General features: G+C 38.1%; 9 protein-coding genes and 1 pseudogene across 21 annotated transcripts; 8 read left to right on the top strand and 2 right to left on the bottom strand.

Moving 5' to 3' along the window:
• Positions 1-3,099: 3,099 nt before the first annotated feature.
• Positions 3,100-10,910, top strand: LOC143893017 (beta-glucuronosyltransferase GlcAT14B-like). Of its 5 annotated transcripts, none has more exons than XM_077397950.1 (6): positions 3,100-3,308; positions 3,857-4,785; positions 8,672-8,747; positions 8,828-8,943; positions 9,091-9,607; positions 10,733-10,910. In XM_077397950.1, the coding sequence occupies exons 2-6, from the start codon at positions 4,185-4,187 to the stop codon at positions 10,893-10,895; spliced, it is 1,473 nt and encodes a 490-aa protein (XP_077254065.1). In that variant the 5' UTR covers positions 3,100-3,308; positions 3,857-4,184; the 3' UTR covers positions 10,896-10,910. The 5 variants fall into 5 exon arrangements, with proteins under 5 accessions (XP_077254065.1, XP_077254064.1, XP_077254063.1 ...); XM_077397949.1 differs by having other exon boundaries at positions 3,826-4,785; XM_077397948.1 differs by having other exon boundaries at positions 3,100-3,312.
• Positions 10,911-11,245: 335 nt separating this feature from the next.
• LOC143893019 (uncharacterized) lies at positions 11,246-18,611 on the top strand. 2 transcript variants are annotated; one of them, XM_077397954.1, is made up of 6 exons: positions 11,246-11,556; positions 11,590-11,766; positions 15,386-15,680; positions 15,786-15,908; positions 16,569-16,859; positions 18,149-18,611. In XM_077397954.1, the coding sequence occupies exons 3-6, from the start codon at positions 15,417-15,419 to the stop codon at positions 18,353-18,355; spliced, it is 885 nt and encodes a 294-aa protein (XP_077254069.1). In that variant the 5' UTR covers positions 11,246-11,556; positions 11,590-11,766; positions 15,386-15,416; the 3' UTR covers positions 18,356-18,611. The 2 variants fall into 2 exon arrangements, with proteins under 2 accessions (XP_077254069.1, XP_077254068.1); XM_077397953.1 differs by lacking the exons at positions 11,246-11,556; positions 11,590-11,766 and adding an exon at positions 11,824-12,124.
• A 2,905-nt stretch (positions 18,612-21,516) lies between these two features.
• On the top strand, positions 21,517-25,980 carry LOC143893014 (uncharacterized). Of its 3 annotated transcripts, none has more exons than XM_077397941.1 (7): positions 21,517-22,178; positions 22,305-22,382; positions 24,169-24,203; positions 24,303-24,358; positions 25,116-25,198; positions 25,313-25,414; positions 25,519-25,980. In XM_077397941.1, the coding sequence occupies exons 1-7, from the start codon at positions 21,744-21,746 to the stop codon at positions 25,540-25,542; spliced, it is 813 nt and encodes a 270-aa protein (XP_077254056.1). In that variant the 5' UTR covers positions 21,517-21,743; the 3' UTR covers positions 25,543-25,980. The 3 variants fall into 3 exon arrangements, with proteins under 3 accessions (XP_077254056.1, XP_077254055.1, XP_077254058.1); XM_077397940.1 differs by having other exon boundaries at positions 21,519-22,178; positions 25,116-25,160; XM_077397943.1 differs by lacking the exon at positions 25,116-25,198 and having other exon boundaries at positions 21,526-22,178.
• Positions 25,981-28,874: 2,894 nt separating this feature from the next.
• Positions 28,875-38,733, bottom strand: LOC143893013 (uncharacterized). Its single transcript, XM_077397939.1, has 4 exons — positions 38,561-38,733; positions 37,676-37,746; positions 30,359-30,448; positions 28,875-29,196 (listed from the first exon to the last, which is right to left on the bottom strand). Exons 1-4 carry the CDS (start codon positions 38,676-38,678, stop codon positions 29,173-29,175), a joined length of 303 nt encoding a protein of 100 aa, XP_077254054.1. The 5' UTR covers positions 38,679-38,733; the 3' UTR covers positions 28,875-29,172.
• A 3,024-nt stretch (positions 38,734-41,757) lies between these two features.
• Positions 41,758-51,648, top strand: LOC143893012 (ADP-ribosylation factor GTPase-activating protein AGD5-like). The gene is made up of 11 exons (XM_077397938.1): positions 41,758-41,944; positions 43,109-43,167; positions 44,040-44,130; positions 45,587-45,641; positions 45,753-45,843; positions 45,988-46,180; positions 48,697-48,934; positions 49,177-49,355; positions 49,660-49,920; positions 50,008-50,066; positions 51,279-51,648. Exons 1-11 carry the CDS (start codon positions 41,894-41,896, stop codon positions 51,436-51,438), a joined length of 1,437 nt encoding a protein of 478 aa, XP_077254053.1. The 5' UTR covers positions 41,758-41,893; the 3' UTR covers positions 51,439-51,648.
• A 933-nt stretch (positions 51,649-52,581) lies between these two features.
• On the top strand, positions 52,582-54,119 carry LOC143846532 (uncharacterized). The gene is made up of 2 exons (XM_077354988.1): positions 52,582-53,442; positions 53,535-54,119. Exons 1-2 carry the CDS (start codon positions 52,977-52,979, stop codon positions 53,888-53,890), a joined length of 822 nt encoding a protein of 273 aa, XP_077211103.1. The 5' UTR covers positions 52,582-52,976; the 3' UTR covers positions 53,891-54,119.
• A 4,345-nt stretch (positions 54,120-58,464) lies between these two features.
• On the top strand, positions 58,465-66,784 carry LOC143846531 (vacuolar protein sorting-associated protein 28 homolog 2 pseudogene; annotated as a pseudogene). The gene is made up of 3 exons (XR_013234777.1): positions 58,465-58,723; positions 58,906-58,987; positions 65,851-66,784. The product of XR_013234777.1 is annotated as a vacuolar protein sorting-associated protein 28 homolog 2 pseudogene (transcript).
• A 3,010-nt stretch (positions 66,785-69,794) lies between these two features.
• On the bottom strand, positions 69,795-71,447 carry LOC143846530 (uncharacterized). 4 transcript variants are annotated; one of them, XM_077354985.1, is made up of 3 exons: positions 71,251-71,447; positions 70,801-70,855; positions 69,795-70,138 (listed from the first exon to the last, which is right to left on the bottom strand). In XM_077354985.1, exons 1-3 carry the CDS (start codon positions 71,333-71,335, stop codon positions 69,976-69,978), a joined length of 303 nt encoding a protein of 100 aa, XP_077211100.1. In that variant the 5' UTR covers positions 71,336-71,447; the 3' UTR covers positions 69,795-69,975. The 4 variants fall into 4 exon arrangements, with proteins under 4 accessions (XP_077211100.1, XP_077211101.1, XP_077211098.1 ...); XM_077354986.1 differs by having other exon boundaries at positions 69,795-70,135; positions 71,251-71,442; XM_077354983.1 differs by having other exon boundaries at positions 70,801-70,861; positions 71,251-71,432.
• A 3,892-nt stretch (positions 71,448-75,339) lies between these two features.
• Positions 75,340-98,802, top strand: LOC143893010 (myosin-2-like). 2 transcript variants are annotated; one of them, XM_077397936.1, is made up of 24 exons: positions 75,340-76,641; positions 77,642-77,743; positions 77,853-77,996; positions 78,098-78,248; positions 78,372-78,399; positions 80,707-80,872; positions 81,083-81,146; positions 81,289-81,302; positions 81,387-81,471; positions 85,318-85,421; positions 85,526-85,664; positions 86,369-86,487; positions 87,050-87,202; positions 87,309-87,398; positions 89,125-89,202; positions 90,222-90,380; positions 91,206-91,409; positions 92,246-92,451; positions 92,549-92,684; positions 95,048-95,177; positions 95,555-95,701; positions 95,848-95,963; positions 97,081-97,293; positions 97,896-98,802. In XM_077397936.1, exons 1-24 carry the CDS (start codon positions 76,165-76,167, stop codon positions 98,373-98,375), a joined length of 3,705 nt encoding a protein of 1,234 aa, XP_077254051.1. In that variant the 5' UTR covers positions 75,340-76,164; the 3' UTR covers positions 98,376-98,802. The 2 variants fall into 2 exon arrangements, with proteins under 2 accessions (XP_077254051.1, XP_077254052.1); XM_077397937.1 differs by lacking the exon at positions 87,050-87,202.
• A 1,085-nt stretch (positions 98,803-99,887) lies between these two features.
• EMB1586 (P-loop containing nucleoside triphosphate hydrolases superfamily protein) lies at positions 99,888-104,554 on the top strand. The gene is made up of 2 exons (XM_077397935.1): positions 99,888-100,061; positions 102,350-104,554. Exon 2 carries the CDS (start codon positions 102,534-102,536, stop codon positions 104,205-104,207), a length of 1,674 nt encoding a protein of 557 aa, XP_077254050.1. The 5' UTR covers positions 99,888-100,061; positions 102,350-102,533; the 3' UTR covers positions 104,208-104,554.
• Positions 104,555-106,924: the final 2,370 nt, after the last annotated feature.

Here is a 106,924-nt window from a genome sequence, read left to right as displayed (position 1 = left end):
CAAAAATAAAAGGGTGTTGGCTCTTCGGCATAAAGTCACGAGTTTGCTCCATGGTGACGAGTTTTCGAATCCCCCCTGGACTTATCCTGATGCGCGTGGTTTGTGGGCCACTGCGTGCATCCTTAGGGAATAGTCCTACTTCCGAAGGGGGTGGGGACACCTTGCGTCACCAAAAACAAAAAACAAAAAAAACAAAAGATATATATATATATATATATATATATATATATATATATATATATATATATATATATATTTATTTATTTATTTATTATTTATTTTTTTTTTGGTTGAGAAATAAGGTCATGTTTGCTTTTGTTGAGAAAATCCTCAGTCAAAATCTGATATGATTGTGCATAAATAAAAGGAAAATTAAAAGTAAATAGAAACCACAGGACACCAAGATTTTATGTGGTATGATCAAGAATCAAGATGCGCCTATGTCCACGAGCGAGAACACGCTCTTCCACTACTAGAAAGCAAAATTACAAGGATTACAATGGATTGATGATTACAATGGATTGATCTGAAACCCACAAATCAGAAACCATTTCCCTTGCTTCTCAATCGAGACCATACACAAGAAAAACCCGAGAGAAACACCTCAAGAAATCGGAAAAGAAACCCAAGAGAAAACTTACGCCTCTTTCCTTTTCTTTCTTTTTGTCTCTCTCCACGCCTCCTCTTTGTAGCCGCCATACAAAGAGACTTGGCCGTGTTAGAAGAGCTTTTATAACTAGGTTTTCCAAAAACCTAAATTTCTAATTTTGTATCCCACCAAATCCTACAAAACCGTCGGAAACGAGACAACTTTTCGAGCCGCTTTAGATTTTGAGAAAGGATTCTATGTCCAAAACTGATTATTGAACTTAAAAATTAGACAAAAAAGCTAAAAATATCCCAATAATCAGTTTTGAACTTAAAATGGAGTCTCAAAATCTAAAACATGCAGGGCCTAAGCATTTATAACCATTGGATTATAAAAGTTGAACATTAAGCTTTGCTTTTTCCTTTTTTTTGGTAGCATTTATATAACCATTGGATTACAGAACTACAACATCAAGCGTTGCTTATTTTTTTGGTAAGTCTCCTTTTGCAAGACATTGTCCATTGATGGGATAGTTGGGATAATCCATAGATAGTTGGGATAATCCAGAGAATTTGTATTCATGTCTCCCTTTGCAAGACATTGTCCATTTACGTTAGTATTGTTAGAGACTTCGTATTCCTTAATTTATTTCACTTGGGATAGGTTGTGGGAACTACATGAAAGGGATAATTATTCTCATAGGATTATGGTTATTTAATTGTGGATTGACAATTTAATTGCTTAAGAATGGATTATTTTTGTCATATTGGTGTGGCGGTAAATTCGGTATATTCGGCTCCCATCCAAAGACCACTTCACAAAACACATTCGACATAAGCCCATGCAAGGGGACCAACGGAACCAACCTCACCCCGAATCCACACCACACACGCAGCGTACACATCCAGAATCATCGGTACCGACACTCCATCATGTCAGAGAGAGAAATTAAAGGTTCGCGCCAAGACTGCCATCCCATCAACTCCGCCTTGATATTCCTAGGATCACGCCCCCGCGATTGTAACCGCCTCCCATTCCGCTACACGTGGGGGGAATTAAAGACATGATTGGCGTCATGGACATCATGGGTCTCCTCCCTTATAAAAGGGCATCCACACACTCAAACCGGGCATCCAATTCATTCCCCCATCTTGTTGGTAACTTGTTCTGGTTCCCACACTTTCCCTGCGTCCCCTTTTTGTCTGTGTTGCCCATCTCTTACCTGAGTGTCAAAGTGGCCACCCGGAGCCACAACTCTGGGCCCACTGACGCTTTGTTTGTGAGCGCAGGATCACAAGTTCTACCAAGCTAGTACGAGCAGCCGGAACTTTTGTCTTACATGTCCGGGAGGTCGCTTGCAGGTATGCGGCGCTGTCACATGACTGGGCTAATGCTTGGTTGGCTCTGCAATGCAATTTGTCAGAAATCAAAGAATTTATTTCTAATTCCTTGTTTGTTTAAGATTATGCCCACCAATTGTGAGTCCAAACCCAATTTTTGAAGTCAAAATTAAGGGCCGGTATGTTTAAGATTATGACAACCGATTGTGAGTGCCAAACCGATTATTGGACTCAAAATTAGGTTTAAATCGAGTCAAATAATCAGTTTGACACTCATAATCGGTTGTCATAATCTTAAAGAAACAGGGCCTAAACATCCAATAATTGGTTTTCTACTCACAGTCACTTGGCATAATCTTAAACGAACATGTCCTTATTGTTCTACATATTATGCGAATTAAAGTGTCGCTCTTACTCTAATATACAGTGATTATGATTCTTATATGTACGACTTGGAGGTCCTAAAAATTCTACATTTCGTTGTGCAAATATTTAAGAGCAGTGTGGATATCAAATTATGGGGATGGGTGTTTGTAGGAAAATGAGGGTTGTAATCCGAGGAGTGAATAAAATCGAAATAGAGCGGTGGTGTTTGGTTGCAAAATTTTTACTAAAGACAGACAAAAGGATTCTACGGATGAATTGGTGGGGTGAAGAATTTCCACCAACTCTTCTCTTCATTAAAAGGCCAGAGTAGTGTCACCGACAAAATCCAATGGTGAGAGTTCAACCTAATCTAATAGTAACATGTCATTTACACTAACACATAGACAGAGATCACGATTAAGTTTCAAAAACTACAATCGGAGAGAGAGAGAGAGAGAGAGAGAGGGAGGGTGTATTGGTCATTTATGACATAGGACTAGGGGCATTTAGAGAGTAAATTTTTTAATAATTACCATCACTATAAACGTTGTCACAACGGTCATGTGAGATCAACATCCAAACCATTGATCTGAGTATGAGAATCGCAAGCTATAGCATCTCTCTATAGTGGGTCCATCTAATGAACGATGTAGATGAGATTGAAGACACAGACATTAACATAGTTAGGTGGGGCTTGCAAGAATATCTAATACAGCTTGGATCTCATCTCACCCGCACGACTCAAGTAAGACATAGTTGAGAATCAGACAGAAGACAGAATTTTCTTTCCTTTTTCTCATCATATTATATTTGTTTCTTCTAAGTAAATTAAATTAAATTAAATTAAATGAAGAATTCAACATCCGATCTCCCACTATCTCCTCTTCTTTCCAACATATTTGGCTTGCCCTAAATTATCTCCTAACAAATCCAAGCTCTGGGAATAAAAGAAAGCGACATCCTTATTTTTCATTCTACTTCAAGGGAATTCTAGAGGAATCCGCGTTTCTCGAGTAGGTATATCTTCTTCTTCCGATCCTCTTTCCCTCTTCAACCAATCGGGAACTTCTCATTTAACTATTTAATGAAAGATTTCGTTTCTCCTCTTTCCTTTTCAACTTTCTCTTCATTTAAAGTTCTGAATCTTTCCATGGAAACATCGGCCCAGACCTTCTTTTCTTAAATAAATTAGGAAATTCTTCTGCAAATCGGTAGATCTGGTGCTTAAATTGGAAATATCCGATCTTCTCACTTTATCTTGTCCTACAAATTTATCCATTTTCTTTATCTTTTGGTGACTTTATCTATTTGTTGTGTTTTCTCTTGTTTTTAGCTGTATTAGGCCTTTCTCAGTTTCTTTTTTTCTGGAAAAAAAAATAGTGACTTTGTTTCCATGTATTATTGCAGATTTTAATCCATCGAGTTTAATATTATGAAGTGCAATTAACCTCATTAGATTTTTTTTTTTTTGGGGGGGGTCATTTTTGTGTTTATTTGCATGTTATGCTGCGGTCTCGAAACGAAATCCAGAAATTGAACCGAGCCTTTTACAAGTTTACAGGAGTACAGAACTTTACAGTTGCTGTTAAAGAAGAGTGGGAGAAAAGCGGTTACCACCATGATATGGTATTTGTATGCACATCAAATTTATCGAAAATTGATGCCTTGCTGAAAGAAATTAAGCCTGGAGTTAAATGTTATTCCTTCTTAGGAAAAGGCGGCTTTGGTATTGTTACCGAAGCTCCTTACTGCTATTCGTTTTGCCTTTCGCTTTTCCTTGGGGTTTCCAGTTGTTTCCCAAGATAGATTGGTTTCTACAGTTTAGTTATCTGCTGTAAGGAATCTGGAACTTAAAGAAAATATTGTTCTATCAAGTGGTTCAAAGAGTTATGAGGAAAAATGCTAATCATCACTCAGGAAGGCCGTTTAGTGACAGAAGGTGGTTTCTTCCATTCTTAGCGAGTTTGCTCGTTTCATTTACTCTGTTCTTGGCAGCCGCATTTGGGCTTTTCTCATCTTCATATGGTGGAGATTCTTTGTCCTTTGATTTTGCTTCATTTTCTAGAATGGAGGACTCTAGTCCGTATTTTGTGGAATCAGATTTAAAGAAATCGTTCAACCAACCCAAGGTTTCGGAAGTGGAAGCACCACGGATAGCTTATCTTATCTCGGGGACAAAAGGTGATAGCCCAAGAATGAGAAGGGCCTTGCAGGCTCTATATCATCCAAGAAATCAATATATTCTGCATTTGGATCTTGAGGCTCCTCCTCGGGAAAGGATAGACTTGACCATGTTTGTGAAGGGTGATCCTACCTTTCATGAGGTGCAGAATGTGCGTGTAATGGCACAAGCCAATTTGGTAACTTATAAGGGCCCTACAATGATTGCTTGTACCCTTCAAGCTATAGCAATTTTGCTGAAGGAGGGACTGTTGTGGGACTGGTTTATAAATCTCAGCGCATCCGATTATCCTCTTGTCACACAAGATGGTCAGTGCAGCCGTTTACTTTTTATTTACCCTGTTAGCAAAAATACTTGAAACTGCTATTCTTTTGCAGTTGCATCTGCTCATCTCTGCAGTTATTGATATGTTATTTTTGCCATTTGGTTCTCTTTTCCTTCTGTTGTTCCTGCTGGCTTATATTGAGAATCTTGTGTTTAGAGAACAAATACATTCTTGGTGTCATTTTCTTCCCAGATTTTTATGTTGTCTCTATTTAAACATGCTCAAATTTATTCTGTACTTACTGCAATGCTTATAGCACAATATTTTTTAGATAGGTGCTTTGTGACATTTATTATGAGAACTGGAAGTCTGTCAGAAAATGTGAAAGGAGAGTGACATCTTGGACATTTAACAACACTGTGATCCTTGTGTTAATACATAATCATATTAGGTCCACATTATTGATACATTTAGTATGTATTGCTTAGTAGATGGTAAATAAAATAGGACTATAATGCTATATCACCAAGTCTATGGCCACATAAATTAAATTATACATGCAAGTTTGCATCAATGTCTTTTTGTCTTTGCTTTCTTCCCAATGGTTTTTTTTTGCTCTTTTTTGCCTGTCATATTATATACCCTGTTGAATGTCAGGTAGTGAACTAGTGATGCACGAAAAAATCAGTTTTGATTTTTATTTTTTTGGCAGTATAGTTTTATCATTCTCTAATGCAAACCAATACTGATGCCTCAAGTACTCGGAGTCTATATCTTTTGTGATCATATAAATTACAAACATCACGGAACTGAGAATTGAATTAATGGAATGCATTTCAAGCATGATTACGGTGCATCTCTCTTGGAGACCTCTTGTAAGCTTTGAGAAGATGCAAGAAAAACACTAAAATAGAGAAAAGAGCATCTTCTGTTTTTGGCTTCCTTAATCTCAATTGGCACGATCCACATATTCTGCAAAACAGCCAAAGAGTTTGTTGTATTGAGATAATATGTTCATGAAAATTGGCCATGCAATGTGTTGCTTTTGTAGTTGGTACTCTGTTAAGGTCTTTTCATGGGATATCACCCAAGAATTCTATCTTCCTACCATTCCGCATGGAAAAGTGTTTTGACCTTCTAATTGCCAATTTTTCTATGAGGACAAACCACCCTAACTATAGAAAAAGTAGTATACTCTGTATCTGTCTCCCTCAATCTCAGTTGGCATTTTTTGAAAAAGAAAGAAAGAATGATACGAGTTAGAGTCACCGGAGGTTAGAGTAGTAGAGAGAGGTTCCAGAAGAGGAGAGAGAAGAGATGGAGTAAATGGAATAGTACCCCCCTTGGCCATTCTTGTATATTAATGATAAAACACTACATTACATAAATAAGACATAAATACCCCACAAATACAATGTAATTCCCATACAAGAAATAACCCTTATTTCCTACACTCCCACTTAAGATGAGCATAAATTTCAAGGGATTTGCTAGCGTCCATCGCAGAAGGCATTTTGCGGATGGCCTGTTGCATGTCAGACCAACCACATCATGAATGAAGACAAAATCTGCTGAAAAAGTGAGCTGGTGTGGCTGCTCTCACATGCAACAAGCCATCTGCAAAATGCCTTCTGTGATGGACGCTAGCAAATCCCAAATATCAATCATGCCAAACTTGGATAAAATGAAGGCAAAATGGGACTTTGCAACTCCTTTTGTTAGGACATCAATGAGTTGATGACCAAGAAGAACAAAGAGAAACATCTCTTTAGGCAGAACACGTTCACTAATGAAGTGAATGTCCACCTCAATGTGCTTCGTGTAGTCCTGCTGGATAGAATTATTTGATATGTTGATTGTTGTCTAATTGTTACAGTACAACAGCATAGGATGTGGAACATACACCTGTAACTCCTTCAAAAGGCATTGCACCCAAAGTAATTCTGCCACTCCATCAGCCATAACATTATATTTTGCCTTCGTGTTCGATCTAGTTCACAGTTTGTTTGTGATACTCCAAGTAACGAGATTATGACCTACAATGATACAATATCTGGTGGTAGATCTCCTGTTATCAACTGAACTATCCAGTGGTAGATCTGTTGTCATCAACTGAATCTGCCCAATCAACATCTGAAAATGCTTCAATATTCAATTGACCATGGTTCCAAATAATAATCCTTTCCATGAGCAAGACTTCAGACAGCAACCGATCCTCTCGACTGCTTCGAGCTGCTGAATCATAGGAGAATGCATATACTAATTCTCCAAGAAATGGTAATGGCTATAGATTTATGTCATGGGTGGAAAGAGATTTGCAATAGCTCAAGCAACTCACAAATGGTAGTGCAACATTGGGCACCTCCAGCCCAAGGGTTCCTGAGACTTACTTTTGACGGCTCTAGCATGGGAAATTCAGGCCCATCTGGCATTGGAGGTATTTTAAGAGATGAACATGGGGGAGTAAAATGGGCATGTAAAGTATAGCAGATGCTAATGAAGCGGAAGTTTGAGCCATTCACCAGGGAATCAAGTTGCTAAAGAATGAAGATTTGAACAAGGTGGTACTTGAAGGGGACCGACTAAACACGATCAGATGGCTTCAAGGACCTCATAAAGCCCCTTGAAGTTTTACCCCTTAATTTTGATGAAATCCAAGATAGGATTGGGATGGCGCGGCAGATATCTTTTTCCCACTTTAGACGATCGGCCGATGGTGAGGCGGACAAATTAGCTAGAGAGGAGGTCTCTAAAGAGAGTATGGAACTCTATGGTTTTCTCCGACCCTGAGGGATCGTAACTTTTGTTTCTGATTGTAATTCCTTTGCTTTATCGCTTTTTGTTTCTATGCAATTGTGGGACACCCTTGGTCTCATTTTTCTATTAATAGAATAATCTTTACCATTAAAAAAAATACACTAATTCTCCACACCCACTGCGTACTTAATATCAGGGCGATAGAGACCAGTATAGAAGCCGACCAACCAACCTATGATACCAATATCAGACAAGAGAGGCCCATCCAAGCCACTTAACTTGTGACTTAGATCAGTAGGTTTCTATGCTGTCTGAAACCCCAACTTTCCAATATCCCTGAGTAAGTACCAGGCACATTTCCTTTGAGAAGTAAAAATACACTTCGTGGACCTTGATCTCAAAATCAGCTGCTAAAACAGCCTTCAATTGAGTAGTTTTTGAGGAATTTCTTCCAGCCACCACAATATCATCCACATACACTGAAAATCTTGATTAGAGAACCACTCTTGTTAATAAATGTGTGATCAACGTGGCTTTGTGAATACCCAAATCTCTTCATGGCCTGGCTAAATCACTTAAACCATGCTCGGGGAGACTGCTTCAACCCGTTATGTACTTTAATTTGCGTACTTTAATTTTCACGATGTGGGAGGGTCAGCCAATGAAACTATGAAAGAGCTGATAAATTCACGATGGAAGATGTGGAGAAGGAGACCGTAGAGATAATTCAAGGATCTCTAGAAACTGGCGGTTTGGAAGTTGATCTGTTATCTCTGCTCACTGATTAATGTTTAGTCAGCTTGTTGGGTTGCGTCCCCTGTACAGGTAGTTAAGTGTGCATGTAAAGGTAATGGTATACTGGATATTCCCGGATACCAGGTTTCGTTAGGGTTGTAATGGTAGATATGGGGACATCTTGTCTCCTGTGATGTATCTTCATTCGTGGTTTTGAATAAAATTGTCACTTTTTATAAATAAATAAATAAAAATAAAATCTTGTTGCTAACAATTGCCTCCACTACTCATGTTATGTTTTTCTCTCCATTTGCTCCTCGTTTTATTCAAAGTTGGAAATCTTGATTGTTACTATAAAGGGTCTTTTCTTTTCACTAATATTTTTTTCTCTGAATCGACTGCATAATAAGAATCTAATTTTTGGGATTGTTGGGCAGATCTGCTTCATGTTCTATCTTATTTGCCGAGGGACCTCAATTTCATTGAACATAACCGTACTGTTGGCTGGAAAGTGTAAGTTTGTTAATGTAATTTGTACAACTCACAATTTTCCTAGCCAGTTCTACTTCCTGCTCACCCCACGTATTCTACAGGAACCAGCGAGCATTACCAATCATCATTGACCCGGGTCTTTACTTTTCTAAAAAGTCCGATATTTTCCTGACTACTTCACGTCGGGAGCTTCCGACAGCTTTCAAGTTATTCACTGGTAAATTCTATTAATCTGTTTAGACTGCGCATTTCATTTTCTGTTTAGACCAGGCCCAGTACTTGAATTCCTTCAAAGCAGTGACTTGCTATTCTAACCAGGCTTGCCTTGTTTGATGATTTTGTATTCTGCTCTTCCCAATTACAGGTTCGGCATGGGTAATGCTGACAAGGTCCTTCCTCGAATACTGTATATGGGGGTGGGAGAACCTCCCCCGTACTCTTCTAATGTACTACACGAACTTTGTTTCCTCCCCGGAAGGTTACTTTCACACCTTGATCTGTAACTTAGAAGAGTTCCGCAACACCACTTTGAGCCATGACCTCCACTACATTGCTTGGGATAATCCTCCTAAGCAGCACCCTCTTTCATTAACGATCAAGGATTTTGACAACATGGTAAAAAGCGGAGCACCATTTGCTCGAAAATTCGGAAAGGAGGACCCTGTCTTAGACAAGATCGACCACGAACTCTTGCGTAGGCCAGACGGTCAGTTTCCTCCTGGAGCGTGGTGCATTGCGAGCTCAGACAATGGGTCCAACCCGTGCTCTTTGAGAGGCAAGGATTCAGTGTTTCATCCTGGACCAGGTGCGGAAAGGTTTCAGGAACTAATCCGGAAGCTCATGTCAGAAGATTCTCTCAGCAAGAGATGTTCTTCGCAGAGGTAATATTTAGTCAATGTAATGTTGTAAATTAACACGTTGATGTAAATTTTTAAATGCCAAATTTCCATTTTAATCACATTATATTTTGTGATTCATGTGGAATTTTAGTCTGGTCATAGCAGAAGGCAAGAATCAAGTGTAAAAGGATTACTTGAAGAATGAGAATGTTCATCCACAACACTGCATTTCACTTTCTTTTTTGTTTCAGCAAGAAGAAACCAATTTCATTTCAATCTCAACAATCATCTCTGGTGAAAAAAGTGCGAAATAACCCTTGTCGACATCCAAGTCTTCCTCAATAGTTTCGTCGGGCTTCTCTGTAAGAATGTTCATCAATAGTTGCCCATGAATTTTGGCTGGAATTAGTCTAGTCTCCCATCGAGCAGATGCTCTTTTTTGGAGTGGGGTAATTTGGGAGCCATTGATGTTGAGTGTGTGGAAGGCTGAGACAAACCCAGTCGTTCACATAAAGGTGAAAGGTTGATTTCTGAGCAGCACACTTAGGCCATTACCCTGTTCGAGATGCAAAGGTGACCGACCAGCTTTAGGAACTCCCATTCTCTATTCTGGACGTAAATGAGCAAGGTTGATGCAGCAGCGGAGGTAAGTGGTCTCATATAGAGGGTCCAAGCGCTCTTAAATAGAAGCTATAGAAGTAGGGCTCATGGGTTCCACCTAAATGATCTTTACGATGGTTGCATCAATTACCTCAATTCAAAATGACAGATTGGTTATATCGTCCTCATGGATCGGTTAATTCTGGGGATTTGCTTTCTCTTTTTTCTTCTTTCTATCATTAAACAAGAAAATTCTATATATTTGATCTTAAATCTATTTATGTGGACCAAACCATTCCTCTAATGCATTGATTGGCTATAGGCCAAAAACCACACAGATTTGGTAACTCTATCCCTTTAAGAGAGGAACTTTGTCCATTAAACAGTGATTTCCTATACTGATTCCTGATTTTTACCTTCCCTAAGGCCCTGTGACACAGACTAAATTTTCTGGTGGAAAGTTTTTCTTAGAGAGAATTTTTTTTAGAAATGATATGAGTGTGATTAATTTAGAGGGATATTATCATAAATCTATGGTACCTTGAAGTAAATATATTTTTTTTGTAGGAAATTTTCGAAATACGTTTCATTTCCAAACTTTTCAAAAGAATTCCTGCAATCCAAAATGGGGCTAAGAGCATTTTGTTCCGAAGAATGGAATCGGTGGGTGAAAGTGATTTTGGAGTTTCAAAAACATGAACAAGAGAATGGGTATGAAACTCAACCTTAATTGCTATTAGATTCCAACCATTCTTTAGTAGTTAGGTTGGTGGTTGGGACACAACATCTTATCGGATCTGTCACACACTTTTGATAACTGCACAAACTTAGCTTGTCTTTTCTGTTTTATTTGGCTTCTAAAAGCCTTCTGGGAACTGTAATATCCTCTGACAAATGTTTAATTAATAAAAGACAAGATGAGTTAGTGCATTTATCAAAACAGGATAGTGCTACTATCAGCAGCCTTTTCTTTTTGTCCACTGGATTTGTAACTTATGCGGTGTTTGGATGGAGACCTGTTATCCCTTCCGGGGTCTAAATGGAAATGGGTACAACTGTTTTGTGATGAAAACCCAATACCAAGATGTTTGGAGAAGGAGGAATAGAATGAAAAATAAACATGTTATATCCATCAGTGTTTGCATCCGAGTTTCTTATAACATGTTATGTCTGTAATACCCATGGAACAAACTCGAGACCCTAATACTCGAAAAATACAGTGAAAATGGAGAAAAGAGAAGATTGAAGGATTTAGAGTTTCCAAAGTAGGGGAGAGTGTTGAATGTAGGATTTTTTTCACAAAGTCTAGGGTTTCTAGCGTCCATCTCTTTATCTGGTTAGGGCTTCACAAGGTTATCGGGAGAAAGTAATGGAGTTAGGGTTTTTTGCAGGTAGGGTTTCGATGGAGTTAGGGTTTTTTGCAGGTAGGTATCAGTAGGGTTTCGAGGGAATTAGGGTTGGAGAGTGTTTGTCGAGAAAGAGAATATTTAGATCTGGGATAATGTTGTCATTTTTGAAATTCTTTGAGGGTATTATTGGAAAACGAATATTCGGAATTTTGGAAATCTCCGCCTCGCATTAAAATGGCTGATTATACACGGGTATGTGTGTTTTATGACAATCGCATAATCGGATTGTTATTTATAAGCGATTGTTATATCAGTTTACACTTACAGAACACTCTTTTAAGAATAATCAATTGTACAATAGATCGACTATTTATAATCCCAACCAAACCATCCGAACAGGGATAGTAGTTTCGTGCATCGCGAGTGGCAGTAGCAGCAGCTCCTTTTCAGTGTAGAAAATCAGACGAGTAATGGACAATCCAGTTTCCCTTTTCTTCTTAAATTTAACTTACGCTCGCATTTTTATCTCACATAGACCCATATATCTGAGACGAAGAAAACGCGCTCTCTGCTCTTACTAGATCTTCTCCGACCGATCTCGGATTTCTCTGTAAGCGCTCCTCATCTATTATGAATTCCTTTTTCGTTTTTTTCAATCTCTTATCATGATAAAGAACTAATACGATTTGATGGATCCCCCGTTTCGTGTTTTGCTTTCCATTTGTAGTCCTTTGTGTTCTAGGTTTTATAAATCTTGAGTGATTTTCGCCATCTTTTCCTACTTTAGGGCATTTTTCTGAAGAAATTGTGCTTGATTGTGTTAGTATAGTTTTTTGTGTCTGCCAAAAGACCTCATCTCGCTGTGTATGAATTTTTTTTTCTTTCGAACACTTCTGGAGTTCAGGTGGATTTCTAGGGTTTCAGAGTATGTGTGGTGGTCCGGAGCTCTTAAAACCCTCATCATCCCTATCTACACCTCCAGAAGAAACCAAAGACATGAACCATTTGTCCGTCAAAACCGAAGATTCTTTCTCCAGCTTACTCCAACTTGCGGCCAACAACGACCTAGAAGGATTCAAGCTTTCAATTGAACCTTCGCGGAGGATCGGTGATTATTGAAGACAGCCGAGTCAACTGGCGAGTTGACTATACAGCCAGCACTAAGCCTCCGATTTTTATCATATCAAACTCATTTTTCCTATGAAAACCAACAGAAAACAAGATTTTTGAGCTCTGATGCCAATGAAGATCTTGGTTGTCGAACAAATCGGATATGCAAAAGAGAAATCAGAAGAGAGTTAGGGTGCAAGTCTCCCAATTAAAGCTGATTGTTCTCCCGTGGGGCATGTGGATTTTCACATCTCTTCCGACATCTGATCCGTCTTTGATTCCAAAATTTAAAGTCCCTTTGGTGGCTTGTTGCTTATGCAGTCAGAAACACCCTTGAAGGATATTTTTCCTCTCCACTATGGCCTATCATTTAGGTCCTTTTTATTCTAGGATCAAGGTCCATGATGAAAGCTCCTTGTCTCCACCAAACACATCACACCTAACTCACACAAAACTAGACCACATCCCTTTAAAGGAGGAAGAAGAAGACTTAGAAGTGATCTTCAGCGAAGAAGACGTAGGGGAGGCTCAAAGCAAATGTGCAAACTGCCTGGTTGGATACTTCCTAGGTCTACAGCCCTACTTCACTACTCTCAGAGACTATTTCGCTAGGAAATGGAACCCAATAGGGGAGCTTCAGCTCTTCACCTTGGACAATAGATTCTTCTTCTTCAAATTCACAAACTCAAAAGACTATGCGCATGTCCTTGAAACAACAACCCACAACTATGGAGGCATACTGTTGATATTACAAAGTTGGTCCCCGGAGATCTCCCTCGAACGCCTAAGCCTAACGACAATACCCATTTGGGTTCGGCTCCTAGGCCTCCATCTCCAGTTTAGGACACCCCACAATCTTAAAAAAATAGCCAGTAAAATTGGGAAGCCCCTCTATATGGATACCCCTACAACAGAGATGTCAAGGCTAAGCTATGCAAGATTTTGCATAGAGATTGATGTCCGGAAGATCCTCTCAGATACCATCAAACCTATCACTCCTATGGGAGTTCACTTTCAAAAAGTCGAGTATGAGTGGAAGCCTAAAGCCTACAGCAACTGTCAAGACTTTAGCCAGTCGACCATCACATGTAGTAAAAATCAGCAATGTCGAAAAAAATTCACACTCGAGAATGGAGGCTAGTGAACCAAAAGAAGCACCATGATAGAGGACTCATTCCAGTCAGATCGGAAAGAAGGCAAAAGAAGGCAGATATTCCAACTGAAGGAAAAAAAACCTGGAGAAGGTAAGTAATGACGTGCTTCATGTGGACCCTTGCCAAAAGACCAACTGGTAAACGGTTTTTTCAATCCTTGACAACAAACGCAACACACATCAAATGGGACCAAGTAAATTCGAAAAATGATTCTCAAACACCTTTGGAAACCTACTCTGTAGGTGAACCATGCCAAACGGTTCCAAAGAAGGAATACCCTTGCATTCCTTACCTAAGACACTCCCAAAGATCCCAACATGCTCCCATCAAGTTAGCCGATTATGTAACTCAAGAGTATTGAGCAATTTGAACTTTAGTGCTCCGTTTTTTGTCTATCCCGAGTTTTGGATCTCCCTTTATCACGTGTTCCGAGTTAGGGATGGTGTTTTGTACACATGAATGTATCATCTTTCTCTTTTATCTCGTAAACCGGTAAGGGTCCCTACCAAACCCCAGCTTACCTACCAAAAACAGGATATTGTTAACCACCTAATGACTCACCCGCACCAAGCTAATTCATCAACTTATGTAGCATTTATTTAGATGAGAAATGGGAAAATTGAGTAAATTTGATCATGATTTGTGGACTTTGGAAGTTTTAGAAAGCTTATACTGCTATTTTTTCTGACTCTTGGAATCAAAGGCAACGGGTTTGAGATAATGCGGGCAACTGGTTTATGTGGAGGACCAATAGTTAAAGTTGAAAACTGAATAATTTAATCGTGATTTGTGGACTGGAAGATCAGGAAAAGCTGGGATTGCATTTCTAATGTCTAAAAGCGGATGTGTTATTTCACATGATACAGCTAATTGTTTTGTCTAGAAAAGACTCCTTGAATCTTCATTTAATTAGTTAAAGATTGGTGGTTATGATGATTATTTGGAGGGAAAGTGTTAGAATCTTGAGAACTTTTAATCTGTGTTCATGGAGTTGAAATTTTGGGAAGCCGAGGTTATATTTCTTGTTTTTTTTTTTTTTTTAATTGAAGGCATTTGTTCCGAGGGACTGCATTCTTTTTTGTGTTGGAAGCCTTATGGGATCTTCCATTCTCCAAGAAAGATGATTCTATAAATTTGGTTGGAATATTTTTTATTTCTTGAATTTAAGGTGTTAGTTTTGTGATCGTGTTTCACACTTGTGACGATTCTTCAGTCTCTTTAGGTAGAAAATCTTAATGAATCTTCCTTCAATTTGCCAGTATAACTGAACGTGTTCACCTTTAGGAGGAGAAATGTGAAAAAGCACTTAAAGAAGTTTAGCAATGATTTTTGGAGACGAAATTTAGAAACTTGGGGTTATTTTATGATTTCTGAAATTTAGGACATTGCTTGCATGCTTAATGAAGCCTTTTTAAGTGTTTTTTGGGGGTTTAACCTTGATACTTGAAATTTCATGTGTTTGGAACTCTAATTATATATTTCATCATGGAAATCTTGATAGTTTATCTTTTGTCATCATGGAAATCTTTGTAAGATTTATAATCTAGAAAACAAGAGCTGTTATTCCTGAATTTTCAGATTCTTAAGCAGCCCGTTTATCTTTTCAGGTTCTGGCTCTGTTGTTTCCTCTAATCAATAATGGATATAACAAAAATGGACCGTGGGACACTCACTCTGTTTGGGTCAGGGTGTTGTGTGATGCTTTCAATGCATTTTACACTACAATTGGTATCACAACATCTCTTCTTCTGGAAAAACCCAAAAGAGCAGAAGGCCATTCTTATCATCGTAATGATGGCCCCTATATATGCCATCAACTCCTTTATGGGCTTGCTGGATATTCAGGGAAGTAAAGCCACCTTCATGTTCTTGGACTCAGTTAAAGAATGTTATGAGGCTCTGGTAAGTCCCATGTTCTGATTTAGCTTATCCTTTTCATAGACTACCGAATAGCCTTGACATAAAATTGCTTCACTGCATCATATCTAAGTTTCTATCTGATTGCAGGTGATTGCTAAGTTCTTGTCTCTGATGTACAGTTATTTGAATATATCAATTAGTAAAAACATAGTACCAGATGGAATTAAAGGAAGAGAGATTCACCACAGTTTCCCCGTGACTCTTTTTCAGGTGTGCTTTTACATTTGAAACTTAATACATCTGATGTTTCCTTTGCTGTGCCTGTTCTTCTAAACTGATAAGAGTTTCTCCTGGAAGTTCATTTTTCTGATCAGTGCCTTGAAGAGTGGATGATGATGATGATTATAATAAGGGATTTGCTAGGCAATTTTGCAGAAAGCCATTTCACAGCTCACTTTTGCAGGAAAGAATAACCACACTGGCTTGCTTTTTAGCAGATTTTTTAATTCATCTGAGGTGGCTGTTCTCTCCTGCAAAAGTGAGCCACAAAATGGCTTTTCGTGAAATTGCCTACAAAATCCCTTATAATAGTAGTGGTAACACATATAAATGGAGCGTTTGGAATTATTTTTCTGAAAAAAATGGACCGTAGGAATTGTATCTTATTTCTGGAGTTTTTTATGCAAATGACTTATATATGTCAAACAGCTTTACCATTGAGTTGAGAGAGTAGCTATAGCTTGTTTAGCATTTAAATAAATTCCATGCCGTTTTCTTTTCTTTTTGGCGATATGATCTATGCTAGTCAAGAAATCAAACTGCCACCGTCATCGTTATTTACATTTACCCCTTTTGCCTGTGAAACCTGGCAAAATATTATCAATCTTGTTCTAATATGTATATTTGATGTTTTTGTTTCTGAAACTACAGCCTCACACAGTCCGTCTGGATCATCACACGTTGAAGCTCCTCAAGCAATGGACATGGCAGTTTGTTATCATTCGCCCAGTCTGCTCTGTTTTAATGATATTACTTCAACTTTCAGGGTTGTATACCAGTTGGGTCAGTTGGACACTCAGCATCATATTAAACATCTCTGTTTCCCTTGCTCTTTATTCTCTTGTGATCTTTTACCATGTGTTTGCAAAGGAGTTGGCACCCCATAAGCCTTTGTCAAAGTTCTTATGCATCAAAGGGATTGTTTTCTTCTGCTTCTGGCAGGTAAATTCCTCGTGCAACTGCTTGCCAGTTTAGTGCCAACAAATCCATACTGTTAATTGATGGTATTGAAAGATATGTTATTATTAATATATTCACGAGCATATAAATTTAATTGTGTAGCTAAATAATATGGAAATCATTGCTGAAAAGAACAAAAAGAACAATTGAGATTCTGTCCTAATTAGTTTGTTAGTCTTTTTTTCTCCATTGGGTTATCTAGTTTAATTAACATAGGATCTGATCCATGAACTGGTACCCTTTGTACTGGAACAGTGTAGTGCTTGATTATTTCAGTCTTGAAAATTAACTGAACAAGTTAAATAGTACCCTTTTATTTTAATAATAATCTTCTTTTTAATGTCTTTTCTATCGTTTGAAGTGCTGCTGCTTCTTTTGTCTTTCTTTCTGAAGTCCCCATGTACGAAATGAATACGATTAAGATAAAATACAAATTAAATTTTAGAACAGAATTAAATAGCTTCTGTTTGAAAAAATTAAGTTTATGTCATGCCTTCACTTACATGGGACGGTTGGCACAGCTAAAACTTAGCTTTTATCTATAAAAGGAAATTAGCTATAATTTGAAGACAAATACTAAACTATACTATAAATATGGAGCATGTTATAATGCCATTAAAAAAAATGGAGTACATTATATTAGTGAATCGGAATAAGTCAGATTCTTCCAACCAGATGATCCGGAAATGAATTGATTAACCCTTCATTGTACTGGGTACATTCCAAGTTTAAACTGAGAAGAAAGCCCATGAACCAGGTAGCTATGGACCAACAAGTGTCTAACATGGCATTCCTTTTTAAGAAATGGGTTTCCTTGTTACATAGCCCACTGTTACCAGAAGTTCAATATTCATCACTTCTCATGATAGTAATAAAAGGGCACTTGAAACCTCAGAAAATCAGTTGAAATTATTTCAATCATGAAAAACTAAACCGAGTTTTAAATTGATTTGAGTTCAGAATTTAATGTTTTTAAACTAATCCATACAGCCACATGATTTGTCATTATCTACACAATTGTTTATTTGTACGATGAAAACTATAAAATTATATCTAAATAGATATTAACGCATGAAAAATATGCAAGTAGTATTCAATTATTTCTATGAAACAACAAGAGATAAAGTTGATGTTCTTATCGTTGTATCTTTGTATTTCCAACTCACACGTCGCTGCGTATTAGAAAACAGAGGATTCTTTATTACATTTAGGGTGATACATGTTTCCTTTGAGACCTTTTCACCCATTGCCTTTTTTTTAATCGTGGGCAGGGAATTATGCTTGAAATATTAGTGGCAGCAGGAATAATAAAATCTCATCACTACTGGTTAGATGTAGAGCACATCGAGGAAGCCCTGCAAAATGTCTTGGTTTGCGTGGAGATGGTTGTCTTCTCTGTCATGCAGCAGTACGCGTACCACGTTGCACCTTATAGTGGAGATGTTGCAGAGAAGATGAGACTCAATAAGAAAGAATGATCCAAGAATTGAAGCTCAAACTGCCTGCAGTATCTATGGTAATGAATTCAAAGGTTTTTTCCTATATGGCCTTGATGAACTTTCTGTATTCTAGATTTTGGGATTATTATTTCATATTTGTGCCTATATGCATGTAAATGTATTATTTTAGTTGGGCTGTTTGGAATGTTGCAAAATGCTAAAAGACAATGACGTGTGTATGGTGATCATTACTCTTCTCCAAAGTTATGGCAATTCGAAGATCTTAACCACCCAATTGGTGTAAATTTTACTCGTTGAATGTGGACCTTTGCCCATTTTTTGCTATCGACTGCCCGTCATGGGCGTTATGGGTCACCATGGATCAATGGTTATGGACCACTAGTGATGTTAAACTACAGGGTATGTTCAGCCCAACTTTTGATTACCACGGATCAATGATTATGGACCACCAGTGATGTTAAACTACAAGGTATGTTCAGCCCAACTTTTGATTACCAGGGAGGGTATGAGACACAATACTAAGAGATTGGCTTCTGTAAGATCATGCTTCAAAGTCGTTTCATTCTTTTTAGAAGAGGAAAATCGCGGAAAATCGCGCACATCGGGTAAGTCCAGGGGGATTCTCTGGGGAGCATACGCACGACTTTAAGCCAAAGAGCCACACCCGTACGGGTTTCTATTCCAGCACATGTTATTAGATGTTGGCGTGTTGCTATGGAAGAGAAGTGTTGCTTTCTCTTTCTCACCGTCCATTTAATGGCCACAAATTGGTGGGTTCTGATCATGCCATGGAGTGGCTTTTAATGCCTCCCGCATCCATAGCAAAGCCTAACAGATAAATGGTTTAGATCATAGAACAAGTTGACCCCACTTGTACTTTTGCTTGCTCATATTTTCATAGGTAAAATATGTGTATCTATCATTTTAGGAGAAATTATATGGTGTAAGGGCTTACAAGAATAAGGCCTTTGTACGGTGGAAGACTGGAAGTACCACCCTTGACATTTGATCCAACAGCAGCTCCTCAAAAAGCTCAAAAAGTGAGCTGCTGTTGGATCAAATATCAAGGGTGGTACCCCTACCGTATTGTTGTAAGGCTTGCACAATATAAAATCTCCCATTTTAGAAACAGGTGGCGCTACAGTCACTACTGTGATTAGGGCTGCAACTCGAGCCGGGTAAAACCCGACCCACATCGACCCGACCCGAAAATAGCCTGGGTCGGGTTCAGGTTTCATGGGTTTCGGGTCAAGCCGGGTTCAGCATTCAAAAGCCCGCATGAATCTCGGGTCGAGCCGGGTTTGAAGGGGCCCGACCCGACCCGACCCGAGTTACATAAGTTATAATATGTACATTTTTTTCTATTGTTAGTTAAAAGTTAAAGGGATAATTACATTTACACCCCCTCTAGTTTCTGACACATCTACTTCCACCCCTATAGTTTAAAACGTGACAAATACACCCTTGTAGTTTCAATTTGTTTAAGGTAGGCCCCCTCAGCTGAAGGTTCGTCCATAGATTGAAGGGTTAGGAAGATCCGATGGAGCTGATTTTTTTGGCACACCCTAACTATGTCAGGACCCATCAAATGAACGCTTTGGATCATCCAAACAATGTGGGCCCACATTATTTGGATGATTTTTTGGTAGTGTTTGGATTCGGGTAGGGGCCCACATTATTTGGATGATCCAAAGCGTTCATTTGATGGGTCCTGACATAGATATGGTGTGCCCAAAAAATCAGCTCCATCGGATCATCCTAACCCTTCAATCTATGGACGAACCTTCAGCTGAGGGGGCAAACATTAAACAAATTGAAACTACAGGGGTGTATTTGTCACGTTTTAAACTATAGGGGTGGAAGTGGATGTGTCAGAAACTAGAGGGGGTGTAAATGTAATTATCCCAAAGTTAAAAGTGAAAACCCACGCACCCATTGTTACTATATGTGAGTGTAATTTCTGCTTCTATGAGTTGAGTTGATTCAAGTGTTTGATTCAGCATTGTTTGATTGTAATTACAACATTGTTTGATTACAGCATTGTTTGATTCAAGTGTGATGTGAGTGTAATTACATCATTGTTTGATTCAAGTGTAATGTGAGTGTAATTTCTGCTTCTATGAGTTGAGTTGCCTTGCCAAACAAGAATTTTCCTTAAAAATTTGCGCCAACGTGAAAAAACCCGACCCGACCCGAACCGACCCGAGATTTATCATGGGTAGGGGCGGGTTTGGGAATCGTGGGTTTTTCGAAAAAAAACCCGACCCGAGATATTTCTCGGGTAGGGTTGGGTTCTCCAAAACCCGACCCGCCCGACCCGAGTTGCAGCCCTAACTGTGATCAATGCTAACATGATCAATGTTTGCGCTCAGAAGGGGAACTTATGTACATGTAATCGTGACCACTGATCCTGTAGACGCACATGAGGTGACCCTATACAAGGTTTGGGTTCTCATCCTATGCGGAATGGAATTCCGATCGGTGAGATAAAGGACTACAGAAAACAATGGTTCAGCTTTTCTAAGTGAAACCCTATACAAGTCTTGATGGACCAAGGGCTAGGATTATTCAGTCAAGTTGAGGTCAACGGATATGAGCAGGGCTTGTGTGGTCTTGGTCAGATCAATGGATCCGGTCATATCCAAGTGGCCCCCAAAAATGGCTGTTAGGAAAGAGTCTAGGATGCCATGGATGGGAAAAAACTAATTTCACCCTCTTTGATCTTTCATTTAGATTGTTTGTAGTTTAACAACCACCTTCTGATTTGTGGTCACTAGCGGATAGACGGTTCAGATCAGTCCATTTGGCACATGTGGGCCTGTAAATGGCTTTACTGTCTCTTTAACAATTTCACTTGGCAATATATAGTGGCATGCAAATGAAAAATGACTTAGTGTAAAGTACCGCATCATGGTTCTAAAAATGAGGGGTCACTTAGATTAAGGGTCTAGATCATGCTGAGGTGGGCCCACATGAAGCTATTTCACCATGCACTGCTAGGAAGACACCCTCTGTGACGAATTTTTCCTGGGGCCATGTTAAAACAGTACAGTAATAACCACATTTTTTATGACAAAGAAACCCTTATCTAACAAAGTATACGTGGCAATTTCATCTGTGCTGTTTGGGATGAACATGACACAAGCGTTGCTTCTTGTCATTTTCGGAGCATATCCGAGATATGAATGGCTGAAAATCAATGACTACGAAAAGGTTGGTTAGACATCAAAACTATTTGCCATTTCGAACCCGGGGTCAGAAATCTCTCCGATTTTATGTACTAGAAGCTGATTCCAATTCAAAATCCAGCGTGCAACAAACACCTGATTCCAACTTTTCTTCAGAATCCTGCCTGGAAAATGAATCCACCATAGAATACCCAAAATCCTAGTTCTGAACTTTTCCCATGGTAAGAGTTGCCATGACTTCCCATCAAATTTCCATCAAGTTCTCTGTATTAAACAGCGTCTATGATGTTCTGAGCAAGAAAAGAAGCTATTTGGGGCTCAAATTCCTGCAACCCACTTGCTGTTATTCTCTTCCAAGAAAAAGTATTGGATTTCTTCAAGATGGTTGCAAATTAAGAGTCTTTGCAGAGAGGTATTTTTTGGGAGGGGTTATAGGAAGAAAAGATGGTATTTTGATGAGAAATGAGAATATGAAGAAGAGGGTGGTTGTGGTTAAAGTTAATAAGGGGTTTGATTTTAATGGTGGAGGGGGTGGGAATAATAACAGCAATAATGCAAGGCTTTTGGGAAATCTTGCTTTGGCCATTGGACTCACTTACCTTTCAATGACAGGGCAACTTGGTTGGATTTTGGATGCAATTGTTTCAATTTGGGTAAGCTCTTAGTCCATTGTATGTATATTTCATCTACTCAGATACATCTTTGCGCTCTTTGTATTTCTTGAATTTTATACTTACGGTTTTCAGCCTGCCTGACTACGTGATTTTATATACAAACAGCTCATTGCAGTGATTCTACCTATTGTGGGGTTAGGTGCTTTCTTGTGGTTTGCAGGACGAGATATAGTTCAAGACAGTGTAAGGATCCTTCACTTTTGGTACTTCTCTTCTTCTATAATGCCAAGGCATATGATTAAAAATTTCAAACACCTATATTATTTTTTGGTTAAATTCTTACTGAAAAGTGTCTCCATAATATTGTTTATATTAAAGAAGTTTTAAGGAATGTAGCTGTCAGTTATAGTGATGGCCTATGCCATGTGGTTTTATTTCTGAATTTTAAGCTGCTCTCTAGAAATTTGTTCATGTGTGAATGGTGTTAAGAATAGAGAGCAAGTTAGATACCAGAAGCCATGATCTAATCTACCACTTCATGGTTCACTCTTCTAGCTGATAGACCAACAAAACAAAAGGCTAGTAAGCTCTGCAGCTATAAACAACTCCAAATTCTATTAAAGTTGGAAAAAAAAAACACCCCAAGGCAACAATGGGTTAGGATATTTTTGCATTGATAGGTAATCATGAAATCAATAGACAGATGACGGATCTCTATAATCTGTACACATGCATCCATGCGTTAGTCAAACTGATGCTTACACTTTTATGACCTCAAGGAGGTTGTTGTTTCTTATTCTTCTTTAATTTTTTTTTTTTTTTTTTTTTTTAATGGGTATATTCTTCTTCTTCTTGAGTTTACGGGTGCGGAAAAGGCGCCATCTCAAACCCTCTATGAGCTTTCTCAGAGGCAATTCCCTGATCTTATCCACACATGCAATGGTATTAAATGGTTTTCTAAAATAAACACCCATCATATCCACCGAGGACTGGTATATTAAATGGAAAATGAAATTCAATTTGTGAATGATACATTAATCTATTTATTGCGAAGTATTTTCGCTGAGAACTCTTTTCACAGGGGATTGGATTAGGGTATAAAGCTATCCACCAGTCTTTTTTTTTTAAGGTTTGAATTTCATATTATCTTGAGATGCTCCAAATAAAGTATTGTGTCAGACCCCTTGGCCTTGGTGCCTCATTGATTCGATGGTCCTGTATCAACTTCTTAAGTGATAAAGTCTGGACTATAGAGATACAGTTTATTCAAATTTGACCAATTGAGAGGACTCGTAGTATCTCTCTAGATCTGGCAAAAGCGAAACACTCCTAACGTCATTCGAATGGGGGCTGAGAAGAAATTCTCTAAAAATCATGAAAAACCTTAAAGAATTAAGGATATCTTATCGGAAATATAGGTACAATTGCATATCTCCATCTTCACAGAAGTAGACATTTGTGGAGTTCTAAGTTTGGCCTTTTCCTTGGATGCTCTTTACTCTTAAAATAAATGATTCAATTACTGAGTCAAGCATTGAATCTGAGTTTTATGATATTTCTGCATCTTTTCATTGAAATGGTTTCATTTTAGCCCCTTCTTTCCGACCAAGACAGTCACTTAATACTCTTTTGACCCACTGACTGATTGAATTATCTTATCTAGATTCTATATTGCAAATGCGGCAACAATAGGTTCGTAGAATTTGGATCCACAAAACCCTATTTTGCTTTCTTTGTTACATCAGACTAACAATCCTTAATCTTCTATTGATTACTTAGATATTTGTATATAGTTATCATTGATGTTCTGGATGTTCCATGTAGGATTTATGCTGCTATTTTTCCTTTTAGCAAGACACTAATCAAGTAGTTTGGTTCGATATCAATATAGCCTAGGCATAAGCGCTTACCACATCCTTCAGATATTTGACGACAGCTAAGGGTGATGTCACTTTGAATTTGAAATAAACTCTATGATCTCATTGAGTTGATTGATGAGTTGTCTTTGTTCTCTCTGGCATATGTGCAGTGCCCCAACTGTGGAAATGATTTTCAGATTTTCAAGTAAGTTGGTTAACAACTGAAGTCATTATCGCTCAAGTTAGTAGCGTGATCTATTTTCCTTCTAACTTGTTCCCTTAACTGCAATGTATTGTCTTCCAGATCCTCTCTAAAAGATGGTCTGCAGCTCTGCCCATTCTGTAGTCAACCATTCTCAGGTAACCACTTATTCTCAAGTTATCTTCCAAAAGGTTTCCAGTTCCTACACACACACACACACACATATATATGGGGGTCTAGCTTTTCCATTCCTGTGCATATTTGGGCATGAGAACAAACATTCTTGACCAGGTATTGTTTGGTATGAGCCAGAAGAGATGAGGAACAGCTTTATAATTTCCTGTATCTTGATCCTTCAGAATATCTGTTATACTTTTGGAACCCAGACAACTAAAGCATGCAATGGTTCTAGGGCTTATGCATGGATAGATGCAATTGTGAATTATACTATTTAAAACCTTCTGTGGAGACTTCATTTATAAACCCGTGATTGGCTCCGCCCGCATGATATGAGCACGATTTGGTTCCTGCACGTCCAAATAGTGCTCCAATCAAATGATCCCATCCATCTGGTCGGTGGCTTCAAAATGGTCAGTTAGGAAAAAGTGGAGAAATGGTTTACTTTCAACATGGGAAAGTACTCAGATCATATAGTTAGGATCCTGCAGCCAATCGTTGGCCTCAATTTCTTATAGATTCTGCAATAATTTGATAAACTGCACAGTGATTACCAACAGATTCGCAGAGGCTTAGGCTCTATTGTTAAAGCAACAATAATCAATGTTATAAGGCTAAGCTTAATCTCTATATGTTTAATATATATACAACCTTTACACTGTCCATTGAAACTAGTTTTTTTTTTTTTTTTCCGCAAAACTTGGAACTAGTAATTTATACATGAGGAATATGAGACAGTGATGTGCAGCCAGCCAGAAGACATGAATACCGTATTGGGCGATGGTAACATTCCAGTTAACACAATACCTAACAAATTGATGGTACACTTTTTCAGTAATAGTGAGAATCGCTTGTTTTGAACCTATGTAACATTTCTAAGCATATACCTTTTTTGCTTAAGTTGCAACTTCTAAGATGGTCTGATGGAATACCAGTGCAAGGCAACAAATTTGTCATGGAATCAGTTAAGTTTTCCTCCAAACAGTCTGAGACATTTGGGCAAGCATTCAATGGTTTTTCACCCCGCTCGGAGAAAGGTGACTCTTGCAACTTTCTTAAAATTAAAGTCTTTGGGTCTTAATTTCCTGTAAGCTGTCAGGTAATTTCCCCTGTTCTTATCTCTTCATGGTTGTATGTACAGGGAAAAGTAAAAGTTCGTCTGTGACTGTAGTTGATATTGAAGCTGAAGTGAAGGACATTGATTGAGCAAAGCCTCCTGCACTTGTGTGAAATGCTAAGCCAAGTGGTTTTCTCTCTAGCCTGCTACTGTACACTATACGATCTCTTTTTTCTGGCCTGTTTCTTGCAACCTCAGTTTGTCACGGTGGAACTCCATGCAAACATTTTAAAAGTAAAATATGATGTAATTAATGGTCTTTGTCATGTAAATGGATCATGCTTTCTGAAACAAGGTCTGGGTTGCACCATTTTAGAAAAAAAAAAGGGTTTGGTTTGCAAATGGAAGGAGACACGGTCTTGAACTGGTTTCAAAATTAGCAGTATGCTTTGTTTTTTATACAACTGCCCAAGACATTGTAATATTGTGAAACTTAAGACAACACTTTACCTGAATTTACGAGAGCAGTTTGGATTTTATAGATTATCAGAAATGTGAACCATACTTTGTATCAGATGTTGGCTCTGCCGGGTTTTTATAATACACTGCTTCTGCACTCAATTTTGAAATAGCTGTCTATTATGTATCTCTATTTGAATCGGTCTGTGTCATTAGATTTGGCTTTTGCACTTAGAACAATTGTTTGCATCATTTTAGAAGAGAACTGAATTCAATTCTTGTTGCTTTTACTATCATATGAAATCTATAACTTGGTGATGAGTTTATCTACTTGTTTTGATGTTGGAACTCATTTATAATTTGCACCTTTGTCATGAGATGGTAGTGGTACCACATCCAACAAACTATCAATATCCAATCAGAGAAATTCGTATAACAAAAGGCGATGTTGGAAGTCAAAACCTCCATGAGAAATAATTCTCCCACTCTAAATTTGTAATGCAATGAGGACCTAAGCACAACCATGTGGAACAAGACAATATTCAACAGGTGGCATGATCTGAATTATTCATCCATGGGCCGTAACTGCTAGTGCATGGTATAGCAATCCCGGGTTTATTTTATCTTTGGACAGGCCATTCTCCATAGGGATAGCAAGCCAGGGTTTAATTTATCCTTGGAAAGAACGTTCTTTATAGTGATAGCAATTCTAGGTATATATTATCCTTGGACACGCTTGCTACCATCTGATCATGTTGAACTACTTGGCTAAATGAACATTCACACTCAAGAAAAACAATCACAAACAGATTATTTCATCCTATAGTAGAACTGGCCAGCTATGGATAAGCCATAAAACCATTTTTTGCAATCCACTATCTCAAGAGTCCAAATCCTATTTGAAAGCAAATTCACTTAGATTCGGATACCCACAACATTTAGATTTAGATTTAGTTGATATTTTGAACTGGATCGGATCCTTAGATTTCAAAATCAGCTACAACAGTGCAAAAAATTCTCATTCTCAAGTCTGCTCTACGAGACATTATTTGGAAATCAATATTTGTGGCAACTTTTTTCACCGTCGCTGCTCTTCGACGTTGCTCCGGCAGCAGCGAGACATCCTTCCCTCCCTCTCTCTCTCTTAAAACATGATCATGAAGATGATTGACGTATTTTGTATCCAAAACTCAAATCCAAATCAAAATACATATTCATGAGGTATCCAAACGCAATCTTATCTGGCACAAATTCTGCGATTCACAAATGAAAAGAATGGTATTGTGTTTCAAAATTGCTAGTGCTTAGAGGGAGATAAAAAGTTTTAAGATTGACACATTACTGGTAGTTATGCAAAGGCTCTATAGTGGATTGAGTCGGATTCCCTGGTCAGCTTTAAGACTCTCAATCTTGAATATAAATGTCCATGGCGAAAGAAAGCAATATTGGAGATTATAAAAACCACACTCCTGAACTTTGACGACTGGAAACTCACCCACACCTGGCGTGGAGCTTATTTTCTTTCAAAAGGAGACGACATAGATCCATCTACTATTCCTTCCCATCTGTATGAAATTGGGGAATGTAGAAATATCAAAATTTTGATACAAAATGTTAAGATAAGATTGATCTCATCATATCCTAATTTTCCACATTTAAACTATTTTGAAATGTTTTTAGTAAATTTCAAATTATCCTCAGAGAAGCTATAGTTTGCAATGCAATTTGACAAATCAACCGCTCCCAACCTTGTTACAATTTTATAATCTTGCTAAAATTTCAGGCTTCATATTTGCCAAAGGGAAATGATATTTTCTCGCCCTCTCACAGATAAAGTCCAATTCTTCCCCCCACCCCACCACCACTACCACCACCACCACCAATGCTATTTGTTAAAGTTTTAAAGGCAGAGTTAAACGTTCAGGGGTGAATTTATCCTCAAGCAGTGAACCATTCCTACAGAAACCGTTTCGGGGGATATCATTTCCCTTTCCAAACCATGATTCTAAAATTTTTGCATTTCAACTGGGACTTACCCTCCTCAGCATTCACCCGGGTCAACTCGACTCAATCATTAACTGCCTGACGGGTCAAGAAAAAGAGGCAGTATAGGGACACCCGTAAGGCAATAGGTATGGACATGAACTTGAATTGACCAATGTAGAAGAATTTTCGTTTCTCCCATCCCATAAACCAATGGATGCCCTATGTAATCAGCTCCATTGTGAACTAAACACCTTGCTGTCGGATACTTCTATTTACTTCTTAGGCCCTCTTTTGATACCGCTAAAGATTATTTACATACCATCTTATATTCAAATTGATTTGAAGTAATATATAAGTGTCTGAGACAAATGGTTTTTAATAGTTTTAGAAATTATGTAGTCAAGGGCTTTCAAGGTTCAAGGAGGTCCCCCGGATTGTTAACCACTCTTCTGACTGGCTATTGAGAGCATCTTTGGAATTGTAACACACTTAAAAAGCAAATTATAAAGCATAAACTAAAGAATGTAGTGTTACTATTGAAACAGAGTAGTGGAGATACCAATCCCCTCTTCCCTTGGAACTATGCAGTGCACAATTTTTCCATCGAGACTGGAACTACCGGCAAAAGGGGATCAACTAGTTGAGTGATCCAAACGATTAATCTATGGATCCCATCATATACTACAAGTCTCCCACATCAGGCAGTCCCAACCTTCCAATCTAATGAGATTTTCAGACTACACAAGGCAGTCCCCATAGCTGGTCCCAAAATGAAAACGGTTTGAATGATTAAGTAGGCAGGCCCGGGCCTACTTTTCTTTTGAAAGATTGGTTTCCTCTTCTTTATGTTCTCAAAGGACTTGAGAAACACTAAATCACCCAAGTTCATTTGAATGGTAATGATAGGCTTGTACAGACCCCTTGCCTTCAATACCCATACCCAGTACAAGGCGCTGAAAAGCAAGCCCATCAGAACCCATTAGCTAACCAGACCATTCTCAACCCAGCACCGCTCTTTTATTGAAATGGTATCTAATACTTCAATTCATGCATAAAGCAAGCTGTTTCTACTGTTCAGAAGTTGAGAAGAAACCAAAGTACTCAAATCATGAGAAGGATATGCAAAAAGAAGACAGGCTCTCAGTATTTATCACTCATAACCCAAGAGTTATAACCTGTACCCCAAACATCTATCAACAAAGAAATACTGAGCCTAGAGATTGTTATTCCTTGGCAAATGCTTTATTTCCAGGAGAACACGGATGAAGCAAACCAGTCAAAGCTCCAGCAAGTCTAGTGGGACGCTTCTAAGATTTTCTGTGAAGCAACAGAAGAAGTCAGTTACTTAAATGCCAGACTACACATAACTACATAACCCTAAAGGCCGAAAAGTTAACATTGCACTGCATGAATCAATGACCCTCGTTTTTAATAAAACAGCTGAAGAAAAACATGAACTTTATAAGTTTCAAAAAAAAAAATATATATATATATATATATATATATATATATATATATATATATATATATATATATAGAGAGAGAGAGAGAGAGAGAGAGAGAGAGAGAGAGGAAAATGATTGTGAGCTTGAAGCTCATATAGCTTGTATGAGCTTGAGGGCCCAAACACATGGGTCCCACATTTTTTGTGGTGATCCAAACCATTCATTTGCAAGGCCCCATCATAGATAGGGCGTGTACCAAAAATCAGCTCCATTGGATCATCCTAACCCCTCCAAAAGCGGAGGGCAAAAATGGGCAAATTTGTGGCCAAAGGTATCTGTCCATTTTGCCCTCCACTTTTGGATGGGTTAGGATGATCCTATGGAGCTGATTTTTTGTACACACCCTATCTATGTAAGGGCCTTTCAAATGAATGCTTTGGACCATCCTAACAATATGGGCCCACATGTGTTTGGGCCCTCAAGCTCATATAAGCTATATGAGCTTCAAGCTCACAATCATTTTCCTCATATATATATATATATATATATATATATATATATATATATATATATATATATATATATATATATATATATATATATATGTGAACTTTATAAGAACCTATGAAGCCATGTTTAATTGACGTGGGTCTAATATCGATTTCGAAATGAGGAGTCTGAGTCAAGTTAAAGCTCAGTCAAGTGGTTGATCAATTTTTTGCAGATTAAAACTAGTACCACGGTCCCTTTTTTGGGAGTACTAGTATCCAATTGAACTACTAGATCACATTTTCATGGGTTTTGTAAAAAAATCATGATCCCTTAACTTCACCTGAGTATTGATCTAGCCAACTTGATTTTTGGAGAACTCATCAAATTTTAGAAGTATATTAAAATTGGATAGTGGAAGAAGCGAACTAGATCAAACATTTAATGCAACAGGCAGAGAAATTATGCTATCAATATCAATATTGGAGCATGGCATATTCGAAAAAGGGGATTGCAGCCCAACAGTTTTAAGTATACAAGATTACCTCATCCTCCTTGTCTTTCTTGCCTCCAGAGAACATCTTCATACCTCCATATATAAGTAACCCCCAACCAGATAAAGAAACAAGGACGAACTGCAAATAATAGAGAGCCACATGAATTTTGTATGATCAAAGTTCAAACGCAAGTCAATCATTGTTGTAAACGTCGTAACCAGATAAATGAGAATACATCTCTAATCAATGTAAAATAACTGAAACGAAATGGTCATATTTCAAAAAATAAGAGCAGAAGTTAGTTTAGTGAAGATAACAAAATTCCAGTAACAAGTGGCCTAAGCGACAGAGAGGTTAAGACGGTCAAAATGAAAATTGTTGAGCTCGAGTGATTAGAGAAACTTCCCATTACAAATTTCTGACATGTACAAGACACAGTACAGCCGCATATTGAAATAAAAAAAGGGCGGCCCAGTGCACGAGGCTTCCACCATTGCAGAGTCTGGAGAGGGCTAGATGTACGCAGCCTTACCCCTACTTTGCAGAGAAGCTGTTTCCGTGACTCGAACCTGATGCAGATAATAGGCCAATAAGTGGCATATTTGCCCATTAGGATTTATTTCCATGTTATTTAGTTTCTAGGATTTATATTTCCATGTTTTAGTTTTAGGATTTTATTTTCCATAGAATTTTAGTTTAATTGCCTATATAAAGGCCTCATGTATTAGGGATTCATAACTTTGATGAAATACAATTGAATTGAGATTTCTCCCCTCTAAAGGTTTCTTCTTCTCTTCTCCTCATATTCATAACTTTGATGAAATACAATTGATGCAGACAATACAATTGAGACTTCTCCCCTCTATAGGTTTCTTCTTCTCTTCTCCTCAGATTCATAACTTTGATGAAATACAAGTGATGCAGATAATAGGCCAATAAGTGGCATATTTGCCCATTAGGATTTATTTCCATGTTATTCAGTTTCTAGGATTTTTATTACCTTGTTTTAGTTTTAGGATTTTATTTTCCATAGAATTTTAGTTTAATTGCCTATATAAAGGCCTCATGTATTGGGGATTCATAACTTTGATGAAATACAATTGAATTGAGATTTCTCCCCTCTGAAGGTTTCTTCTTCTCTTCTCCGCATATTCTTCTTCTCTTCTTCTCTCCCATTGTTCTTCTATTCTATTCTTCCCCTCTTCTTCGTCTCTTCTTCTATTCTTCTCCCTCATCTCTTCTTCCTCTCTCCCCTTTCTTCTATCTCTTCCCTTTCTTTTACTTCGCTTCCGGGTCCTACATCAGAACCCATGACCAGTTCGTCACAATGGAGCAACCTTACCGTTGCGCCAAGGCACATACTGAAATGAAACTAATAATTTCCATTTATAAAAGTCAAAAAGGGTCAAAACTTCAATCCAGAACAAACAACTTCTAACTGGCTTACATCTGATCAGTTGAAAGCAGAAGCTTCAGCCTACCCCAGATTATGACCGCCATAAGAATATGAAATAACCATGTTATCAAGAAACTACATTAAGTTCAGGGCATGCATTATATCATTAGTAGTTTCATCAAGTTAGGGACCTCAAGAAATACAATCACAATTAGATTATGCCCATCCTATAGTAGAACCAGCCAGATTGTTGGAAAATCAGATAACTTTCCGAAAAAAAATTGACATGGGATAGGAATCACGGGCTCTTCAAAGGGGCCACTAAATCAATGTGTTCGATCTTTTAGATGATCACTTCCATTATCAGCTGGGCTGTGATGTGATTAAATTCAGAGGCATCTCAGCATCTCAAATTCGGAAGTGTGCTATCTAGTGTCCCTTCAATTTGATGGTTTGTGCTTATTCTTAGTGGGCATGATAACGTTGTTAGATGAGCATTTTGGGTTCGATTGGGATCAAGAGAATGAAATGGAGGTGCTGGGATCAACAGTATTCTTCTCCTGAATCACGATGCCCCTGAGCCTTAACGGTAAACAATTATTTTTCTTTGAATGAACCCCCAAAGGCTGATTATTCTAGTTGCCCTTTTCCCCTACTGAAGTTCAATTTGATGGTTTGTGCTTATAAAATTGAGAATTGGAGGGATATAAGTACGCATGATAATGTTGTTAGATGAGCATTTTGGGTTCGACTAGTATACACATAGAATGGCGTAGAAGTGCTAGATCAACAGTATTCTTCTACAGAATCATGATGCCCTTGACCTTTTGACCGTGAGCAATTATTTCCCTTTAGACGAGCCCCCATAGGCGGGCTGTTGTATTTGTTCCTTTCCCATTGCTTCCCACTAACCATCTCGGTCATAAAAAAAATTTCCATCCTTCAATAAAGTTCTTCCACCATTCGGAAAAAAAAAATGACATGGAAGACATTGCAAGGCAAATAAAGAATAAAAAAACATAACTTCGGCAACCACTCAATCCATAAAAATATGAAATTTTCTTGGTGTCCAATGTTCTACTTAGAGAATACAGCACGACGAGATATGAATATATACTAGGCCAATATTAGCTTAGACCTAATTTGTCAGGCCATGTTCATATTTCTTGGTTGGCCAAAATTGTCAGACCCTCTCTACCGTCAGTTCGCCATGTATCCATCGAATCAGTCCACTCTAATGTCAATTGATCATAAATCAATTTTCTTGCCATAATTTCTTTTGTTGGGTTTTCCTCGGGCAAAATTTTCTCATTACTAATTTAGTGATGATGGTATTCAATGAATCATCTTTTGGATTAGTTTGTGGTAGTAAAAATATGGACATACCTCATAGGATTCTTCATTCGTATCCTCTATTCCTCTTAACATTATTCTTCGTCTTCTACGTCTAGCACACAATCAAGTTTTGTCTCTCATCTCATTCATCCTTTAGTTTTCTTTCTGCTTATCATCTCTCATCTCTTCAATATTCTTGCTTTAACTTGATTTTCAATTGATTCAAGACTGGAAGACTTTTTAGGAGCCATCATGGCTCTGGTACCAAATTATGTAGAACAAATTTACCCCTGATACCAAACGAAGTAGAACAAATCAACGATTGATGCTATGATACCAAATTATGATGCAATTTCTAACGGGAAAAAAATCCAAGAATCGAATGGTAGCTTTTTATTACAATTTCCAATAATATACTTCAAACTTGGAATGAAGCAGAGATAAATTACTATAGAAAATTATGACAACTAACCTTTGAATGGACAACAATCAAAAGGATGGAAATTTGCTGCAGAAACGTATTTAATCTAGGTCGACTACAACCATAAATCAAACCCCACAAAAATCCTAAAAAAAAGCGTTGCAGAAATCTTCAAAAATTTTGAGTCTTCCTCTCCAAGAGAGTCCAGATAACAGGAATAGGCAACAAAACCTTGCACAAAAAGCTTCTTTTCTCTTATTCCAAATATACAAGAACTACTCCCAAAACTAAAATAAATTACATACATAGAGAAAAGATAAGAACCAATAAAATACTAAAACCCTAAACTAAAAAATCCACACTTTGAAGAAAATACCCTCACTTAAAGCTCCTCACAAAACCATGTGACTAGTAACATGAAGAGTGTCAACAGTGACGTGAATAGTATCATCAAATGAATAGTATCATGGGAGTAGAGTGGACCCTCCTTTATTTTAATTCACTTCTGCGACTCAAATGAAATTTAAAAAAAATCTCTACTATACCATATGAATTAAAAGCATCTGCATCAAACGGTCCAACATTGAAGTGTGCCCCATCTATGTCAGAATTGGGCTCCAATCATGAGTCATGAAAATTAGTTTTTTGACCCCCTTTGGCTCAAATCTTGTGTCAAAATGTTAGGAACCTTACCGATACGCCAAAAGTTCTAGAGCTGAAGGAGCGTGTTAGGCAAGGCCCTTTAAACATGTTCCACACCAAGCTGGGTCCCACACAGTCCCATACCTAGGCGGGCCCCCACTCAGGAGTGTAACATTCCACCACGCTTCCGCATACGCCATCCTCGGCTGTCCACTCTATGACGAATTTCACTCTGGCCCTTTTCCCAGGTAGCCCTTACCACATGTCGCCCCTTCTGCGGCGGCTCACTCTGTGGCAACTTCCCTCTGACAGCTTTCACTCTGGCTTTTTACCATGTAACCCTTTCCAGTTAGTCCTCTCCACAGGTCACCCCTTCCGTGACTTAAACACGTGACGTGGTGGCTGCTTTGACATCAAATGTTAGGTACCTTACCAACACACCAAAATCTCCAGAGCTGATGGAACGTTTTAGCCAAGGCCCTTTAAACCTATCACATACTAGGCTGGGTCCCACCCAGTCCCATACCTAGGCAGGCCCCCACTCAGGACCGTAACACAATACTTGGGTAAAAATCTAAGATGCGATAAATCACCTTGTGATCAAAATCTGGGTTGCATCAATCTTTGTCTCGTGATCAAAATGTATGTTGCAATCAATCTTCTTTCTGTGATCAATGTCTGGTTGCAAAGTTGTATTAGATCAGTCCACCTTTCAACATCACGAAGCTCATTGGCCTCCAGCCAACCATGCATAGAAGTATGACTCGCTTCATCTATTTAACTGTGTGAATTCCTATGAAACGTGTTAGGCAAGGCCCTTTAAACCTATCCCATACTAGGCTGGGTCCCACCCAGTCCCATACCTAGACGGGCTCCCACTCAGGACCGTAACACAATACTTGGGTAAAAATCTAAGATGCGATAAATCACCCTGTGATCAAAATCTGGGTTGCATCAATCTTTGTCTCATGATCAAAATTTATGTTGCAATCAATCTTCTTTCTGTGATCAAAGTCTGGTTGCAAAGTTGTATTAGATCAATCCACCTTTTAATATAGCGAAGCTCATTGGCCTCTAGCCATCCATGCATAGAAGTATGACTCGCTTCATCTATTTAACTGTGTGAATTTCTAAGAGTTGTAACTCTACATTTACTATCTAGTCTCTACCACCTCCACACAATGCAACAACACCAAATTTATATTGCAGGTGCTTTCACGTCTCATCGTGGTGCGCAGTTTGTCTTGATTTCCGATTGATGAACAAGAAGGAAAATGAAACTATTGGATTTTGTGACTCGGCCCTCGTCCCCGTCTACGTGTCCTTTGGACCCTTCGCCAGCCCATCCGCCACCAGTGGAAGCAAGCTACCCCTGTTGAAAAATGGATGCACGCCACATACTAACAGGGGGATTTAGGGGGCTTGACTTGCCAACTGAACTTACCAAAAGAGCTCTAAAGCCCCCTCTCACACCCTATTAGTAAATGATGCTTGCTAGGCAGATCTCTATGTTCCAAGACCGCCTCCGCCCCCATTGGACCAAACATTCACCACGGCCGCGTCCCTGCAAGGAGATGGGAATCCAGGAACTTCTGCCCAAGAACAGGAAGAAATGGAAATCAATCTGTAAGACAAGTGGTGGTTACAGCTTGAAGAGGACCACTCACCCACTTACAAAAAGGCCTGATGAAAAAGGAGAAGGCACTTCACTTCCCAGAAAGATAAGCACAAAGACGGTTCGCCCTCACGGAAGAGATGGAAGAGATGATAGCATCAAGACAATCGCCTCTTCCCTTGAACAACAGTCGGGGTGGATACAATATTCCGCACGCCAACCTATTCCTTTAGGGGTGCATTTCAAACCCTTGTAGAAAAACAACCACTTTTGTTCAGTAAAGTTTCTCATCTTCCATGCGTAGCTGTGCCCGTCCGTGCCGACTGCATTTAAGCGCTGGGGAAGAAGTCTCGTCATTCTAGTTTGGATACTTCTGCATTTAAACTTCTGATATTTTTTTATTTTTTATTTTTGAATGATAAGAAGCTTCTTATGCTCAGAACTCTTAATCTATTTAATTATGTGCATTTCAAAGTAAGAGTTGTGATCCTACATTAACTACTATTTAGTCTCTACCACTTCTGCACAGTACACCAACACCAAATTTATATTGCAGAAGCTTCTGATACTTTGAACTTTTCTCACGTTTAAGTACATTCAAAAACTTTTTTCACCATTCAAATAAAAAAAAGCCCACATATTTTCATGCTAGGAAACAGATTGCATCGCCGTGAGTTCGTCATCGTACCAATAAATGCTCATAACCACCGTCCAGAGGGGCAGATGATTAAAAATGAGGGGCAGAAATATCAGCTTCGTATAACTAACTAATAATCCCAATTGAGGCTAATTTTGAAGTTCATTCAATGCTCTACTTTAATTCTACATCTAAATAAATGAAAATCATGTAACAGAAAACCAAGGAGAGAGCCTCCACAAAATTGTTGCTGAAATTATGTCAGCATACAACATTGCATTGAAGGATTTCCATTTGGCATATAGTTTGTGTCCTTTGTACCACCCAAGACTTGGACTCTGGTCAAGTCGGTTAAGATTAACCATCGCTACCAAATAGAGCGACCATGGGTGGTCCTTTGGCATATAATTTATCTTACCCTTATGCAAGTTTATCTTATTTTTCCTTCATTTATTATTTTTTTCTTTTAACCTATGATTTGTGGACACGGACACGAGTGTCGCCTGTCGACACGAAGTGTCGGACACGGCAAACCCCTAGAATTTAGAAATGGGGACACGTCCAAAATAGAAAGGACGTATAATCATGATTTGTGGACACGGATTCGTGTGCCAAGTTTTGGCACGGATATGAGGTATCTGACGTGGCAACCCCTAAACACGATTGGAATCACCGATTCCAATGAGGCAGAGGTAAGAGAGGTTCTTTAGGACTTGAGAATTGTAGAGATCTATCCTGGGTCAGTTAAGCATTGAGGGTGACTCCCTTAATGTCATTAGATGGTTGCAAGGGAGCCACCCCCACCCTTGGAGATTCGCTAATTGGTTTGATGAGATCCATGAGTGAATGTATGGGGCGGCCATTTCTTTCAGTCATGTAAGAAGCTCTGCTAATAGCGAGGCAGACAGATTAACTAGGGCTGGAGTGGAGAGGGGTGGCCTTGAGGTTTTTTATTTCCTCCCCCCCCCCCCCCCCACTTGAGGCTCTTTAGTTTTTGTATTTTCTCTTGTGTTCTTTGCTTGTACAGAGCATCTCGGTCGTTGGGGGTGTTCCCCTTTCTTCTTTTCTCTAATGAAATTGATCGTCATTGAAAAAAAATGAAAGCTGTGATTTAGTAGAGCACAATCATGATGTCATCCAGACAAGAAGTGGATTAATGAAGATTGGGTGCAAGTGCCACAGACCTTACCCAACTATAACCAAGGGACAAACGATTAAAATCAGTATATCTACTGTCACAACCATAGACTCAACAAACAATGCTGCTAATAGTATAAAATGAAAACTTAAAACTTTTCAAACTTGATAATAACACTCACATGCTCTTCTTTCCATTTCGATGGGCTCATTGGGTCCTGCCAGAAGTTAACTTTGGGGGGTCCATGAGGATCTGTAAAAGTGTAAAGAAAAAATTAACAAGGGTTAGAAATATCTTCCAAACTGAAATGAGTGATAACACAAAAGGCTACTGTCATTAATATACTACAGAGTAATATTATCTTAAGTTCTTAACCATCTTCTTAGATGTATGTTAAAAGGCTGTGTTCCATTGTAGGAAATGAATTTGATGCTGAAGGTTTGTGTGGCTCATAAAAAGAAAAATTAAAGAGACAAGAATGAGAAATAGTGCCAGGGACCCTCGAGAGACCATCTAAAAAGAAATTAAAATATAAAAAGCCATAAAAGATTACCATGATTGCCGACCATTGAAGACATGTGTAACTCTTAAGAACCTTGAAAATTAAAAAAAACTTATTCTTTGATTAAAAAAAAAACGAAGATAAATACATTGAAAAGAAACAATAACCCATAAGGCGATTATAAGACGGAAAATCTTAAGAGGAGAGAAACCTCATTTTCTGCTAGTCAAGCACGACATTAACCCGAAATGCCCATTTTTCAGTCACCAAAGAGGGGAAAAAAAGTGAACCAAAACCCCATAAAAGATAAACAACCCACGAACCCATTTGTATACAAATGTAAAGAATAAAAAGCTGAAATCAGAACATCGCTAACGAAATTTTGAGTCCAATAATCAGTTTTGGACTCTAAATCAATTATCAAGATCCAAAACGAACAGGGCCTTCGTAATCTAAATGTCTATAACATAAACCGCCACTTGAGAAAAATCTAAATATAGAACACACAGAGATGTGCAGATTGCAAATTTAACGGGAAAAAATTAAGAAAGAGAGGAGATATACCTCCACCGCCTGCAAGTCCACGCCGTTGGATGAGCTTGGATGCTTGAGCCACCGATGTGGGAGAGGAGAGCCGAGATAGAGAACCAGCTTGACGAGACGCCGCCACCCACGCAGCCATCTTGAGGTTTTCTGAGAGAGAGAGAGAGGAGAGAACTAGAAGGGCATAAGAACGAGACGAGATCCATTTACATAAGCTACCATATTTCATTAGAGTGACGGGGATGCCCCTGTCAATGATATCATATTACATTATAACTAGGGATGTCAATGGATCCATTTCGGATCGGATTGTTATGGTCCTAAGCGAGGGCCTGCCTGGGTACGGGACTAGGTGTGTCTCCGCTTAGGACGGTAACATTTAGGCCTCCACTTAGGAGTTAGGACCCTAACATGGGTCTATCTATGTCTTGGTCAATTCCATTCTGATTCCTTTTTGGAGTGCTTTTCGAATCTTAATTTCTCATTCTGCTTCATGATTCATTTCGAATCCGTCTGTGTGTCCTACGTCTTACTTTACTTTGTTCATTGTTAAGGTTTAGGTTTAGGGAGGGGAAGGAAAACTAATTTTGTGTGCGTGTATGTGTGTGTGTGTGAGAGAGAGAAAGAATCACCATGGGAAAATGAAATGTTTTTCATAGTTTTGAATTTTGAGAGGGTTTTTAAAATACCCCTGGTGAATGTACATAGAACAAAAATATGAAGGGTATTCTCATACATTGGCGACCTGCATCTGGATTTTCCGCCCGCCTTGGGGTTTCATGGCTATGTTAGAGTCACGATCGGAAATAACTTCAAAACTTAGGATACAAATCCAATGGGACATGGTCAGATCAATATGTTGAACCCAAATCCTGTCTATTAATAATTGGATCCTTAAGATCTAGATCCATCGGAACCTCTGGATCCATTGACACCCCTAACTATAACGTGACTCACCGAGTACCACCCGACTCACTGGATACAAGTCTTTATAGACTTGCAGCACGTGTAGCGAAAACAAATTACACTGGTACCCTATTATTGCGTCATCTAAGCTATTCACTGTCGGGTCTAATGTAGATAGGAGGCTCTGAAAATCTTCTTTGTAGAATGATCCTAACCCTATGATTTGTAGAGGTTTAAAATGGAAACCATGGTGCATGGAATAGATTTTTTTGGAAACCATGATATGTGGAATAGATTTTTCGGGCATGGGACCCAACAAATTATGAGATGAATTGAGGTCCCAATGCATAGCAATACATAAGTCCCATAGGAGATTCCACAAAAATTTGGAACATTTGTTTTTTCTGCCCCAATGTATTTTGTTTTATTTTCCTTTTGCTATGCTTTCACATCATCAACCATAACAAATGGGAGCTGGTATATTCACCCACATGCCACGACTTCTTAGAAGATATGATTGCAATCGGTTTGAATTTCTTGAATCTCATTTCATAATGCCTTGAAGCCTGATCGAAGACTTCCCTTCTTGGATCTTGATGAATTAAGATACTGGTTGAACTATAGAGAGCCCTGTTCTCGTGAGGGAGACTAGCACTGGTAAAAGGGAATGAGAGGTTTCCACCCAACCATACACCTTTTTTATGTGGCTCAGAACAGCCCCTATCCCCATCTTGGATGCATGACAATGCACCTTGAAGTTCTTGGGTGCTTATTTCGGTCAACTCTCAATCAACTTTTTTGGCTGAGTGGAATGTATGTCAATAGCACCCGTTTTTCCAATTCTCACTTGCTCTCTCCGTCTTCATTTCTCTTACTCTGAGAAGAAGAAGAACATGTTATGTGCCTCTATGGGTCCCACTTGGGCTGGAATAAATCAGTTTAGATTTATCAGTTGATAAGATTTGCTCTGTAGTTGTTTGGGATGTTTAGGAGTCTTAAAGATAAGGATTATCTAGATTAGGGATTTTCTACAAATAACTTGTACATAGCCTTTCTTGAGAAATGAAAATTTTATCGCTAAATTGTGTTTTTGCACAGAAAGGAGGAACGACCCTTCCCTAGAAGTGGGTTAAGAGGTTGATCTTCCCTCCAAGAAGGTAACAGAACAACAAACAACTATAAGTCTACAATTAGCAAAGTCAATTGAAATCAGTTGCACAGAGGTAAATAGAAAATCCGGGCCCTAAAAGTGACTGGTACAAGCAACCTATCAGCAACCATTCTTCTGTCATGGTTAAGGCCTGATACGAAATGAGTGGGGTGGTAGGTATCTGGGTCCCGAGGCCCATGCTGCAAGAGAGGCTGCTAGTCCTTATATTCCACCTCTTTGTTGTCATCTTATTGGTATTTTTAGGTTATTTCTTTTTGGCTTTGAGACTTGAGGCTAAATACTTGTCCCCCGGCTTGTTTGTCCCCTACTAAAGTTGGTGGTCCGTTCCACTACCACATTCATTTCTAGGTTTAAAAAAAAAAAAAGAACAGCCACCGGGTTCACTGCTTGCTTGAGGATAAATTCACCCCTTCACGTTTTTCGTCACGTTAGAGGGGGGATTTTACGCGTCAGAGGAGGGGAAATATCATTCCCTTAGGCTCTGTTCACTTGCGTTCCCGGGAAAGCAAATCCCTGGAAACATACTCATTTTTTCTTGACAAGACATAATTCTGGTGTTCACTTGCTTTCCTGAGAAAATAACAAGCCTGGGTGGAATATGTCAAATAATGACATGGAATTGCCAAAATGACGTGGAAATGTCTCTTTTCTCACTAGTGTGGGAAACCAAATCCCATTATTTTGGTCGGATTTGCTTTCCCGGGAAAACAAGGGATAAAAGGTGGGCAAGCAGTTTTTCGAGAAATATTTTCCAGCATTTCTTTCCTTAATGCCACGTCAGAATCCCGGGAAACAATTTCTTTTCCTTTCCCGGGAAAACAACTGAACAGAGCCTTAAAGTTAAACCGCCGATTTTTGTTATCGTGGAATGTCGGTTCGGGATGGGACCCAAACCATGTGGGCTCCCTCACAATTTTCTTCATCGACGGTTTGATTATACAGAGACGCTACTATTTGGGACCCAAAAACTTGCTGTTACCGGAAAGCGGCATCCTGCCTAGTCATCCTTGATTCCTTACCCTAAAACGGTTTCACACGTGGGAAAGAACAAACCGGAAATAATCCCCTACTCATGAGTCATGACTCACACAACCCTGTCGCACGAGTGAGGAAGCTGACAGCATAAGAGGATCGAAGTCAATAGACGCCGCTGTTTACGATTTCCCATATCAGACGGAAGAGGGAGAGAAGAAAAAAAAATAAATTTTAAAAGCGGATTTTCTCTCATCTCTCTCTCCCCGTCTTTCCCTCAAATTCCCGTCGAATTTTAAGGCAACATGAACGAGAAGGCTTCCGTCTCCAAAGAGCTCAATGCCAGGCACAAAAAGGTATTTTTTTAACCCAAGTTCTGTCAAAAATTTCGATTTCTCGTTTGAATTTTTTGATTGTCTTGGGAAGGGTGTGGTTTTCCGAAAACCCTAAATTGCTTCTTTAATATGATTAATCTGATCAATTCGACGCTCCTGATTATTCACAGGAATGATAATTTAGGAGATCTATGATTTGGGATTTTTTTCTTTTTTTCTTTTTCGATTGCATTTTTAGGGTTCTTAGAGATCTTTGATCAGGGTTCCTTTTTAGTTATGCGAAACCCTGTTTATGCACATATATTCTGGTTTAATTGTCGAAATATTTCGTGTTTTGGTTTTCACTTTTCTTTTCTCCTTGGTTTTGGCTTATGGATTTGGTCTCTTATTGAGAAAAAGAAAAAGAAAACAGATTATGAACTTCGATTGTTATGTAATTTATGTTTGGTTATGCATCAACTTGAGTGCAACATCTTTAGTCATACCCTATCATTGAGACAAGTTTTGGTTTTTCTAATTCCTCTCTTTAGCTTAAGAACAACACTTTTTCTTTGGATGATATAATTGCCTTTCCTCTTATATTTTCTACTGCCCGGTGTTTATTAACCCCATCCTTTTTAAAATAATCTGATATCCTTTTGTTAAATGGGTTTTGTATCTATGATTCCATGTCATTCATCTTTTATACATCAACTTAATGTAAAAGCCATACATATCATTTATGTAACTTCTGATGTTCTCTAACCTTTTACTGTGGCTTATTAGCTAACACTATTTTGAAGAAAATCTCAGGAATTCCTTTTTTTTTTTTCCACTATTTCAACTCATATTATGAAATTAATTTGTTATCACACTTCATACCTATGTACTTCAAAATGGGTGTCGACCTGTTGCAACAACATCGTAGCTGCGCGCAATACTCATACCCATGCCGTTTATGTGCCAACTCCTTGCCATATCTTGATTTTGGACAGTGCTCATCTTTTGGCATTTTTTATCCATTCCTTGCATTGTTTACTACTCTATCTTCCAAAGGGGCTCTAAATTCACAATCTAATCGGAAAATCCATTTATCGAGTACTACTTTTGAGCTGAGTTTCATGTTTGGTTGAAAGAGACTAATTGGTTACAATTACTATCCTTTTTCCGTAGATAAGTTTAAACTCAGCTTGATTTCATTTGCAGATACTGGAGGGACTTCTTAAATTGCCAGAGAACAGGGAGTGTGCGGACTGCAAAAGCAAGTAGGTATCTAGGATCAATGCGGATAATATTTTTTTCTTAAGTGACTATTACTGTTATGTCTATGCAATTGCTTTATTGACCTCTAGTGATTGTGGATTTCATGCTTATAACTGTACCTTCAAATGATTAAATGTTCTTCATCATCTGAAGTTTATATGACCATATCCATTTAATATAGTAGATGTGTTATGCTCATATTTTAGTGTGTACACGCAGCTTGCAGTTTCTAGTTGTATTCATGGCTTTAATTTCCACCGAAACCGTCACGGAACGACATAAATGTTTTCATTTCCATCCCCAACAAAACCGAAACCGAAATGACTGAAATGCATAAACCAAAATCGTAACTGTAATGTTGGTATGCTATATTAGCATGTGTTACATAACTATATTTATCTGAATTGCATGAATGTTGTGCATGTATTATGTATAAATATTTATATGAATTACATGTGAAATTTAGTATGTACTAAATTATTAGACATGCACAACAGTGCATGTCACTAGGTGTTCGATGTTTTTAAACCATCATGGATGTGGTTGGCTTGCTTATGTGATGGTTTCTAAGTGTGTATTTATGCTTATTCTAGCATTTCATGAAGTTTCGTCTTTAAATTCTACCATTTGCATATGTTTCCATATGTTTCTACGATTTTGCAGGATTTTCACCTAAATTTCTAACTGAAACCAAAATGTTTCCGTTTCCGTGGCAATCGAAACCGAAATTTAAGACCTTGGTTGTATTTAGTTTTTATATTCACCAAAATGCATCATTCCTCAATCTATTGACAGATACCTGAGCAGAATCTGCTATCAAGCTTTTTATCTAGATATATTTATGTGACCTGATGTTTACTATTCTTCTGCGCAGAGGCCCACGGTGGGCTAGTGTGAATCTTGGAATCTTCATATGTATGCAATGTTCCGGAATGCATAGAAGTCTTGGGGTACATATATCAAAGGTGATATATTGTTCTTTATTGCATGCAAATTATGGGTTACATGTAACTGTGTAAGGTTTTTTATTAGATATGATGGAGGTCTTATGCAAATATAGCTGTAATAGTTGTCCAACTCCAAGTTCAATTTTCACAAGGAAAAGTTAATCGTATCGAGATTTTTTTATTTGTTCTGCTTGCTGGAAGTTTTGGTGCTTCACATCTTGACATCAGCCACTTGCATTAAGGTTATTAGCAATTGACAAAGGCATTATTGAGCTTATCATCTATCTATTTTTATTTATTTGTAAATAGGAACCATGGTAATATAGTACACATTAAGGGCATTTTTGTTGTACTAAACATGGCACCGCGTAAGTTGACTATAGGAAGCAAAATCTACTAGTAGAACACCAATACCTTACAAGCTACAATTATAAGATACAGTACCTTAATAATTATATTATATTTTAATTTTGTTTTCTGCATTTTTGGCCTATTATGACTCGAAGGACCCGGTCTGAGTCAATGATTATCTTCCCAGTTGGCTCTGAAAAAACTTGAGTGAGTTCATCTTCGATTTCAAGTTTAAAATAGTGCTTCCACACTCTTTGTTTGTTTTTAATTTTTTCAGTGCTTCTTATAACTTACAATCAAGGTTCAAATTTCCATATCAGCCAGTTCCCAAATCAGTACATATTGAGTGTATCACTTGATATGTATAGTATATCAGTTGATACACCTGCAGTTTTTTCTTTTTTATCCTGTAGTTCTGAAATTGCAGTTAGACATTTGGTTTTGATCGCAAATTCATTTTCACTTTTACTTTAAACGATATTTTGATACAATCTTTCTAAATATCATCTATGTTTTGATAAGTTTAAGGTGATTTATTCTAGTGTGCTGGTGAGCCTTGTTTTCTTGTCTGTAATTTTTTATATAGCTTATACCATTTCAAAAAAAAAAAAAAGTTTTGTATAGCTAAGAAAAAAAAAAGAGGAAAGATAAATAAACACATGTGTACATATAGATCTAGATGAAAAAATATTAGACATTAAGGGAGTTTCATAAGCCTACAAGGGAGTTTCATAACTTTGCATGACATATTGTGTCTCATATGAAAATTTAATTTTCTAGTCCAACTTATGCTAATTATTTTATTTTTCAAGTTCATGATTATAAAACAAAGTGTTATTCTGAAGCTTCATTGATTTTGGAGGGTTTGAATATCTCTTTGTTTCCTCTCAACACTAGCAAATTTTAGTAAAGCTTGCTCAATCATTTCACCTTAAGAAACTGTTTGGCTATGTCATTGGTTTTATTGGTCAGATAGTTGGCATTTGCCAAGGTGTCTTATAGTGGTTGGAATAAATTTGCAGTACATAGTGTATGCATTATGTGTATAGGCTTCACATAGAATGCCAGATTTTGTCTATCTTCTGCTCCAGCTGATGATTAAGTATTGGATAAATGGCTGCAGGTGCGTTCTGCCACACTAGATACATGGCTTCCGGAGCAGGTTGCATTTATTCAAAGTAAATATATGGATCATTTATCAGGCTTTTGAGATTTCTAATTGATGCCAGTCAGCTGGTGTTATGTTATGAACACTAAGCTAATTCATTTTTGTTTCGGACTGCATGCAGCAATGGGAAATGAGAAGTCCAATAGCTACTGGGAAGCAGAACTGCCTCCAAAATATGATAGAGTTGGGATTGAAAACTTTATCCGTGCCAAGTAGGTTCTTTAGGGCGATCATTTTCCTTAAACTCTGCTTTATGGGCTTCAATGTTTCTTTGATGCGTTTAACCTTATTAGACGAGTAGAGGTGAAGGACACAGTTTGTAACTTCATATTAACTAATAAATGTGGAATTTTCAGGTATGAGGAGAAAAGGTGGACTCCAAGGGAGGGAACAACAAAATCAGCTTCAAGGGTATCAGAAGAAAAGGCATCCATATCTAAGCAGAGAACTGGGACCAATAATGTGGGACATTCATCTGAGGAGCGGAAGAGCCTTCCAGCACAATCTGTGAAAATTCGAATTTCAGCGGTTCCCAAAGTATCCAATCAGGTAGTATAATTGGTGCAGCAGATTTCTATGCGATTTGTTTCTATGTAGAGGCTTCTGTAACTAATGTGGTTGCTGCTACTTGTTTCAATAATTGGTGAAGGTCATTGGTCTTGCTATGTTTCCACCAAATTTTAGTTATTTGCTAACAGTTCAGGCTACTAAATGACCCTCACTTTCAAATTCAGAAACTGTGATTACTTGACACAACCTGATCGATTTTCAACTTTTCTTTTTGATTAATAATTGATTCTCAATTGTTTCTTGCAAGATGTTTTTCCCCTTTCTAATAGAGCATGTATCACAGTTTCTAGAAAAGTGAATGGGGATCTGTATTGGTACACTCAGGCAACATATTCTTATGAAATACATAAATCAATAAGTGTTCCTTGTATGAATAGAGAGAAGAAGCAAAGAGAGAAAGAGAAGAAGTGAAGAAGTTCATGTGGGTTGAAGTGAAAACCCCACAACTTCACTCCTTTTATTTTATATAATACTTCCAAAAGTTGCAAGCATGCCACTAGTAAGTGACATAAATGATGGGGTCTATCATGTTTATGTAGTATACAAAATGATACTAGGCTTTCCACACTCCCTCAAGGTGAGCATAGGTGTCACAAATGCCCAACTTGGTGCAAATAAAATCCATCCTACTGAAGGCTATAGTAAAAACAAAATAGCTTTATTGAAAACACTAAACAAGCTAGAATTCTTCCATGACAAAAATAGAAACTTTCCAAAGAAAACTAAGTCAAATCTCCTCTAAAAATATAATTTTCCATTCTAAACTGTTTCAACCGCTAACTCAAATCTCCTCTAAAAATTCTAATTTTCTATTCACATAATCTAATTATCTCACAAAACATGGACTTTCTAAAACTCATGAAAAATATTCCAAAAAGTCAAAAGTACAAAATTAATGAAAATGTCTTTCTTCACTGACCACCCTTCTCCAATTTCTAGTTTGAAGGACTTATGAATTTGGGCTACATCATCATCTATGAAGGGAACTTTCTCTTTATATTTTTCTAAAATGGTATGCAGGTATAGGTATTATCTCAAAGGAAACAGTTATGTCACTCTGAACAACATGTCTTGGTGTCCATGGTCGAGCCATCTTCTTTTGGAAGCCTGCCTAATACATTCCACGACCAATTAAAGGACACACCTACCATGTAGAGCTGATGGAACCAATAGAAATAGAAATATGCAAGTTGTTCAGAAGAATCAGTGTTAAATCATCGTCTTTGTATAGGCTATTAGTTGTATCCCTACTGTTCGAACATGTTCAAGCATATTAAATGAAGTGAATCAAATCACTTTGGGAGCTAAAACACTGAAAGCCTTAAATTGATAAATTCTGCTTGTAGAGCACATCTGACTTTTGCTTATTGTGGTCCTTACTACATCCATACAAATATGATAAAATAAACTTTGGGATGACATTTGACAATGGTTCTCATGCTCTATGGCTATCGAGCAACAAATTAACAAGCCTGACGATGTCATGAAATTTGAAGGTTTGCAAAGTTTTTTTATCTGCACAAATTGAATAGGCTAAAGGATAATTTTTTTATAAACTAAAGTCGACTTACTTTACTGTCTTGTTTTTAAAGCCCAAAGGCAAGTACGAATATTAGGTATCCCTTATCATGTTGGTTAGTTTACAACTAGCTTAACCTACAGTAATTAACAGTAGCAATGGGAATCACCTCCTTTAAATGGGAAAAATCAAGCATTATGGTGTCAAAACGTCATCTATAATGCATCTCCCATGCATTAAATTGCTATTAGTATCAAGTATCAATAATCAAATAACCAAATTTGCTGTCCCAGGTGTTGAAGCTGATTGCAGTGCTACTATATGAACTATTTGAATGGATTTACCATTGGTTAGGTATCTTGAAATGGAAATTCCAATTATTATTGACTCTTATAATTAAAGTGAAAGTCGTATAAAATCCAAGCCCATGATTTATGCAATGACTGAGAACTTAGGAATTGCCCGTTTCTTTCCAAGATCAAGTTCTAAGTTGGGAAATACCACTTGTGGCACTCTGTCAATAGCAAGGCTGATTGACTGGCAGGGACTGGTATCATTAGAACTGGATTAAAGTGTTTTGATCTTCTCCCTGGTTGATTCTTATCTGATGTACTTTCCCCTTTTTCTTTTCTGGATTGGCTTATTTCTGACCACCTCAGTACTAGGACACTGCCCCCCATTTTCTCTTTTAACAATATCTTGTGATTTAGGCAGGTATATTCTGATGGGGATCATTTGGTCATTTGGATCCCCCAGCTTTGTTACTGCTGCATGTAACTCACTATTCCTTGTACTATTTGTGCTAGTCTTTCTTTTATATTTGATGGTCTAGCAAATTCTCTCGCTTTGTTGGATATATCTCACCCCCCTTGCAAATTGAGATTTCTCGGTTTCCCTTTTTATTGTCCTCAAACTGGTTAGAGAAAAATGGGATTCAAGAATCTTTGAAGTTGCCTGACTTTACTGATAAAAGCAGGTTGCTTCTGATTCTAAAGCCGAACCGGTCCTGGCCGTGGATGAATCAACACGGAAAGCTCAAGCTACATCAGAAATCCAGGCTAGTTCAGCCCAGAAAACTCAAGCTACACCAGATGTCTCACCTCCAAAGGTTGATTTTGCGACTGACCTTTTCAACATGCTTTCCATGGAGGGCCCAAGTGAAAATGGGTCAGAGTCATCTTCTATCGATGATAATGCATGGGCAGGGTTCCAGTGTAAGTTGTTTACAGAGTTTACAGTCAAGATGGGAAAGATTTTCACTGTGCATTTCTTCTGACTATCATATATATAATTGCAAATACTGAAGGGAATCCAAAGAAGCTCTGCTACCTTTTTGCTTTAATTTGATGAAATTTTCATGACCAAGCGGTTCTTGGTTAGGGGCTATTGCACCATGATAGTTTGCGTCATTCATTTTCCAGTGATACAGAAACATTTTGAACCTTAAAACTTGCAGCTGCAGACGCAAAAACCACTACGGAGAAAGTTAACTCCACTGGCCCAGTTGAAAGTAAGGCACAGCCTGCGTCTGGAATTGAAGACCTCTTTAAAGACTCAATGCCAGTAACACAGACTCCAGTTTCAGAGAAACCCCAGAAGGATTTAAAGAATGACATTATGAGCCTTTTTGAACAGGTGATATTAGTTCTTTGGTTTGTAAATTTTACACTAATAATTGCAAATAACTTTTGGGTGCTGCCCACTATGAACTGTTTAGACAAATAAGGATAGTCTATCATTTTGTTTCATGAGTGGCATTATTCAAAAACTTGCCAATCAACAACTCAGTTTGACTTAGCTTGGCCTGGCCTGGACCTGTGCACCAGCTCCAAATTATCTTCTATAAAGTTGGCTGGTTACGCATTGACTGAAATCGAATTGATTTCCAGAAGTTAAGTCTGAGCTTTTGACCATAATGAATATTCTATTGTTGTTGCAGTCAAATATGGTATCGCCATTTTCCATCCATCAACAGCAACTCGCAGTTCTGGCCCAGCAGCAGTCTCTTCTCATGGCTGCTGCAGCTAAATCTGGTGGTGCTCCCTCAACATTTCCAGGAAAACCCCATCAACCAAGCTCCAATGATGCCCATTCACTTAATGGCACCTTGCCGTCACAGAACTGGCCAACTCTCGGATTTCAGATTCCAGGAATGATAACGCCAGTAGCCAGACAAAATGACCTCCAGAAACTTGTGCAGGCAAAGCTCAAAAAATCTTTAACACGCTTCTTTATTCTCTTGCATCCATTGAATCCCTGTCTAACTTGTTCCTTTCTCTTGAGGTAGGTAGGAAACATCAGACCCACACATCCATCAGGGAATTCAGGTCCATTTCCAACATCCAGGTACACCTCTCTATACATGTTTCCCTCTGTTGCTTATTTTGATGTCTGGACTGCCAGGATGCCCAGGCACATATATTATTAGTGGACCCATATTTACACGAATTGGTATGAATATTGGAATGGATTATGGAATACTTTCTCTACATTCTTCTCACATATCCAATGTCTTAGGCTAATTGTTTTAACTCATTGTCATAAAAGATAGCAGGATTGTTGTATTGCAAATATTTATAAATTTTGATAGTTTTTTTATGTAAAAAATATTACTACTTTTTTTTAAAAATATTGAATGTTCTGTATGTCTTAAAAAAACAATACTGATGAGACTACAAATAATAGCAACTCTTTCTAATGAAATCGTAAAAATAAATTCAAATAGTATCTTAAGGTTGGGTTATATGGATCCATATCTGTTCTAGATTTTGGGAAATGCAGTCATGGGTCATGGGTTTTTGGTTTGAAACACCGAGGATTTGTTTGAAGGTTAGGGTAATGGTTAGGCTCTACTTGGGTTTTTTTTTTTCCCGTTCCAAGGCATTGAATTAGGAGTTAGGACTGGGACTGGTATTAGTATTGTAGTTTTTATTTGCTACTTAATTCACAAATTTTTGTAGCTCAGAATTTAGAGTTTAAGAACTCTTCTCCTAGTCTTTAATGGCTAGGGTTGAAAGCTGAGATTATGGGTCTGAAAGGCCTTCTTCAGTTGACTTGCCTTTTTAGTTTTTATTCTTTGATTGCCTGAATCTAATGTTTTAAAAACTTGGGAAATTGAGTTGGACTTGACGAAGCTAGAGTCCAAATTGGCTTGAAGATCAGTTTGGTAAATTTGAGTGCCAAGTTTTGTGTTATCCTCAACAAGTCTCTTGATCAGGTTTTCCTCAACTTGGTGGTTTTTGCATGATCGAGTTTTTAAACAATGCATGAAGCTTTCACCTGCCTCGTAGAATAACTGTTATTATAGGCCAGGCGTAGATTTAAGGGGCAGAACTTCATGCATATAACTTGTACTATCACTCCGATAATATCATTTATTATTACCATCTATGTTGAAACGATGGGTCTGTCCATGGATACCTGAAGGATGTATATTTGGTATACATGTATTTCTTTTAAGAAATTAAATAGGCGGTTTTATTAGAATATATTGAAACCTGTAAATCCACTTCTTGTCATCTCCATTATCATCCTCATCCTCTTCTCTTCTTTGCGCAGCATGTATACCATGGGGACACCGACCCTAATTAATGGAGCAACAAACGCCGGAATGAGTAGGCCTCCCTCCGCAGCCCCCGTCTCATCCATTACCCCTAACCAGTCCGGTAAGGATCACGATTTCTCGTCATTAATGCAAGGGATGTTCTCTAAACACTAGGCTGACGGCGGGAATTGCCAGTATAGATATTGCTTTTGCCTTCCCTCACCAGAATAGGCATATTTGATTTGGGTTTCTCCTCTGTTGAGTTGTACAAGCTCTTGGTAGAGGCAGCATTTCAGTTTATTTTTTTCCTTTTCCTTGGTGGCTTCATTTGTATGAGTAGGTGCATTGGATTAATAAAGATGGCTATAAAATTTAAATTGTTAATATATGTTTCAGAGGTTGGGAGCACCTCTTATACGAGCTATCTTTTTTGGATGAAGCTGGATTTTACAAAGTGATCTTTCTTGTTGACAACTGAGATTTTGATCGATGAGATGATCTTAACCGTCCAACCAATGTACCTTTTCTTGTATGATCTCTCTGGTCTTCTTATGCACTCATCACCTATATGTATCATTTCATCCGGGTAATGCATAAGTGGCAAAATAAGGTCCTGACAATGTCTGTTTGGAAGGAAAAAATCATGAGGCTCGCTCGAACAAGAAGATTAACATGGACGGTGGGCCGTGGTACCACCGACTATTCAGGATTCTCTGCGACCAGCCACTATATATGACCGTTGAAGAAAAGTGTCGTTTTAAAACTTCAAAATACGAGAATTGCGCCAACGAGGGACACACTTTTGAAAATTGTTAAAGAGGGACGAAATGGAGGTGATCAACCCTCTAAATGGGGTTCTCAAACTCTCAAACCTGGGGTTATCAACCCTCGTTGCCGTTGGCAATTCTCATATTTTGACGTCCTCCATGAGTCCATGGCCAATTTTTCCGAATTTATATATACCAGTATTCCGGGGCAATGCTATGAGGGGTGTAAAATGGTGGGCCCCACACCATCAGAATTTGAGGTGTTAAATGATGGGTCCCAGTCCCACCCTAATGCATAGGTTTGGGTAGAGATGGTGGACCCCACCTCATCAATAACATTAGGGGTAGCATAGGTCCACAGATGGTTGACCCCACCCCACGCCATCCATCAAAAGCTTAATGTGTAAAATGGTAGGCCTCAAATATGAGGTCTAAAATGGTGGCCCCACCCTATGGATGTGGGTGGAAATGGTGACAGTTTCCGCATGCACTCATAAGATTTGGACGGTGATGATGATCTCACAAGCCAGGGGAAAAGGACCAAACATGGGAGGGAAACGTGGCATTAAAAAAAGATCTGAGCCGTCCAATTTTTGAAGTCAAGCGTTACTTGTCTCGTTTCTAAAAATAGGTTTTAATTGTTCGATTTTTTCTGGAATGGATAATAACGTGATAAATAAGGAAGAGGTAGGCATGCCACTGCGGGACACGAATTGCCATACCCGACATCATCATCTTTTTTTGTTTTTCAGAACGGACGGTTGAGATTTAATCGTTCAACGTGTAGGAACTCTGTCTTCATTATTTATCATTACCCTCACTCCACCTCTCGCTTTACTTCAAACTTCAAACTTCAAACTTCAAAATCAGACCGTTTTTTCTAACCTTTCTCTAGCTTTTCTTCATTTCTTGGCAAAGTCGAAGCTCTCTAGACGGTAAAAAAAAATGGCCATCTTTTCTCAGAGGTCAAGCAGCTGGATATTCTCCCTGAAGGTTATTCTCCTGTCGACCGGTGTTCTATCCATGGCTCTGGTTTTGAAGCTCTCGGTTCCTCTGCTTCTAGATTTTCTCGCTTATGAAATCCCTCTATTTTGGACTACTCTGCTTTCATGGCTGACGCCTCCTTATCTCTACTTCGTCATCAACGGCATCATCATCACCATCGCCGCTTCGTCCAGGTTTCAGCACGAGGAGATGCCGATGATGACTCAGATCGGGGCGAATTTTGAGGTTTTGCCGGTGGCAGCTTATGGTGAGCTGCTGGATGTTAGGGTTTCGGAACGAGAGGAAGAGGATTTCGCCATTTCCAGATCGGACTGCTTTTTTACGCGGGGAGATTCGTTTGTGACAGAGAAACCCCTGGTTTCCACGAGGTTCGGTCACCGGAAAAGCGTGAAAGCGAGCCCCGAAGGTATTTTAATGTCCGTTCCGTCTAACGTGTTTTGGCTTGAGTTGGATAAATCCGTAATTTTCTCACATTCTTGTAATTTTCTTTTCTGGCAGGCTACAACTACAAGGCGTTGGGGGTTTCGAGGCCGAAACGAAATGAAACGCTAGAGAGCACGTGGAAGACAATCACGGACGGCCGTCCCATTCCACTCGCCCGGCACCTGAAGAAATCCGACACGTGGGAAACGCACGCTCGGCCGTCGTCACCTGTTATGAAGAAATCGGAGACGGTAAAAGACCGGAGATCGTCTCCGAGTTCGGGGAAGCTGAAGAAGGAACCGTCTCTGAGTCAGGACGAGTTGAATCGGCGAGTCGAAGCTTTTATAAAGAAATTCAATGAAGAGATAAGGTTGCAGAGGCAAGAGTCGTTTAAGCATTATAAGGATATGGTTAACCGTGGAAGCCATTAATTAAAACTGTTTCTGAAGTCTTCTCGTCTTTTGCTTTTTACTTTATCTGAAGTAAAAAACACTAGTTATTTTTCTTCAGAATTTGGCAATGTTAGGAAAAGTTTGCTTGAATTTTTGATTGGAGCTTGTTGTTTCTTTGTTTCTTTGTTTTTTATTCCATATACAGATGATAATTACAGAAAGTTCTGTAAAAAAAATTCTTTGGAAATTAAGGAAATGCCTTCTTTAACTCGCTGATTTAAGCGACTGATTTATCTGCTGTTTTACAGTTTCCATTGCTGGGGCAAGTAATTGTCCTCTAATTATGGTAGGAGCTGATGATAAATTTGAGAAATTTCTACTAGTGTTGAATACAATTTACCAGAGGATCATGGGTGCTTATATAGAGCACCTGCTAATCTTGAATACAATTACAAGAGGATCATTGTCTGCTTATATAGAGTAGAGCACCTACATAATAAACATAGAATCAAATCAAGATAGTTATTGAGGGAAAGAATCCTATTCAAATCTACTGTCTAATCAATCTTGCTCGCCTCTTCTACCCATTGCCTAATTTATCTAATTGCTTCATTTAGCAAACTAAGATGATCAGACGGTGAGATCTTAACCCAATCCAACCGTTGTATCTCACATGTGCTGACAGATGATGATCTAATCTCTCTTGTTTTGATATTAGCACTCCTTTTGTTGCACAAAAAGATATCCCATCTAAAAGATTTGTTAATGTCTACAAAAATATAATCAGTTGAGCTGCTCTCGGTGGGAACTGGGAACCCTTTAGATCAATGCCTTATAGATCAATGGACCATAATCATCTGATCAAGGTAGGACCAATGTCAATGTCCCATCGGATCAACAGACCTATCTCTTATAAGTAGCACAAATTCATAACAATGATTAATATGTTAAAACAGTTTTCTTCAAGCATATCATTGCGACATTGCCCATGAGTTAATTTAGCAGAAGGCAATTAGGCCATGCCCACAAAATCACGATGATCCTAAACCTCCGATCCGTAAAGCCGCAACATTATAGAAACCTTAGTGAGCGTGTCACTTTGGATCGGCATTTTGAATCCTACTTTATGAGTTTGGGTCACGGCCAGCTTCAAATCAGACCGTCCATCGGAGTGTCTTAGGTCCTACTTACATTGTGCAGAGTTGTGAGAGGCTTAGAGAAGATAATAGAGAAGAAAATATCCATCGGAGAGTGTCCTAGGTCCAACTTACACCGTGCACAGTTGTTAGGCCTTAGAGAAGATTTGGCCATGCTGCCAAATTTGGTGGGTGGTGTTTGGTAAACTCAAATTAGAGAACCCCTGATAGTTATCTGTAGATATCTCTAGTACCTTCTTCTCATGCCGACTTTGTTACGTTAGTGCTACATTTCATAGCATTACATCAATTTCCTCACCTATTTTCAAATCCCGATAAAAGATGAAAATGGTCACTGGTAAGCAGAAACGACCGCTATATTGATAGTGGTCCATCCACCATACACGTGGCATGTAACCTTTGATCAGGATCCAACCATCGAAATAGTCCAATTGGGTTAGACTGATAGAGCAAGCACCAGTCCACATTGAATGGATGTAAATCTTGTCTCTATTAATCCAATGCACACGGGGCATGTGTTTGGTTGGGACAATTGATGACGGGCCATCATATCACCGTAAGACTCATTTTTTAGTACTGATGTTTAACAGAAATCTCATCCTTAGGAGTGAGGCATACCACATCTTTAAGATGTCCTGTTTTTTATATCACCCGACTTCTAGAATTACCTGTGGGTGGGAAATAGGGCAACATGCTTCACTTGTGACCGGCAACAATAATCATGGACCCGATTACCGTTCGTAACAAAAATGATCCTCATATATATTTGTTAGATTTTAGTGTTGCCTTTTAGTCTATTTTACTTGGATATGATCAATGCTAACTATTTTAAACATGATAGTAATTGTGATTGTTTTTGCTTAATCTATGGAAGCTTGTTTTGGCTTATTATTGCATTATTGTGGAGATGCATGTTAAGTAACTTGATGAATTTAATTAATCATTGAGATTGATTAATGATCGTCAACAGGTACGGTCTGCTACTCACACGGCAAAGACCAGCCCCGGCATCTGAGATGGCTGAATGAGGCCAATTGCGAGGAGGTGATTCACCGCCTCGACATCTGGGATGTGTGAGGAGGTAATTGGCCGCTCTGATTCTATAGGAGACCAGGATGATTGACATGTTTTAGAGCCAGGATGAGGTATTCCCTAGATGAGTCGGACGAGCCTTACAGTCGTTGAGGACTGATCCTGCATGGTGTAATTGCATGACGATATATTTAGTTCCGGATTGTTGTGTGCTTTTTGGATTTACACCATAGCGTGTGCACTGGGTGCGACACGTGCTAGAGACCACTACCTACAGGTGCAGGATTAATTCCTTTTACTTAGCACAGTATGTGATGAGCCGGTTCCGTAGGTAACCCTTGTGCCCTTGATACCCTTCGTTTTACTATGAATTTTAGGTCTGATGCTTGCTACTTTGGCATGCTAACATGCAGTTGTAATCAATTCTATCTACTGGTGCATTGCTGGGAAAGCGGTTTGACTGATACGGAATAACATTGTGGTTGGGGAGGATCTCATGATATTTACACTATGGCTAGGCTATGACGTGCACTTGTTTCTCTTTATCGGTCGCAGCATTTTTATGGGTTTTATCGATCATATTGCAAATTGTTTTCCAACTATATTTATATAATTTGATATGCTTATTTTGGAAAATGGTTTTGCAAAGCATTGCTTTACTCGACAAATGAATAAGTGAATACTAAGGTGAATGAAGGCTCTTTGGGATTAAAGCAGTTCATCTCGGTGTATATCGTGTGAGTTTAGGGCATGCTAGATAGGATTGTGATGTTGTCGTGCTGGTCAGATGGAGATTTGGTACGGTACTCTCGTTAAGGAGATGATTGGTCCCTGAGGTCTCATCTGTTAGGTTTCAGTATTTGAGATTAAGTGTGGATGGTTAAGATTGCTATAAGATTAATTCTGTGCCGTTGATATGAATGTCTTTTGGGTTAGGCAGGTTGATAATTATCATTATGTCTTGGGGGTATTTTGGTATTTTAGATCATTAATGGCACGACTGTAATAAAGTCGAAGAAGGAGGGCTTTTTGTTTGCTCTTGAGAGTGTAGAGATTTTGAGGGTAATTTGGGAATTACCAAGTTTCCTTTCTTTATATAAGTGAGCTTATGGCTCATTCTCTACACACATAATATTATCTCCTCCCTCTTCTTCTTCTTCCTCTACCACCTTTTCATCCACCCTTGATCTCACTCTTCCATCTTCGTCGGACTAAGACCTAACGGGTGAATAGTTACAAGCACCTTAGTGGTGTACGTACAAACCCCCTCAGGGTTCTCAATCGTCTTCCATGTCATTGTTTTGTGTTCTCTTTCGCGGCATTCTACGTGATTAAGCGCCCGGTTGGGGGATCCTAGAGAAAAAATTTTTGAAGTCCGTTTCCGCATCAATGAACAATATTGAGCCTCTAACTCAATGGTTAAGGCTTTGTTCTTCAACCTAGAGGTCAAAGGTTCAATCCTAACCTAGCTACCCAAAAATTGATCATCTTCTTTAAAATCAATAAATTAGCTGTTCTATGTAGAACACTAGACTAGGCTTGATGAATCAACTGGCTAGGATTATTTGATTAAGGTGGGGTCAAACGAAAATGGGCTGCTCTTATGATGACATCTCCCTGACACAAATGGGGCTTGGCTTTGTTTGGTCCAAACCGTTCATTTGTAAGTTTAATCTTCATATGACCCAAAAGAATACCTCAAGTATATGTTTTACTTTTCCTTGTTTTTTCAAAGTGGAGCTTTTCTTTTCCTTGTTTTTCAGCCACTTCCCAATTATCTCCTCACCCATAGTCACACTCACTCTGTACTTGATAAACAAAACTTTCGTGGTTGTGGAACTGTAGATTTCAGGAGTGAGATAGTTTTAAATTTCAACAGAAACTAAATGTTTCAGCCAAAATAATTTGATTTGGGGTGTTACGGAAACGAAATCCACTTGGATTTGGAAATTTACATGACTTCGTCTGAAATTTTGAGATTTCATCAGTGTTTCAATTGAAACATGAAAAACATGTAACTTTTCATATTAAAAAAAAAGAAGAGAAATGTCGCTAAGTTATAGAGGCAAAGAAAAACGTTAAAGGAGGTGAATTTATCCTCAAGCAGTGAACCATTCTCACATAAACCATTCGGGGGAGAGGGAGAAGGAGCCGGGTATCATTTCCCAAAAAAATCAAAGTTGCATGAAAGAGAAGAACAACCAGATACCTTTACAATATTTCTTAAAAAACAACAAAAATAAATAATAAAAATAGTGACCAAGAATCTAAATTGAATTTGGGCTGTAATTTTGTACTAAGTATTCATAATTTTATAAGATTTGGACCGAAATTTCGTAATGGAACCGGAATTTTTTCGTTTAGCCAATGACCGAAACTAAAATATAAAACCTTGACTCAAATGGTAGATGGTCCGATTCTTGACTGGGGCAATCCTAAGGCAACTCTTATCGATTAATTATCGTTTAGAGGAACTTAATAATAGCCACGATTAAATTGTCATTAGCATTTTTTTACACACATAAAGAAAAAAAAATTAAAATCTCTCTCTCTCTCTCCTCTCTCTCTCTCTCCTCTCTTCCGCGATCTAATCTTTCCCCTTCCCTAACCCTAGGCCTTTCCAGTGCCTGTCGCCTCCAGAACGATTTGAGAAGATCGGACCAGATTTCTCCGTCTGGTCAAGGTAATCTCTCTCTCTCTCTCTCTCTCTCTCTCTCTGGGGCATAAAATTTATACTTTCGATTTTCGCTGGAGCGAAGTATCACGCTAGGGCTGAAACGGTGTAACATGAAACCCTAGTCTCAAATGATACGGTTTCTCCGTCCATATCGTTGCCTGATGTTCATCCTGTTTATTCATTATCAGGGTTTCGATTTTAGCTTTTGCAAGAAACGCCCGTTTCTAGCGTCTCTCGTCGTGTACATCGTCGACTCTCCGTGGGGTACTGGTATGTGCTTGTTTTTATTCTATTTCTTATTCCTTTTTTTTTTCTTTTTTTTTAATGTTTCAGTTGATAGGTTGTTTCATATCCTTCGTTGTGGTTGGCATTCTTTTTCGTTTATTTTGCTGTTATGCTTCTCTGTCATTGCCACTGTTATGTGAAAAAAAGAAGAAAGAAAAAACACAGACCACTTCGAGGGGGTCAGCCTCCTATGAGTTCAAACTTGAGGAAATATTCGGTATATCCCTTATTACTACTTCTCAACTCCTTAAATAGAGAAGAGAAAAATACAATGAAAAGAGGAGAAGGATTCTAATCCGACTCCAATACGCCTACTGACTCTAATCCGACTCTAATACGCCTACCAACAATTCCAATAAGATAACCACTAGGACTTCTATGCATAATGAAATACTAATAAAGATAAAAATAGCAACCCTAACAAACTCCCCTATTTTCCCTCAACCAGCATCACACGTAACAACCACATTTTCCGCCCTTTTCTCCCGAAATTGTTTGTAGATATTTAGATTTAGGGATTGTGGATTTGTAGCTGTTCCTCCGTTTTTTTATTGTTGTTTCCCGGGCCATGTACTGTGTCTCTTTTTATTGATTTCTTTTTTTTTTCTTTTTTGAATGGCTATAAGATTTTCTTAGGAGGAACGGTTAAAGCAGGAGACCGAGGGGGTCACAGTACATAATATCATAACAGAACAAAGCACAAAAGAACAAAGAAAACCACCTCCGAGTGAATAGAGCTGAGAATAACAAGATAGCTGAGAGGGGAAGAAAATAAAAAAGCACTAGCTCCTCCTTAGATGCCCCGTCCCTTGCTAAACAGTCGGCTTCACCATTTGCAGACTTCCTAACATACTGAAATGCAATGTAAACACCCCGGAAAAGGTCCTTAAGCTCGTCAAAGAGTGGGGCAAATCTCCAAGGGAAGGGGAGAGAACCCTGAAGCCAAAGTGTTACATTGAGGGCGTCTCCTTCCCCCACCACATTGCATGCGGAATCTCTATGGAAGAGTTTAGTTCCCTTATGAACTACTTGCACCTCCGCCTCACTGGAATCAACTACTCCAATGGGGCCTGAATGCGCCATCTCACCAACCCCTCCTCATCCCTAAGCACACCAACAGTACTCGGATTGCCCAAGCTTAAGCCATCAAAAAAAAAAAAAAAAAGGGGCGGCGAGCCCAGTGCACGAGGCTCCCACCATTGCGGGCTCTAGGGAGGGCTAGATGTACACAGCCTTACCCCTGCTTTGCAGAGAGACGGTTTAAAATTGAGCTTTAATTGGCCATGGGCCGGTTGCTTCCATTCTTGCATGGGAGTACTCATACTGATTGAGGTGGAAATACTTCTCTCTACCCATTCCATAAGGAAGTCAAAGGGAGGAGACAAGCATTTTGATTTGCCTAGAATTACCTCGAAGAATTGTGTAGTAGTGTTTGGTTGCGCGGCATATAATCGAAGAGTAGGAGAATAATTAGGGGGTGTCATTACCAATATAGGGAGAGAGGAGGGATAGTGAAGAGAGAAAAAGAGAGAGCACCATTCCCTAGAAAATTCAACCATAATTCTTTGCTTTTGTAAGAATGGGACAAGAAAGAGACAAACAATTATTATATGGGAGACATGCAAAGGAATAAAGGGAGTCCAATGCTATTTTGGCAACCAAACATGGAATGGCATGCCAAATCCAAGCAAATTCTGACGGCTGCCGAGCTTTTGTGCAACCAAACAAAGCATAAGTGGAAAGCAAAGACGAACCGGGAAGATGGGATGATCCTCACCCAAAATATAGTCTAGGCAATAAATTTTCAAGAACACGTAAGAGGAGCTTTTCACTAGGCCCTTGAACGCTCGAGCATTTTTCTCTTTCTAGATAACCCACAGCGTAGCCAACATAGAGACGTTCCATAAGATCTTGCCCTTCTTTTTCCAGGGGTTTAGAGACCAACCCTCTAGAAGATCAATAAGCCTTTATGGAAATACCCACGTGAGATACCAAACCTTCCCAACAACTTGCTCCATACCCCCGCGCCATTTTGCAATGGATAAAGATATGGTCCATTGTTCCCCCGCCTCAGCACAAAGAGCACCATGATCAATGAAAAGCGTTTGTCGGCTCCGCATAAAATCTACTGTCTGAATCCTGTTGAGAAGAGCTTTCCTGCCGAACACACAAACCATGTCGAGAAGAGCTCCTTTTATTGATTTCTGGCCGATGTGTTATTTGTGCTTTCATTTATAGCCGGATTTGATTTGGATTTCTAGAAGAAGCTTATTTATATATTTATTTTCTTCTCCAACTAGTATGCAGATTTAGGGATATGTTTTTCCCCTTTTCCCCCTAAATTAGTAGTAGGCATAAAAATTTAGGGATTGTTGATTTGTTGCATTTGCTCAGTTCTTTTTTTTTTTTTTTTTAAATGCTGCAGTTATTCTCTTCTTTCCCTGGAAATGTATTGCATTTATCTCTCTGTTTTTTTTTTTTGGGTTTCTAGTTGATGTCTAATTTGTTGTGTGGTTTATAGCCTGATTTGATTCTCGTTTTTTATAAGATGCCGTGTTTCTTTTCGTTTTCCATTTATGTTTTATTTGTTTTCCGTTTTTTGGTCTATAGCCGACATTTGATTTGTGGTTTCATGTATAGTTGGATTTGATTATGGATTTCATGTAGATGTTATGTTATTTTTTTATTTCCTCTTTCTTCAGTTGCTAACTGTGATGTTTTGCATCTTTCTTCTTTCTTATGTGTCCCGTTTGTTTGATTTCTGGTGTCATTTCTAGCTTGATTTGTTGTTCGGTATGTAGATTTGTAGCAGCTTCTCTATTCTTTGGGTTTTTGTTTTTATTTCTTGCTGATCTAATGTGTGGATCTTCTTTTGTAGTTTCTGTCTAATGTTTGATTCCTTTATTCAGTTATAGTAGGTATCAAAGACTTAGAGTAATCTTGTAATCACAATCTTGCTTACTGCATTATGATTACTCCCAACATTTTTATTACAAGTCAGCCAAGCTCAGATTGGAATGTTTACATGGTTCCCTACCGTTCACTTTTACCCCCGACATGACCGTTTCCCTCCTGAAAGTAACTGCATTATTTTGGGTCCCCACATTATGCATGGGTTTTACCAGGTGTGGGCGCCACACTAGTTGTGTAATGTGTGTACGGGGTCCAACACATGTGGGGCCCACTTTAAGTGTTTGAAGGTCTATTAGGCTGGGACCCCACATTTGGTGTGGGGGTTACCATGTGTAGGCTCCATACCATAGTTTCAAAACTAGCCTGCGTCATCGTGGACTCCCCCGATTCGACTCCCTTTTACCTTGGCTATGTTATTGTCTGCGTTTTGCATTGGCCGCTTTTTTACCCGCATCTGCATTGAAATAGTGCCCCACACTAGGTGTGTGGATGGCCACTTGACTTCCTCATGATATATTTAGGTCCCGCTTTAGTTGGAGGGTCCATTATTTTGGGATCCCACATTAGGTGTGGGGTCTACCATGTGTAGGCCCCATACTAGGCCTGTTGATGGCCACATGCTTCCCCATGAGATGTATGGGATTTAACCTATATGGGGCCACTTTCCATCAATTTCCATCTAACCAAATGCTTGTCATTTCAATTCTGCTCTGCATTTGCGACAGTTTTCTTTGTCAGCCAAGCACCCCATGCTTTTCATGGTTATTGCTTCCATTCACTTCCACTTCCACTTCCCTTCACTCGCTACCAGTCTCCAACCTAGTAAAACAGCCGGACAGACTCTACTTGAATTGAGTTGCACGATCACATTAAGCCTGCAAAATGACTTTTCTGGTGAAATTTTTTTTTGACTTCTTATGGTTATGGAGTTATTTTGAAGAAAACATTGCTATTCAGATAATTCAATTCTACACTTCTGTGCTTTTTAACTTTTTTTTCTTCAAGTTATTTGTTTTGTATTTTGGTTGGAATTGGCTGATGGGTTTGCTTTCTTTGGCATTATAAGCTTGAGTTTTGATGGGCGTAACCCTTGTTTTTGACATAATTCAGTTTTCTTGCTCAATGGACTTGAGTTGAATGGTCACATTAGGTCTGGGAAATGCATTTGTATAAAAAATAAGAGTTGATTTTATAAGGTATGGAGTTCTTTGGAGGAATCTTTGATATGCATCAACACTCAAACCTCCAACCTATTAGTTAATCCGACTTTTGTTTGTGGAGTGATTTTTTATAAAAAAAATTTGTGAAATTGGTAAGATCGATTTGCTATCTTTTGAACATCTGATGTTTTTCTTTTTATTATTTGATTAAACTATAATTCAAGATTCAAGCCATGAAAATAGGATCCTTTAAAATGGGTAGAGTATGCGAATTAATAGGATATCGTAGGGATAATTGTGTGAGATACTTATCGGATAGGTCTGATCCATATCCTCATTTTTTACTTTTGCTTTTGCCACTATTGTTTAAGCACTAGTCTTTTATATATAACCAAAAGAAAACATCTTTTGAGCATAAATCTTGTTTTTTTATTTATATTCCTTTTCATAAAGAAATGAGAACCATTAGAATCCTTAGGAGTCATGGGTGGAGGGGAATTTGCTTTAGCGGTCATGGGTGTTTCCGGCCAAACTAGTGTCTATTGGAAAGTTGGTCTCTGGTTCCTTGGAGGAAAAGGGGGGGAATTTTATGGAATGTATCCTCCTTAGCAGCAATTTGGGTGTTAAAGAAAGAAATGCTCGGGTCTTCAAAGGGCAGGCAAAGAGCTGTGAATATCTTTTTACCAAAGTGGTGGCTCTTTTGATCTCATGGGTGAAGATTGTGCCTCGCTTCAGATTTGTGTCCGCTTTCGATGTTAGGCATGGGTGGAGGGAATTTGTTTTAAGCTCGGATCAGGATCCCAAGATAGTGCGGGATTGGGAGCCGCCTGATTCCGGTTTTTTAAAACTCAATTTCGATGGCTCGAGTTTGGAGAATCATGTCCCGTCAGGTATTTGGGGTCTTCTTAGGTCGTTTTGGGATCGTTAAGTTGGGCTTTTTCGGGTCCTATAGGGGTGGCAGATGCTAGTGAAGCTGAGTTGCTAGCCATCCTTCAAGGGATCAAGCTCCTGGAGTGAGAAACCTTGGACAAGGTAGTGGTTGAAGGGGACTCTCTTAATGTGATCCGTTGGCTTAGTGAATGTCCCTTGGAGATTTGCTCCTTTCTTTGTCGAGATCCAAGGCATAGTAAGCGGTCACAGGATTTCTTACCAGCATCTGAGAAGGTCCGCAAATAGAGAAGCCGACAAGCTTGCTAGGGAAGGTGTCTGCAAAGAGGGCTTGGGGCTTTTTGATTTCCTCCCGCCTTGAGCTAGGCTTTTATCTTGATGTTGTGGATGCCATTTATTATTTGTGTCTTTCTTTTTCTTCTGTAATTTCTTTGACCATCTCGGTCTTTTATCAATGAATTGCTTTGCCATTCAAAAAAAGAGTGAAAAGAATCCTTAAGAGGCTTCAAATTGATACTAAAATAAAATAAAATAATCCTAAGCTGTAAATGAGAATCCTAAGTTAGAGAGAGAGTGTGTGCGCGCGCGCGCGTGCTTTCTTGGCAAGGCAGGGATAGGAGGTGTGTCCAGGGACTCTAAGGGCACTATCATCTGCTCCTTTGCTGTCCTAAAAGGCGTTCCGTGTTCTTCATAGGGGCATTAGCATCTTTCTCAACCAAGTGGAGGGATATCTAGAGATAGAAGGTGACTCTTCCAACACTATTTCTGGCAATGAGCAAAGGAGACTGCACGTGGAGATTAGGTCAATACATAGATGAGATTAAAGAGATGTGTAAAGATATATCTTTCTCTTTTTGTCAAATCCCAAGAAGTGCTAACAAATTGGCGGATCGTCTCATCTAATTGGGGGCACTTAGTGAATCTTTGTATTTGGGGTTGTCCTTATGCCCAAAGTGTTCCTTTAATCTTGTTTTCTTGTTAATATAATTATTCTTTTCTAAAAAAAGGAAATGACCTGCTGATTTGTTGTATCTCTATATGTGTGCTTTTTAAAATTTATATCACATTTGGTTTATACTATATTAGCATTTTCTCAAATGATTATTACTCATATCCCACATTCACATCTCGGATCCTTACCGAATCCTTGTCCTAAGGTTTTGGAACATGGAGGATCGCTGTACCAAATCCTCACAGTATCCGATACCCGCACCCATGTCCAAGTAACATAGGATTCAAGTTTGATTATGGCTTCCTTGTGTTTTATGTGCACGATTTTGCCAAGGGATTGCTTTAGAATTTCCTAGTTGTTTGCGGAAGCTTTTTTGCTGCCAGCTGATTGAGCAAAAATTGCTCCATTTGTCCAAAATGAGAGAGTTATAAGAAGACTTGTGGCATGCTTTACTAACTGATATGGTTTCCTTGCTCTTATTTTTGTTATCCATGGAAAATAAACCCTAACTCAATGATTTGTCCTAAACATAACCTTGCGATATGGTTGATACAAGTTTCTTTCGGTCCAGGTTCTACTGCAGTTTTATGTGAACAACTAATTGAAGTTGAACTGATACAAGTTGGGAAATTGTGGCATTAGATGTCAATTAATAGTGTCTTGGCATAGGTTTATTAAGAGACTAAACCATTAGAAAATGGTCTGTTAGGCTAGATATATCAATCACTTTGGTTGAAAGGCCATTTTTAATCACCATGATTAATTGAGAAAAAAACTGTATTGGATGGTTAGAAAATTTTCTGATAGATGGGATATTTATAACAAACACTAATAATTTTTGTTATTGAAACAATGATATTTCTTCTTTTAGTCTCCACTTATTGGATGGTTAGAAAAACTCCACCTTTATCTGATCTTCTTGTTCTAATTTGCAGTTCATTCTACACGAATGAGAAAGAGGACAAATCTCTGGCTACCAAATTGAAGGCAATATGGAAGTAAAGCTCTGGAATGACAAGCGTGAGCGTGAGATGTATGACAATTTTGCGGATCTCTTTACTATCGTCAAAGCAACGGAGAAGCTCGAGAAGGCATACGTTCGCGACATTATCTCCTCCAAGGATTACGAGCCCGAATGTCTCAAACTCATTGCCCAATTCAAAACCTTAACGTCCTCCCTCAAAGACACCATTCCTAGCATCGAGCGCTTCATGGATACCTACAGGATGGATTGCCCCGCGGCTCTCAACCGCCTCGTCACCTCAGGCATCCCCGCCACAATTGAGCATCGGGCCGCCGCTGCAACTTCCACGACATCGGCTGCCACCATTGCGGAGTGTGTGCAGCATTTCATCACGGCAATGGACTCGTTGAAGTTGAATATGGTGGCAGTTGACCAGGTCCACCCGTTGCTTTCGGACTTGTCGGCCTCATTGAATAAACTCAGCATCTTGCCAGCTGATTATGAGGGGAGGACAAAGATGAAGGAATGGATAGCTCGTCTCTCGAAGATGGGAGCAGCGGACGAGCTGACAGAGCAACAGGCAAGGCAGTTGCATTTCGATCTTGAGTCTTCTTACAATTCATTCATGGCTGCATTGCCTAATGCTGGAAACTGATCATGTGAGTTCCTTTCCCCGGTTTGTTCAATATTATGTTTTTCTGGTGTTTCTTCTGTAATTAGCAGGAATAACCCTGTTACTAGTTGTTGAAATGAAAATGGATTTGCAACCACTTGTATTTTATGATAGTGATGGATTGACGGTTTCTATGTTGGGATTCTTAGTTTAATTTTGTATAGGCGATTTGACAATGACATTGTGCTTTGATTCCTTGCATTTGAGCTTAATTGAGGCATTTGTTCTCATAGTTTTTTGTTTCAATCATCGAACTTTAGTATCAAACTGATCTCTGCTTTTGGTGGCCCGTAAGGATGTATATGGCCATGCGTTGTTTGTAGCAGAATGTATAACAACTTTCCCTTTGTTGAGAATGTTTGATGGTAATCCTCAAAGATCTGCAAGATCTAGTTACAAAACTCCCTATTTGCACCACGAACCATCAGCTAATTCAGCCATATTTTCTCACTTCCTGAGTATATACCGGGGAACTTTTATCTGGACAAATCACTCATTGGAATATTAGCCGAAATTGTTGATTCAACTTAATCTTGGGGTTGGGTTTCTTGTCCAGGGATATATAGAGCCTTCACATGTGCTCTTTCCTTTTAGCCAGTTTATTTTGTCGATAGGGGATCCATTGAAAGCACAAGTTTGCACTTGCAACCATTTATGAAAATAATTGACATAAGGTGCGTCCCAAAAAATTGGACAAGGGATGGCAACCCCCTCTGGTGTGAACGAGAGTCAAATTAAATGGGACCAACATATTTTCTGAAGCCATTTTTATCCAATCTGATCGTGGTTTGGTGCTCTTTTAAACCTGTTGTCCACATCTTTCTTGCCTTTACACGGTATCTTCTTTTTTTCTGAAGAAATATCTATTTATGAAGAAAGAACATATAAGACTGAGAATCAGTTGTTGTCCTACGTTGGGGACTTTTAAGTATGTGATGGTTTTTGAGTAATTTTGCTAGTCTCGAGTTGGTGGTTCTGAGGGAAAAGGACAATTACTGCAAGTTTGGTGCCTAATTTCCAAGGAATAAGATACAACATAACCTTCATTGTGAAGTACGAACCAAAAATTGGCTGTATGATAGTGTTGAACATGTAAGCGATTGGCAGCAATGTCTTAAAGCTCAATCCCCCATAAAGTAGGTTGATAGTATACCCATCTCAATTAAGGGTTGAACATGCTGCGATTGGCAGCATGCTCGTTTAACATTATGTCAGCCGATTGTGAGCGCCAAACTGATCATTGGACTCAAAATTACGTTTAAATTTGAGTCCAATAATAGGTTTAGCACTCACAGTCAGTATTCATAATCTCAAACGAACAGGGGTGATTGGGCAGATCTGAGGAGGTGGCAGGGTGGTGAAGAAGTTTGATTTTTCAGTTAATTATGACTCAAGGGAGCAGCAAGTGCAAGAGGAGGGAGCACACAACGATGTTCAGTCTTCAATGAAGATAATCTCAGGGAACATTAGGGGATTAGGGGGTCAAGTTCAGAAATTCACCAGAAGAATTTTTTCAAAGGAGTTCATGCTTGTCATGAAATCTTTTCAAAGATGCATTTAGATAAAAAATTATGTAAGGGCCCGTTTAGATACCTCATATGTTGTATTTGGATTTGGAATTGAGTTTTGAATACAAAATGAATGGATCTGGCAGCTTAAGAGGGTGGAGGAAAGAGGGAGAGAGAGAGAGACATTAGCGATCTGTGGATTTCCAATTCCTATTGGAGGGGAGAGGTTGAGGAGCAAAGAGGGTGGAGGAAACTGCCAGATCTGTGGATTTCCAATTCCTTATTTGCATCCAAACGGGCCCTAAGTGATTCAAGAAATGATGAACATAAGCGATCATGGACCGGTTTCTTTTCAAATTGAATGAGAAACTGGTGGATCTAATGTTCAGCTCCACGCTTCTTGTGTGTGTGTGTGTGCAAATGAAGTCTTTTACTTTGCTTCATTTGCAAAAAGAGTCTTATTGTTTGACTACTTGCAAATAGAGTCGTCACATTTGAGTGAATTTTGTAGATCAGGTCACGCCATCAATTTGTGACCAAAATACCCATGGTGGTTTGTTTTTTACTTTTAAACAGACCCAAATGTGCTTATTAGTGAAATGTAAAAAGACCAAAATACCTATGACAGTCAATGATATGTTTAACTTAGAAACAAAGAAGCGAACCAAAGAAAAAACAATGGCATCACGAGTGCTCCAAACGTGTCCTTTAAACCCTCCAAACGTGTTCTTTTAACCCCTGATCGTGCCAACCGATTCACTTCACCATCATCTCATCTGATCTTGCAAGTGAATAGGATGCCCATCAACACAATACTGAATTTCTTCGATTAAGATATTCAAGTTGAAAAGAAAGTTCAAAAGGTCTGACCTCAAGAGGGTTTAATTTAAAAACAAGAAACAAGAAACAAGAAACAAGAAACTAATATATGCAACCATTCAAAAAAGAAACTAATATATGCTATATATGATGGAAAATGAGAAAACTTTAGCATCTCATATGAATGTAAAGTTTCCTTTAACTATTAAATTACTTATAAATGAAAATGTCTTATGCCACATTTTTTAAACTCAACTCAAGTCAACTAAGCCTTTGTCCCAAAGTAGTTAGGTCGGCTATTGAATCCTTTAGAAAATTTTCATGATAATTAAATCTCATAAAAATGTATAATAACCATCTAAATAAAAACTTACAAAAAATTACCATTAAACATGTTACTGTCAATATCACTGTTCAGAAACTCGACAGAGTAAATTATTGACTCACCAGAGTTAACTAGCTTGGCTGAGTCTGAGTTTGATCCTACCAAGTTAATAAAAAAGCTGATTTGACTCTCCGACTTGACAAAAAAATTAAACTTACCCATTATTAACTCCGCCGAGTCAACCCCAAATTCCAGTTCCAAACCCTAGTTATTATTGATGGTGTGTCTTCATGTCCCCATTGTTTTCTACTTATTTTCTCAATGTAAAAATAAATTTATCAAGAGGAAGCAATTAGGCACCACAATAGATGGGTCATACGGCGAAAGATCCAATTCATTTTATATAACTGCTATTTTACAGAGAACCAGAGGCAGAGGTGCACATAAAGATAATCATTCAAGTTCATCTAAAGTTCGTTCTAAACTGAGAGATTTAAGGCCATTTGGTACGATTTTTTCACACACGAAAAAAAATAATTCCAATTCATTTTATATAACTCACAAGCACAGCCGGACGAAAAATCTTGAAGGATACCAAAACCATAATGCATTAAACTTGCCATTCAGGACAAAAAAGGGTTAAGATTCCTACTTGCAAACAAACAATATGAACAAACCTGCTACTAGAATTACAAAAAGGGCTGTCTTTCATTTGCACATTGTTCACAAGCAACAGTTAAGGACAACAGAACTTTACTCGGATTGAGGCCTTTAGTCATATAGAGACTTTGCAGATTGAATTCTCAACATTTTGCTCTTGTTCTTTGAAATTTTCACCTCCAACATGTCGCTTTTACATACAGCTTTCTCTATTGATTTAAGCTTCCTGAGGTTCTTGGATCGTTTCATGGGCATTCCCTTTTTGATCTTTCTGCTTTAAAAAAATCACAAAATAAACGGGAGAAATTATAAAACTGCATATGCAATGTTTCCTTAGAGAAGATCAATGCATATGTCCATGTTTTTCTTTTTCTTTTTTTTTGAACAGCCATATGCCCATGTTGTTGTGTGTGAATATTTTCTACATTTAAAGAGGATCAAGGTCATGGTTGATAAATCCATAAGCCACGATTCATGTCCTACATCCAATTCGATCTCATGAAAAATTACTAGCAATTCGACTTGAATCTTATTTGAAAGTGTAGATGAATCATAAAATTCACTTAAAAATGGAATTGCAAAAGGTATCATGATTGGCAATGATTTTAATTAGATTTATCTTATGGATTAAAGGGAAATGAAATGGAAATGCAGATAACCAAATAAGATCAACTAATTTCTCATTTATGACCGGTATAGACGCTCTCTGCAGTTGATTATTATGTATAAATGCCAGAGTGCTATAAAATGAAAAAAAATTGATGTGGAAAGTCAATAGCATGGTTGTGACTTTTGTGTAGGTTTTTTTTACTGTTTTTAACGAAGTTACCAAAAAGCTCTAAAATATATACAATCCACAATTCAATCCAATGAAGCTGCCCAAGTTATATGCACAATCATCAATATGAAGAGAAAATTCACGGTTAGTAGGCTGACCTTTTCACGACTCCAAGAGCAGGGTTCGAAGTTGTTAATTCTGATGTGTCCATTGCTGTATCTATGTGCAAAGGAGAGTTAGGAAATCATTTAAAAGAACAAAGACAACGTCAAGGCGCATTGGAAACTGAATTTTACAAATGTTTTGAGACTTGTTCATCAGAACGTGTGTAAAAGTATGAAAGCATGTGTAAAATGATTGCAAAATTCAGTTTCCAATGTACCTTAGGGCACTGGTTAGCAAAACCCTAATCGAAGCAGCATATCCAAATTTTTAAGTACAGATACAAATTTAGATCCATGCATATATCTTCCAAAATTTTGAGGCATTGGACACTTTTGAGGTGGACAAAAGGTAACAAGAAAAAATTATGTTGAAGATATTTTCGCTAAATAGAGTCTATAATTCGCCAAAAAAAAAAAAAAAAAACAGGGAGAGAGGAACCGTACCTTGAGGAAGATCTGCATGAGCCTCTGCCAAAATTTCCATGGAAACAGCACCGTTTTTCTTCTTCTTGCCCTTGTTCTTCGCCATGGCTTTCCAGATGCTCCGTCCCAAAAATAAATTAGGGTTTTTCGTTGCCTCTGCAAAGACGCTGAAAGCAGTTAAAAAATAATAATTAAAAAACCAAATGTTAGCATACGCGAAGACTTGGCACGTGCAAATTATATGGCACGATCCTTTGATCTTAACCGTTCATGAATATGACTCATCCATCCCCTTTGCCTACCTTAGCTGGGCTACTAATGAAGGGGAAATGTGAACAGACTAATCGGGATTAATGTCAAGAGACTAATTTTTGGGTCCCAACCGGGGTACATGTATGTGAAATCAAGACCGTTGATCTCATTCTAATTAAACATCTCATGCCTAAGATAAAAGGACTAGGAAAATCAACACATATTAGCTTTTAGCTTTTCTTAATGGAACCCTTTAGTCCCTTTTGGGACTCACAATAGCTAATATTGAGCTTTTTATGGGCCTTGTGAATTCACCCAATTACTACTTACCTTCCGCGTACTAAAGGTAGAGGCAATTCTCTTCAAAGTTAAGCTACTCTTTAAGGCAATCATGAGGGTTGTTAGTTGTTAAAACTCTTTCTTTTAAAGAGATAACAAGTGACGGGTCAGTCTTGTATTCCAGGCTGGTCATCACTTTCGCCAATCTCTAACCAGAGTTTTCACAGGACAGATATCACACCATTTTTGGTGTACATGCATCATTAGAGTTTCATGGGTACCTAATCATGAGTCGTGACACATGACATTCTGCCATGCCTTAGCCAGAAAGCAAAGGCAAAAGAACCTCCCTCCCTCTCTCTAGACACAGTATTAGCAATTGTCATGGAAGGAAATAGATGGGAAAGAAAGGATGGGGTTACGAGAAATTAATTTCTAATTTTAGTGGAAAATAAACTATCAGAACCTTCACGTGATGTCAACAATGCCTTGATAATGATCCTCCAATTCACAGATGGTAAAACTTGAAAAATCATCTCGTTCAAACATTTCTAACCATTCGATCATAAAAGCTGAAGAGGCAGTTGCTCATTTTTCCAACTCATTCATTTGTAGAGAAATTATATGGTGCTCCCGCGGCCATAGCAACGCCTACGCTGGACTTCATGCTTGGGCACCGTATAAAATCTCTCATTCATACGTCTATAGATGAAATTAGGGGTGCAAGTTTGGCCCTGTGAGCCAGTACCCGCCCCGAGCCCAAATAGGGTCTGGGCCAAATTTTCCAACCCTGAGGGCGGGCCATATTTTGATATTTACACCAACCCTTCTTGTCTTTTTGTACTTGAGAAACTCATTACATTTTCCAAAATGCTCTTACAAGCTAATTAAAGAAGAAAAGACAGCTTGGTTTGTGCTGTTATAAAAACTTGGCTATGCTGATAACATTTCCTTTGGGTGAATCGATCTTGGCCAATGAGGTTCTCCTCAAATGGATGGCCAAGATCTATGTATAATAGATATATTTCACTAGGGTAGATCAGGGCTAACTCGGCCCAATCAAGGCCAATCAGGGCACGCTAGGGCTGGGTTGAGCCCAGCAGGGCATGCTTGGGTTGAAGTTTCTTAGGCCCTGACTCAAGGCCAGGGGTAAGATATTGGGATCCAAGGTTGGGCTAGGGTTTTGAAAAGCCCGGCCCAAGCCGATCCTGTTGCAGCTCTAGATGAAATCATTTAAGTTCAACTTTCTCTTCATGTTATCTTCTCCTGGTATTTGAAATGGTATTTTTTTTTTCAAAGTTTTTATGTTTTATTCTAAAAAATCAATAAAATATTAAAAATTGAAATAAAACGTATCTTTTGAAAAAATAAAATAGTTCTAAACATCTTATCAAGCATGACATAAATGAAGTTCTCAAGATGGCTTTTAAAATTTTTATTTTTGCACGCCTAAATCTTGCAAATGAGATCTCTTTTCGGCTTCTAAACCTGGACTCACTATGATGGCCCATCACATCAGCAGTCCAAATAAACCGATCAACTGTGCCCATGGTTTTAAATTTCTGCCTCGGACCGAAATTTTGGTTGAGACAGAAACCGATATATGGCGAAATCCGAAATTTCGAGAATTCATTTTTTTAAAAATAATATGTTATCCCCTGAAATTTCAGTAATTTCAGCAATAATTTTGTAATGAACAAAATATTATTTTTTCTTGTGCATCGGATTTCGGCAAGGGCCGAAACCGAAATTAAAAACCTTGGCTATATGCCACTGTGCATTAGATGAGACCGTATGGGTCGATTATTTTTGTTCACGGAACTTCTTGCTAGTCAATCTCTCAGTCTTGTATGATTTTTCTAACAAGTAACAAACGCTTTTGAAAAAGTTTGGCCTTAAAATATTTTTGTATCAAGTCATTTTGAAAAGTCAGGCCTTCGAATCTTGAATAATGTCCTTGTTAGAGCTTATCCGATACAATAAACTAATGGTGGCAAAATAAAATAGTTAAGAGTTAGGAGTTAGGAGTTAGGAGTGAGAAATGTCATGTAAGGGGCACCAACTTAAAAAAGGGTGCAATTAAAAACACCAACACAGGTGTAGTGTTAGGGGGGTGACAAATTGAAATTCGTCGATTTCTTGACTTTTAGGAGACACCTTCCCCTAAATAACGGGGACCACGTTACGGTTATCATTAAAAGAGGCTAGTTTGGGAAACTAGATTATCTAGTTTTCAAACGACACTTTGTATCACTACAACCTTTTTGCATTCATCACCGAAAGTAAAATATGCAGGCATAGATCCCAAAAATCAAAGTCACATTGCCACTTATTCTACATTTTCTTCTCTACTAAAGGATCAGACTATCTTCCCCTTTTTATAATAACTTTTCGATCGCCGGAATCAAGAACTGGATTCATCATTTCCCTTTCAATAATCAAAATACCATTAATGAGAAAAATTTGAATGGAAATACCATTTCACAGAAAGAAGTGCATATTTGAAAAAATTCCCTAAAAGAAAGTATTTTGAAACTATCCAACACCACATACCCCATGGCATACCTGTGTAAGAAGATGTGGCATGCATAATATGGACTTTAGAATACACCAGTGATCGGACTATCTGAACCATCAAATCATGTTCTCTACTGGCAACGATCTACATCGAAAGAGATGAATCCCAAAATTCCAGTTCTAAATGGTAATTAGGAGCATTTGATTGCCTTCATTTTGGTTAATTATAGTGGCCCACCAGATGAATGGCTCTCAGATCACCTGTACCATGTGCCGTAGAGAAGCAAAGCGTATAGAGAAACTGAAAAAGCTTACTGTTCAAGATCTCGTAAGGACTGGGACTCTGGGAGGACTTTTTTCAATCCAACGGCTGAGAACAGAGATGTGAAAGAGACAGATGCTTGGAATTTTCTTTTCGACGTTTTCCCAAGCTAGAGCACGTGACTTGGAATCCGTTTTGGCCACGGCAGTGGGACTTAGAACTTTAGAAGGAAACTACGGAAGTGCCACTCGGCTGGGGTGAAATAACGAACTTACCCTCATTTGGGAATAAAGGATTCATATTTCAAATTACTTCTATGGCTTAATACAATACGCGGATTATCACTCGTTTCATGGCCAATTACCACGATACATAGATATATATATATATTCAGAGGTAGAATCAGATAATCGGTCCGTCCATCTGGTGGGCCAGATTGCGGAATTGCAACAGCCGGATGATCCTAACTGTCCAATTAGTAGGCTCTAGCCATTTATATCCTTGTCAATTATCATTTTGCTTCCATAGTAAAAGTAGTAGATGTCCTTTCAGGCCATTAATTGAAGGATTAGATTTGGTCCAAATGAGTAGATTTTTGATCGGGATCCATAAATTAATGGTCTAGATCATTGAGCAAGTGACCCCACCAGTACTACTCTGCCTTGCTAAATTTCGCAAGGACGTACATCATGTGAATCAAATTCCACGTGAGAGGGTATTTTAGTCATTTTATCTACACCGTAATTTTCTCTGACGACAAGAGAGCTACAAGCCCCAGTCCCCACTTTCCTCAGGTCAGGTGTTGGGCTCTGGTTTTGGCATATAACGGAAGACAGATGGGAAATGGGCCCTGTCTGGAATTTGAATTTCTAATAAAGCAAGCTGAGCTCCTTTCAGGGAAGGATTTTTTAGATTGATTTCTTTTCTGATGGACCGAAAACATCTGCTTTCTTCAGATTAGGTTTTCTTTTTCTATGCCCGAGAAATCTCCCACGTATTTTGTTATAAAGAAAATGCATGCCTCTCTTTTCCCGCCATTAATCCTTCCAAGGTAAAGCTCAGATTCTCGAGATTCCTTGGAATTCATGGCCTTGTAGGCATTAAATTTGGGTTATTTTCATTCTCTCCTTCTTTTTAGATTTATCGAGTGCGCAGTAGTAAAAGTTCATAAAATTCTCTTTTCTTGGAGTAGCTTTTGATCAGATGACAGCAATCGGGTTTTGGTGGAGGGTTATGTCAATTTCGGTGTTTGAATTGGGCGAAAATTATTATTCTGCTGAATGAATGTTTTCCTTTTTCCTTTTAGAGAAAGACTCGATCGAGATATGACAATCGGACGAAATTCTTGGGTTTTTTTTTGTGGAGGGTTATGATAATCCGGCAATGAATTTTTTTTATTTTATTTAATTTAATTCAGCTACACGCAGTTCATATCCTAAAAATCACGATGGGATGAGTTATAATAGATTAGGTGGGGAATTTAGTTTCGGATTTCTATCTTGAGATTTGTGAAGATTTGGGTGAGATTTTGGTTTCTTGTTAGAGGATTTGGTGATTGATTGGGAGATTTTTTTGAAGTGGATTCGAGACTGAGGCATTTTGATCTGGATTAGGGTTTTGAAATCATGTTGTCCACAATGTCGTCTTCTTCTCTTGCTCGTAGCTCCCTTGAGGAAATGCTTGACTCGATACGTAGAAGGGATGAGCGGCCTAAGGATGTACCGCCCGCATTGCCTGTCCGCCCAACATCGAGGGCACGGTTGCCATCATCGAGACGGTCACTGCCTATTAATTTTAGGATTGGCGATGAACTGCCTGAATATCTTCCTAATGATTCTGTAGAGGTGGGGGAGAAGAAAGAAAAACGGGTTTCTTCAGACGATAAAGAATTGGGTTTTAAAGGTGGGATGTTTGGCAGCAAAAAGAAGTTGAAGGTGGAGCCGCCTGCTGAGTCGCCCTATGTTAGAATGGTCGAAAAGGAGAGTTGTGAAGAAAAGATAGAAGAAACCGGTAATCTGAATCCTGCAGCCGTGCCTTTGTCAATTAAACCATCGACCGAGGAATGTGAGCGGTGTGACCCCATCAGCTATGTTCTTCAAAAGGTACCTTGTACTTTGCAGATTTCAGCTTCCTTTTATCTTTTCTGGAACTTGCGGATGTGGGTGTTGCCACAATTTAACTGATTTGCATGTGTGGATGGTATATTACTTTCATAAAGCTTTCATGGTGCTGAAGCTTGTATTTCACAAAACTTTATAAGTAGGTTGTAGAGAGTCATTTTTTACGTGTTTAAATAAAATTATCTTACATTTTCTATAGTTGAAAGATTTATGAATTGGCAATCCTGGGGCCTTGAGGAGTTTCATTTGTTGATGATTTCCTCGCAATTAAGTGACAGGATGTGAGCAGCAACAACAAAAAGTACAAAATCATCTACTCTAGGAAAGCTTTATTTAGTGTGAAATCCCAAAGTAGAAGATCTAATGTAAAAATCCCAAGAACAATCATGCAATTATAGAGAAATAAAAAAGCGAACAGTAAATCGAGCTTCAAATTGATCAAAACTGTTGGATGAAAAGAATAAAGTTCGTAAAATTTTCCAATGACAAATGCATCTAGCATTTGAGATTGATGGCATCCCATAGACACAATGTTTAGCTAACTCCTTGTGCAATTGGGAATATTTCCGATCTGTGCTGGGAATGAGTCCAAAACAATATTGAAACCTCGGACAAGAGGCATGAGTGCTAGGTTTCCTGGTGAAAGGCTTATGAACCCATGACAGTTTGCCTTCTTCGAGCCAGATGCTGGGAGGAGTACCTATTTGATTTCCATTATTTTGCTTCCTAGGTAAACTATGCATTTCATTATGTTCTCGGTTCTTCATTTCCTAAGTATCGAAGTGTGTTAGTGACACTGAGTGACTACAATCTAGTTTTTCTTTCATCCTCTTTGATTTCGCTGGTGGAATGAATGCCATTTTATTCATGAAAGAGGCTAGTAAAGTTGCATCAAAGGCATAGCCTTTTCGTTTGGTTGCCTTGACTGCTTCAGGTAATTGTGGTTTGGTACTTAATGTAGACGTGACACATTTTGTTTCAGAAACTTCGTGTTTGGTGCCGACTTCAAAATGACCAATGGGAACTGGGAAAGATACAATCAATTTCAGGAGAGGATGCTGTCATTTTGGTTTCAAACGGCAATGTAAGTTTATAACTTCTCTTCTAGCGGTCTTTTGTAGCTTCAAGTTTTCAGGCTTGAGGACTTAAGCTGGTGGGATTAACACGTTCTTGTATGCCGTTATGACCATCAGGTCGTGATTGTGTCAACAGAAAACCTCTTGCCTGCAAATCCAGATATCCTTGAGGGTGTGGAAGATCTTATACAGCTTAGTTACTTGAATGAGCCTTCAGTTGTATACAATCTTCAATATAGATATACCCGTGATATGATTTATGTAAGTATTACATGATACATATTTATTTGCTTTTGCCTACAGCGTGGGTGTTGCTCCCAAATCAATATTTTATTGATTGTTTACTGTTTTTCTTTATCTAGACCAAAGCAGGGCCTGTTTTGGTTGCAGTCAATCCCTTTAAAGAGGTGTCTCTTTATGGAAATGATTTTGTTGCAGCTTATAGACAGAAACTTATGGACAGTCCACATGTCTATGCTATAGCTGACACTGCCTTTAGTGAGATGATGAGAGGTGAACATTATGATATTTCTTTTCTAGAAACTTTAATATGTTGGGTTAAGTGGCGCTCAATAAGGAGGCATAATTGGCTTGTTCTTGAAGCATCATACTTTTCCGTTTTTGTGGATTTTGCAGATGAAGTAAATCAATCCATTATCATAAGGTAATTTGAAGATTTTGGTCTCAGTTTTGCATGAAGTTTGGATACTTTGGTTTTGCTACTGATCTTCCCCGAGTTATATTGTGACATGTCTACCTATATCCGTGCCTTAAGCTACCTTTTAACATTGAAGACCCTTTTCATCTATTTGGTATTAGCATTCCTTTAAGAAATAATAAATAATTTCAAATTTTTGGGCAATGTCATAATTAAATTTCTGCTGCTTACTTTTTTTTTATCAAATATTTATGTTGCAATAGGCATGTCTTTTCAGTTGACCGAAACTCAGAAATACGAAAAAGGCATCACCAGCTAAACAAGTTTGATTATCAAATATCATATTATCAGAAGTGGATAGAACGAATAAGCTATCCTGTTTCAGTTAAACAATCTTCACAAAGTTTATGGTATAGAATCTATTGATTCTACTTCTTTACAGTGGTGGAGCTAAAGGAGCTTAAAAACTGAGTCCTAGAAAACATCTTATATATCCTGTTGCCTTTAATAATAGGAGAAAATGGCATGCTTACTGCTTAGCCTTAGATTTTTGTGCTAGCATGTTGATACTTTACTTTTACATGGTAATTCAGAATGTGTTTCACCTCATTATTATTTAGCTTCTTCAATTTATGGTGTTTGATAGACTATCAAAATTTATTTTAATTTTTAATGTGGAAACTCTCCCAAATTATGACCGCGCCAACTGAGTACTCGACTGCGTCGTGTCGAGTCGACTTCAATTTTCTTCGGCCGTGTTCCGTGCCGCATCCGCCTTTTAAACAATGACTATGATTTTGATTTATGCATTTCAGTTGTTTTGGTTTCGTTTTTGTCAGGGATAGAAATAGAAACATTTTGGTCATTTCATGTCGGTTTCAGTGGAAATTTGAAACCATGCAGTCCGCAAGATGGCACAACAGTTCACATGAATGCTCATCAGTCTACACGAAGATGTAACCATGCTCACAAAAGCATACCACTCTCTGAGAAGGTACAACAGTACACAAAGAGACATAAGGAATCAAATTTCAATTTTGGTTTGGATTTTGTTCCCACTGAAGTGAAGGTACTAAGTGAAAGTTTCTGAAAGTCCATTAAAATCTTGTAAAAATCATAGAAGTTTGTGGAAGCCCATGGAAATGATGAAAATTTAAGATGAAACTTTAGGAAATACTATGATAAGTACAAATACACACCTAGAAACCACCATATAAGGAAAACAATCATTCATAATAGTTTAACATGATTGAACACCTAATGACATGTGATATCACCAATGTCTGGAATAGTAAGGTTCATTCTAAACATAGATATTCATATTTCACATATTTTGAAAGTTGATGATCATTTAGTTTCTTTTACTCTTCAACTTAGAATGGATTCTAATGTTTCCGGAATATATGACACTTTTTAATTTTGTTGGTGCATAGCAAGGAATCAATCTTCGGAATTAGTTCCCCATTGAAACCAACACATGTCGGCTGAAACTGACATGGATTGGCAGAAGCTTAAATCCATGACACAACAGTTCATATAAATACACAGCAGTCCATTCGAAGGGATAGCAATCCTCACAAAGATACAGCAGTTCGTTAGAAGGAACATCACACGAATACACAATTGTCTTCACAAAGAGTCAGCAGTCAACATGAAGGCACAACACACGGAGGAAGCCTCCTCCATATAAGGGCACAGTATCCCACACACAGATACAACAATTCACACTTCATGCAAGGCTGCACTCCAGTCTAATCTTCATGAAAAATAGTTTTTTGCACATTTTCTTCCTTGATTTATTACCAAAAGAGGTATAGCGGGTTGGTACACTAGGGCACAACGAACTCTGAGAACATAAGTTTTTTGTGCACGAAGAGAGAACACCCTAGAGTTTTGGAGGGAACCACACAAGCAGTGGAGTTAGGGTTAGGACAGAAGAAAGTGAAAGAAAGAGGAAATGGTGGGAAGAGGAAATTTGTAAGGTTTGAATTGTATACCCCACGACCCCAACATAAGCTCAATTTGATCGCCACTTATAGTATAAAATTACAAAAGATGCCATTTTGATGGTCCACATCCTGCCCACTTCAGTAACAAAGGAAATAGACAAAGAAGGCATATAAAGAGTTCTACTCTTAACCACAATAATTGCAGACTTTTCATTTTCTTCTTCTCTACTGATTGTTGAACAGTAATGATGTACTTATTTATGAAGTGTTGACTTATCTAAGATCCATCATCTACTTGGAATCATGTATTGAGCCACACTCGGTTGACATTATTTGGCATTTCAATATGTGACTTGTTTCACAGTGGTGAAAGTGGGGCCGGCAAAACAGAAACAGCAAAAATTGCAATGCAATACTTGGCTGCACTTGGAGGTGGGAGCGGGATAGAGTTTGAAGTTCTGCAAGCAAATTCGATACTAGAAGCTTTTGGGAATGCAAAAACTTCAAGAAATGATAACTCCAGTCGATTTGTGAGTTTTTTCTCCTCATGATGGAAGGTGCTCTTAGTAGCTGTTGTGGGATGAAATTCATGATGTGCCTTTATCTTCAGCGCAAAGTCTGCCTCCATGATCAATTAGTTTTCTTGTGATATGCACATTCTAGTTCTTATGTTGCATTTCATGGCTGAGATTACCTTGATAATTTGCATTTGACTTTACTTGTTCTTGACATTTGTGCAGGGGAAGCTGATTGAAATCCATTTTGGTTCAACAGGGAAAATCTGTGGTGCTAAGATTCAAATCTGTGAGCATGCTTTCAATGTCTTATCCCCCATTGGAACATATACAATTTATACCTGATCTACATTTTTTAAATATTTACTGACTCACTCTTTTACTGCATTTTTTTCCAACAAACTTCAACTTACCCATACTTTTATGGACAGTTTTGCTTGAGAAGGTACTTTACTCCCATCTAAACTTATAGTCGGATATCATTTACTTTCTTGTTCCAATTTTGAAGAATCACTGTTCTTTTGATCAGTCAAGAGTGGTTCAGCGAGCGAAGGGGGAAAGATCATATCATATCTTTTATCAACTCTGTGCTGGAGTTCCTCCTTTTCTTAAAGGTCATTATACCATTATTGTATCTGTGCGAGTTGAGTCTCCTATTTTATGCTTAATTATCTGTCAATTTGAGATGTTAATACGTCCTATCTCCTATTAAATTTTATGCATTATCTGATTGTGGGTGCTGTAGAATTTCGAGTCCTTAAGCAGTTTCGCAACTTGTGATTGTGTGGAAGTCTTCTTATGTAAAAAATGAGCCTGAAAACATAAAATATCTGAAATCTTCTACTTGGAGACTTTAATTGAGCTGCACAGATTTGATGAGCTGTTAAATGCCGACCTCTTTTTTAAGGATGCATTTTGTCATGTATTTCTTTAATGGAAGTAGTGAGAAGCAGCTATCTCCTTAGTTGTTACTATGTGGAACTTAAGTCTACCATCTCAACAGTTGGATGTGGTGGTAGTGTATTAGTGCAATGGGTCTTATGAATTTTAGAAACACTGTCAGGGCTGTTCTAATGTCATAGTGTAACTTGGAAACTACAAATGCTACTTTCCTGCCAAAATTCTTTTTGCATATGACATAACCTTCCTTTTCATTTCTTTGTTATATCTTGAATCAGAACCAACCAACAAGGTGTATTATTCACGTATTAATTCATATTCCATCTGAATAATGAATACATTTACAAAACTATCCCTTTTATTTGGTTTTTGTTAAGAATATGCAAAATCCTTTTCCCATCAGTTATGACGAGAAACTCAAGGAATATCAAGTGCAACTGTAATGCTGTATGCTCATCCATGAGTCACTTCCAAGAAATAGTTGATTCATCTATTTATCATGTTCAAGAATCAACAGAAAAAATAAAGGTGATCTTTCTCTAGTGCACCGCTGACCAGGTGAATGAATTAAATACCAATCTCTCCATTTGGTTAATCTGCTGACTTGAACAAAGTAGCGTCGTTGATCCTAAAATTTAAGCATCTTCTGTATCCACCTTAGTGACTTGCAGTAAGTGGGTGTGGGAAGTGACACTTCTCAAAAAAGCCAGAAAGTAGCAGTGGGTTGGAACTTAAACCAAGTGGGAGTGGGAAGCGGCACTTCTCAGAAAATCCAGAAAGCAGGAGTGGGTTGGAAATCTCTGTACGGAATAATGCTGAAATCTTCATCGATGGTTATTAGTTGTATTTAAAACTTACTCACTTACAGATTCTCTTACATTCGCTTAGTTTATTGCATTGTCTATGATGAAAAGTAGCCAAGAAACTTGAAACAACACAAAATTAGTGGCATTAGAGTTGGATTTGCTTTATTTATGGTAGCAGCCGTCAGTGGTGGGAGGAAAGGAGGTTCTATAGTTGGCGTAGGAGAGAAGGGGTGTGATTTGTTGAGGATTTAGGGTATAATATGGCTTACCAGATTTCTGTTGAGGGACAGAAAAATAAAGAAGCAGCGTTAGAATAACCTTTTCGATGCGGCGAGATGAGGCATGGACTATGTCGCTCTCTTTAAGGTGAATTTGCACCTCTGTGGAAACTAACTTCGATGCAGTAGATTACTGGCCACAATCACCCCCAGGATACAACAGCCCGACACACCGTCGATCTCTAAGAGCTGCACGATCCAAGAGATTCGAACCACTCGAACACTACAGTTGCTCAACAAAATATGTAAAATAGAAAGAAGAAGGAAAACTCTTTACAGTAAGATTATGGAAAAGAAGAAGAAACAGTAAAACTTTTGTAATAGTTTTTCGTTGTGTTAAGAAATACCGAGATCATTCTCTTTTTATAACCCAAATATGTCCGTTCAACACGCCCTTTAATGTAGTAAAGGCACCCTTTAAAAAAAGAGTTGTTTACGTTACAGATGCGAAGAGTCTCATCCCAACGGTCAAAACGCTTAGGAATAGCGGCATTATTTACCCAGTAACGACAACATACCTAATAACGTCGGTGCTATTACTGAAGAATGGCGAAGGTAAGGGTAAAGATTGATGCATCAAAATTAAAATTTAGGGGGAAGGGAAAAACCTTGACTCACGCGCGCCGGGCCGGTTGGCGTGCATGTGTGGTATAGCCAAAAACCCACCAGGTCCACTTGGTGGCTCATGCGCGTAGGCCCCATTTCTCCTCTTCTCATTCACAGAGCTAAAGAAGTGAAAAGCTATATAAACCCATGAAGTTTTTCTCCACTTTCCAATATGGGACTATTCACTTTTGTGAAGGAAGTGGGCAAACTCATTTTCCAAATGGTTCTGTTTTCTCATTGAATTTTTCCAGTGGTCTGAGACGTTTGGCTATTATTTGATTCAGTTCTTAATCTGTATCTTTCTTCTGGTACTGATAGTACTATGATAACTTTCAGAGTTATTATCAGAGTTCTCGTTTTGTTCCTCACTGCCTTCCTTGCTAATGAAGTTTTCGACTTTTCAGTATTATCTTCCATCCTATTTGCTGTTAAAATCACACATTTGTTTCAGTAAGCTATGGAGGAAGATATTCTAGAAGTGCCACCTAGTTTGAAACTTCTAAACCACTCTCTAGTGGAATTAATGGACAGACGCACATAGGTGATAATCCATAAACCAGGACTTGGTTTCAGTCGCTTATTGAAATTGGTTAACTAGTGCTATATAAAGAGTTTTATATTATTTTGAAAAGGAACAATTTTATTAAAAAGAAGAAGAAACAGTTCACAAGAGGGGCAGAGATTGCCCAATACACAAAACCAAGCCATTGATTCCTTCTCTAGGTAACATATCAACTACTCATTTGCCTAATTCTTGATATGAACACAAGATATATCTTATCCCCTAGCCAAATCCCATATTCCATGATAATATGTGCTAACCTCCACTGCAATGCCCCCAAAATTGTGTCGGGTCCCTTTCTTCTTCGAATCTCCCATCTATGTCTCTACACTTTATAGAAATCTGTAACTTCTCTGCTTTGACCAGCATCTCTTTATTGATGGACGACTTTTGAATACCAAATCTATTTCCTTCTTCTATTCCCGTTATGAATATTCATCAACATGTATTTGTCCTCTATGGAAGCTGGCGATGGAATCCTTGTCAATGATTTCCGGAGAGCTCATAAACAATAAAACATAAACTATTCATACTCCCTATATAATTTTTCCACGGATGGTATCCTTGCATATGTCGCTATCAATGATTGCCGAGGCAAGGTTTTAAATTTCAGTTTCGGGGGTAATTTTGGTCCTCACTGAAACTGAAATTTTAGCCGAAATCCCGAATTTCAGCCGAAAATCGGTAGAAGAGCTCAAAATGTCGTTTTCTTGGGCAGAAATTTCGGCCGAAATTTTGTGAAGGAATAAAAAATTAATAGTTTATCAAGAATTTCACCGAAATTTCCAAAATTTCGACCAAATTTCGGCAATTTCAGTTTTGGTCATCACCGAAATCAGAAATTTTGGTCTGAAATTTTGGATTTTGGCCGAAATTTTAAACCTTGGCATGCTTCAAAACAATGAAACCTAACCTGTTCGTACTGCCAATAAAATCTGTTCAGTGGAGATTCTCACTAACCAATTTCAGATTTTTTTGTTTGCAGGAACATAATTTGTGGAATATTCATCAAACTTTGAGCATTAATGGAATATTTCTGTTATCCAGCTAAACATCTTTCAATATAGTATTGGATTGCAGGTTGCACCCATTCACAGGCACTGGAGCTACAGTTTCTTAAATCTTAAACAAATTGAAAACTGTCGTTTGCTTAATTTGAGGATGTTGTCTTTACCTCTTCAACACCTAAGATGTGCTATAACGGTTTTGTAGATACATTTTTCCTTTAATACTTCAGATAAAATTTTTGGGCATTTATGCATATGTTCTTCACACTGCGTTAATTTTTAGTTTTGTGTTGCTTTGCAGAGCGGTTGAACCTAAAAGCAGCGAGTGAATATGAATATCTGAAGCAGAGTGATTGCCTGACAATTGATGATGTTGATGATGCTCAAAAGTTTCATTTTCTGATGGTATCTGAAAAATTCATTATTACGACTTCATATTTTGAATTCTTTTTGTGTCTTGTAAGTCACGACACCATAACAACAGTTTTCTGTTTCTTCCATCTGACCAGGAAGCTCTAGATATTGTTCAAATTTGCAAAGAAGATCAAGAGAATGCATTTGCAATGCTTGCTTCAGTTTTATGGCTGGGAAACATCTCCTTTTCAGTAATCGACAATGAAAATCATGTGGAAGTTGTGGCAAATGAAGGTAGAAGGCTGCCTGCCTATATTTTTTTCCCAGACAGATGTTTAGAAAACCTTCATACTTGATAGTCTTTGTGAGGTGTCATTATTTTTGGGTGCTTTCTATTTATTTACGGGGTATTTCTCTCTTAGGGATTTTTTTTCCTTCTGAGAAACTGATAATAACTGATAAACATGTTAGTAATGGGGTTGCAATATGGGGATTAGATATTATGTTTACTCTGGAATTGTTAGTTACTTCCTTATTCAATGACTATCAATTTGTATATCGATTGCATTTGAGATTCTTAGTTTCATTGAGAGAAGAGAGATATGTCAGAATTTGTGAAGAAACTAATGAATGTAGTTGCAGATTAATGGGTAAATTGCATTTGACTTTATCTACTGCAATTATATTTTTTTTTCAGAGAGAGTCTAGGCATTTTAGCCCTTCCATTTTCACACTTTTTTTCACGTGAGAATGTCCTCGATACCTAGCTGCAGCTGTGTGACCGGTTTGCTAATGAAACCCCTTTGTCATTTTAAAATAACTTCAGAGTTACCCCCCAGGGTTGCTCTAATTGGTAGCATTGGTTAGTATTAATTAACCAACTTGACCAGAGTTCAAGTCTTGGGTGGTACAAAGGACACACTGGAAAATAACTTCGGATACTAGGATTTGCTTACGTTGGCAGGAATGTAGTGATTTTATCTTTAATACTGTTACAGATGTAACTATTGCTGCAAACTTGATGGGCTGTGATGTGCGGGATTTGATGTTAGCCTTATCTACTCGCAAAATTCGAGCTGGCAAGGATAATATTGTCCAAAATCTGACATTGCCACAGGTCTGAAAATTACGTATTGAGGCTTTATTCTCTCTCTCTCTCTCTCTCTCTCTCTCTCTCTCTCTCTTATATATATATAGAGAGGTAAAAGTGAGTATGAGCGGCCCCTCATATAGCTTATATGAGGTGACGGCTAGAAACACGGTGGGCCCACATTTTTGGGGCGATCCAAACCATTCATTTGATAGGCCCTGATATAGATAGGGTATGCCCAAAAAATCAGCTCCATAGGATCATCCCAACCCTTTGAATTGGGGAGGTGAAAATGGGCAGTTATAAATTTGCCCAAAATTTTCCACTTTTCACCTCCACAGTTGAAAGGGTTGGGATGATCCTATGGCCCTGATTTTTTGGGCACACCCAATCTACCCTATCAAATGAATGGTTTGGATCACCCCAAAACTGTGGGCCCACCTTGTTTCTAGCCGTCACCTCATATAAGCTTATATGAGGGCCCACTCACACTCACTTTTCCCATATATATATATATATATATATATATATATATATATATATATATATATATATATACAGTCTCTTATTTGTTTCTTTTATTCCTCAGGCCATTGACACTAGAGATGCACTAGCTAAATATATCTACGCTAGCTTGTTTGATTGGCTTGTAGAACAAATCAACAAGTCACTTGAAGTGGGCAAACAGCATACCAGGAGATCCATAAGTATCTTAGATATCTATGGATTTGAATCTTTTTATGTATGTGTTTTATGTGACATGCTCATTAGGCATTACTGCTTTATTTTATTTTATTTTATTCTGAATGATAATCTTGTATCCTGATAATTTATCTGAACTTTCCCAGAAGAACAGCTTTGAACAATTCTGTATAAACTATGCGAATGAGAGGCTGCAACAACACTTCAATCGACATCTGTTCAAACTTGAACAGGAGGTGAGCATCCTGGATCTATTGTAGCATCAACATTGCTGGGCATACATGATGCTGCTTTTTTTAAATGTGAGTTTGATGCAGCTTTTCTAAGTTTTGTTTCAGTATGATGTCTTTAATGAAGGGCACTTTGTTGATATTTGCTTGTCATGTTATTGTAAGTTTCCTTTTGGGAGGTTTAATCATGTTGGGCAGCGGGGAACTCCGGGGGACTTGAGGAGTAATGTCTTAGTCCCAAGAAACGGGTGTTTTCTTGGTAGTTGATGAAGGGTGTTTTCTTATTGTTACCCAAATCAATGTGTAGACACACACTCATATGTAGATTGGGAATAATATTTGGTAATTGAGAATTATCCCACTACAAACGGCGTACACCACAAATATGGCAACCATATAAGTGATCTGGTACCGACTCAGCTCGAGTCTTGAGATCGCTCTACATAGAAGTGTAGAATTAGTTTTCAGGATGTCATGGACAGAACCATAACATTGATGCACTATGTTCTGAAGGGATGGTCATACTTTTAAAAGGAGAGACCAAAGCACCCAAAAAAAGTGTCCATTAATGCTTGGAACAGACGTTGAGAAAAACTGTGATCCATATCATATAGAATTTCGAAGAGCATAAATGCTGTCATTTGTTTGGCCAATTATTGATTGTTGGGGTTGATTTGTTAGACTTCTTGAAGCCAAACCTGTGGTTCTAGAGAAGATCTTTACGATTTGTTCATATTTAAATGTTTCTACTGACAATGTGAACTTTTCTCTTCCGTATATCTATTATAATATAATGTTTGATGATTAAAAATCATTAAATATTTAAATCTGTTAATAAAGAATGTAAATGTAAGAAAAAGAAATAAATAGATAACCAGTACATGTTTATTTGTCTTGCACAACGCAAATCAAGTAGGGTGAATTGATCGACACTTAGTTTACTGTAGCTAAGGTCACTGTTATCTTAATGTTTTGCATTTTGAGGCGGGTTGGGATGCTTCGATACTTAACAACGTGTCATGACCATCAACCATTATTACTCCTAATGAAAAGAAGGTGGGCATTGCACATGTTTATTTATAGTTATGTTTTTTCCCTTGCCTCTCATTTTTTATATTATTCATTGTTCTTTTCCAGATCTATTTATATTTTACATGAAATTTTGCTTTATCTTTTGGATGGAATTGTCATGGTCTCTAAATTTTCGGAGCTTGCTGTGTTGGATCCCTGCCGACACTTTGATGCTGGGTATCTTTCCCATTCCATTTCCCGCGGACATTTTGATGCTGGGTACCTTTCCCATATGCCCGGGTAACAGTGGTCTACTCATGCCAAAATACGACACTGACTCCAAATTGTTGCCTTATAGGCTATCTGCAAACCATTGTAGATTGGTAATAGGTCTTTGTTTTGGTTGCCACCTCCTGCTAATTCATTTTCCTTTATAAATCCTTTCTCGTTTTGGGTGGTAGGAGGATTATGCTTTTTACTGGTTACCCACTGCTTATCGGTATGTAGTTATGAAGAGACAGCAATCCGAAAGTTTAGGAATGTCCGTTGTGAAATTTGGGATGAGATTTACATTTCTAAAGTTCTATTTTCTCCCCACCTTCAAGAAATTGTTTTCCTTTTCTCTCAACTGAATGTATCAACTTTCTGTACTTTATTATTAGTTTAATACCATTACCTGATGGTAGAAGTAGTTCCTCAGCACCTTGAATTCCTTCTGCAGGAGTATTCCGAGGATGGAATTGATTGGACTAAAGTTGATTTTGAAGACAATCAAGATTGTCTCAATCTATTTGAGAAGGTATGCTTCCTTTATCTGCACCAAGTATGTATGAGTCAATTATTGAGATACACAGAATTCTTGTTCCATTATGGCTTAAAAAAGATCCCATGCCGCTAAATGCTTTTTAGTATAATAGAAACCATAATACAGGGTTTCCGCATCTTCTGGTTCCATTGGTTTCTCTTTTTTTTTTCTTGGTATTTTTCTCTGGCTTTCTTGACAATTGATTTTGGAGATTATTGCTACTGCTATTCATTGTTATACTTATTTGACTAAAAGCAAATATATAAATCGAAACTATCGTCTTATTATTATTATTTTTTTGAATCATGAAACTATCGTCTTAATGCATTTGGTTCTCTGAAGTGCTGCTATCTTTTGAAATTTAGAACGAGATACAAACAAACTAGCTCGATGTTAGAACGAGATACAAACAAACTAGCTTGATGGTCACACTAACAGGTCATCAAATTATGGGTTTTATGTTTCCCAAAGTTTAAGCCATAGTTACTGGAAGCTCCCTAGTTGGGTAGAAAGCTGCTTCGGAAGCTAAATTCTTCTAACTTTTCAAATTTAGCAGAAGAATGCTTCCTTCTAATTAAGAGTACATTTCTTAGTTAGGGGATTATTTTTTCATAAAAGAGCATTTTCCTCTTTTGGTAATCCCAAAGGCGTGCATTTAGAAATGGAGCGTTATTCAAAACTTAAAAACTCATCTTAAGTTTCAAATAAAACTTATATGATTATTAAAAAAATACATTAAATCTAAATGAATAAAATATCAAACCTGTACCAGTATACACCCCTAAAACTTTAATTTTAATCAGCCTTGAAGTTTTCTTTAACTAGCTGTAATCCTAACCACCATTAGCCCTTCCTCCCTAATCTACTATATAATATATGTTTCTATGCACTTCTCATTCGCTTCTAATAAGGCGTATTATATGCTTTATGTTCACTTCGCATGACATTTCTCACATGTTTCCTCTTTACCTTCTGATTGCTTCCTTTGTGCTTTTGTCTTATATGTATTACAGAAACCACTTGGACTGTTGTCCTTATTGGATGAAGAGTCGACTTTCCCAAAAGCTACGGATCTAACCTTTGCCAATAAGCTTAAGCAACATTTGAATGCTAACCCCTGCTTCAAAGGGGAAAGGGCCGGGGCTTTTAGCGTTCGCCATTATGCTGGAGAGGTTGGTTATTCTTACTGCCAAACTTTGGAGCATGGTTTGCAAAATTGTGCTTCAGACTCAACTTCGTCTGCCTGAAATCATGACTTAGGCAGGTCAGATTTTGACATGGTTGACTTGTGATTTTCTGGTCATGACAGATGGAATTGTTATTTTTATTTTTAAATGTCGATAAATATGGAAAAAATATGAAACAATAATCTTCAAAAGGTAAGAAAATTACATGAACAATTGCCCTTAAATTATCTGTATCCATTTAATGGGGAAGTATTTGTCCTACGAGCATTCTCCCCTTCAGTCGATTTTGAAGTCCTATCTCATAAAAAAAGGGCGGCCCAGTGCACGAGGCTCCCGCCTTTGCGGAACAATAATCTTCAAAAGGTAAGAAAATTATATGGACAATTGCCCATAAATTATCTGTATCCATTTAATGGGGAAGTATTTGTCCTACGAGCATTCACCCCTTCAATCGATTTTAAAGTCTGATAGCACTTTCTACCGTGTTTCCAATATTTCTTCTTAATTAAGTTAAAAGATATTTTACTTAAACCTAATAATTCTTGAGTGATTGAAAGATACCATTAAAATAAAAAACAGTAATGGAACTTAGTGGCTTACCCGAGTTATCGAGTGATTCCAGTGAGTTGAAAATTTTGCTCAAACAAGTCTTGCCCAACTTATGAGATGACCTGAGGTGTTACAAATTTTTATCCAGTTATTTTTGGCGCTGAGTTGACTTGTGTGGGTTTGCAGACCTTCTCTAAATCAGTTATTTTCTTTAGCTAATGAAGTTTGCTTTTCATATGATTGACATGAGAGTTTTATCAGGTTTTGTATGACACAAGTGGCTTCTTGGAGAAGAACAGAGATCCACTGCACTCCGAGTCCATCCAACTTCTCTCATCCTGCAGTTACCAACTACCTCAGTTATTTGCCTCCAAAATGCTTAATCAATCTCGGAAGCCCATGAGTCCTCTCTGGAGGCCAAGTGGCCCTGATTCCCAGAAGCAAAGTGTTGGTACAAAGTTTAAGGTAAAGATTACTATTTGTAGTTTCTAAACTTGAGATATATGTTTAACATATAAATAAACTCATAGTCTATCTATGAAACACGCTGGAATTATGAATTCAACAACATTTTATCTGGAACCAATCAAGAAAGCATCCCAGTATCTGGATCAATCTGAACTGAGTCCATTTTGGATCTATATGAGAGTCTAGAAGTTCTTCAATTTTTATAATTGTAATTAAGAATGAGGGGCAGTCTTGTTTAAATTTGAATCTATGTGGACTGAGTTGTTTGTAACAGACACCCAAATATTTGGTACATTCTTTGATGTTTTGGAGGATTTCTCGTGGAAGATGTGTGCACAAAAGGTACGACCCAACCTCATGGGCATACTTTTTCGTGTCTTGCCAGTGTCCACATGTACTTCATTTTCAAGTCTTACCCATACCTGCATGACCTAGGTTGTTATTTTCCCATGTCATATCTATATCACATTTTAGGTGTTTTTTTTTGTGCAATTTGTTGGTAAGGAAAATATAATGTTCTTCATGTTTAGTGCCTATGATATGTCAAGCAGAAAATCTTGAAAAAGAGATTCAAATGACATAACTAGGATTCCCGCAAGATAGTGATGAATGCATCAAGTTAGAACAAGGATGTAGTTGAGTTTTATGAACAAATCCATCAATTGGGTGTTTTGAGTTACAACTGGAATCACCCTAAAGTTTCCAATATTGCAGTTTCCTATATTCTCAGTGACTGAACTATATAAATTTGGGCCATTTTTATCTGCCCTTGGAAACCTGTCACATTCTATTCTTGATCTCCACAACTGAAAGATTCTCTGAAATGCTTGTAGGGTCAACTGTTCAAACTGATGCAGCGGTTGGAAAATACCACACCACATTTCATTCGGTGTATAAAGCCGAACAGTAAGCAACTACCTGGCTTGTATGAAAATGATCTCGTCTTACAGCAGCTCAGATGCTGTGGTGTCCTGGAGGTTGTGAGGATATCAAGGTCTGGCTATCCTACCCGAATGACACATCAACAATTTGCAAGAAGGTAGTTCATGAAATCTTTTAATCCGTCACTTCTTTACTAAATATCAAAGCTGTTATTTATGACAAATCTTGACACATGCCTTCATATTTTATCTTAGGTATCGTTTTCTTCTCTTGGAGAATGTTGTATCCCAGGATCCACTAAGTATTTCGGTGGCCATTCTTCAGCAATTCAATATCCACCCGGACATGTATCAAGTTGGTTATACAAAGTTATTTTTCCGAACAGGGCAGGTAATTCCCTTCTCCCTACTCCCATTGTTATTTTTTATTTCAGAGGGGACTGTAGTTGAGATAAGAACAAAGTATACAAGAGGACATCCCGCCTTACCTCCAAACCCAAATAAAAAACAAACATATTGAGTTTTTCCTCTAAAGGTACAGATGCCCAAAGCATCACAATGAGCAGATCCCCCAGATTCCCTACGAAGCTGATACCAAGAATAAAACAATATGTAGTCCTTAGTAGTGCGGGCAAAATTAGCTAGCGAGTCAGCCGTTTGGTTACCTTCTCTGTAATGGTGGGTTATGATTGTATTCACATTTCTCAATAAACCCTCAATCTCTTGCCAATAATAAAGGATTGACCATGGAATATTGTCCTTCCCCTCAATGACGTTGATCGATACCTGACTATCCGCTTCAACCCAACGCTTTGGATCTCACCCAGGTTTCTTTTAGATGTGCTGTGAATGTTTACCTTAAGGGAGTTGTTATGACTTCTAATCCATGTTACTCAAGGAGGAACCACTTTGATTTGATCAATGCCCAATTGAGACAAGACCATCGATTCTATAAAGGAGCATTCTTTTCTAGGAATGATATTGCCTACGATGGACTTGATCCTGTCCAGAATAGATCTGATCATTATAGAAGGGGGTCTAATTTTACCTTCCATTCGCCTGCTGCACCTTTCCTTCCCTATCTCCCATGATATAATAGAACTAACGATTCCAATAGGATTGCCAAATTTAGTTTGGCTCTTTTTGCTGGATATGTTATACCAGTAATACAACCGGCCATGCACACTCCAATCTTGGATCATAGGGATGTTGAGCTTTCTAGAGAAGTCATTCCAAATTGTGTTCGCCATACTATATCAAAGAAAAGGTGGTCCAGGTTTTCCTCTTGCCCATTGTCACAACAATCACACTTTGACGCTATATGCATAAATCTCTTTTGAATGAAAATGTCAATTGGGATAGCATAATTAAATAACTGCCACAAGAAGTAATAAATCTTGGTTGGCATATCCTTCCAGATGAATCTCGCCCATTTGAGTTCATATTATTGTTCACAATATTAGAAGGTAGATGATCATCGAACTTGTTCGTGTCCCATTCGCACTGCTCATTAATGACTTCTCTGATACACGTACACACATTCAATACCCAAACGTTATCCATATGACACAAAAGAGACGCATCGGTTATTCACCTATCCGTTCAAAAATTAATCCACCCTTTACCAACGCCCACTTGGTTTTAGAAAATCACATGTCTCAGGAGTAACATGTCCTTCCAAAGCTTTGAATCCTTCATTGTGATTAACCAACTATAATTTCTTCCTCCTTAACTACCTGGTAATCATGAATTCACTCCATAAAGAGTGATCTCCATGGAGCCTATGGATTGCTTTCAGCCTAAAAGGCATACCGACATCTTTCATCACTTTAATAGCAATTCCACCCTCCTTTTTTTTTTTGCAAAGCTTGTCCCATGCCAACCAGTGATGTACTGATTTGATAATATTTTTCCTCGTAAGCTTATCTCCACATGCTTAACTTCTTTTGTTCTTGTTAATCAGTTGATCGGAAGCACTTTCATACTTCAGAAACTTCATGATATTATGTAGAGATCTTTTAGCTCCAATAGAGAAGATAATAGTGTCGTCTGCAAAAAAACAGTCGGATATCGGCTTGCAGAAGTTTATATAGAGAGCTTCCAGCTTAATGATATCATAAGAGTGTTTATAATGGCATAGATATTTCATTTCTTCTTTATAATTAGTGTTTTATCAGATGAAACAAAGAGAATCACCGCCGGGAAGAGCCTGATACGTAAAGACTGCCCAATCCCCAATACAGGATCTTTTAATTTCCGAATTAATTACTTCACTTAGGTTTGGAAGAAAAAAATTATTTAAACTACTCTTGCAGATGTTTGAAATAGGGCATGTTTGGCCACACTGAAAAAAATTCCGTTTTTTTTGTGTGCAAATCTTTACTCTATACTGAGGTGTAAGGCAACACACTTTTTAGGTAAATATTTTAGGTATGGTGATACACTTTTTAGGTAAATATTCTTTTTAAAATGAAATTGTTCCTTCCGTACTTTCCATTGCCATTGAGCCAACTATAGAAACTACTGAACTGTTGCGACAACCTTTTTTTTATAAGCAATGGAATGCACTGTTTACGATAAAAAATTTTAAATAATTATTTGTTTAATTATTTATAAATTTGGACATTCCTGAGTATGCCAACCCCAACTAGTTTGGGACAAAGGCTTAGTTGAGATTGGGTTGAGTTGAGTTGAGTTGAGTTGGACATTCCTGAGTATGCATTGCCTGATGTGTTATATTTGCATGATTTATAGCTTGCTGTGCTGGAAGATACAAGAAACCGAAATCTGCAAGGAATTCTTGGGGTTCAGAAATGCTTCCGTGGTCGCAAAGCTCGTCATAATTTCCAAGAGGTTAAGAAAGGAATAACTACACTGCAATCATGTAAGGCATAAGTAGCTATTCAAATCTAAAGCGTTCTTTCTGTATCACAAGACTCCTGTTATTTTTTATGCTGTATTGTTTGAGTTTATCTTATCGAAACCTATTTGATGGAATTGTAACTGTCATAAAATTTATTTTGTAAACCAAATATCTGTATGGTATCATCTCAATTGAATGTTTATGTTTACAAAGAATTCTCAAACACAAGTCTGTTTTATGATAATAATTGTAATACATGCCATGCATGAGCTTATCCATGAACTTCTGTGATATTTTAATTTTTCAGATTCTGATCTATGATAATATCTTAATTTTTTTGGTTCATCAGTACCTTTCTGCTTTCTTTCTGATTGAATAGTATATCGTATCGTATGCAGTTGTAAGGGGTGAGAGTGCAAGAAAGGCATTTGAGCTTCTGATAAAAAGATGGAGAGCGGTAGTTCTTATACAGAAGCATATAAAGCAGCGGATCACCAGGAGAGCATTTATTGACTATCGAAATGCGATTATACTTTTGCAGTCAGGTAAAATCATGGTTTTACAATAGAAATTTATGCCTATACTTACAAATGACATTTTCTTTTCTTCAGTTATCCGTAGTTGGCTAGCTAAGAGACATTATGTGATTCTTCAAAATTTGACATTTTCTTTTCTTTCCTCTCTTCTTCAGTTATCCGTAGTTGGCTAGCTAAGAGACATTATGTGATTCTGCAAAATTTGGAAGAATCAAATACCAAGCGTACAGAAGATAAAAGGGTGGTAGACAGAAAGATTCAAAGAACGAAGGTATCTTTATGTCGGGTGCTTCTTTTAGTATGGAGAAAAACTTTTCCGTGTTTCATTTATTTTGACATTTTTGAGGTTATAGAGATGGCTGTAAAAATTTGTGATCTCTGTGGCATTATGAATTTTGTTGACGAATTATTCTCTGACGTTTAAAAACATTCTAGAGAAGGAAGAAGATACTTCTTCATCTTTCTGGAAATTGTTGGCCTTAAACTATTTGGTTGATGACATCTGGTCCAGATTATTCATAAGTTTTTCTTTGCACTTTTATTAAAAATATTGGCAATTTAGTCTATGTCCGATTTCAGTTATTTGGTTCACCATTTCATTGTTTGAGTAAGCTGGTATTTACAGCTATGGCATCCACCGATAGTCAAATTTCCTTAAGAATCACTATGAGATCCATTTGACCAATAGTCAAATTTCCTTAAGAATCACTATGAGACCCATTTAGTTGTATTCAATCTGGATATAAGAAACAGACTAAATGATATGCAAAGAAATGAAATGGGGAAGCTGATACCTGTCTGCTGAAAATTCAAGTGTCATTTAAATCACAGTGTTTCTCCATACTGAAGTAAAAGAAAAACAAGAAAAATATTACACAAAAAACTATGAAGGGCTGAGTAGCCTTCCCAAAAGAATAGAATGAATCCATAATCCTAACCGAATGGTCAAATGATCAGAATCAGGTGGCAATTGAGATTAGGTTACATCACTCACATGTCTACACAATTACACAGGTAACCTGATGGTCTTAACAATCATTTTCTCAGAGTAAATACAGTAGTTGCACAATTCTTCTATGGAGGGTCCACTCATGCTTTGGATCCTTTCAGCTTCTAAAATTTCTTATTTTCTACTTGTTCCTTCGTTCACATCATGCTACTTTTGGTAACCCAAGCAGGTGCATTGTCCCTCCCATTTGGGAGTCTCTGAGAACCACCTTACTCCGAAATGTATACGCAGTGTTGCCTCCTCCTTAAAACAGTCTATTGCTTAGAAACAAAACCTACTATAAACAAAACCTACTATATATTTTCATGTTGTATTTCTTGTTTGAAGATGCTGAACTGTCTAGTTTGAAAATAAATCAGAAGTATCGTTTTGTGAGCAGAATCCCCAACTGGAGCATGTTGAGATGCTCCCGCCAGTTATGGGAGAGCTTCAAAGGCGGGTTCGGAAGGCAGAGGCCTCACTGCGACAGAAGGAGGACGAAAATGTCACATTGCAGCAGCAACTACAGCAATATGAGACTAGGTGGACGGAATATGAGGCTAAAATGAAATCCATGGAGGAGATATGGCAGAAACAAATAACATCTTTGCAGGTGAATTTAGTGGCTAGTTTCTCTCTTTTCTTGGCACTTATTTGTCTTTCTGCCCTGTTTTTCCATGAATTGAACCTTTGGATGATTTCTCCATCTCTGTTTTTTTTCCTTCCAAGTCTCAAGATGTAAACATCCACAATCTATTGGTTGACATCTGCTTTTTTGAAAGATGGTGAAAAGCGAGCGGTATTTCTTGTCAAATTGAGAAAATTTGTTGAGACTACCTGAAAATATAATGAATTTAGATTAAGTTTCCCACTATGTGGACTATGGAGGGCACTCATAATTTTTCCATATTAGCCTTACCTTCCTTTAGTATACTGAAACGTTGATGGTGTGGGTTTTTTTTTGTTATTAGATATTGATTTCTTTGAGGTTGCTTTTCATCTTTGTTTAGTCCCGGATAGTTCCTACAGAAAAATGACTAAATATATGCTGATTTATGCCAGTGCAGTATTGTTTCTTCAAGATGAATACTAAATAACTTTTGCTTTTTATTCTTGTAGAAATTTGCTTATTTCGTGTCTTTTCCAATCATTTTAAGCATATTTTTGTTTGACTTGGCTCCACCAAATGACTAAATTTCCCTCATGTTGTTGCAGAAAAGTCTAGATGAGGCCAAGAAAAACCTAGAAGCTGACGATGTGGCAAGCCAACTCGCCAGGCCTGATGCTTCACCATCGCCCAACTATTACGATTCTGAAGACTCCATGTCCGTTGAGAGCCGAACTCCAGAGGGCACGCCGGCCAAAGTATATGCTCGCCCGTCCGATGTTGGACCAGGTAGAGAATCTGGTGGTGGCTGCAATGCAGTTAGCCACCTAGTGAGGGAATTCGAGCAGCGAAAACAGGCTTTTGATGATAATGCCAGGTTCCTTGTTGAGGTCAAATCGGGGCAGTCGGCTTCCAACATGAACCCCGATGAGGAGCTTCAGAATCTGAAACTTAAGTTTGAATTGTGGAAGAAGGAATACAAGGTCCGGTTAAGGGAGACAAAGACAGCGCTTCAGAAGATTGGAAAATTTGATGTGGAAAAGAGAAAGAAGAACTGGTGGGGGAAGAGGAGCACCAGGGGGGCATAGGATTTTCCATTTTTCTTAAATATATTTTTCATATTTGTTTCGGCTTTTTAAAGATGAGCCCATTGCTCGACCTGATGAATATGAAAGCCAAGCTGAGTCTCTTCCTGTCATGGATGGAAATGGCAATCAATCGGCAGAAAAACTGAAGGATTCCGTTGAGGTTCCAGTGCAACTATTTGTTGCTGCATTACCCGGCATGCTTTTGTTGTATGAGAAGGTGGTTGTATATCTTCATTTTTTGTTAGTTGGAGGGGATATAGAAAATGAATGTTTGTCTATAAGCACAAAGAGGCTTTTTCCAATAGGTTGGGGAAAATATGGACATGTATCTTTTGCTGGCTTTGATGTAATCATTAAGGAATGTATTTTGGACTTTTTTAAGTATGGAAAGGGAGCAAATCTACTAAAAGGAAAGCTGTTTTTATTATTTGAGGAACAGAGGAAGTATTTTGAAGGAACATGCTAGTGATTCAAATTATTGTGCAGTTAGAAAGGCTAATTGACACCAAGAAGGAAACTTCTCCATTGATACACTTAAGAAGTGAGGCCTTTGTCACCCTGATTCTAATCATGGCTCACTCATCAATTGTAATTCAAATCCAGAATGGGCATTCAAGTATAAGATCCCTTTATATTGCTTTGGAATGATACTCTGAGTAGCGTCTCGTGTGGAGATGGGTGTGGATGATGCTTCTCCTTTATGTTAGCTGCATGGTGGGCTCAAGGGGTGAAATTTGATTTCTAATGATAATGTTGCATCAATATCTCATTTAAACATTTAAACCTGCTTTTAGAGACTAAATATTCCTCTATTGGGCCTAGACCTTAATGTGAGAGCATAATTATAGCCTAGTTTCTATATGATCCATCACAATGAAATTATAATCAACACTAATAACGTCACAAGACGATCAATTTCATTGCCATCAACTAAGATAATGCACATACACACATCCCATTTTTTGTGTTTCTCCAAAACATGGGAGTGAAAATAATAATTTAAGAGCATGGAACAAACTTGGTTGTATAGAATATAGACTCGAGCATTGTTAGCCACGGCTGGCAAGGGGGTCGAAGAAGTTCTTAGCAGCCATTAGGAAAGTGTAAATTGAGGTGATTCATCCCATAAAACACAAAACGAGTAGCATCATCCTCTGTGAAAGTTCCTCCAACGTCTTGTGAATCTTGGATACTACAAAGTTAGATGAGATGTTCAGCCTTTCAATTTGTTGTATAACTCAAGCTTTGGAATCTTAATCTAGAGGTTTCCATTTCTATTTAGATTGGAGGGCTATGATCATCCTGTGGAAATGATATTTTGGGGCGGAATTGTGGCCTATCAAATGGACGGTTTGGATCATCCTATAGTGTTCATTTTGAAAAATTATGGGTGGGGCCTACCTTGTTCAAAAATTTCAACAAATTAAATATTGGGCCAATCAACGGTTTATGTTAGAGAGAGGTATTAAATTATTAATGCCCAAAACAAAACTAATTATCGAATGTACATCTCTACCCGGTGTTTGTTTGGATAACTATCCGATACCTAAACTCTCCCAGACTATATCTTTAACCTACAAAATGAGAGTGAAAATGAAATCGAGGGCAGGGCTTATCTGGTTTTGGGGAAATATCGTTTTTTAATCACCTCTGCAACTCGCCTTCCAAAAAGCTACGCTTGAACAGGTACTTTTCAGTTCTTTACCTAAGATTTCTGTTTTCCTTTGCTTTGGCTCGAATATTATTGGTATTTTCTTTTTAAAAAAATTACTTTTGATGTGGTACAAAGGGGTTTCAGTTCTTTCTTTGGGTTCGATTGGGTGATGGCTTTCTTGGTTTTTTGAAGAATGTGAAGATTGAACTATATAATTTCTATTTTTCCCCTTTTTAGTTCAATTTCCTAGTTTTTTAGTCTTTTGAAATGTGTTTCATTTCCTGCACTGCAGTTCGATTGGGTGCTGATTTCTATTTTCTATTTTTTTTTTTTTTTTAAAGATGATGATTGATATGTGTGATTTCTATTTTTGCTTTGTTTTAGCTACATTTTTCTGGGTTTTCACCTTTCATGCGATCGGTGGGATTTCGATTCTTGTTCTGGAGTTGGATTTGATGGTGGGATTTTTTATTTTTTGATGATTTTGTTGCGTCTGCCATAAACAGTGGCTCTCAAGTGCTTTTGTCCAACTCCCAGCCTTTTTGGGGAAAAAGAATGAAGCATGATTGTTTAAATGGTAGCATCTCCTTGATATGGTTACCCTTTCAGAGTTTTCAGGTGGTGGTTTTTTACTTGTCTCACTTGGATGGTTTACAAGTTTACTAGATGTACCTTTGGATTCAGTGTGGTTTAAGGAAAGTTTTAGCTGAGTGAGTCAGATCTGTGCTTTAGAAAAAGCTTCATTCACACCTCTACTAAATGGAGGCTTGAATGATTAAAGCTGGACCTGTTCGTCTCTCATACCCTAACATGTTGGATAGAGAGGTTGCCTTGTACATATCTTCTTCTTTGCAACCCTTTACCCAGCGAATTTGGTAAAGCGTAACTTTGGGGGTATTGTATTTCCAAAGGCAACCTAGGTTTGGCTGGGATTGGAGGGGTGATCCACAACGCCAGGGGAGAAGTGATTAAAAATTTATCGGGTTCTTAATGGTTTGCTTGTTCAAACAAGGCTAAAGTCAGTTGTTCTTGAACGACTCATTCTCCTCAAAGATATTAATTAAATTAACGAAAAACATAGGACAACAAATAATATTGTGAATTTATCATGCTATACAAAATAAAATATGAAGATAGCTCGATGATTTTCTAAAACATTGGAGTTATATGTGACTTTGCTTATAGGTGGACTCTATGTTTCCCTAACTAAATTTGTCAACATCAATATGGCAGCTTTTGAAATTCTAGACTAAGATTCACAGATCAATTGAAGAAAATTGAATTTTTTGGCTACAAAGGCTAGGGTATTGATTGTGTTGACAGGTTGCTCTTCTCATAATCACTCAAGTGCCTAACAAGGATACACCGTGTATTATCAAATGTCAGTGAGCGTATGCATCTTTACAGAAACAGGTGGAGCTTCTTCTAGACAATTGAGATATAATAACCTCGCACCAGATTGACAACAATTGCAACGAATTTGTCCTACCTGAAGCCAATATATTCTGATAAAATAACTCACTGATGTGAACCTTTTTTCCTAAAAATAACCAGTTGAAATAGCTAATGCAAAGAGTGTGTCAGACATTTTTGTTAATGTATATCCATTTATGTACATGCTGAATATTTCAGGGGTCAAGTAATATTGTCATGCTTTTTCTTAGCAGAATTTCTGAAAATCACTATTGCATATCATCACCCAAAGTAACGAGAATATGCAAAGATGAATGTAAGACTGCTGGATTGGGTAATATTATCATGCTTTTTCTTGGCTGAATTTCTGAAAACCACTTTTGGTTATCATGACCCAAAGTGGCGATAAAATGCAAAGATGAATTTAAGGTTGCTGATATTGTGTTAGAGCATTTTATGAGTGTGTTATGGTGCAGTTTTGGGGATGACCATTCTCTGTTCTAATTATCCCATTTCCATAATCTTATCATTTTGGTTGACTAATTTGTTAGAATGTAGTAACTGAAGTGAAGCTGGACCATTTGAGTTCTTGCACTATAATATGCTTCTGCTCTTCCCAGTCTTGATTAAGAAGTGCAAACTAGAGGAAAATCTTCATATAAAGTAGCCTGGATTGGGTGTATCTTTTGCTGAACTGTTTCACGGAATGCCTAATTACATGTGGCTTTTCCTTGCTTCTGGTAGTTGTTTGTCTTCTCGCTCATATAATTGATCATAAATTGTTCCTACTGTCATGTATGAACATAAAATTGAAATCCATTAATAAATTATCATTCATTAACATATTCTTCACATATCCTATGTGATTTTGTTGTCAAACCATTGATGTTTCCTTTTCATTGATTAGGCAAGTGGTGGTGAAGCATACCAAAACATTATATCCCTCTCGGTTGAGTCACTCAAATGCAACACTACTGAAATACAACTTCCAGCTAGTGGAATCACAGCTTTATATGGAGCTGGTTCTCCCGTGCTACTTAGGGCGCTAGTAGAAACCAGTGCTGAGAGTCTTTGTTATTTAGGAGGCTGTGATGCGTCTCCTTTCCTACCAGAACATGCTTGTGTTTTCACCTACTCGGGCATTTCTCTGTGTTGGAGATTCTTTACCCTTAAGGAAGTTATGCAACTCTAGGATAAACAGATTCCACACTACCCTTTGGTTCCAGAATCAGGGCAGTCGTGAAAATGGTCCCCTTACTCTTGCAAGCCTTAAACTAAAAACAGAAAAGAAGGATAAAGTCAGACTTGGAGATTTTGGTTCAGCTACTAGAGTTCCTATAAATAAACGAAAACTGGTCGGATGCAATAGTGTGAACGCAGTGGGTGTGAAAAATGCACCCCACATAGAGACAGCCTCATCTGCCGCAAAGTCATTTTCTGAACTTGGCTTGCCACCTTTGTTAATTGAGCGGTTAGAGAAGGCAGGCCTGAAGGTTCCCACTGATGTTCAGTCCACGGCGATCCCTACTATTTCTCAAAATCACGATGTCGTTATTCAGTCCTATACGGGTTCGGGAAAAACACTTGCTTATCTTCTCCCCATACTCTCTGAAGTTGGGCCTTTGAAGAGACCTTCGGAGGAAGATGAATCTGAGAGGAAAACCGGCATAGAAGCTGTCGTCGTTGCGCCTTCGAGAGAGTTGGGAATGCAGATAGTAAGAGAGGTGGAGAAGCTGTTGGGACCAGTGGATAAAAAGCTAGTGCAGCAACTTGTGGGGGGTGCTAATCGATCAAGACAGGAAGAAGCTTTGAAGAAAAACAAACCCATCATTGTTGTGGGGACACCCGGACGGATTGCAGAGATAAGTGCAGCCGGAAAGCTACATACGCACGGTTGTCACTTCTTAGTCTTGGACGAGGTCGACCAGCTTTTATCATTCAACTTCCGAGAGGACATGCATAGGATATTGGAGCATGTGGGAAGGAGATCTGCTTCAGAGCCAAGTGGTACCCATGGCCCACTTGCTCGAAGGACTGAGCGTCAAGTCATCATGGTGTCTGCTACTATTCCTTTTTCAGTTATTCGGGCGGCTAGGAGCTGGGGTAGTGACCCGCTCCTTGTCCGGGCCAAAAGTGTTTCCCCTCTTGAGTCATTATCGGCCCCACTGCCTGGTTCTGCTTCTCTTGCTTCGAGCTCCATTACTCAAGGAGCAGTTGAGAGCTTGCCACCAGCCTTGAAACACTACTACTGTGTGAGCAAGTTGCAGCACAAGGTTGACACATTAAGAAGATGTGTTCACGCACTCGATGCGAAGTCTGTGATCGCCTTCATGAACCACACCAAGCGGTTAAAGGATGTTGTGTTCAAGCTAGAGGCGCGTGGAATGAAAGCTGCAGAATTGTCTGGGGATCTTGGGAAGCTATTGAGGTCTACGACTCTTAAAAAATTCAAGGAGGCGGAGGTGAGAGTGCTGGTGACAAATGAGCTTTCGGCGAGGGGTTTAGATGTGCCGGAATGTGATCTTGTTGTGAACTTGGATCTGCCAACAGACTCGATTCACTATGCACATCGGGCTGGACGGACAGGTAGGCTCGGCCGAAAGGGTAGTGTTGTCTCTATATGTGAAGAGTCAGAGGTGTTTGTCATGAAGAAACTTCAGAGGCAGCTCAGTTTGGCCATTCCTGCTTGTGAGTTTACCGAAGGCAAGCTTTTTCTCTGCAAAGAAGAAGGAAAGAAGATAACAGAATCAGAAGCAGTCAAGTAACCTCACTTTCTTTTGTTTTCTTTTGATACAAAAAAATGTTTTCCTTGTCAGCTCGTTTTCTTCTAGCAGAAGTACAGGTGGATCCATATGGTGATCCAATCCAAACAATTAATCTATTGGGCCTTTTAGAATGGATGGTTCATATGACAAACAGTTCTTCCATGGGACAATCCTATCCCTCCAATTTTTCAAAAATTTTCACCATTCCAATTTCTTTTGTAAATTATCTATTTTACAGGCCACAATTCAGGAGGGTGATTTCTGTTTTATGGTCTATCCACGGTGGTTTGAACAACGAATTGTTTGAATAGTTGAAATAGTAATCCCCACTTCTGCTTTTGCTCGTTCTTATTTTTCTTTGGAAACTAGGATTAGATACCACATAATTCCTCTTAGAATGTAGTATTTACATGTGCTTTTAGGGCCCGTTTGGATGCAGAGAAGATTTTGATTTGGATTTCTCACATTTGCAGCCCATTTTGCATTGTAATTTGGATCCGATCAAATTCTTGGATTTCCAATTCAGCAACTGACAGTGAACAAAATCAGATTTCCAAATAAACTGTGCAAATAAGAAATTGGAAATCCAGATCTGGCAGTTTCCTTCACCCTCTTTGCTCCTCAACCTCTCCCCTCCAATAGGAAGTACCACCCCCCCTCTCTCTCCCTCTCTCCCTCTCAACATGAGTTGCCGGATCTATTCATTTTGTATTCAGAACTCAATTCCAAATCCAAATACGATTTATTAGGGCCCGTTTGGATACCCCTTGGATTTGGATTTGGAGATGAATTTGGATTTTCAAAATCCATGGATTTGAAATCAAGAATTTTAAAATTCACAAATTTATAAATAATGCCTTTTGGATAACAACGTATAGATTTGGATTTCAAATCTAAATTATTTTTTGTTTGTTTGGATGCTCTTTGGATTTGAATTTGAAATCTAACAAAACTAAAAAGCCCTTAAATACTTGATATAGGGGCATCTCAGCCATTTTGCATGATCGAGGGGTATTCTAGTCATTTTACCCTATACGGGGTATTTTGATCATTTTTATGTCATAAGAGTGTTTTAGTCATTTTTCATGACTCAGGGTATTTGGTCATTTTCACCTGGTGTAGGAGTATGCCCGTCATTTTGCATGACCCGGGAGGTATTCTAGCCATTTTACCTAATATGATGTATTTTTATCATTTTTATCTCATGAGGGTATTTGTAGTCATTTTAATCATTTTTCATAAGCCATAGGTCATTTTCACTTGATATAGGGGTATTTCGATAATTTTCAATGATCATGGGGTATTTTAGTCATTTTACCCTATATGAGGTTATTTTGATCATTTTTATGGCATAAGGGTATTTTAGTCATTTTGCACGATTCGGGGGTATTTTGTCATTTTTACTTGGTATTGGGGTATTTCTAGTCATTTTACCTAATATGTCGTGTTTTTATCATTTTTATCTCATGATGGTATTTTTAGTCATTTTAGTTATTTTTATGAGCCATGGGTCATTTTACTTTATCTAGGGGTATTTTAGTAATTTTTCATGATATTGGGGTATTCTAGTCATTTTACCCTGTATGAAGTTATTTTGATCATTTTTATGTCATAAGTTTATTTTAGCTATTTTACACGACTCGGGAGTATTTTGTCATTTTTACGTGGTATAGGGGTATTTTGGTCATTTTGCCTGACTCGGGGTTTCTAGTCATTTTACCTAATACGATGTATTTTGATCAGCTTTTAATGTCATGTGAGTACTTAAGTCATTTAATACTTTTTGGTATATTTGTTGTCATTTTAACCCCTTACGGGTCATATTTAGATTTATAAATAACTACTTGCAGAAAGGATTTATAAATCCAAAAAATTACACTAACATGAGGAATTTGTAAGTCTTGTGGATTTCATTCAAATCCAAATCCAAATGTCATAAAAGCTTGCCAAATGCCGAATTTGGATTTAAAAATCTAAATTGACCTCCAAATCCAAATCCAAGGGGTATCCAAACGGGCCCTTAGTTCATTTAAGATTAGTAATTGGCTTAAATTAAAATGTGGGAGCTATATGTTATAGAGGTCATGACCGATACAAAATACTTGAGATGATCAGAGAATTTGCTTATGATTTGAAGGGGGTGCGCTTAGTAGCCATTCTCTTAAGCGATTTTATGATTCTTCGACTCTAGAGAATGGAAAATAAAAAGGTCATTTGTTTAAAAATAAAAATCCTGGGTGAACATTTAAAAAAAAATTCTAAGTAGATTTCTTTTATTCTCGATCTGTATGCTTGTTTGATTTCTTCATAATTTTACATTAACACAAAAAAGGTTTAAAATTTGAATCTGATCATTTTAGATCGTTAATCTAAGTGTCCCTTAATTGTAGATTTGTAGGTAACACTTAGTTTAGCATTTGTAATCATTCAATCAGAGAAATTGACTTTAGATTCTTCTTGATCATCCATTTGCGAGCCTCTCAACGGTCAGGATCGCGCTAAAATCATGCGAATGGGACCAAATTAGGCATCTCCACATCAAGTCTTCTCATAAACTTAAATGAACCAATACTTTGAAGAAGAGAATTCGTTTTTTTTTGTGTGGCAAATACAAAGTAAATAACCGAATCGACTTGGTCTGAGTAACATAGAAATTGATTTATTTCAGAGCCGATCTGGTTTGGTTTTTCAATTCTTATTGATGCCTATGTTCACTT

The sequence above is a fragment of the Tasmannia lanceolata genome, unplaced genomic scaffold, assembly GCF_043159265.1.
Source record: "Tasmannia lanceolata isolate RefF3 unplaced genomic scaffold, GAP_Taslan_0.1 ptg000015l, whole genome shotgun sequence".
NCBI lineage: Eukaryota > Viridiplantae > Streptophyta > Magnoliopsida > Canellales > Winteraceae > Tasmannia > Tasmannia lanceolata.
This window is presented reverse-complemented; position numbering and strand designations above follow the sequence as displayed.

Bases quoted from the DNA above. Each gene is read 5' to 3' on its own strand.
- LOC143893017 (XM_077397950.1), top strand. From the start codon at position 4,185: ATGAGGAAAAATGCTAATCATCACTCAGGAAGGCCGTTTAGTGACAGA. The intron at 8,748-8,827 runs GTAAGTTTGTTA...CGTATTCTACAG, and splicing joins CGTACTGTTGGCTGGAAAGT to GAACCAGCGAGCATTACCAA. The intron at 9,608-10,732 runs GTAATATTTAGT...TTTTTTTTGTAG, and splicing joins AAGAGATGTTCTTCGCAGAG to GAAATTTTCGAAATACGTTT.
- LOC143893019 (XM_077397954.1), top strand. From the start codon at position 15,417: ATGGATATAACAAAAATGGACCGTGGGACACTCACTCTGTTTGGGTCA. The intron at 15,681-15,785 runs GTAAGTCCCATG...ATCTGATTGCAG, and splicing joins AAGAATGTTATGAGGCTCTG to GTGATTGCTAAGTTCTTGTC. The intron at 16,860-18,148 runs GTAAATTCCTCG...AATCGTGGGCAG, and splicing joins TTTTCTTCTGCTTCTGGCAG to GGAATTATGCTTGAAATATT.
- LOC143893014 (XM_077397940.1), top strand. From the start codon at position 21,744: ATGGTAAGAGTTGCCATGACTTCCCATCAAATTTCCATCAAGTTCTCT. The intron at 22,179-22,304 runs GTAAGCTCTTAG...ATATACAAACAG, and splicing joins ATGCAATTGTTTCAATTTGG to CTCATTGCAGTGATTCTACC. The intron at 22,383-24,168 runs GTAAGGATCCTT...GCATATGTGCAG, and splicing joins GAGATATAGTTCAAGACAGT to TGCCCCAACTGTGGAAATGA.
- LOC143893013 (XM_077397939.1), bottom strand. From the start codon at position 38,678: ATGGCTGCGTGGGTGGCGGCGTCTCGTCAAGCTGGTTCTCTATCTCGG. The intron at 37,747-38,560 runs GTATATCTCCTC...ACACTTTTACAG, and splicing joins TGGACTTGCAGGCGGTGGAG to ATCCTCATGGACCCCCCAAA. The intron at 30,449-37,675 runs GTGAGTGTTATT...TATTATTTGCAG, and splicing joins CGAAATGGAAAGAAGAGCAT to TTCGTCCTTGTTTCTTTATC.
- LOC143893012 (XM_077397938.1), top strand. From the start codon at position 41,894: ATGAACGAGAAGGCTTCCGTCTCCAAAGAGCTCAATGCCAGGCACAAA. The intron at 45,642-45,752 runs GTAAATATATGG...GACTGCATGCAG, and splicing joins GCAGGTTGCATTTATTCAAA to CAATGGGAAATGAGAAGTCC. The intron at 50,067-51,278 runs GTACACCTCTCT...TTCTTTGCGCAG, and splicing joins GGTCCATTTCCAACATCCAG to CATGTATACCATGGGGACAC.
- LOC143846532 (XM_077354988.1), top strand. From the start codon at position 52,977: ATGGCCATCTTTTCTCAGAGGTCAAGCAGCTGGATATTCTCCCTGAAG. The intron at 53,443-53,534 runs GTATTTTAATGT...CTTTTCTGGCAG, and splicing joins CGTGAAAGCGAGCCCCGAAG to GCTACAACTACAAGGCGTTG.
- LOC143846530 (XM_077354983.1), bottom strand. From the start codon at position 71,335: ATGGCGAAGAACAAGGGCAAGAAGAAGAAAAACGGTGCTGTTTCCATG. The intron at 70,862-71,250 runs GTACGGTTCCTC...CTTTGCACATAG, and splicing joins TCATGCAGATCTTCCTCAAG to ATACAGCAATGGACACATCA. The intron at 70,139-70,800 runs GTCAGCCTACTA...ATTTTTTTAAAG, and splicing joins GCTCTTGGAGTCGTGAAAAG to CAGAAAGATCAAAAAGGGAA.
- LOC143893010 (XM_077397936.1), top strand. From the start codon at position 76,165: ATGTTGTCCACAATGTCGTCTTCTTCTCTTGCTCGTAGCTCCCTTGAG. The intron at 89,203-90,221 runs GTATGCTTCCTT...TATGTATTACAG, and splicing joins GTCTCAATCTATTTGAGAAG to AAACCACTTGGACTGTTGTC. The intron at 92,685-95,047 runs GTAATTCCCTTC...CATGATTTATAG, and splicing joins TATTTTTCCGAACAGGGCAG to CTTGCTGTGCTGGAAGATAC.
- EMB1586 (XM_077397935.1), top strand. From the start codon at position 102,534: ATGCGTCTCCTTTCCTACCAGAACATGCTTGTGTTTTCACCTACTCGG.